At 43.8% G+C, this 144,179-nt stretch overlaps 6 protein-coding genes across 8 annotated transcripts; all 6 read right to left on the bottom strand.

Annotated features, from left to right (window-relative positions):
- Window positions 1–10,563: 10,563 nt before the first annotated feature.
- Window positions 10,564–16,911, bottom strand: LOC138799862 (cytochrome P450 4A24-like). Its single transcript, XM_069981573.1, has 12 exons — window positions 16,689–16,911; window positions 15,986–16,130; window positions 14,764–14,808; window positions 14,539–14,666; window positions 13,774–13,898; window positions 13,523–13,674; window positions 13,152–13,258; window positions 12,879–13,069; window positions 12,485–12,618; window positions 11,536–11,600; window positions 11,303–11,382; window positions 10,564–10,854 (listed from the first exon to the last, which is right to left on the bottom strand). Exons 1-12 carry the CDS (start codon window positions 16,863–16,865, stop codon window positions 10,677–10,679), a joined length of 1,527 nt encoding a protein of 508 aa, XP_069837674.1. The 5' UTR covers window positions 16,866–16,911; the 3' UTR covers window positions 10,564–10,676.
- Window positions 16,912–28,770: 11,859 nt separating this feature from the next.
- Window positions 28,771–41,049, bottom strand: LOC138799861 (cytochrome P450 4B1-like). The gene is made up of 12 exons (XM_069981572.1): window positions 40,772–41,049; window positions 38,389–38,533; window positions 37,840–37,884; window positions 36,937–37,064; window positions 36,668–36,792; window positions 36,354–36,505; window positions 35,724–35,830; window positions 35,353–35,543; window positions 33,430–33,563; window positions 33,192–33,256; window positions 29,966–30,048; window positions 28,771–29,078 (listed from the first exon to the last, which is right to left on the bottom strand). Exons 1-12 carry the CDS (start codon window positions 40,961–40,963, stop codon window positions 28,901–28,903), a joined length of 1,545 nt encoding a protein of 514 aa, XP_069837673.1. The 5' UTR covers window positions 40,964–41,049; the 3' UTR covers window positions 28,771–28,900.
- Window positions 41,050–47,049: 6,000 nt separating this feature from the next.
- On the bottom strand, window positions 47,050–69,108 carry LOC138798860 (cytochrome P450 4B1-like). Its single transcript, XM_069979473.1, has 12 exons — window positions 68,882–69,108; window positions 67,048–67,190; window positions 66,240–66,286; window positions 65,624–65,751; window positions 55,167–55,291; window positions 54,845–54,996; window positions 51,989–52,095; window positions 51,367–51,557; window positions 49,657–49,790; window positions 48,867–48,931; window positions 47,851–47,933; window positions 47,050–47,274 (listed from the first exon to the last, which is right to left on the bottom strand). Exons 1-12 carry the CDS (start codon window positions 69,071–69,073, stop codon window positions 47,097–47,099), a joined length of 1,545 nt encoding a protein of 514 aa, XP_069835574.1. The 5' UTR covers window positions 69,074–69,108; the 3' UTR covers window positions 47,050–47,096.
- Window positions 69,109–72,260: 3,152 nt separating this feature from the next.
- On the bottom strand, window positions 72,261–94,325 carry LOC138799856 (cytochrome P450 4A14-like). 2 transcript variants are annotated; one of them, XM_069981566.1, is made up of 12 exons: window positions 94,105–94,325; window positions 88,132–88,276; window positions 87,678–87,722; window positions 87,285–87,412; window positions 86,641–86,765; window positions 86,330–86,481; window positions 84,495–84,601; window positions 83,727–83,917; window positions 83,085–83,218; window positions 82,621–82,685; window positions 73,000–73,082; window positions 72,261–72,598 (listed from the first exon to the last, which is right to left on the bottom strand). In XM_069981566.1, exons 1-12 carry the CDS (start codon window positions 94,282–94,284, stop codon window positions 72,433–72,435), a joined length of 1,521 nt encoding a protein of 506 aa, XP_069837667.1. In that variant the 5' UTR covers window positions 94,285–94,325; the 3' UTR covers window positions 72,261–72,432. The 2 variants fall into 2 exon arrangements, with proteins under 2 accessions (XP_069837667.1, XP_069837668.1); XM_069981567.1 differs by lacking the exon at window positions 94,105–94,325 and adding an exon at window positions 93,934–94,004.
- A 9,361-nt stretch (window positions 94,326–103,686) lies between these two features.
- LOC138799854 (cytochrome P450 4B1-like) lies at window positions 103,687–124,871 on the bottom strand. 2 transcript variants are annotated; one of them, XM_069981563.1, is made up of 12 exons: window positions 124,663–124,871; window positions 114,453–114,597; window positions 114,119–114,163; window positions 111,886–112,013; window positions 111,058–111,182; window positions 110,603–110,754; window positions 110,091–110,197; window positions 107,815–108,005; window positions 107,478–107,611; window positions 107,301–107,365; window positions 105,223–105,305; window positions 103,687–103,872 (listed from the first exon to the last, which is right to left on the bottom strand). In XM_069981563.1, exons 1-12 carry the CDS (start codon window positions 124,852–124,854, stop codon window positions 103,695–103,697), a joined length of 1,545 nt encoding a protein of 514 aa, XP_069837664.1. In that variant the 5' UTR covers window positions 124,855–124,871; the 3' UTR covers window positions 103,687–103,694. The 2 variants fall into 2 exon arrangements, with proteins under 2 accessions (XP_069837664.1, XP_069837665.1); XM_069981564.1 differs by lacking the exon at window positions 124,663–124,871 and adding an exon at window positions 116,441–116,843.
- A 3,730-nt stretch (window positions 124,872–128,601) lies between these two features.
- Window positions 128,602–143,848, bottom strand: LOC138799858 (cytochrome P450 4A25-like). Its single transcript, XM_069981568.1, has 12 exons — window positions 143,657–143,848; window positions 142,361–142,505; window positions 140,629–140,673; window positions 139,546–139,673; window positions 138,861–138,985; window positions 138,111–138,262; window positions 137,780–137,886; window positions 136,274–136,464; window positions 135,728–135,861; window positions 134,219–134,283; window positions 129,343–129,425; window positions 128,602–128,779 (listed from the first exon to the last, which is right to left on the bottom strand). The coding sequence occupies exons 1-12, from the start codon at window positions 143,846–143,848 to the stop codon at window positions 128,602–128,604; spliced, it is 1,545 nt and encodes a 514-aa protein (XP_069837669.1).
- Between the last annotated feature and the right edge of the window lie 331 nt (window positions 143,849–144,179).

The raw sequence follows: 144,179 nt of genomic DNA, 5'->3' as shown, positions 1-144,179 counted from the left end.
CCAAGTAAACGAGTGCTGAGGGGGAAACACAGGGAAGGGGGCCATTCACTAACATAACATACATTACAAAGTTGTAACTGTAATGTGTGTTATTTAGTGAGTAATTGCTTACCGCCGCACTACCCCTTTAAGCCAGCTGTTTTTGCAATCCATTTTGTTTAACGGTTTTTGCAAAAGATGAATAGAAAAACGGATGCATTTGTGTGCATCTGTTTTGATCTGTTTTTCCATAAACTTCTATGATAAAAAAAAGAACAGATTTTTTTATATACACAAAAACATAGGCAACATTTTTGTGTTCGTTAAAAAAAAATTGATGCACTTCGATCCATTCTTTTTTATTATGGAAGTCAATGGAAAAACGGATTAAAACGGATGCGCGCAAAACAAACTGATTGCAAAAAAGTAGTGTGAACCCAACCTTAGACAAGTAAGCGAATGCCGATCTGCTAGTCGTGCAGAAAGGGCTGTATATATATATATATATATATATATATATATATATATATATATATACATTTGCAATGTCTGTGCCCCTGGCATTTTTTATAAACCAATAATAAAGTTGAGATGCGTTGACCCGGAGGCAGTCCTGGATAACTTAACCCGGCAAAGGGGAACCTTCAGCCCTCCAGCTGTTGCAAAATTACAATTCCCATCATGCCTTGACAGCCAAAGATTTAGGGAATTGTAGTTTTGCAACAGCTGGAGGGCTGAAGGTTCCCCAATCCAATTGAGCAACTTTACTGAGAATCTTCTTAAAGTGACAGTATGTCTTTTGCACAAGGTTGCATACAGTAGCGGTTTACACTTGGAGATAATTGCCAGTGATGAATGGCAACTGGTGATCACTGTAGTTAACTCACTTGAATATAGCTTTGTAGCTTTGACTTCAATATACAAAAGACTAGGGGCCTACCAAGGCAACCTGAAGTAGAGAACTCTGCCAGGGGACTGTGAGGACTGTAAGGGCCCTATTCCACCGGACGATTATCGTTCAGATTATCGTTAAATCGTTCGAATCTAAACGATAATTGTTCGGTTGAAATGTAGCTAACGATTAAGGACCGAACGAGAAACCGTTGATCGCTTTATAAGACCTGGACCTATTTTAATCGTTGCTCGTTCGCAAAACGTTCGCAATGAATAAGACATCGTTCATTCGTTTGCAATAGATATGAACGCAATAGCGAATAAGGGCCCTATTCCACCGGACGATTATCGTTTAGATTATCATTAAATCGTTCGAATCTAAACGATAATCGTTCAGTTGAAATGCAGTTAACGATTAACGACCAAAACGAGAAATCGTTGATCGCTTTATAAGACCTGGACCTCTTTTTATCGTTGCTGGTTCGAAAAACGTTTGCATTAAATAAGACATCGTTCGGTCGTTCGCAGGAGATACGAACGAAATAGCGAAGAAAAAACGATCGCAAATACGATCATAAGTAATGATTATCGTTGCATGGAAATGAGTGAACGTTTTCAGGTCTTTCGCAATAGCGGTCGCTTGAGATCTTTAATCGTTAACGATTATGCAAACGATAATCGTCCGGTGGAATAGGGCCCTAAGGATAGAAGAAGGTCCCAGTACTCATGGCTCTTGCCGGAAGAGATCACGGAGTGCCATATCCAGGAACACAGGCCCTCGTCTACTTGCTGCTTTTCCAGTCCTGAGGACAATTCTTTAGGATTTCCTGAGACACACTTCTTCACTTCCTACAGAGCTGGACGGGTGAATTCCCCAGCGCTGGTAGTTGCTTCTGCTTAAAGGGAAACAAGTCTAACCTGCTGATAGCCCTGAGGCTCCAAGGATGAAGTTATGTCTCTGACCTTCATCCTCTGCCGTTCCGGTGCCGTTAGTTATTGACTCCTTGGTCCGTTAGTTCTGTTAGGAGCACTGCCTACTCCCTGACCAGCCATCTCTGTTGATATTCATTAAAAGGGGCGGGCCAGCTGGGGGTGGATCGGTGCTATGGGGGTGGGTTGTGCTCCTAATGGGTGCCCCAGTGCTCCAAATGGTCTTACCAAACCGTAGAGTGTTTGCATGGAATCAGCGCTGAAAATGAAGGTAAGAGACATTTCTTCCTCCTTCTCATATCTTCCTACTCGTCTAACCTGCTCATAGTTCCCCTTTAAGGCTTAGCAGGCCATAACTGGTGAGGCACACACAGGAACAAAGCATAGACCACCACTCTTCTATACTACCAGTCTACTACCATCCACCAGGAAGTAAGAGGCTTATGGACACATTCACCATAATTATACGAATCACCCTACCTTACGTTCATGTTGTGTCTCTGGACAGCGTACACATGGAACTTCATAAGGAACAGTCCGGAATGGCAAATAGCCAAAATAGAAAAAAAATGTTCCAGCACAAATATTTCCTGAAAAACCCTTGAAGGACAGATCTGCAGATCTAGTTTGGATAAATGGCCGACGCACAAGGAGCTGGAACTAGTCTCCCACTGGTGGAAGAGACACTGAGGTAGTACGATATCCCATTGGTTGGAATGTCTCACCTGACCAATGACAGACATGACCCTACGCGGCAACGGTGACCCATAGAAGTTCACTGATTGGCTACTGTGATCAGAGAAGACGCCACTTGTAATTCGCTCAGAGAAGACTCCGAGTCGCTCAATGTTCCTGTTCTTCTCCTTCTGCCTGGGCCATCATGAGGACGTCTCTGGCCATGACTCCTCCCTGTAGAATCTTATAGTAGTTAGGCCTCTCTCTGTACATCTGTATTATAGTTATACCTATTTGTATAGATAGGCCCCCAGTATGTAGTATCTTTAATGGAACTAATACACTGCCCCCCCCAGTAGTCCCTCTGGTACTTAGCTGAAGATAACAGCCCCCAGTAGATAGTGTCCCCCATGGTATGCATCACACCTAGTATACCCCCCCTCCAGTAGATAGTGTCCCCCATGGTATGCATCACCCCTAGTATACCCCCCCTCCAGTAGATAGTGTCCCCCATGGTATGCATCACCCCTAGTATACCCCCCCTCCAGTATATAGTGTCCCCCATAGTAAACATCTCCCCTAGTATACCCCCCCTCCAGAATATAGTGTCCCCCATGGTAGACATCTCCCCGTGTATACCCCTTCCAGTAGATAGTGTCCCCCATGGTAGACATCTCCCCGTGTATACCCCCCCCCCCACCAGTATATACAGGGCCGTCTTAACAGCATTATGGGCCCCTGGGCAGAGGTGCGAATTGGGCCCCACCCCCCGCTGCCACCGCCATCAAAACCCCCCATCTTTGCAACCCCGCCCCTAGCCAGTACAATTACATACAATAAAAAATACAAATTATTGTTAACATAAACTTTAATTCACAACACAGTCTCTCAGCAGCGCAAAAAAAAAAAAAAAAAACCGTGCGTGCCGCACCAAACCAGACCAGGTTGGCTTCAAAGTATCCAAAAAACGCAATGGAGACAGCACTTCCAACAGCAATCTGCAGGGTTTATTGTCACACCAGTGCAACATGTCTCATATATACAGAGGGGCAACAACATGACTATTATATATGAAAACCATGTTGTCTCCCTGTATGTATACTGTATAATACAATATACAGGGAAACAACATGGCTTATATATAGAGAAGGGCAAAACAACATGTCTCATATATACAGAGGGGCAACAACATGACTATTATATTATATATGAGAACCATGTTGTTTCCCTGTATACAGAATACAGGGAAACAACATGGTTCATATATAATATAATAGTCATGTTGTTGCCCCTCTGTATATATGAGACATGTTGTTTTGCCCTTCTCTATATATATATATATATATATATGCCAGATAACAAGCAACAAATATTACCACCGCATACAGACTAACACCACCGCTGCTACTGACTAATCCACTGTACACAGATCACTATCACCTCATCCAGTCATATAGAGGTACCCAGCTCTACACAGGTTCTGTACACCATATACATTACAGTGCAGATACATCAAGTGACTCACATGGGACGTCTTCTCTGATCAGAGTTCTTCCCTTTTCATCTTCTTTTCCATTTGCCCTGTGCCGTTATGAGAACTTCTCCGAGCCACGAATCCACAGAATCTGCCAGACAGACATATTAGGCTCCTCACTCTAGTCACCATCCTCATCTCTCTACACACTGCACATCTGTATTGGCCCCTTATAGATGGCTCCCCCTGTATTACCGCCTTATAGATGGCTCCCTCGTATTCCCCCCTTATAGATAGCTCCCCCTGTATTACCCCCTTATAGATAGCTCCCCCCTGTATTACCCCCTTATAGATGGCTCCCACCTGTATTACCCCCTTATAGATGGCTCCCCCTGTATTACCCCCTTATAGATGGCTCCCCCCCTGTATTACCCCATTATAGATGGCTCCCCCCTGTATTACCCCCTTATAGATGGCTCCCCCTGTAATACCCCCTTATAGATGGCTCCCCCCTGTATTACCCCCTTATAGATGGCTCCCCCCTGTAATACCCCCTTATAGATGGCTCCCCCCTGTATCCCCCCCGTATAGATGGCTCCCCTGTATTCCCCCCTTATAGATGGCTCCCCCCTGTATCCCCCCCCCTATAGATGGCTCCCCCGTATTCCCCCCTTATAGATGGCTCCCCCCTGTATCCCCCCCTATAGATGGCTCCCCCCTGTATCCCCCCCCTCGTATAGATGGCTCCCCCCGTATCCCCCCCTATAGATGGCTCCCCCCTGTATCCCCCCGTATCCCCCCCTCATATAGATGGCTCCCCCCTGTATCCCCCCCTATAGATGGCTCCCCCCTGTATCCCCCCCTCGTATAGATGGCTCCCCCCTGTATCCCCCCCTATAGATGGCTCCCCCCTGTATCCCCCCCCTCTCTTGTATAGATGGCTCCCCCCTGTATCCCCCCCTCGTATAGATGGCTCCCCCCTGTATCCCCCCCTATAGATGGCTCCCCCCTGTATCCCCCCCCTCTCTTGTATAGATGGCTCCCCCCTGTATCCCCCCTGTATCCCCCCCTATAGAAGGCTCCCCCTGTATCCCCCCTCGTATAGATGGCTCCCCCTGTATCCCCCCTATAGATGGCTCCCCCCTGTATCCCCCTATAGATGGCTCCCCCCTGTATCCCCCCCTATAGATGGCTCTCCCTGTATCCCCCCTATAGGGACACTGCAGATGGCTCCCCCCTGTATCCCCCCCTATAGATGGCTCCCCCTGTATCCCCCCTGTATCACCCCCTTATAGATGGCTCCCCCTGTATCACCCCCTTATAGATGGCTCCCCCGTATTCCCCCCTTATAGATGGCTCCCCCTGTATCCCCCCCCTATAGATGGCTCCCCCGTATTCCCCCCTTATAGATGGCTCCCCCCTGTACAGCAGATAAAAACAAACAAACACCCAACTCACCTACCAGCGCTCCCCCGTCGCTGCTTCCTCTCCTCTTCTGCCCCCGGCTGATGCGTCGCTCCCTGGGGGATTCTCAGGGAGCGCACACATCCCAGGCCGGGACTTCCGGTACAGGAAGCCCCAGCGACGCGCACTGAGGTTCCTGATGCGTGCGCTCCCGGAGAATCCCCCAGGGAGCGACGCATCAGCCGGGGCCGGATTTCCTCTTGCGACCGCAAGCAAGAAAGTGCTTGCGGTCGCAAGAGAAGGGGAGGGGGGGGGGGGCGCAGGGCTGTCTTACCCATTGGGCATGGGAGGCGGCTGCCCGGGGACCCTTGCGTCCTAGGGGGCCCCTGCCTGCTGTGACAGCGGGCAGGGGCCCCCTAGGACGCAAGGGCCCCCGGGCAGCCGCCTACCATGCCCAATGGGTAAGACGGCCCTGAGTATATAGTGTCCCCCATGGTAGACATCTCCCCTAGTATACCCCCCCCCTCCAGTATATAGTGTCCCCCATGGTAGACATCTCCCCGTGTATACCCCCCAGTAGAAAGTGTCCCCTATGGTAGACATCTCCCCTTGTATACCCCCTCCAGTATATAGTGTCCCCCATGGTAGGCATCTCCCCTAGTATACCCCCCCTCCAGTATATAGTGCCCCCATGGTAGGCATCTCCCCTAGTATACCCCCCCCCCTCCAGTATATAGTGTCCCCCATGGTAGGCATCTCCCCTAGTATACCCCCCCTCCAGTATATAGTGCGCCCATGGTAGACATCTCCCCGTGTATACCCCCCCCTCCAGTATATAGTGTCCCCCATGGTAGACATCTCCCCTACTATACCCCCCCTCCAGTATATAGTGCCCCCCATGGTAGGCATCTCCCCTAGTATACCCCCCCTCCAGTATATAGTGCGCCCATGGTAGACATCTCCCCGTGTATACCCCCCCCTCCAGTATATAGTGTCCCCCATGGTAGACATCTCCCCTACTATACCCCCCCTCCAGTATATAGTGCCCCCCATGGTAGACATCTACCCTTGTATACCCCCCCTCCAGTATATAGTGTCCCCCATGGTAGGCATCTCCCCTAGTATACCCCCCCCTCCAGTATATAGTGTCCCCCATGGTAGACATCTCCCCTTGTATACCCCCCCTCCAGTATATAGTGTCCCCCATGGTAGGCATCTCCCCTTGTATACCCCCCCTCCAGTATATAGTGCCCCCCATGGTAGACATCTACCGTTGTATACCCCCCCTCCAGTATATAGTGTCCCCCATGGTAGACATCTCCCTGTGTATACCCCCCCTCCAGTATATAGTGCCCCCCATGGTAGACATCTACCCTTGTATACCCCCCTCCAGTATATAGTGTCCCCCATGGTAGACATCTCCCCGTGTATACCCCCCCCCCCAGTATATAGTGCCCCCCATGGTAGACATCTACCCTTGTATACCCCCCTCCAGTATATAGTGTCCCCCATGGTAGACATCTCCCTGTGTATACCCCCCCTCCAGTATATAGTGCCCCCCATGGTAGACATCTACCCTTGTATACCCCCCCCCCCCTCCAGTATATAGTGTCCCCCATGGTAGACATCTCCCCGTGTATACCCCCATACCGCCAAATATCTGCTATCATATTTATTCCTGCTGCGTGCACGCTTTGTAGCTGACTCAACATCCTCACACCTTTCAAATTTACATGGAACCATAGAGGGGCACTGCAGCCACCCACCCAGCTCACCCCATTAATTCCCACCAAATCTGTAATCTAATGTTCACCGTCAGCATCTTCCTCCATTTGTCTTCATTCCGTTTATCCCCTTATTTATTTTCGGACTGATTAGTGCAATAAACACCACAATTATCTTTCTAAATAGCGTGTCATTGAACCAGTAATACAGATTTGGAAATTACTTCTATTTAAAAATATTCAGTCTTCCAGTACTTATCAGCTGCTGTATGTCCTGCAGGAAGTGGTGTATTCTCTCCAGTCTGACACAGTGCTCTCTGCTGCCACCTCTGTCCATGTCAGGAAGTGTCCAGAGCAGGAGAGGTTTTCTATGGGGATTTGCTGCTGCTCTGGACAGTTCCTGACATGGACAGAGGTGGCAGCAGGGAGCACTGTGTCAGACTGGAAAGAATACACTGCTGAAAGCTGAAGCTGAAATTTCTGTCCACTCTCCATTGTCTCTGGCTGACCTAAGAGTAACAGTTCACATTTAACAGCATACAGTCATTGCTAGGGAAACTTTTAAGGGACACAAGAAAAAGACCCCGCTTCAAAGTCCAACTCTCAGATTATACGGGGTCAGTAGAAAGAGTCTATCATGTACGCTCAATAAGCAACACTGTACATTAGTACTGTCCATTGGTTTGCACTTCACATGCAAGCAAGGGGCATTATGGGGATTATGTCTGCACTGCTGCATGGCAACGGCAGGGCCACAGATCAGAGAAGAAACCAGGAAGTGATCAGATCCATGGAGGAGAAAAACGGTCCAGTGGTGGAAGCGACTTTACTAAAAACAGCACATTTGTTCATAGGATAGACCGTTTTAGATTCCAGTACACACCTATAATTCCCCCAACACTGAATAAGAAATACAAGAATGAATATGATAAATAAATCCTTTATTGATGACACCGCTGGACTATAATGAAGACATAAAAAAAATTCTTATAAGAACAAAAAAAGGATTGAGGTCCCAGGTCATGGATAATATATTAGATACAGATCACTGATGTCAGGGAGGCCAGTCAAAGATAACACTGCCGGCTGCTAAAGCGCTCAATGCAGTGAAATCCTAGGTGCATTGCTTCCTGGAAAACATCAATATGCAAAAAAACAGAGTCCATGGGGCTTCATGTAAGAGGCACAAAACACGGGACTAGCCAGGTGGCTCCAATTGATAATGTATGGCACGCACTGCTATAATATATATTGGCAGTGGCGTAGCTACCATAGAGGCAGGGTAGGCAACTGCTATGGGGCCCGTGCAGGGGGCGGGGGAGAGGATAAGAGCAATCCTGTGTCCTTCTGTTTAACCCCTTATGTGCTTAACCTGCAGTGTGTAAGTGATCCAAGGTTTACTAACATGTTGCAACACAAAAAAGGGTTAACAAGCAGAAGACAAAGAGATCTCTGCTTCCCTGCACTGATAACCCTTGACCTCTGTTCTGGCTGCCTGCTACAATCAAGTAGGAAAATGTGCAGAGCGCCCATGCAAAGGTCAGAGGTTATCAGTGCACCAGCAGTAAAGCAGAGATCTCCTTGTCTTCTGAACATTGGGTCACTTACACACTTCAGTACATAAGAGGTCAGGCAGAAGGTAGTCTGCTCCTGCACCTATGTATTTAACTATAAGGGCTCCTAATGGGTCCTTACAATTTTTTGCTATGGGGCCAAGTGAATCCTAGCTACGCCACTGTGTATTGGTGCAAGCAATTTAATCTACAGCCACAAAATAAATACAAGTGTGAACACCAGATGGCGATATAATACAATACAGTTTGCAATGGAGAAAAGTATCAGTATAAATATACACAACAAACACTAGATGGCAGTATAATAACACTGCTCATGAAGTCATAAAGTGTCACTATAGAAAGAATCCGCCACAGGCTACACACAACGCTTATGTATTAAAGGGGTATTCTGCCAGTCCCCTCCTTAAAGGGGATATCCAGCGTTAGAAATACATGGCCACTTTCTTCCAGAGACAGCACAGATCTTGTCTTCAGTTTGAATGTTGATTGTGCAGCTCCGTTCCATTGAAGTCAATGGAGCTTAATTGCAAATCCCACCTGAACTGGAGACAAGAGTGGTGCTGTGTCTGGAAGAAAGTGGCCATGTATTTCTAACGCTGGATAACCCCTTTAAGGAGGGGACTGGCAGAATACCCCTTTAATACATAAGCGTTGTGTGTAGCCTGTGGCGGATTCTTTCTATAGTGACACTTTATGACTTCATGAGCAGTGTTATTATACTGCCATCTAGTGTTTGTTGTGTATATTTATACTGATACTTTTCTCTACTGCAAACTGTATTGTATCATATCGCCATCTGGTGTTCTTACTTGTGTGAGGTGTCATTTCTTGCGCCATGATCTGTACTTTCTATCGGTACCTTGCTTGCTTATATGCACATTTTTGACCACTTTTTATCACCGTGCAAGATCAGGAATACAATAATTGAAATGTTTAGGCAATTACGCACGGTGATTCACGCTTTTATTAGGGAGGGGATTTTTTTTTATTAATAAAGAAAGTCTTCTAATACAACTACACTGATCTCTCACCATACATGGCAGTAATGTGTAGACACTCACCATACATGGCAGTTATGTATAGACACTCACCATACATGGCAGTAATGTGTAGACACTCACCATACATGGCAGTAATGTATAGACACTCACCATACATGGCAGTAATGTATAGACACTCACCATACATGGCAGTTATGTATAGACACTCACCATACATGGCAGTAATGTATAGACACTCACCATACATGGCAGTAATGTATAGACACTCACCATACATGGCAGTAATGTATAGACACTCACCATACATGGCAGTAATTTATAGACACTCACCATACATGGCAGTTATGTATAGACACTCACCATACATGGCAGTAATGTATAGACACTCACCATACATGGCAGTAATTTATAGACACTCACCATACATGGCAGTTATGTATAGACACTCACCATACATGGCAGTAATGTATAGACACTCACCATACATGGCAGTAATGTATAGACACTCACCATACATGGCAGTTATGTATAGACACTCACCATACATGGCAGTAATGTATAGACACTCACCATACATGGCAGTAATGTATAGACACTCACCATACATGGCAGTAATGTATAGACACTCACCATACATGGCAGTAATGTATAGACACTCACCATACATGTTAGTAATGTATAGACACTCACCATACATGGCAGTAATGTATAGACACTCACCATACATGGCAGTAATGTATAGACACTCACCATACATGTTAGTAATGTATAGACACTCACCATACATGGCAGTAATGTATAGACAGTTACTATTCTTGGCAGTAATGTATAGATACTCACCACGCATGGCAGTAATGTATTGACACTTACCATACATGGCAGTAATATATGGACACTCACCATCCTTAAAGTAACACTTTTATTTCTGAATATATTTGAAAAAACTACAGAAACTAAACCAGGATAAATAATAATAATTCTGATATATAAAAAAATTCTAAAATTTCCCCCAAAGATTTTAGGATTCTTCCTGTATTTTCTCCATATTCACATATATACCGTTCAGAGAGCGGAGGACGATTTGAGTGACTTTTAGGGGTTCTTTGCCTGGGACTGGAGACAGTGAAAATCTCCGTAACGTCAGAGCGACGCCGACTTTCAGCTCGTTCATAGCGAAGTTCTGTCCAATGCAGTTCCTGGGAGGCAGAAGACAGGCGTCAGATGATCATTCACCCGCTGGTCGTACAATGCAGTATACAGTATATAGCAGAGATATACAGCTAGTATTACCATCCTATAGTGTATATGTAAGGGAGCTGCTCTGACTAAAAGGGGCATCTTAAAGGGGAACTCCAGTTAAGAAAGATTTAACCCTGAAGCCTTTGAAAATCCTCACTAGCTTCTCCACTCTGTCTCTACTCCTTTGTCCTCCCCCTCCCTTCTGAGGTCACATGATTTCTGTCTGTTCTGTTGCCAGGCAAGCTGTAACACCTCCTTTGCAACCCCGCCCACCACTGACATCACACAGTGATCACCTGACCAAGGGCAGGGAAACAACAGCCTCTCCTGAGTAGTATAGGGGAAAGGAGACACTGTTGTTTCATCTCTCCATCACCACACTCTGTCTCCTGGGATTTACTTTACCTTGATCCAGCAGAGAATGGCAGGAAGGCGTGTGGATGTCTTTTAGGGTTGTCTGGTGAAAATCTCATTGGGTCAAAAACCTTAAAAATAATAAATGACGCAATGTTAACAATAAATAATATAAAGATGCATTTAGATCAAGTAAAACATCTATATCAATGGAAGTAGAAGACGAGTATGAAAAATTCTACTGCATCCCCCATACTAGATGGTGGAGGAGACACTCGGCCTACCTCAGGGTCATCCCACACGCTGGGACATCTGTTGATGCAGTATATACTGATCATGGTTGTAGCACCTGCCAAGGGAAAGGAGGGACGGATTGTAGTTTTTTGAGTGAATAAGCAATTTTAACCAAAGCGCAGAGAAAAACTATTTATAAATAATAGAAAAAAATAGAGCTATAAAGAACTGCATTACAGCATGCAGCACATGAAAAAAAATCAATAATACTGTTATACATTACCTCTCCACACTCCCGGTCTTCTCCTGTTCTCTGCTTCCTTCCCAGCACCGCGGCTGCAGCTTCAGAGCGGTCTTGGAGCTGACAGACTGCTCAGCCAATCACTGGCAGCACTGTTCCCGTCCAGTGATTGGCTGAGCGGCCTGTTAGCTCAGGGACTGCTCTGAAGCTGCTGCCGCGGCATCGGGGGTGAAAGCAGGGGGCAGGAGAAGACCGGGAGTGTGGAGAGGTAATATATAACAGTTATGGGCAAGGGCTGCACGGACATCGCTGACTATATATATATATATATATATATATATATAATAATTTAATAATAATATATATATATGTATATATATATGTATCTACAGCCCTTACTAAGCGGTCATCAAATCGTGTAACAGGCTCAGCAAACGAGCGCCAATCTAGCAGATCAGCGCTTGTTTACATTATTGATCGGGCCGTGTAATAGAACCCTATGACTAAGGAACGTAAAGGCCTGAAACACGTCAGTATTACTGAAATGCTTCTCTCGCTTTATGCTACAGCGCAATTCTTTTTATGTCCAATCTTTTTTTGACAGCTTTTCATTTGGATTAATTAAAAAAAGACGTTTTACGAGATGAAAGTGCTGGACTGAACAGTTTTGTCTTCATAGAATGCAGCGTTATATAGAATTTAGGTTTCCATATAGAATTTTTTTAAAATTTTTTTTATTTTTTAAATTTGTCACCGACCTTTGGGCAGGCTCCGCCCATCACAGAATGTGATTGGTTCTTTAAGTTCCCGAGCCATTCCTGGTACAGGCGGGTAGAGGCGCATGCTCTCCTTTATACACATGGTGGTATACGGCAGCTTCCCCAGGTCCTCCCTGTACAATATAACATGAAAAAGTAATATGTTATATTGTATGTTTACTAGTAAGGCAATGGGGGAGACTTAAAGGGATTTTCCTCAGGATAGGTCATGTTTTTCATAGAGGCATATCCATAGGGTCTATGAAGGGCTTCCCTTCCTTCATGCAAACATTTCCCTGCAGCCCCCAGAGGGGGGCGCTCACTACACACCCATTGAGTTCACTAACTGTAGACCTAAAACCTTAAAGGTATAAAGAACAAAACAAGTTCTCACCACTCCACTATCCTCCGATCTCCCAGGACCTCTTTAACCTCCTCCCGGCATTTCGCCTGGTGCTCGGGGTACTTAGCTAGACAGTATAATATCCAGGAGGTGCCGCAGGCCGTTGTGTCGTGTCCTGCAAACATGAAGGTGTCCACCTCCGCCCGCAAATCTTCATCAGAGAGTCCACGGCCATTTTCATCCTGAAGTAGTGAAGTTCCATATACATTAGCCACATATCGGAGACGTGCGGAGCTTTGTTGGTGGGTATGAGCCGTGTCTTACCTTGGCGCATAAGAGGATGTCGAGAAAGTCCAGATGTCTCTTCTGCTTCACCTTCTCAAGTTCACTTTCTTGCCTAAGAGATTCTTGTCTCATTTTGATGACTTTCTCTAAAAGGAAAAAAAAATGTTGATTATTGTTGTTATCGCTCTGCCGGAAAAAAATTTGAAAATTTGTAATCCAAAAAATTCAAAAAACATTTGTAAAAATTTCCCCAAAAATTCTAATGAGCCGCACATCGGTGACCACCAGCATGGACACCATTGTAGCACCTGTCATTCTGAATGGCGTACGTGATCGTGAGATATTAAGGTCCTAAGTCAATCCCTGAAGAAGCTATTCAAGCTATTCAAAAAGTTGGACTCGGTACTGACCTGTGTGCTCATGTGCGATCCTAAGTGCCTTGCGGAAACGGAATCCAATGGGGCTCCAGTGGAAGATGAAGTCGTAATGATAGGGAACACGGTGGGCCCTGTAATTCACCAGGTAGGAGACGTCGTATACGGCTTTGATGTAGTCGTTCTCGCTGCGGAGAAGGGAATGGTAGTTATCATGGATGCCAAAAATTTGGTTTTGGCCTATAGTTTCTATGTATAATTTTAAAGAGACCAGATCCAGTACTAACCCGTCCATCTGGCAGTCACTCTGGTAGCTGAAGGCGCATTTCATGATGGTGTCCAGGGTCATCAGGCTGACATCATGGAAAAGCTCCACTGGTTTCTTCTCCGGTAGCATCTTCTCCCATTTATCCTGACAAAGAAGAGAACAGAAGTTGAATCAACTTATTGCCTATTCAGATAATAGGTTACCACCATGCCACTCCGGCCAACAGATCGGTACTGTGGTGTGACTGGAGTTAAGAACTGGATAAAACTTGTTCTTTGTCATTTGTTTCTATTTTCTGACTGTAATTTTATTTATTTCCCTGATATGGTGGCGACCATTTTGCCTGAGCTGTTTTTACCAGCAGTTAGTGACATGCTTTACAGCAAGACTCATGGATATAGAGGACAATAGACAGACTCTGTCCCCTTGGGATGAATGTGAGACATTACTGAGCGCGCTCTGTGACCTGTGAAGAGGTCATTCCACAGGGAGCTGCTATTGTCTCTTCTATCTACCGGTGTCACATGACGCTGCAATGCTGTTCAGATCACTTTACTGCAGCCTCCTCTTATCACCATAGACACAACAGGAAGTCTCAACTTAGTTTTAGCCCCAGTGGCGAGAATGAGAACTGCAAGATGTCAGGATTATTTTATAATGGAAAATTAGAAAAAATGTCACCAAAAATTCTTAAAAATATGTTAAACATTAAAATATTATTTATACAATAAGTCATTTTCGGATGACACTGTCCCTTTAAGTGCCAGGCATTTCCCGTCCTTACCAGCATGACATTGACACTTTCGGACATCACTCGGATATACGGCTTTAAAACGTCATAATGGAAGCCGGGGGTGAGAAGCTTCCGGTGGTGGAGCCACTTCTGTCCCGATAAGGTCAGCAGCCCCTTTCCTGCACGACGCAAAGGTCAAAAGGTCAATGTCAAAGTATGAGGCTGGAGAAGAACACTGATTATAGGAAGAATGACGGATCTTCTCAAGCTACGTACCGATCCACGGGGTTATGAAGCGATAGGCAATGTTGTCCTTTGGATCTACAAGAGACAATGGGATTGTGTAAGTAATAGGCAGAGAGCTAGGCACAGGTTTGGTGATCAATGTTACATCTCTGGGTCGCCCACCGATCAGCGGCATGTAGCACCCAGGTCTCCTATTCCTCTTCATTAACTTCTCCAAAGTGAGGAGGAGCCGTATGCTACAACATAGGGAGCAGCCATCCCCGGTACATGGAAATGTCTTAGGGGGATGGAACAGAGTTATAGGGGTAATATCGCAAAAATAAATCAAGTGGTGCCAGTAAGTGCCATATATTTATATATTTGTAATCTACTTCTATTAAAAAAAAGTTTTCAGTCTTCCAGTACTTATCAGCTGCTGTATGTCCTGTATTCTTCCCAGTCTGACACAGTGCTCTCTTCTGCCACCTCTGTCCATGTCAGGAACTGTCCAGAGCAGCAGTAAATCCCCATAGAAAACCTCTCCTGCTCTGGACAGTTCCTGACATGGACAGAGGTGGCAGCAGAGAGCACTGTGTCAGACTGGAAAGAATACTTCCCGCAGCACATACAGCAGCTGATAAGTACTGGAATATTTGAGATTTTTTTTTTTTTTATAGAAATAAATAAGAGATTTGTATAACTTTCTGGCACCAGTTGATTTGAAAGAAAAAATATTTTCGTGAACTACCCCTTTAAGTTAACTGTGCAATGGCTGGAGCCTTCAATCTGTTCTGGTATTGCAGAAGTGGCAGTCACCAAACTCCTACTTAATGCTCATTCGATGGCATAAATTTAAAGTGCTTTCCCCTTTAAAAAAAAATAATTTTTACTGGAAATACACCTTTTAAAATAAGTGTATCAAGGGTTCTCCTGTTATTCTAACCTCCAGCAACCTGGTTATAAGTGTTTGCACTGCAGTGCCCCTAGAGGAGACATGAAGCATTACATGGCAATCAATTTTGAAGTCAATTTATGTAATGCGTGGTCAAGCTGGGTCCTCCAGATAGATAGATAGAGAGAGAGAGAGAGAGAGAGAGAGAGAGAGGGAGGGAGAGAGGGAGAGCGAGAGAGACACCTTTGGCAGCCACTCTCCTCATTGAGAGAGGTCCTTTATATGAGGCAATTCCAAAGAAATCTGAATATAATGGAGGATGTTCTGGATCTCCCGCCATGTTGTGCTATAGAGAACGGGTAGAGTGTTCTAGATCCTCACCTTGCCTGGACAGAATGGCCTTGGCATAGTCCGGGTGAGTGACAAAGAGAGTGGGAGTAAATTTTCCCAGCCACATGGGGAAGGCGTAGTCGTACTCGTTCGCGTAACCAACTATTTTATCCAAATGTTTTTCTTCCTGTTTGAACTATTAAATAATAAAAAAAAAAAAGGTTATATAGACCCGGTGCCTCGAAAAACATGTGGACTATGGGATGATATTAAAGGGGTTGTCACCAAAAATTGTTTTCTTTCAAATTAACGTGTGCCAGAGATTTGTAATTTACTTCTATTAAAAAATCTCCAGTCTTCCAGTACTTATCAGCTGTTGTATGTCCTGAAGGAAGTGGTGTATTCTTTCTAGTCTGACACAGCGCTCTCTGCTGCCACCTGTGTCCATGTCAGGAACTGTCTAGATTCTATGAGGATTTGCTACTGCTCTGGACAGTTCCTGACATGGACAGAGGTGGCAGCAGAGAGCACTGTGTCAGACTGGAAAGAATACACCACTTCCTGCAGGACATACAGCAGCTGATAAGTACTGGAAGACTAGACATTTTTTTACCGAAGTAAATGACAAATCTCTGGCACCAGAAAACCTTTTTTTGGTGAACAACCCCTTTAAAAAAAAAAAAACATGTGCCCCCAGCGCTGCAAAAAAAAAGGCCGCAATGAATTATAAACTATATAGTATTACGCTACGTACCTCTAGGGCATTGCCATATAGCCAGTGACGCTTAGGACCCGGGAAGGCGCTGAATGCTCTCTGTAGTTCCTTGTATGTCAGGTAGAAGCTGGAGACTCTATAGAGCAGGTAGAGGGCGCATAGCCAGGCCGCCCAGTGTAACAGCTCAGGGAGTCCGGGCAGGGACGGGGACGCCATGTCTGGGGTAAGCAGTAATGCTCAGTACTGTCCATGCAGCAACATCCAGCATTTATATATGTCAGTGATGGCAGGAGGGGGCGTCCCATATATGAATAGCAACCAGAGGGTGTGGACCAAAAATGTCATCATTCATGCCATGAATCAGCGGAATCAGTAATGAAACGATTACTAGAGGCAACTTGTCATGTTAGTGTTCTTAGAGAACAAGCGGGTTCACCTCTCACCTGCATGGAAGGAAACTGCTTAACTAGCAATTCTATATATATATATATATATATATATCTTCTCATTATTCAGCTTCAGAGCTGAAATCTCCCAATATTCTTTGATGACCTACATTTAGTAAGTGACTTCTCACCCCAGAAAAAACCTCTAAACTCATGGCCACTAAGTGTTGCACTTCTATGCAATCTGATGTCCATTGCCTGTTGTTAGGGGAAATCTGTCTCTATTAACAGATGGAGCAAGACGTATTACAGGGAGTGGGGTGGGGCTTAACATGTGCTCAGTGCAGAAGAGAGGGAGATAGTGGCCTGTGTACCTGCAGGCAGTGCCAGTCTGATGATCATTACTGTCCCTGAAAGGTAAATCAAGGCTTCTTTTATATCTCTAACCATCTATGAAGCTGGGGGGAAGCTGTCAGTATTGTAAATATTAGACAGCAGCAAGAACAGTAGCAGCTCAGTGCTTGAATTCGATACTAGCTGTATAAATCCTTATGATTTCCAAGTGATGGGGGCGAACAGACACTTTGGGGGTGTCCTCAGGAGAGGCTCTATGATTTGTGTGTATGGCTCTGATGGATCAGACATAGTGGCCGCCAACATAGAGATACCGCCAGCTCAAGAACACAGACACAGAAGGGCACACTATGAAAGCAGTATACCATATCACACCACTGATCATAATGGCGCCACCATGTCTCTGTATGCAGGGACACTTAAAGGGGTACTCCGGTGAAGAGATTTTTCTGTCACATCAATTGGTCAGAAAGTTATATAGGTTTGTAATTTACTTTTATGTAAAACTCTCAAGTCTTCCCATACTTATCAGCTGCTGTATGTCTTGCAGGATGTGGTGTATTCTCTTCAGTCTGACACAGTGCTCTCTGCTGCCACCTCTGTCCATGTCAGGAACTGTTCAGAGCAGCAGAGGTTTTCTATGAGGATTTGTTACTGCTGCTCTGGACAGTTCCTGACATGGACAGAGGTGGCAGCAGAGAGCACTGTGTCAGGCTGGAAAGAATACACTACTTTCTGCAGGACATACAGCAGCTGATAAGTACTGGAAGACTGGAGATTTTTAAATAGAAATATTTTACAAGGGTGCGTTCACACCTACAGGATCTGCAGCAGATCTGAAGCAGATTTCATGCTGTGTTCAGTTATTTAAATGAAATCTGCTGCAGAAAATCAGCTGCAGATCCTGTAGGTGTGAACGCACCACAAATCTGTATAACTTTTTGACACCAGTTGATTTGAAGGAAAAAGATTTTCTCCGGAGTACCCCTTTAACATGGTTGCTGTGATAGCAGCCAGGACTAGGCTGGCAGCAGATAGTGAGGAGAGAACGATGAAACATCCACCCTGCGGCCGTGTCCGTTCTTGGATATAGGATTGTTGTACATTGTACTCCTGTCTTCACATGTTACCTGTATAGTAATAAAACTAAATGTAGCTTGTAAAACACGTTATAAGGTGAACTGAGTTGTCACAAACCGGGAAGTGACATCACTGGTGTCAGGGATAGAAATGTTCAGGGCTTTAAATAATAGAATAATGTGAACTATGTCCAATATAGATAGATAGATAGATAGATAGATAGATAGATAGATAGATAGATAGATAGGAGATAGATAGGAGATAGATAGATAGATAGATAGGAGATAGATAGATAGATAGATAGATAGATAGATAGATAGATTGATAGATAGAGAGAGAGAGATAGATAGATAGATAGATAGATAGATTGATAGATAGAGAGAGAGAGATAGATAGATAGATAGATAGATAGATAGATAGATAGATAGATAGATAGATAGATAGATAAATAGATAGGAGATAGATAGATAGGAGATAGATAGATAGATAGGAGATAGATAGGAGATAGATAGATAGATAGATAGATAGATAAATAGATAGGAGATAGATAGAAGATAGATAGATAGATAGATAGATAGGAGATAGATAGGAGATAGATAGATAGATAGGAGATAGATAGGAGATAGATAGATAGATAGGAGATAGATAGATAGGAGATAGATAGATAGATAGATAGATAGATAGATAGATAGATAGATAGAGAGAGAGAGATAGATAGATAGATTGATATATAGAGGCACAAGGCACCTGGACAGAAGGGGATGTCCCTAACCGCTTCCAATAAACAGAAGAATATATACATACAGTATATATATATATATATATATATATATATATATACATATATATATATATTTTTTTTAATGATGGTAAATTACAAAGTAATAATAATAATAATAATAATAATAAAAAGTTTTGAGTCTCCAGAGTACCCCTTTAATTGAGGAGTGTTCTCTGTTCATGATTCCCATCCCCTGACTAAAGAGGTTGTAGAGACCTTGTCTCCCGCTGGGACTTTCTGCCAGGTTTCCCAATTACAGATGAATGATGAGAGTCCCGGCAGGACTGCCCCCCCCCCCCCCCCCATCAGGCAAGCGGAGGATATGGCAGGTGTACGCCAGGGAGAAGGGCCAGGTCTGTGCTTCCCACCTGGTATACGCCAGTGGCATAGCCTTCATAAATATCCCACATAGTGCAGGGTAGTTGCAGAACGATAAACTTTACTAAACAGTTCTTTTAAAGTTACAGTACAGACGGTATAGAAAGTCCCTGATCACAAGGTGCGTTCAGCTTGAGATTAGATCTGTCAGCCGTTCGCCTGGAGAATACGGATATCACTGCACAAGCGGGTAGGTTGAGTTTTTAAATATTGAAGGAGCTGACCATCGAAATATGACGAAGGACTCAGCGACTTGCAGAGGGGCACACAGGCGAGAAGCACTTCTCTAACCACTGACTGGAAACTGTGGATAGCAGGACTAGGAAGACTTGAAGATGACCCCCTCAGTGTGGACAGGCTGGGTCCCTTGAGTGGTAGTCATACTGCTTGTGGTTTAGCAGGCCATAACTTGGCACTCCGGAACACTGGAACAGTAAGGCATTAGAAGTATAGCAGCCCAGGATTAGAGATGATCGAACAGGGCCGAGGTTCAGGTTCGTATGAACCTGAACCATCGGCATTTGACTCCCGCCGTCTTCCTGTTCCATGGGAAACCTGAACCTTGGCCCTGTTCGATCATCTCTACTCAGGATCAGGAACTGTCCAGAGCAGCAGCAAATCCCCATAGAAAACCTCTCCTGCTCTGGACAGTTCCTGACATGGACAGAGGTGGCAGCAGAGAGCACTGTGTCACACTGAAGAGAATACACCACTTCATGCAGGACATACAGCAGCTGATAAGTACTGGAAGACTGGAGATTTAAAAAAAAAAATAAAATCTATATAACTTTCTGACCCCAGATGATTTGAAAAAGAAAAATTTCCTCTGGAGTACCCCTTTAAGTGAAAACATCTACTGACTAGAGAACTGCTCCATTCACCACCACCCCAGGGGATCCACATTAAACCTAAATTTTTTATAGATTTTTAAGCTGCGGATTCACTCACATTTGGTGAAATGCTGCAACACATATGTGATGTGTGAATGGAGCCGATCCTGTATCCTATTCTGTGTATATAACACTGTGCACTCACATGACTCTAGTATGAGTGATGCCAAGGACTGGGCGCACCTGGCAGGGTTACATGCTGACTGGACCCGCAGGTGTCTTATACATGCCAGCACACAGGGTTACACCCCATTAGTTCTAGTAATGATACTCTCTATAATTAAGCTGATTATTGCACCTTTACAGGTACTTGATGCCCCAGCTGGCGGCGTTCCTAGAGACAAGGAGGAGGTTACACAGAACACAATGTGGAGCAGATGCCAATGGGAATTATTTGCACGCAGCTAATAACGCTATGTGACACGACCGTACACCGCTAGAGGGGGTGCCGGGATAGTACACGGAGTCCCAAGAACTTTTCTTCCAAATAAACTGGTGTCAGAAAGTTATGTAGATTTGTAATTTTACTTCTATTTAAAAAAAAATCTCCAGTCTTTCAGTACTTATCAGCTGCTGTATGTCCTGTAGGAAGTGGTGTATTATTTTCAGTCTGACACAGTGCTCTCTGCTGCCACCACTGTCCATGTCAGGAACTGTCCAGAGCAGCAGCAAATCCCCATAGAAAACCTCTCCTGCTCTGGACAGTTCCTGACATGGACAGAGGTGGCAGCAGAGAGCACTGTGTCAGACTGGAAAGAATACATCACTTCCTACAGGGCATACAGCAGCTGATAAGTACTGGAAGACTTATTTTTTTTAACAGAATAATATATAATGTAAATTATTATTATTACTATTATTATTATTATGAAAGTGGATCGGATTACTCACACTCCTATATACACAGTGATGTGACTCCTGAAATATCTCCCTCCTTTCTAATATCTTGGCTCGTTGCCGATTAGAGCCAAGTGTCAGGCCCCGTCCTATGCATCATATATGTGGGATTATATATAATTATCAGGGTAGTGACTGAGGAGACAATAGTGTGAGGTGTCAGCAGTGTCTCATCATTCCATCCATTGAGGATTATAGTACCGGCCCTGCTTTATGTTATTACTGAAATTACTCTGCCCTCAGTCTTATGGTGCGTTTACACAGATTTGAGAAGAGGAAAAATCTCAGTCTTTCCTTTATGACCTGTTCTCTGTTTGTAGTCTGTTCCCGACTTTGGCTTCAAAAATCTGTCAGATAAATCTCTGCATGTAAACGCACCATTAGGAACACCAATGTCTGGCAACTAGAGAGGTCGTCCTGGAATAGGAGGAAGTATCTGTTCCCCCTGCAGAAACAGCGCCACCCTTGGCTGTATCTGGTATTGCATCTTCAGCTTATTCTTTTAAATGACCATAAACTGCAATACCAGATACAATCTACAAGAGCGGCGCTGCCATGACGGTGCCCGCTGCAGTCAGAACTTAGTAAAATAGATAGCACTTGCACCCACGGAGCCCACCCTCCTCTTTAATCAGTTCAGATACAGGATACTACAGGGTGCAGAGGTAGTAATTGTATCTAGGGTTTAAAGGGATTAAACAGGATTAGAAAAATATGGCTGCTTTCTTCCAGAAACAGCGCCACGCTTGTCCTCAGTTTGGGTGTAGTATTGCAACCCAGTTCTATTGAAGTGAATGGCCCTGAGCTGTAATACCAAACACAGCCTGAGGACAGGGGTGGCGCTGTTTTTTGAAAGAAATCCAAAATTACTTCTTTAAAATGAATCCAAGGACCCCTTCACTACATGAGAAGACACCAGTATTACAGTAGATGGGTCCTGTAACTGCAGATTCTACCTCTGGGCCATCTGGTTACTATGAACAACCTCAGATGATCTCTCCAGGTAGTACGTCTGTTATGTCTGTGCTCGGCTATGGGTGTTATTGTGCATTTCCGGTTACTGTATTATAGGCTTGTTGCATCATGAATCCTAGAAATTCCCCATTATTATGTGGAGAGAAGGCGGCGGTGGAAGCGTCTGTCACGTCCGGGTGTGTCACCTCCATCTGCAGCAACTAAACTCAGCTCACCTCCTGGACAAGGAAGAAAAACTCCCGACCTCTGCTCTCATTTACTATGGACTTTATACATGAGTCTATTAACTTTAATTTTTTTGTAACTTTTATGTATAACTTTTATATTTTACTTTTTATATGTTTTATTATTATTATTATTATTATTATTATTATTATTAATAATAATAATAATAATAATATTTTATATGTTTTTCTGTATATGTTTCCATAATGTACTCTGATATGTAATACATATACTGTATACACACATACACACTTGCATAAATAAATAATTACATACATACATAAATACACACATGCATACATACATACAGCGTTTGGCTATGTTCACACAACATTTTTTTTCCAGCTCCGTTTAAAATAACGTCTGTTATTTTGAGTCTAAAATAATGGACGTTTTTCAAAGCCTGGCATCCCCGGGTGTTTGCACATTATCTTAGTTTGGGGGTTACTAATTGCCCTTTGGTTGTGGCTTAATTAAAAAATCCATTGAATTTAATAGTAAAAACGGAGAAAGAACGATGAGAATAGAAGAACTGTGTGTGAACAACTAATACAAAACGTCCGCTATTTGCAAAAAACGTCCGAAAATAATGTTCATGGTCATTATTTTGACGTCTGTGGCAAAAACGTCAGTTTTTCAATGCATTGTGTGCATAGGACGTCCGTCTTTCCATTGACTTCAATGCAATTACATTGAAGTCAGTTAAATTGCTGCAAAAACGGACATTTTTTTAAAATACAAAATCGGATGTTTTTTCTCCATTTTTGACGTTGTGTGAACATAGCCTTTCAATGCATTTTGAGGGAGAGAGGCATCCGGACGGTTAACCACTCGCCATGACGGGAAAATCCAGGCACAGCCGCGGTATATAGACGTTATCTGCTATATACAACAACTACCTTTGTAGATAATAATAGCAGAACTGTCACTTTGTTACTGACTGAACCTGATGACAAAAAAAGGAAATATTTTTTGTAAATTTACTTAGCAAATTTGTCTCCTCCTGATAGGCTGCTCTTTCCCTCTTTCCCTCCCATTGTTGACTGCTCGCTGTCTAGGCTACTGACCACCACTCTGCTCTAAAAGCAGTGGTCTGGAATATATATATATATATATATATATATATATATATATATATATATATATTACAGTATATATGCAGTATATCTCTGTACATCTGTATTATAGCTATATACACACCAGGCAGCCCACTGCTTTTAGAGCAGAGTGGTGGTCAGTAGTCTGTCAACAATGGGAAGGAAAGAGCAGCCTATCAGGAGAAGGAGACGAAGTTGCTAAGTGAATTTATTTGTATAAATATTTCCTTTTTTTTTGTCTTCAGCTTCAATCAGTAACAAAGTGACAGTTCTGCTGTTAGTATCTAAACACATTGAGGCGCTGTTCTTCTGACCTGTTGGGTCTCGGGGGGTTGTGTGTGTGTGTGAGACCCCGAGGACTGATCAGGGAATCCTGAGTAACTAGATGAATAGACTGAATAGAGCAGATATGGACTCTCAGTGAGACACATAGCGGCCACTATTATTCTTACACTGCTGCGGGTGTGTGTGATGGGAAGGCGTCTCCTATACGTACAGGATCAGCAGAGGTTACCGGAGTTTACCAGCAGCAGCAGAACTCCATTCACCTCCATGAGCCGCAGACGACTTATGTCCTAATTCCTCCCATTATTCTTCATTATAACCGGATACAAATAGACTCAGGCAGCTGATCTGTACATACTGGGGTTTCTGCTGCAGGTTATGATCTGATGAACAGAGGCCGGAGCAGCATCTGCTGTGGACAGTGCGGAAGACAGAGTTATATTTAGGGGGTACAGTGTATGCAGTGTTATATTTAGGAGGTACAGTGTATGCAGTGTTATATTTAGGAGGTACAGTGTATGCAGTGTTATATTTAGGAGGTACAGTGTGTGGCAGTGTTATATTTAGGGGGTACAGTGTGTGGCGGTGTTATATTTAGGAGGTACGGTGTGTAGCAGTGTTATATTTAGGAGGTACGGTGTGTGGCAGAGTTATATTTAGGAGGTACGGTGTGTGGCAGTGTTATATTTAGGAGGTACAGTGTGTGGCAGTGTTATATTTAGGAGGTACAGTGTGTGGCAGTGTTATATTTAGGAGGTACGGTGTGTGGCAGAGTTATATTTAGGAGGTACGGTGTGTGGCAGTGTTATATTTTGGAGGTACGGTGTGTGGTAGTGTTATATTTAGGAGGTACAGTGTGTGGCGGTGTTATATTTAGGAGGTACGGTGTGTGGCAGTGTTATATTTAGGAGGTACGGTGTGTGGCAGTGTTATATTTAGGAGGTACGGTGTGTGGCGGTGTTATATTTAGGAGGTACAGTGTGTGGCGGTGTTATATTTAGGAGGTACGGTGTGTGGTAGTGTTATATTTAGGAGGTACAGTGTATGGCGGTGTTATATTTAGGAGGTACGGTGTGTGGCAGTGTTATATTTAGGAGGTACGGTGTGTGGCGGTGTTATATTTAGGAGGTACGGTGTGTGGCGGTGTTATATTTAGGAGGTACGGTGTGTGGCAGTGTTATATTTAGGAGGTACGGTGTGTGGCGGTGTTATATTTAGGAGGTACAGTGTGTGGCGGTGTTATATTTAGGAGGTACGGTGTGTGGCAGTGTTATATTTAGGAGGTACGGTGTGTGGCGGTGTTATATTTAGGAGGTACGGTGTGTGGCGGTGTTATATTTAGGAGGTACGGTGTGTGGCGGTGTTATATTTAGGAGGTACAGTGTGTGGCAGTGTTATATTTAGGGGGTACAGTGTGTGGCATTGTTATATTTAGGAGGTACAGTGTGTGGCAGTGTTATATTTAGGAGGTACGGTGTATGGCAGTGTTACATTTAGGGGGTACAGTGTGTGGCAGTGTTATATTTAGGAGGTACGGTGTGTGGCAGTGTTATATTTAGGAGGTACAATGTTTGCAGAGTTATATTTAGGAGGTATGGTGTGTGGCAGTGTTATATTTAGGAGGTACGGTGTGTGGCGGTGTTATATTTAGGAGGTACAGTGTGTGGCGGTGTTATATTTAGGAGGTACGGTGTGTGGCAGTGTTATATTTAGGAGGTACGGTGTGTGGCAGTGTTATATTTAGGAGATACGGTGTGTGGCGGTGTTATATTTAGGAGGTACAGTGTGAGGCGGTGTTATATTTAGGAGGTACGGTGTGTGGCAGTGTTATATTTAGGAGGTACAGTGTATGCAGTGTTATATTTAGGAGGTACGGTGTGTGGCAGTGTTATATTTAGGAGGTACAGTGTGCGGCAATGTTATATTTAGGAGGTACAGTGTGTGGCAGTGTTATATTTAGGAGGTACAGTGTGTGGCAGTGTTATATTTAGGAGGTACAGTGTATGGCAATGTTATATTTAGGAAGTAGAGTACTGTATGTAGCAATGTGGGGAAGGGGGTAAGCTTTATCCTTGCCCCAGGTGTAGGATAACCTGGCTTCACCTCTATACATATACACGTCTACAGTTTGTAAACAGACTATAATACTTGCAGTGAGGACAGCGCCAGGTTATTCCCCAGCTCATTGGTTTATCGACCAGCAGGAGGCCCATTGACGGACTGTGGCAGGCGGGATTCCGAGAGGAGCCCACTTTGTGTAATAGAAGAAAACGATCAGCCGACATTTACAATGTTGACTGATCGTTGTCTTCCAACATTCTGAAACATAAGCGATCACCCTGGCACTGATCTGCTGCCGTCGCTTTGTGTAATATGAGAGCCCTGGTATCTTCTATGGGCTGTCCGGATGATTTAATGAGCAACCTGTGTAATTGCAGGAAACAATCGAAAAATCGTTGATCGTTGATTTAGATTTGACCCTTAAATCATTGTTAATTGTTCACTAATCGCTCAGTGTAATGGTGCGTTTACACGGAGGGATTATTGTTCGAATTTTTGCGCATTAGAGCGATAATCGGCTCGTGTAATCAAAGCGAACGATTAAGCGACGAGTGAGAAATCGCTCATTGTGATCTTCCAACATGTTCTCAAATCGTCGTTGGTCGTTTGCTAAAAATTCGCAGATCGCTTCGTGTAAACAGTCTTTCACCGATTCACCCTAATGTATGAGATGGGCTGAAAACGATTGCAATAACCATTTTTCCAAACAATATATCGTTCCGTCTAAACGCCGATCGTTATAAAAAAAACACATTGTTACTTTGAAATCGTTAATCGTTCGATTAGGCGAATTATCGCTTAGTGTAAACGCAGCATAATTCCACATCGTTCCTTCATTTGCTGGGATCAGGTGGAGTGAACGATCAAAGTAACGGTCATAACTAACGGTCATCGTTCCGTGTAATATGGTGAACGATTTCAGGTAACTGATAATCAATATCGTTTGCGTTCATTTATCGTTAAAAATCGATTCGTCTAATAGGACCCTAAATATCTGCAAAGAAAACCAACCACCACACATAGCGGCCACTATTATTCTTACACTGCTGAGGGTGTGTGTGATGGGAAGGCGTCTCCTATACGTACAGGATCAGCAGAGGTTACCAGCAGCAGCAGAACTCCATTCACCTCCATGAGCCGCAGACGACTTATGTCCTAATTCCTCCCATTATTCTTCATTATAACCGGAGACAAATAGACTCAGGCAGCTGTCGTAGGTTAATTCTTTACTTGAGCAAATGGAGGTGAGTGAGTACTATAGAGTGAAGTATTGACTATTCTAATGTACTCCATACTGGAGTGAGTGCTGCATTCTGCTCGGGTGATCGTGTACATAAAGCTTGTTGAAAGGCTGCTGAGCATAATCCGTGTCCACAGATCACTGGAGCGATCCTCTCTGCTGACATCTCTGGCCGAGACTGGAACTGTCCAGAGCAGGAGAGGTTTTCTATCGGAATTCATTCAGAGTTCCTGTCTCGGCCAGAGATGTCAGCAGAGAGCACTGTGTCAGACTGAAAATAAAACAACACGTCCTGCAGGACATACAGCGGCTGATAAGTACTGGAAGACTTGAGATTTTTTTTTAATAGAAGTAAATTACAAATCTGTATAACTTTTTGATATCAGTTGATTTGAAAGAAAAGGATTTTCGCTGGACAACCCCTTTAACAGGAGGCCCAGTGTATTATATTTCATCCAGGGGGCCCAGTGTATTATCTCATTATTTCTTAAGGCAGGGTGGGGAACCTTCGGCCCTCCAGCTGCTACATTTCCCATAATGCCCGGAGAGCCAAAGCATAATAATAAAACACTTCTGCTGAGTAATAAGTAATATTTCCCTCTGCAGAGATGTAGATATAGATAGTACAGAGGTAGAAATTACTCACAGGCCCAAAAAACTTAAAGGCCACATCATAGATAGCTGTAATTCATTGCCTGGACAGGAGAGATGCTCCTGCGCTTCCTCTTGTGATGCCTCTGTTTTAAGAATCTGTAATTAAAGGGGTACTCCAGCGAAAATCTTTTTCTTTCAAATTAACTAGTTTCAGGAAGTTATACAGATTTGTAATTAACTTCTATTAAAAAAAAAAAAAATCTCCAGTCTTCCAGTACTTATCAGCTGCTGTATGTCCTGCAGGACGTGTTGTTTTATTTTCAGTCTGACACAGTGCTCTCTGCTGACATCTCTGGCCGAGACAGGAACTGTCTCGGTTTTCTATGAATCCCGATAGAAAACCTCTACTGCTCTGGACAGTTCCAGACATGGACAGAGGTGGCAGCAGAGAGCACTGTGTCAGACTGGAGAGAATACACCACTTCCTGCAGGACATACAGCAGCTGATAAGTACAGGAAGACTGGAGATTTTTAAAGAGAAGTAAATAAAAAATCTATACTTTATTGACACAGAAAAAGATTGTTGCTGGAATACCCCTTTAAGTAGCTAGAATTACCATTAGGGCTGATGTAGGAAGCCTTTCTGTCCATTCCTCTTATATTCCTCTAGGGGGCAGCACACAACTAAGTCATAAAGTGATACCTCGTCATATTTATCTACTACTAATGGATGAATAAAGATTGGGAAGTAATTCTGTAGTGATGGTGAGTAGTGATCCATCATTCTGTTCAGCATCTCTGCCACTAGTTTATACTACCCTGAGATAGGACAGCAGAAACCTACTAGAAGTAACATGGACACCAGAGGACACATACTGTACATGTATTACATTCCTCTAGGGGGCAGCACATAGCACAGAATTATCCCTTTTTATTTTACAGTGAATATTTCCAGTGTAACATGAATATACAGCCATAAAGAGATCACACATTTGAGGTCTTGAGGTTTTATGATGTTTTTTCTACTTTCTTCAGGTAGACGTGAATGCCGTTTAGAGAACGTAAGACGAGCTGCGGGATCTTCAGGGGCTCATTGTCGGGGTCCATACTCAGCTCGAATCTGGGTAACGTCAGAGCCAGAGCGACCTTCATCTCATTCATAGCAAAGTTCTGTCCAATGCAATTCCTGTAAGGGGGAGAATATGGAGGTTTTGGTATCAGTGACATGTCAAGTTATATACAGAGCAGCTTATGTCTGATAAATGGAAATAAAACCATTGGTTTATTAAAGGGGTACTCCAGCGCGGGGAAATATTCTTGCAAATGATCCCGTGGTAGACAGTGCCAGAGATATATTTATAATATTCTTCTATTAAAAAAATCTCCAAACTTCCAGTAATTGTGTGCAGGTGTATCAACTGGGGCAGGTGTTACTGAATATGCATTACAACTGCTTAAAGGGGTACTCCTGCCATTTATTTTTAAATCAACTAGTGTCAGAAAGTTATATAGATTTGTAATTTACTTCTATTAAAAATCTCCAGTCCACCAGTACTTATCAGCTGCTGTATGTCCTGCAGGAAGTGATGTATTCTTTCCAATCTGACACAGTGCTCTCTGCTGCCACCTCTGTCCATGTCAGGAACTGTCCAGAGCAGCAGCAAATCCCCATAGAAAACCTCTCCTGCTCTGGACAGTTCCTGATATGGACAGAGGTGGCAGCAGAGAGCACTGGTAAAAGAATACCCCACTTCCTGCAGGACATACAGCAACTGATAAGTACAGGAAGACTGGAGATTTTTGTTTTTTTAATAGAAGTAAATTACAAATCTCTGACACTTCCTGGGACCAGTTGATTTGAAAAAGATTTATTTTTTTGTTGTTGCTGGAGTACCTCTTGAGGGTGCGTTTCCACGTACAGGATCCACAACAGATTTGAAGTTGCAGATCTAAACTTTTAAATGAATCATTGTAAATAAAAGTAAATTTTTACTCTACATTGGTCTTTACAGACTCTAGGAAATTTTGTATTGTTTTTTGCATATTGTATCTAATGATCGGCTCAGACTTTACCTTGATCCGGCGGAGAAGGGCACATACATATGGGAATGTCGCTTTGATGTATTATCGGGTGAGAACCTCAACGGATCAAAAACCTAAAAACCATAAAACAGTAAAATATAAACCTAAAATATAAGTCCAATTATGGCTCATTAACAATATATAAAGCGTATACAAAGAACAATGTATATAGAGTATAGTATAGTGCACACACATAGAATATAAAGTGAGCTGTGATGCATACAGTATGGTGCCTATACACGATACATGAAAGTGTGCATCATGTAAGATGAGCTGTGATGCATATAGTATAGTGCACATACAGGAGACATGAGGGTGTGCATGTATAGTGAGCTGTGATGCATATAGTATGGTGCACATACAGGAGACATGAGGGTGTGCATGTATAGTGAGCTGTGATGCATATAGTATGGTGCACATACAAGAGACATGAGGGTGTGCATAGTGAGCTGTGATGCATATAGTATGGTGCACATACAGGAGACATGAGGGTGTGCATAGTGAGCTGTGATGCATATAGTATAGTGCACATACAGGAGACATGAGGGTGTGCATGTATAGTGAGCTGTAATGCATATAGTATGGTGCACATATAGGAGACATGAGGGTGTGCATGTATAGTGAGCTGTGATGCACATAGTATAGTGCACATACAGGAAACATGAGGGTGCATGTATAGTGAGCTGTGATGCATATATAATGGTGCACATACAGGAGACATGAGGGTGTGCATGTATAGTGAGCTGTGATGCATATAGTATAGTGCACATACAGGAGACATGAGGGTGTGCATGTATAGTGAGCTGTGATGCATATATAATGGTGCACATACAGGAGACATGAGGGTGCATGTATAGTGAGCTGTGATGCATATAGTATGGTGCACATATAGGAGACATGAGGGTGTGCATGTATACTTTGGACTTGATAAGACAATTAATAGTTCAGGGTCCAGATCAATGATAAGAGTATAGCGAGTGATACAGTCGTACTGACTGGGTTGTGTGTTGAGAGGTACAAAGATGAATCAGAGGAGCAGAGAGGAGGATGTCGTGAAAATCCCAACCCAAGTAGTACTGTGCTCTGCCGGTATTGTGGAGGCAGAAATAGAGGTAGACTGGAGAGAGAAAACTTGTGCCTGTGCATTGACTCTTTTTGGAATGAACCACCTATTGCCCTACCAGTGTCGGGGGACCCGTCCTAGTGGGTGACACAAGCCCCAGACCTTGTTACCTGGGAGGAGCGGAATGCTGAGCATTCCCTGCTGACATTCATGCTGCAAGATGGAGTTCATAGGCTTCTAGCAACTTCTGCTCTTAGCAAGTTCCTAGCTTTCTGCTTCTGTGGATACTGTCCTGCACTGCGACTCTCCTAGTCCATGACATGGGTTGAGATGATCTCTGACTTGTCCTCTCTAAGAAAGGGTTTAGCACTGCATAGTGCTGAGTAGAGTTACTTGAAGAGAAACTGTTAGGTGCGTCTTGTTTTGCTTCCTCACCGTACAGGACCCTGACTAAGACTGCATACTAAGGCTGGGGACCTGGCAGAGGGCCAGGGCCCAACGAAACCACTGTAGGGAGCGTTCTAGCTTGCATCATTCCCCTACAAAGTCCAACATAAAAGAGCCACACACTTCCTCTACCCACGTGATTTCCCATCTACAGCTCCCTGTAAGGTGTGCTGTGAATGGGTGAAGAGTGCATACAGAAGAAGTAAAGTAAGAGATGATAGGATAGAAGAAGAAGATACTTTCATTGGTCTACAGATCCATGTGACATATAGGCAAACAATAACCCTTTCCATACTTCAGCCGTGCAGCAACTAAGTACATATACTTACAATAGCGACATCCTGTGGCGAAACTTTACTACTACATCACCACTTACTTATATAAAGGTACAGGCTTTTGCAAAGGGTGTGACCAATAGCAACACCCGAGGTGGGACACCACACATGTATAGTGAGCTGCCTGCATATAGTATGGTGCACATAAACAAGATATGAGGGTGTGCATGTATAGTGAGCTGTGATGCATATAGTATGGTGTCTATACACAAGGTGCATACAGTCCAGTACACAGCTGCACCAGGGTTGGGACAAAGGGTAGGCCAGGGTAGGTGATGGCCTAGGGCGCCATCTCCTGGTGAATTACAGGGGGCGCAATGTAGCTTCACATAAAAATCCCCCCACCTGACCTCACACAGCAGAATCCCTTCTCCACTCTGCTCCAGCTCCGCAATGGCAGGACCTGCGCTGCTCCTCCTCTCTTCTGCTTGGCTCCGGAGCTGATGAAAAGCTTCTAATTAATGTCACATGACCTCTGGAGCCAATCAGGAGAGGGGAGAAGTGTAGAGACAAGTGTAATGGCAGATGCCCCAACCCCCGCCCCCCCTCCCGGCTGAGAACGATGAGGAGACTGATCGGCATCCTCAGTGTCCTCCTCCACTGCTACTGCTGTGTGGGTGGGTGAGTATTTGTGTACTAATGGAGTGAGTAAGTGTGTGTGTGTGTGTGACTGAGATAGGACATCTCCCAGCATGACCTGTATGACTGAGGTAGGACAACAACTCCCAGCATGACCTGTATGACTGAGGTAGGACAACAACTCCCAGCATGACCTGTATGACTGAGGTAGGACAACAACTCCCAGCATGACCTGTATGACTGAGGTAGGACAACAACTCCCAGCATGACCTGTGTGACTGAGGTAGGACAACAACTCCCAGCATGACCTGTATGACTGAGGTAGGACAACAACTCCCAGCATGACCTGTATGACTGAGGTAGGACAACAACTCCCAGCATGACCTGTGTGACTGAGGTAGGACAACAACTCCCAGCATGACCTGTATGACTGAGGTAGGACAACAACTCCCAGCATGACCTGTGTGGCTGAGGTAGGACAACAACTTCCAGCATGACCTGTGTGGCTGAGGTTGGACAACAACTCCCAGCATGTTCCTGTGTGGCAGAGGTAGAACTACAGCCCCCAGCATGCACCTGTGTGACTAAGGTAGAACTACAGCTCCCAGCATGCTCCTGTGTGTGTGGGGAGGGGGGGGCACCATGTGCCTTCTCTGCCTAGGGCACCAAAACTCCTTGTCCCGGCTCTGAGCTGCACTATGATGATACTACACTGGGGGCTACTACGTCGGTTTCTCGGGCTGGTGATCGTATCATTCATCCCAATGTTAATGTCTCTGCAGACTCCGCTTACCTCAGGGTTATCCCACATACTAGGAGATCTGTTCATGCAATATATACTGAGAAGGATAACAGTCCCTATAAAAGCAAAAAAGATACAGGAAGAATTTATAATAGTTTATTACACAGTATATTAGACCTGATCGTTCTTATTTATATTAAAAAATAAAATAAAAATGTATAAAAAATAATTTAATAAATAAATATAACTAAAATAAAATAATATAATAAAAAAAGAAACTGTCACTCACCTTTGGGCAGGCTCCGCCCATCAAAGAATGTGATTGGTTCCTTAAGTTCCCGAGCCACTCCTGGTACAGGCGGGTAGAGACGCATGCTCTCCTTGATGCACATGGTGGTGTATGGCAGCTTATTCAGATCCTCCCTGACAACATGAAACAATAACATTTTTTTATGGTTTAAAACATCACACCCACGAGGGGGCTTCTTTAAGGGGTTGTTCACCAAAAAAAAAAAAATCTTTCAAATCAACTGGTGACAGAAAGTGCCAGAGATTTGTAATTTACTTCTATTAAAAAAAATCTTCAGTCTTCCAGTAGTTATCAGATGCTGTATGTCCTGCAGGAAGTGGTGTATTCTTCCCAGTCTGGAGAGCAGGAGAGGTTTCCTATTGGGATTTGCACTTTTCTTTTATTAAAAAAAAAAGATGGAAAAGATGGAAAAATACATATAACAACAATGAACACAACAGCATCACCCCCCAAAAAATGTAATTCATCAATGTAGTAATGCTAACTCCAAATAAACAAAGCATCAAACACCTAGAGGTCTGAATCACGGCGGCACAGTGAATACAGAAATTAGGTGCTGTCCCTTTAAGTGCTGTCCCTCACGTACAAGTCCCGTTTGCATATACCAACACAGGTCACACCAGGACACCCTTGGAAACTTCATTTAACCCAAGTTACTAGGACTGGGGCTTGTGTCACCCTATGAGGACGGGTAACCCGACACTGTAGGGCAAAAAGTGGTTATAGCGTCAGAAGGTCGAAACACGGGCACAAGTAGTATTCTTCTTCTCGAGTATTCTCAAATATTCTTCTTCTAAAGTTCCAGCAGAGCACAGTACTACATTGGGTTGGGACTCTCACAACAAACTCTTCTCCTCTACTCTGAACTTGCAGTCTAAATTCCTCTCCACTGTTCTGGACTCTCAGCACAAACTCCTCTCAACTACTCACAGCTCTACTATGCTAAAAGTCCTCAGTACAGTTGCTGTCTTGTCAAGTCTACAGTCCACTATCAGCTATTGGACTAAGTATTCTCTCAGTAAAGCAGATTTATTTATGCTAATGGGACTCAGTGATTATTGCTCGAACACCGGCACAGATAATACCATATCCTAGGGTCATCTCCCCTTTTTTGTGGGTGGCGGTACCAATAGTCCGAGTGGGTCATAACTCCACCCCGGACCACCGTTCAAAGCACCCAAGGGACCCCCTCACAACCCGCCAAGGTACTGACCACAGGGGAAAAGGAATAGCTTGCCACTCTAAAATAAAAGCAGGTGTGCCCCCATACCTGTGTGCCCCCCGGGGCACTGGCATCACGACACATTACCATCGGGCTGAGCTATATCCCGACCAACCACCACAGTAGTGGAGTCACACTTTACCATCTAGCAAGTAGCACCCAGGGGTGCTACACCACATATGTCCTACAGGAAGTGGTGTATTCTCTCCAGTCTGACACAGTGCTCTCTGCTGCCACCTCTGTCCGTGTCAGGAACTGTCCAGAGCAGGTGAGGATTTCTGTGGGAATTTGTTACTGCTGTGGACAGTTCCTGACACGGACAGAGGTGGCAGCAGAGAGCACAGTGTCAGACTGGAAAGAATACACTACTTTCTGCAGGACATACAACAGCTGATAAGTACTGGAAGACTTCACATTAAAAATAGAAGTAAATTACAAATCTATATAACTTCCTGAAAGGGTTGATTTGAAAGAAAAAGATTTTAGCTGGAGTACCCCTTTAATTGGAACCAAGTTGCAAGAGCGGTGTTGTCTCTGGAAGAAAGGAGACATGTTTTTCTAACCTCGGCATTTCCCCCTATATCTCCCATGTTTCCCGGGGTGGACAGGTAAGGACATTACTATGTAGATGGAACCTTGGCACACGGGATATTATGGGGTTCACTGGTACAGGTTCTTACCACTCCACTGTGCTCCGCTCCCCCAGGACCTCCCTGATCTCCTCCCGGCATTTCTCCTGGTGTTCGGGGTGTTTAGCTAAACAATACAACGTCCAGGAGACCCCGCTGGCCGTGGTATCGTGCCCCTCGAACATGAAGGTGTCCACCTCTGCCCGCAGATCTTCATCAGACAGTCCCTGACCATTCTCATCCTGATGAAGACAGATACACCTCTCTGTTACTGGAAACAATTGTATACAATGTATCGTTTCTGCTATAGGGCCTTTGGTTCCCTCAGGCACTAGGGCCCGGTTGCAGTTGCTACCTCAGCGTCCCTCTAGTTCTATCCCTGAATCCATGGCAGTTATACTGTACATAGACCAGTTCAGTACCTTGGCGCATAATAGGATGTCCAGAAAATCCAGATGTCTCTTCTGTTTGATCTTCTCCAGCTCTGTCTCCTGTTTTAGCAATTCTTTCCTCATTTTGATTACTTTATCTGTAAAGAACAAATTTTATCACTCAAAAAATATTTTTAATGCCTTCCAGTACTTATCAGCTGCTGTAAGGAAGTGGTGTATTCACCCAAGTCTGACATAATACTCTCAGTTGCCACCTCTGTCCATGTCAGGAACTGTCCAGAGCAGTAGCAAATCCCCATAGAAAACCTCTCCTGCTCTCCAGACTGGTAAGAATACACCACTTCCTGCAGGACATACAGCAGTTGATAAGTACTGAAAGAGTGGAGGTTTTTTAATAGAAGTAAAATACAAATCACTTTCTGGGACCAGTTAATTCAAAATTCCTTTTTTTTTTGGTGAACGAGCCCTTTGAAGGAAAGGAAAAACATAACAAGTTTCTTCCAGAAACAGCGCCACCTTTGTCCTCAGGTTGTGTTCGGTATTACAACTCTCCTCCATTTATTTCAACAAAACTGAGCTGCAATACCACAAACAAACTAAGGACAAATGTGGCGCTGTTTCTGGAAGAAATATATATGATCATTTATGATTCATTCTGACCTGTGTGTTGATGCGCGATTCTCAGAGCTCTCCGAAAACGGAATCCATGTGGGCTCAAATAGAAAATCAAATCATTATGATACGGAAAGCAGCGGAATCTGTGATCCACCAGGTAGGAGAGATCATACACGGCCTTGATGTATGCGTTTTCACTGCAAGAAGAAGAAAATGATCAACCGTTTTTAATGGAGTGCAGTACCAGGCATGGCCACTGCTTCTTTTTGGCAGTAAAACTTCCTGTCTGGGTTCTCGCCACAAGTTGGGCCCAAACATGGACGCTGCATGGTATATGTCTATAGACTGTAACAACCCACCTGTTATCCTGGCAGTCACTCTGGTAGCTGAAGGCGCATTTCATGATGGTGTCCAGGGTCATCAGGCTGACATGGTGGAAAAGCTCCACTGGTTTCTTATCTGGGACCAGTCTCTCCCATTTGTCCTGAACAAGATTTGAGCATAAAATTCATGACCGCCATAAAGCAGCCCCCCATCCTGCAGCCCCCTGTATCTTTTATTACATGTTTTACCCTAGATGGGTTACTGGAGGACTGAGGAGGGTTGTGACCCTGTAATATCTCCTTACCAGCATGACATTAGCGCAGTCGGACATTATACGGACATACGGCTTCAGAACATCGTAATGGAATCCGGGGGTCAGTAGTTTTCGATGTTGGAACCATTTCTGTCCTGACAGCACCAGCAAACCTTTCCCTGAATGACAGGACGGTAGTAGACGGATCATTGCGATGGAGATGTGTATCAACTGGGGCAGGTGTTATAGTTACTGGAACAGGGAGTATGCAATATAACTGTTTAAAGGGGAACTCCAGCCATTTTTTTAAATCAACTAGAATCAGAAAGTTATACAGATTTGTAAATTATTTCTATTTAAAAATCTCCAGTCGTCCAGTACTTATCAGCTGCTGTATGTCCTACAGGAAGTTGTGTATTCTCTCCAGTCTGACACAGTGCTCTCTGCTGCCACCTCTGTCCATGTCAGGAACTGTCCAGAGCAGGAGAGGTTTTCTATAGGGATTTGCTACTGCTGTGGACAGTTCCTGACATGGACAGAGGTGGCAGCAGAGAGCACTGTGTCAGACTGGAAAGAATACACCACTTCCTGTAGGACATACAGCAGCTGATAAGTACTGGAAGATGTGATTTTATTTTTTTAAATGGAAGTAATTTACAAACCTGTATAACTTTCTGGCACCAGTTGAGATATATATGAGTGAAAAAAATTATATCTATCTATCTATCTATCTATCTATCTATCTATCTATATATATATGTATATATATATGTATATATATATATATATGTATATATATATTATGTTTCTCATTTTTATATATAGTAACATATGCCAGACTACAAAAAAAAGGCAGAATTTTGATCCTATTAAAAAAAGCCTTCTGCCTGGTTCACCAATGTGTAAACCACTGTGTCCAGCTTTTCCCCGGAATATGGTGTGTCCCATACTTACCGATCCACGGGGTTATAAAGTAATAGCCAAAGTTGTCCTTTGGATCTATAGGAAAATGGTAGATAGATTTAGGATGTGTACAATAAACATGACAGCTCTAACATAAAGACAACTCTCCTAACATCAAATAAAGCGGGAAGCATCAGGACCTGTACAGAGTAAAGTAATAATAATAATAATAATATAATAATAATAAAAAAAGTAGGGACACTTTTTATAAAGTTTTAGGCTATGTTCATGCAACATACATTTTATGAAAAGAACGGCCATTCTTTTCATAGTGAACCGGGTTGCATTAAAGTCAATGCAAAACAACGGCTGTTGTTCACAAAATGTCTGAATATGTAACATGACTGTTCGTTGCTGCAATGATTTCAATGCAGCAACGACCTTTGCTTTTGAGTGGCAAACAACGGCCCTTGTCAGTACCTGGTGTGTACATAGCCAATAAAAAGATACAATAAAGAACACAAAGCATTCAAAAATAAAAGACAAATGTAAAAAAATTAAATAAATAAATGTTTTTTTACATCCAGCCTTATCCCTCACCTTGCCTGGACAGGACGGCTTTGACGTAGTCTGGATGATAGATAATGAGAGAGGCAAAGTAATTTCCGAGCCACATGGGGAATCCATAGTCAAACTGTTTGGCGTATCCATTCACAACGTCCAAATCATTCCCATCTTGTTTCATCTATTAAGAAGAACAAAGACCATAATAGGGAGACTTAAAAAAACAAAACAATAGACCCTAGCGATTGTTTTTTTCTTCGCTATTTCTTTGCTATTCCGTTCCTATCTACTGTGAAGAACGAACAACGTCTTATTCAATGCGAACGTTTTGCGAACGAGTAACGATAAAAATAGGTCCAGGTCTTATGAAGCGATCAACGATTTCTCGTTCGGTCGTTAATCGTTAACTGCATTTCAACCGAACGATTATCGTTTAGATTCGAACGATTTAACGATAATCTGAACGATAATTGTCCGGTGGAATAGGTGAGTCTCACCCTCTTTACCACACACTATAATGTGCCCCTCCTGGGTAAATCCTGCCCTATCCTAATGGTCCTTTTACACGGAACGATTTATCGTTCGAATTTGCACGATAAGAATCGAATTCGAACGATAATCGTACGTGTAAACACAGCGAACGATCAAGCGACGAGCGAGAAATTGTTCATTTTTATCTTTCAACATGTTCTCAAATCATCGTTGATCGTTCGCAAAAACTTCGCAGATCGTTCAGTGTAAACAGTCTTTCAACAATTTCACCTATGTGTGAGATAGGCTTAAACGATTTTTCCGTACGATGTATCGTTCCGTCTAAACGCTGATCGTTTTATAAAAAAAACATCGTTCATTCAAAATCGTTAATCGTGCGAATTATCGCTCCGTGTAAAATTACCATTAGAGTGACGGCACCAGTTCTAACTGTTCATTTCATGGTTGGGCTCCACAGAACCCGTACAGGTTTGGCCCAATTTGTCTCAGGAATTGGGGAACGAATTTTTTTTGCCCTTTTTTCTATTTTTATTTTTTTTGGGGGGGGGGGCAGCTCTTAAATTACCTCATTCCAAAAATATTAGCCCCCCCACCCAATGTTTTGCCTGTAGACCCCGCCTCAGCAGCAATGAAACTTGAGATGTCACCTTAATCGGTGATGTCATATAACGGCGACGTTATCAGCGAGATGAGACCTCTGGACCTGCGACCTCAGATAAAACTTCATACAGAGAACCGGCACAAAGGGCAAAGATATTTACAAACAGAATATCTTATATGGACGTAACATTAAGGTAAAGGTGAATCTCCCCGGTCATGTGACCACCTGACTAACCTCCAGCCCGCCGGTCATTGCACTGAACTACGAGACATGTAAACAGCGGAGACATCTGCGGCCACCTTAAATAACTCAACCTAACATCATCTTCTAGAGGTTAGAGGGAAGACACAAGGGGGAGGGGATTCTTGGAAAGAGCCTAAGGGCCCTATTCCCCGGACGATTATCGTTAAAAATCGATAATCGACTAACGACCGAACGAGAAATCGTTGATCGTTTAATAAGACCTGGACCTATTTTTTATCGTTGCTCGTTTGCAAATGATTCGCATTGAATAAGACGTCATTTGGTCGTTCACAGTACGAACGCAATAGCGACATTATTGCTTCATGTAAATGGACGAACGATTTCAGGTCTTTCGCAATAGCGGTCGTTTGGATCGTTTATCGTTAACGATTATGCGAACGATAATCGTCCCGTGGAATAGGGCCCTTATTCTTCCCTCAGGACGCCATTAATATTGTCATTTTTGGATTGGAGACATTGGGGCAGATTTACTATTTTACCACAATTGGTACTAAAAAAAAACCTGCTGCACATCATTTATTATCTGTCTAGGCGTTTTTCCTGCTATGTCTATGTCTCTCTGGTGGAAAAACTATTTTTTAATTCAACGGGTGTCATAAAGTTATGCAGAATTGTAAATTAAAAAAATCTCCAGTCTTCCCATACTTATCAGCTGCTGTATGTCCTGCATGATGTGGTATTCTTTTTAGTCTGACCCAGTGCTCTCTGCTGCCATCTCTGTCCATGTCAGGAACTGTCCAAAGCAGGAGAAGTTTTCTATAGGGATTTGCTGCTACTCTGGACATTTCCTGACATGGACAGAGGTGGCAGCAGAGAGCACTGTGTCAGACTGGAGAGAATACACCACTTCCTGCAGGACATACAGCAGCTGCTAAGTACTGAAAGATTGGTGATTTTTTTAAATAGAAATAATTTACAGATTTATATAACTTTCTGATGCTGGTTGAGTTGAAATTTTTTTTTTCCCTCTGGAGTACCCCTTTAAGCAAGAAAGGTATCAAATAATGCTCAAACAAGCAATGAAGCTACAGAAAAGAGGCGACATGTTCAAATATCACCCACCTCATGGACGTTACCATAGAGCCAGTGACGCTTAGGACCCGGGAAAGCACTGAAGACTCTCTCCAGCTTCTTCTGTCTCAGGTAGAGACTGGAGACTTTGTAGAGCAGGTACAGGGCGCACAGGGTGGCGGCATAGTACAAGAGATCAAAGGGGCTCAGGGAGAGGAGAGCGGGCAGCATGGAGGACGCCATGGTTGGGTTTAGCTCTGAGCTATACACTCAGCCATATATATTAGTGACGGGAGAAGCTGCAATCTCTCAAGTCCAAAGGACAGGGCAATGAATAGAAGAGGGAGGAGAGGAAGGTGTGTACACGGGCATATACACACACATACCCCAGGGATCAATGTCATAGTAAGCGGCAGAGGAATACGTATAGTGATAAAGCATCGTCATAGTGCCGCATTCCTATCGCTCCATGGGGACACTAAATATAATCCTATGGATAGGCCGCGGCTCTACACGCACAGCTCACCAGTTTCCTATACTTCATATATATTGTTGTCTACAAAGCTTTGTCTGATCTTGTACAAATAAAGTTTATTCATTGCACAATTGAAAGTTTTGCAACTTTTTAAGTTACCGTAACAATAATGAACGCTGCATACAGACGTATAGCCCAGGTGTATGAACTTTATAACGTCTATCGTGAAGTCTGACCGATCTTACAGCAAACAGAAATATTCTTGTTAATTATCAGTTACTAAAATTACATGATAATATTGCAACTGGGTGGAGCCACCACTAGGTGGAGACTGGGAGCTCACTGCATACTGTTTCTTCAGTAAAGCCAATGGTAAAACAGTATGCAGTAAGCATCTCATATACCTATAGGAAGTTTTATTATTTAAAGAGACTTTGTCAGTAGGTTTATGATGCCCTATGTAAGAGTAACATAATCTAGTGATAGAGATCTGTGCAGCTGATCCAGAGATCATGGGCAAAAAGTAGTCCTCTCCATTATGTGCATGATCCCGGTAGTCCTGGATATTCATGAGAAGCAGAAAACTCCACCCACAGCTGCTGATTGGTAGTTATCTACCCATGCTGTGTTAGGCATCAGCAGCAGGAGGGCGGGGGAGGGGTGTGGCAAGAATCCTATTCTCCTGCATATTAGGAGAACGGCTGAACAGAATGATGCAAGTAATACACCGATCTGATCAACATTTATATCACTAGTTTATGCTGCTGTCATTTAAGGCGGAATAAAGCTAGTGACAGATTCCCTGTAAAGGGAATATAGCAACTATATCCGTTCTCCCCATTCTTTCTGCTTTGCAACATATGATATAGGTGTCCTTAAAAAACTACAGCTTGCACCACAAAAAAGAAGCTCCGTTTACAGACCAATTTCTTGCAGATCCTCACTGTATTGGAAAGTAGAAACAGCGCCACTTCTGTTCACAGGTGGTATTGCAGCTCACTCCTATTTATTCTGGAGGTAAGCTGGAGTAACAGAGTTTGCTGATTTACACATGTGACACTGTTTCTGCTGATTTTTCCATACTTCAACTTATGGCTCCTTGGAGGTGAGAAGATAAAAAAAAAATTGATGATATACAAGGAATGTGGAGGAAGTGTTTACCTGACATCTTATAAGATTTAAGGGGCTCTTCATAAGGTGGTACCCCAACAGTGTTTTGCTAGAGCCACAGTGAACTGAGAAGGAAGGTAACAGCGCCATACATTAGGTAGTGGCCATACTGGGTTACTGCAGCTCAGGATGTAGCTATAGAGCAGGGAGAAGAAACTTCTACCCTCCATTCCCATCATGCCCGGACAGCCGAAGCTGCGGCAGTAGAAGTGTCTGTCATCTCTGGGTGAGTCAGCTCCATGTTCAGCAACTAAACTCCGCTCACCTCCTGGACTCCAGCCAAAAGACTGAGGAAGATAAACTCCCGACCTCTGCTCCCATTTACTATGGATTTTATTCAGGAGTCTAATAATAGTATAGTGTATGCAACCAGAATTTTAAAGGGGACCAAACCACTGGAAAAAAAAGAGACGTTACCATCATTAAAGTGTCACTGTCGTTTAATTTTTTTATTTTTTTTTGCAGAAATCAATAGTACAGGCGATTTTAGGAAACTTTGTAATTGGGTTTATTAACAGAAAAATGTTAGGCAGTTTGAAGCTCTCCCCCCTGTCTTCATGGTTTTCTATGGAGAGGGGAGGGGTGGAGGGAGATGAAGCACCAAAACAGGACAACAAAGAGTTAATTTACAGCTACATCACCGGCTATCTCCTCTGAAGTCAGCACTGACCTCTCTGACCTCTGAATACCAGCTTTCACACAGCTCCCACTGTGTAATCCTTTGCTCTCTGCTCTCTACTAGCGACTAATCTCCCTCCTCTCTCCTCCCCCTCCCCTCTCCATAGGTTACAGGAGGTTATAGGGCCCAACTGATGTAAAAGAGCCAAGATTTCCTGATAATAAGCAGTGAATGAAAGAGGAGGAGGGGGGGCTGGGGAAAGTCTTTTTGAATGAAGATAATGGCAGATTTGCCTAATACACCCAATTACAAAGTTTCTTAAAAACGCCTGGACTATTGATTTCTGCAAAAAAAAAAGAAAAAAGAAGACAGTGACACTTTAAACAGCTTAGGATGCCCTGATCACACGGCTTCTTACAGTTTCTTGATACACCCTACCATACAGGTTATGGGTGTGAATATTTTTTCTGCTATGTTCTCTGTAAATGGGGATAATATATTAAGCTGAGGGAGTTACCAGGCAGATACAGCCTCCAGGGATACAGTGTGTACAGAGTGTATCCCATTCTGGTACGGCTGGGTTCTGATACAGCTACGTATATGATTTTAATCAATTTTAGCCAGAACTAGCAGTGGGTCCAAAACACAGAAAGCGTTAAAAAAAACCCAGAAAACTTTCCATAATAGTTTTTAGCACTGGCGCTTCCACTCTAGGTTTTGTCTAAAAATACTGATCAAAATACCTGGTGTGAACCCAGCTCTACAGAAATCTACGAGCAGATTTCAGGCACTTTGAAGATCCCCATTGTATTGGACATTACAAACAGCGCCTCTCCTGTTCACAGGTTATAGGTGGTATTGCAGCTCAGCCCTATTTAGTGAGATGAGCTGTTTGCTGATCCCTGATAATCATCAATAGAACTTGGCATCACAATGTTCAGCGTCAACTTGTGTCAGGGTGACTGCAACCTTTTTTTTTTTTTTTTTTATCCTAAAGGGGTTCTTCGATGTCACATAAAAATGCTTCAGAAACGAATAGCAAGGGCTGTATTTACAGCGTCTACTGCCCGAGGCACTCGGACTAGATAAGGGGTACTTCTTTTTTTTCCTAACCAACTGTTGCAGGAAAGTAATATAGATTTGTAAATTACTTCTGTTTAAAAATCTTCAGTCTTCCAGTACTTATCAGCTGCTGTATGTCCTGCAGGAAGTGGTGTATTCTTTCCAGTCTGACACAGTGCTTTCTGCTGCCACCTCTGTCCATGTCAGGAACTGTCCAGTGCAGGAGAGGTTTTCTATGGGGATTTGCTACTGCTCTGGACAGTTACTGACATGGACAGAGGTGGCAGCAGAGAGCACTGTGTCAGACTGGAAAGAACACACCACTTCCTGCAGGACCTACAGCAGCTGCTAAGTACTACTACAGTTCTGAAACAACTAAAAATTAGTTTTATGTGTTTGTAATCCTTTCCCCTACCATGCCCTTTCACTTCTTCAAATGTTGAACATTTTCTCAGTCCTATAGTTCCCAGAATGCATTGCTTTGCCTCAGCCCTCCATCACACCCCTCCCATCTTGTCTACTCTCCTTCCCCAACACTCCTGCCAGAGCGGCTGCACAACATTGCTCTACTAGCTGACAGTAAGTCTTTGCAAAAGCTGCTGTATCATTTTCGGTCTGCTCCTCTGCCTGTGGCATTGTTGTAAACACACCTCATTCTTCCTTAACCCCTTAAGGTCAAAGCCTATTTTCGTTTTTGCGCTTTTGCTTATTCCATTTTAAGTTTAAAAGTCCATAGCGCTTGCATTTTTTCACCTAGAGACGTATATGAGCGCTTATTTTTTGAGAAACCAATTGTACTTTGCAATGACAGGCATTATTTTTCCATAACATATGCTGCGAAACCGGAAAAAAATCATTTGCGCTGTCAAATTGAAAAAAAAAAAACGAATTTGTTTTGATTTCGGGGAGTTTTGCATTTACGCCGTCCGTCCTATGGTAAAACTGACTTGTTATGCATGTTCCTCAAGTCGTTACGATTACTATGATATATAACATGTATAACTTATATTGTATCGGATGGCCTGTAAAAAATTCAAACCATTGTTAACAAATATACGTTCCTTAAAATCGCTCCATTCCCAGGCTTATAGCGCTTTTATCCTTTGGTCTATGGGGCTGTGTGAGGTGTCAGTTTTTGCGCCATGATGTGTTCTTTCTATCGGTACCTTGATTGCGCATATACGACTTTTTGATCGTTTTTTATTACATTTTTTCTGGATTTGATGCGACCAAAAATGCGCAATTTTGCACTTTGGAATTTTTTTGCGCTGACGCCGTTTACCGTGCGAGATCAGGAATGTGATTAATTAATAGTTCGGGCGATTACGCGCGCGGCGATACTAAATATGTTTATTTATTTATTCATTAATTTATATTTATAAAATGGGAAAAGGGGGGTGATTTGGACTTTTATTAGGGGAGGGGATTTTTTATTAATAAAAACACTTTTTTACTTTTTTTTTTACATGGACTAGAAGCCCCCCTGGGGGACTTGTATATACACAGCAAAGATCCATGAGATCGGTCATAGATTGCTATGGCCTGCTGCAGGCCATAGCAATCTATTGCCGAGCCGGGATCAGCGTCATTCCGACGCTGAGGCCCGGCACGGGCAGAAGAACGGATCTCCCCCCCGCGATGCGATCCGTCCCACTAGACACCAGGGACGTGAGGTCTGAAGCCTCTAAGTGCAGCTGTCAGGTTTGACAGCTGCACTTAGAGGCTTAATTAGCTGGCGCGGCAACGGGACCCGCGCCGGCTAATAGAGGCACTGCCCGGCTGCACGTGTCAGCCGGGATCAGCGCCGTTCAGAGCGGGGTCCCGGCGGGACCCCGCTCTGAACACCCCGAGCGGCACCATGACGTATCAGATACGTCATGGGTCGCTAAGGGGTTAAAGGACAACTCCGGGGCTGATAAAAAAAAAAATGAACTGAAGCTCCAGTTGGTGTCTTCATTTTTTTTTCACTTCCTGGTTTGGGGTTTCCCATAATGCACTTTTTCTCCTGTGATGTCTAACTGACCTGGTAGCACTGTTAGATGGCTTACATCTTGCTCAGCCAATCAGAGTCATCAGACAAAGGGAGGCTGGCCTAACAGGGCTTATACCCGCCTCCCTCTTGATGATGTTATTGTCACAAAATGGCTGCCACAGAGCAGCCTGGGGTCAACAGTCATTAGGTAAGACTGAGTTTACTTCACTTTCTGGTGGGGGATTGAGGGGGAAAGACAGGGAAGGGGGGCAGATATATAGTTATATAACTTTGTAATGTGTTTCAATTACTGGGAAAAAGCTTTTCACCGGAGTTGTCCTTTAACTGTTCCAATAAAGATACATGTATGTATTTGTATATATGACTTGTCCTCGCATCCTGAGTAAATACATCATCCCCTGCTATATCAGAAGGCTGGACAGAGGGTGGGGCTAGAGTTCAGAGACACAATCCAGCCATACTCCTGATATAGCAGGGGATGATGCGTTGTCTCTGGAGAGGGGGAGGAGTCATGAAGCTGAAGACAACACAGCATTGAAAATAAGCACACGACTTCCTGTCAAGGGTGGCACACAACTTCCTGTCAGGGGTGGCACACAACTTCCTGTCAGGGGTAGCACACAACTTCCTGTCAGGGGTGGCACACAACTTCCTGTCAGGGGTGGCACACAACTTCCTGTCTGGGGTAGCACACAATTTCCTGTCAGGGGTGGCACACAACTTCCTGTCAGTGGTAGCACACAATTTCCTGTCAGGGGTGGCACACAACTTCCTGTCAGTGGTAGCACACAACTTCCTGTCAGGGGTGGCACACAACTTCCTGTCAGAGGGAGCACACAACTTCCTGTCAGGGGTGGCACACAACTTCCTGTCAGGGGTGGCACACAACTTCCTGTCAGGGGTAGCACACAACTTCCTGTCAGGGGTAGCACACAACTTCCTGTCAGAGGGAGCACACAACTTCCTGTCAGGGGTGGCAAACAACACGTATTGTAGGCGTACAGCGCACGTGCAGTATATACAGAATACAGGATTTCATTATCGTAACATTTAGGTTTTATGATGTTCTTCCTAGTTTCTTCAGGTAGACGTGAATGCCGTTTAGAGAACGTAAGACGAGCTGCGGGATCTTCAGGGGCTCATTGTCGGGGTCCATACTCAGCTCGAATCTGGGTAACGTCAGAGCCAGAGCGACCTTCATCTCATTCATAGCAAAGTTCTGTCCAATGCAATTCCTGTAAGTAAGGGGGAGAGAATATGGAGGTTTTGGTTCACAAAAAAAAAAAAATCTTTTTAATCAACTGGTGTCAGAAAGTGCCAGATATTTGTAACTTACTTCTATTAAAAAATCTCCAGTACTCCAGGACTTATTAGCTGCTGTATGTCCTGCAGGAAGTGGTGTATTTTTTCTAGTCTGCTGCCACCTCTGTCCATGTCAGGAACTGTCCAAAGCAGGAGAGGGATTTGCTGCTGCTCTGGACAGTTCCTGACATAAACAGGGGTGGCAGCAGACTAGAAAGAATACACCACTTCCTGCAGGACATACAGCAGCTGATAAGTCCTGGAGCCTGGAGATTTTTTTTATAGAAGTAAATTACAAATCTCTGGCACTTGCTGGGACTAGTTTGAAATTTGAAAGAACTACCCCTTTAATTGATATTACCATCATATACATAGTGTGGGATCCACCACTATGGGGGGACTCGGGTCTCATTGACCCCCATCCATCAATTCCTGACCACCACAGTCTCCATAGACTTCAGTAGACATGTGCCTCCCCCTTCCTCCCGCTCTTTTTTTAGCTGTGTTACCTGGATCCGGCGGAGAAGGGCACATACATATGGGAATGCCACTTTGATGTGTTATCGGGGGAAAACCTCAGCGGATCAAAAGCCTGAAATCATAAAAGAGTAGAAACAATTGTTTTATTATGCAAAGTAACGAGGGACGTCCACAATGTATAGGTGTGTGTGGGGGGGATTTATCAATAATATCAATAATCTATCTATCTATTATCTATCTCCTATCTATCTATCTATCTATCTATCTATCTATCTATCTATCTATCTATCTATCTCCTATCTATCTATCTATCTATTATCTATCTCCTATCTATCTATCTATCTATCTATCTCCTATCTATCTCCTATCTATCTATCTATCTATCTATCTATCTATCTATCTATCTATCTCCTATCTATCTATCTATCTATCTATCTATCTATCTATCTATCTATCTATCTATCTATCTATTATCTATCTATCTATCTATCTATCTCCTATCATATATCTATCTATCTCCTATCTATCTATCTATCTATCTATCTATCTATCTATCTATCTATCTCCTATCTATCATCTATCTATCTATCTATCTATCTATCTATCTATCTATCTATCTATCTATCTATCTCCTATCTATCTATCTCCTATCTATCTCCTATCTATCTATCTATCTCCTATCTATCTATCTATCTATCTATCTATCTATCTATCTATCTCCTATCTATCTCCTATCTATCTATCTCCTATCTATCTATCTATCTATCTATCTATCTATCTATCTATCTATCTATCTCCTATCTATCTATCTATCTATCTCCTATCTATCTATCTATCTATCTATCTATCTATCTATCTATCTATCTCCTATCTATCTCCTATCTATCTATCTATCTATCTATCTATCTATCTCCTATCTATCTATCTATCTATCTATCTATCTATCTATCTATCTATCTATCTATCTATCTCCTATCTATCTCCTATCTATCTATCTATCTATCTATCTACATATGCAAAATTACTTGATGTGGAGTCCACTCACCTCAGGATTATCCCACATACTGGGGGATCTGTTCATGCTAAATATATGAAGAAATACACTGGAACCTGTTACATTAAAGTGAAAGTTAATAATTGTATAATTCAGGAAATAATAATAATAACAGTAATAACAGTAATAACAGTAATAATAATAATAATAATAATAATAATAATACTCTTAAAAATTAAAGGGGTACTCCAGCGAAAAACTTTTTCCCAGTAATTGAAACATATTAAAAAGTTATATAACATTGTAAAATGCTTCAATAACCTATCTGCCCCCCTTCCCTATCTTTTCCCCCCTCAATCCCCCACCAGGAAGTGAAGTAAACTCATTCTTACCTAATGACTGTTGACCCCAGGCTGCTCTGTGGCAGCCATTTTGTGAAAGTGACATCATCAAGAGGAAGGCGGGTATAAGCCCTGTTAGGCCAGCCTCCCTTTGTCAGATCACTCTGGTTGCTCAGCTCTGATTGGCTAAACAAGATGTAAGCCATCTAACAGTTTTACAGAGTCAGTTAGACATCACAGGAGACAAAATGCATTGTGGGAAAGCCCAAACCAGGAAGTGAAGAAAAAAATGAAACACAAACTGGAGCTTCAGGGACCTGCAAACAGCGGGAAATGGAGACAGACTCCAGAGGGATGGTAAATGGAAAAACTATGTTTGATTGATTGTTTGTTTTTTATCAGCACTGGAGTACCCCTTTAATAAAGAAGAGCTTGTCTGTGGTGAATGGGGAGATTAGGACTTATTTAGTATCTTCATTTATTTTAAAACTTGTACTCACCTTTGGGCAGGCTCCGCCCATCTAAGAATGTGATTGGTTCCTTAAGCTGGCGAGCCACTCCTGGTACAGGCGGGTAGAGACGCATACTCTCCTTTATACACATAGTGGTGTATGGCATCTTACCCAGGTCCTCCCTGCCAACATGAAACATTTATAATAATTTACAGGGGTTTTCCCAACATAATGGATGGATTATCCTCATTCAAGTGAACAGGATCCACAGTAAGCTGCAGTAACCAGACCCGGCCACTAAAGATTGAGCGGCACCAGCAGCGGTCCACAGCATGGCAAGAGCCCGGGCTTATCTTCTCCTCTTATTTACCCGGGGATCATGCCATGCTGGGGATATATTTATATATAAATTCTCTGTTCAGATAGAAGACTACATTCAGAATGCTGGATATCCAGAGTTCAGGAGAGGGGAGATTAGGGCTGGAGACTGAGAACAGGGCTGGAGACTATTTCCCTGAGAACAAAATACTATAGACATCATTATGTGAGAATACAATAAGAAAAGAAAAACTAGGCAAAATTATGAATGAAGACCCTCAAAGCTGGAATTCAGAGGTGTTCATAGCCTTAAAGGGGAACTCCGGGTAGAGGTTAAAAAAAATGAAACTTCTGCAGAAGCATAACGCATTACTTACCTGTCTATCCCATTTGTTTTGGGGGATTTTGTTCTGTTTTGTGTTTCTGTATTTCCTGGTTGAGCAGAAGTACTCAATACTACAGGTTCCAGAATGCAATGCTTTCCCTCAGCTGTTCCATCACAGTCCCCCATCCTGCGCGAAGCTGTTGCAGAACATCTAGGCTGTGTTCACACATTGCAGTTCCATTGTGTTACTGAATTATTCGCAGTACTTTATCATTTCATTGTGGTCCCATTGTGTAATAGGCCCCTTCAACATGTTGAAAAACAAGCGACTGATATAGCAGCGATCTGCTGCCGCCGGTTCGTTGAGTAGGAGCGTCGGCAGCAGACGCTGCTATATCCTATGGGCTGCCCGGACGATCAGCGATCACTCGGGCAGCCCCCCGCAGCTCCCCGCCGCCCCCTCCCGCACTCACCCGCTGAGAGCGCTCGTTTGCTCCTCTTAACGACCCGTGTAATAGGCCCTTGAGACTAGCAAACACACACAATGTGAGACAGAGGTATGGAAGATTTGTTTTTTTTTTCACTTCCTGGATTTCTATCAGCTACCAGTGTGGCAGAACGGCACAGATACAGTAATACATTGTATAGACACATCTATATAACTTTTAATAGAAAACAAGTTTTTCTTATCCGGAGTTCCCATTTAAAGGGGCACTCCAACAAAATTTGTTTTTATTTCAAATCACTTTGTGTCAGAAAGTTATAATATTTGTAATTTACTTCTACTTCAACTTTTCCTGTATTTATCAGCTGCTGTATGTCCTGCAGGAAGTAGTGTTTTTTTTTTGCAGTCAGACACAGTGCTCTCTACTGCCACCTCTGTCCAGAGCAGCAGCAAATCCTCCTAGAAAACCTCTCCTGCTCTGGACAGTTCCTGACATGGACAGAGGTGGCAGCAGAGAGCACTGTGTCAGACTGGAGAGAATACACCACTTCCTGCAGGACATACAGCAGATGATAAGTACTGGAGATTTTTAAATAAAAGTAAATTACAAATCTATATAATTTTTTGAAACCAATTGATTTGAAACAGAAAAAATAGCTGGAGTCCTCACCATTCGACTGTGCTCCGATCTCCCAGGACCTCTCTGATCTCCTCCCGGCATTTCTCCTGGTGCTCAGGGTATTTACCCAAACAGTAGAACGTCCAGGAGACCCCGCTGGCCGTGGTATCGTGCCCCTCGAACATGAAGGTGTCCACCTCTGCCCGCAGATCTTCATCAGACAGTCCCTGACCATTCTCATCCTGGCGACCAAAGACATAGACACATCTACGTAACTGGAGACGTTAGTTTTAGGTCTCCTGCTCACGTCTGTGGCCATTTTTACGCTCAGGAAACGCTGATCAGGACGCCTTTCATCCGGGTGTCCTGGCTGTAAAAATGGAGGAGAAAAAAAGCACTCCTGCTGCACGGCTGCAGAGTCGTCCCCCTCCGGCTTCTCTCTATTTGGGCTTTGCAAATGCACAAATGATGTCACTCATGCGCCACAATGGGGGGGGGGGGGTTGGGGGGGGGAGCGCCCTCTTGTGGCCGGAATTATAATGCTGCCACCAGCCAGAAGTAACATAGAGACATAACTAATGGCTCCTGGACCCATCTACAATCTGTGACATGGTCCCCTATGTATAGCTGCACCCCTAGATCCATGGTCGTTATACAGGGAACAGTTCAGTACCTTGGCACATAATAGGATGTCCAGAAAATCCAAGTGTCTCTTCTGTTTGATCTTCTCCAGCTCCGTCTCCTGTTTCAGGGATTCTTTCCTCAGTTTAATTACATTTTCTATATGGAACAAATATCTAATTAAAGAGGTACTCCGGTGACATTTTTTTTCTTTTTTCAAACCAATTGGTGTCAGGAGGTTATATATTATGTAATTGATATTTGTAAGTTACTTCTATTTAAAAATCTCCAGTCTTCCAGTAGTTATCAGCTGCTGTATGTCCTCCAGGAAGTGGTGTATTCTTTCAGTCTGATACAGTTCTCTCTGCGGCCACCTCTGTCCATGTCAGGAACTGTCCAGAGCAGTAGCAAATATTCTTCAACTAAGTCACACAGAGTACAGGCCGCCACGGCAGAGTTCTGTACTTATTAGGCAAGGCCCCAAGTCCCTTAACCTAACTTTGCTCAAGTACCACCTACCACCTCTGTGGTGTCCCACCAGAAGTGTTCCTTATATGGCACCTGTTGCAAAGTTATCCCTAAGGTTACAAACCCACTTGCCGGATCTGCAGCGAGTCTCCTTGCTGCGTTTTTGCAGGGAGACTCGCTGCAGATCCTGGCCCTATTCTTTCAATAGCAGAGAAACTCGCAGCAGGGATGTACATCCCTGCTGCGATTTTGTCTGCAGCCCGCCCCATTAACCCCCCGGCCGCCGGACATTATACATTACCGGGTCCCCGTACCTGCTTGCTTCGGGGCTCCCGGTGTCTTCACGGCCCGCCCGGCCAATCAGTGCGCTGCGGCGGGGCAGCGCACTGATTGGCCGGGCGGAACGTGCCGGGAGCCGCCGAAGCAAGCAGGAGCGGGGACCTGGTAATGTATATCCTGCCCGCCCCCCTGCAGCCCCGATCGCCCCGCAGCCCCCGGCCGCACGATCGCCCCCAGCCCCTCAGCCCCCGGCCGCACGATCGCCTGCAGCCCCCCAGCCCCCGGCCGCACGATCGCCCTCAGCTCCGCAGCCCCCGGCCGCATGATCGCCCGCAGCCCCGCAGCCCCCGGCTGCACGATCGTGAGGTCGGGGGCTGCAGGGCTAAGGGCGATGGTGCGGCCGGGGGCTGCGGGCGATGGTGCGGTCGGGGGCTGCGGGGCTGGGGGCGATCGTGCGGCTGGGGGCGATATACATTACCTGATCCCGGCTCCTGCTTGCTTCAGCGGCTCCCGGCACGTTCCGCCCGGCCAATCAGTGCGCTGCCCCGCCGCAGCGCACTGATTGGCCGGGCGGGCCGTGAAGACACCGGGAGCCCCGAAGCAAGCAGGAACGGGGACCCGGTAATGTATAATGTCCGGCGGCCGGGGGGTTAATGGGGCGGGCTGCAGACAAAATCGCAGCAGGGATGTACATCCCTGCTGCGAGTTTCTCTGCTATTGAAAGTATAGGGCCGGGATCTGCAGCGAGTCTAGCTGCAAAAACGCAGCAAGGAGACTCGCTGCAGATCCGGCAAGTGGGTTTGTAACCTAAAGTGGTGATGAAGGTGCATTCTTTAGTTTTACCACTAGGTGCCAGTATTACGTTTAAACTCTGTTATATGTTTCACAGCTGTAGCTGCTAAAGGGTTACCGTTTATGTACCACATGGTCTGTGCAGACCAATAGGAGATACTTTGTCTTCTCTTACCTATCCCTGCTCTGTAAACATACACACAAAGCCCCTAGGGTACAATTGAGTGTTAGTAAGTTGGTCAGAGACACACGTGTATGGAGAACCCAGAGACTTTTCCTTTTGACAGTATAACTACAGACACTATGCAGTGCTAAACCCCAATAGGAGGACAAGTCAGAGATCACCCCAGCCCACACCGTGAACCTCTCTGAAAAAGTGCAGGACAGTGTCCTAGTACAGAGGAACTGACCCGGATAGAGCAAAGCAACCGTATGAAGGTCTACGTACTCTATCTCTCAGAGCAGGTGACACCGGATAATTTCGGACACTTAGCTACTCTCAGGTAACCAATACTGGGGCTTGTGTCACCCTCATAGGACGGGTACTCCAACACTGCAGGGCAGAAGGTGGTTTAGATGAAACACGGACACAAGTATTCTTCTCACAAGTATTCTTCTCTCAAGTATCTCTCTCTCTCTCTCTCAAGTTCCGGCAGAGCACACTACTACCCTGGGTTGGGGCTCTTCTGACAAACTCCTCTTCTCTTCACTGCTCAACCTTAAGCTGCACCAGCTCCGCTATTCTACCTCGGCACTAAAAGTATCTCCCAGCAAAGATCCAGTGAACACAAGTCTGTACCCAAGAAGTTGTTTGTTACCAGTGTATCCTGTATCACAAGAGACTATTAATAAAGCCTTTTTATTTATTCTGTTGGGACTCAGTGATCATTGCACCAGCACCTACACATATCGGCTACACCATCCTTGCGATTACACCATCCTTTCTGTGGGTGGCGGTACCGACAGTCCGGATGGGTCATCTCCCCACTCTGGACCACCGTGATAAGCGCCCAAGGGACCCATGACAATCCCGCAGATCAATGACCAATGGGGACCAGTATAGCCAGCCATAACATAAAAGCAGGTGTAACACCCAACCTGTGTGCTGAACTAGCATTGGCGTTACGACAGTACCATCACTGGCTAGGCTGTACTGCACTACCAACCACCATAGAAGTGGCGTCACCGCTGGACTCTGTGCTCACTTTGCTCCGCACCTGCACCCAGACACCCAGTGTTAGTACACCCGGGGGTGCTCATCACCCCTTGTGGCCACCATGACAAGTGCCCAATGAAAGCACCACCACCTAGCCCCCTGCTGTTACCCCCAGCACCCTCCATCCTTTGGGTAACATACGGGTGGTCTGACCTGTGTGTCCGTGCGCTATCCTCAGCGCTCTCCGGAAGCGGAATCCATGTGGGCTCAGGTGAAAAATAACATCATTGTGATAGGGGAAGCAGCGGGTCCGGAGTTCCACCAGCTCGGTGAGCTCATACACCGCTTTGATATATTCATTATCACTGCAAAAAGAAAAGAAAGTGATCAACCATCATATATACAGTGTATGGGTACTAGAATAGAGTGTGAGGATGACTGCAGGGACGGGGTCAGCCGGACCGGGTCCTCTGCCTCTAGGACATGTATCTAGCTGGTAACAGAGCACTGAAATACATGATCGACATTACCCCACCTATTATCCTGGCAGTCACTCTGGTAGCTGAAGGCGCATTTCATGATGGTGTCCAGGGTCATCAGGCTGACATGATGGAAAAGCTCCACTGGGTTCTTATCTGGCACCAGTTTCTCCCATTTGTCCTAAACAATAAGAATTTGCATGTGTTTAAAGGGGTATTCCACACAAACATAACTTTTGATATGTTGCTGCCCATGGTGAGACTAACAATTCCTTCGATACTTCTTATTATCTATTCAGTCTCCTTCCCCCAGTTCTCAGCTGCTGTTTTCTGCAGAAGACACAAAAATCTCTGTATAAGCCTTTCTCTCTGTCTCCCCCTCCTCCCCCCTCCCTTCTGAGACGGCTGATGTAAACAAGTCCCTGGCAGGCTTTATCTGCAACATTGTAGCTTCTTTGAAATGCTGAGAGGGTTAATCTGAGGTCAAATTGCTAATGAACTCACTGTGATTAACCCTCCCAGCATTACAAAAAGCTACAATGTTGCGGATAAAGCCAGACAGGGACATATCTACATCAGTCGTCCCTGAAGGGAGGAGGGGGAGACAGAGAGAAAAGCTCACACACAGATTTTTGTGTTTTTAGCAGAAAGCAGCAGCTCAGAACTGGGGGAAGGAGACTGAATAGATAATAACTAGAGATGAGCGAACGTGCTCGCCGAGCTTGGTACTCGATCGAGTATTAGGGTACTTGATGGTACTCGCGATTCTCAAGGAAATCTCATCATTCGTTTCCTGTAAGTTTGGGCGCTTTTTCGCAGCCAATAAACATGCAGGAGACTCTTTGGTACATCCTGCGATGACGTGGGACCCATACATGTCAATAGCAGCGATTGGTTGGCCAGATCAGATGACCCTGCCATATAAAACTCGGCGCCGGCAGTGCTGGCTTCAGACGCATGCTGTGAGAGATCAGGGACAGAGCTGCTGCTGGTCAGGGAGAGTGTCAGTGTAGGATATAGCGTTCCAGTAGGCAGGGTATATACTAGCAATACAAACAAACAGACCTTTTCAGGGCTAAAAGCTTTTATTAATAGTATTACTACAGACTGCTGGCTGGGAGTTGCAGTGCTGCTACCGCGATTTAACCAGCACACTGTGGTGACCGGCTGCTGGCAGAAAGGGGGCATTAGGTGTTGCATACACACCCCTAAGAAGTGCTCAGTGTACTCCTTTTTGATTTTGGCGCTGGTGGTCCTGGTGTACTGCACTGTACAGCTGGGATATGTAGTGCATCCTGCATTGAACTTACTTCACTGCTCATATTGTATTGGGGTGACAAAGCTTGTGTACAGTTGTTGCCCATACCAGATAGCACTGTCAAGCCCCCCCTAAACTAGTGGGCACTACGCTATATTGCTTCTGTATCACTTCTAATAGCTCTCTGTGTGCTCACTGTCATGCTCTGACGTCACACTACGTCTGCGGAGGAGCGGGACTGATTACCGGGGGCCCGCCGATCACGCCCCCGCCAACCAGCCTGCTGTTTTATTTAATTTTTTTGGCCTAGCCGTGGCCGGGGCCTCACCACCACCGGTCGAGAGGCATCAAGTGTACCCTTGATGGTGACTGACAGCTGGCCTAGCCGGATTGTACCGTACAGCCCCCCAAAACTAGAGGGTACTACACTGTATTGCTGGGATTTGTGGTACATCCTGCATAGAACTTCACTGCTGGCCCACGTGTTCAACCTAGTGTTGCAGCTGTTTCTTAAGACCTACCCGAATTTGGCTGACTTGCTCACCAAGGTGTGGCGCATCTGTGCGCATTTCTGCAAGTCAACCACAGATGCTGCCACCCTTAGGGCAGTGAAAAGGCGCTTGCAACTGCCGGCTCACAGACTGCTCACAGACGTGCCCATGAGGTGGAATTCCACCTTCCAGATGGTAGCCAGGGTTTACCAGCAACGCAGAGCCATTGTGGAATGCCAGATGTCAACCTCAGTTTTGTCCATTTCAAACCAAATGATTTGTGGTCCATATGCCTACCTCTGCCATCCATGTTGACTACTGGTGTGCCTGCCCTTGCCTCCTTTTGGCTGGGCCTTAAAGCGACTCTGTACCTACAATCTGACCCCCCCAAACCACTTGTACCTTCGGATAGCTGCTTTTAATCCAAGATCTGTCTTGGGGTCCGTTCGGCAGGGGATGCAGTTATTGTCATAAAAATAACTTTTAATCAAGCAGCGCTGTGTCTAACGGCCAGGGCTTACATTCAGAGCCGGACTGGGGCTGAAAAGCAGCCCTGGCACAAAACCCCCACCAGCCCCCATATATATCGTCGCCCCCCCCCCCCCCCCCCCACACACACACACACCCATTTCGCCAGCTATTTCGAACAGAAGAATTTTTTGCTCTACTTGGTCACATTACTTTCTTACATATGTGAAGCCCAGAATTATCACAGAAGAAAAATAAGTGTACACTACCAATATAATCAATAATACCGCCATACACTGACCATATAGTCACCAGATACCAGGTGTACACAGATGCAGCAGACTATTACACCCTCAAGACTACAGAATAGAATACAGCAGTGATATCACATACCAGGTGTACACAGATGCAGCAGACTATTACACCCTCAAGACTACAGAATAGAATACAGCAGTGATATCACATACCAGGTGTACACAGATGCAGCAGACTATTACACCCTCAAGACTACAGAATAGAATATAGCAGTGATATCAGCTACCGGGTGTACACAGATGTTGCAGAGTATTACACCCTGCAGACTATAGAAGAGTATACAGCAGTGATTAGACGCAGTCACAGGTAGAATACAGAACAATTCCAGCGGATCTGTCCGCTCTTCTGTCATTGTGCTGTTCCCCGATCAGACTCCTAAATAAATTATCCCAGACCCCTGACTAAATGGAATCTGCCTCTTACTCGCACAGTAAACACTTGCTGATATTATTATTACTATGTCACACACTATTAGTACTATTATATAGTGTGTGAGCAGCAGGACTGTCCTCAGAAGATGCAATATTAGCTGTCAGCAGGGGCAGACACAGACAGCAGAGGTTCCCTGTGCAAGGATGTGCCTGAGCCCCCCATAACCTAAGTGTCCCCCCACTCTCGCCCCTACATAAGTGATTACACTGGACTCACAGGTGACGTCTTCTCTGATCGGAGTCGCTCACTTTATTTTTTTCTTCCCCATCAGGCCCGGCCATCATGACTAATCTCCCAAGCACAATTCATCTCCCCAGTATCTGCCAGACAAAGAATTTAGGCTCCTGGCATTACCACCAACCTTACTTCTATACACAGTCCCCATGTATTGCCACACACTGTAATAGTACCCACTCTGTGCCCATATAATAGCCCTCTCTGCACCCCCATATAGTACACAAAGCCCCCTTTGTGACCTCATATAGGGTATATATATCCCCACTGTGCCCCCATATAGTGTATATATATATATATATCCCAACTGTGCCCCCATATAGTGTATTTATATCCCCACTGTGCCCCCATATAGTATATGTATATCCCCACTGTACCCCCATAGAGTGTGTATATATATCCCCACTGTGCCCCCATATAGTGTATGTATATCCCCACTGTGCCCCCATATAGTGTATGTATATCCCCACTGTGCCCCCATATAGTGTATGTATATCCCCACTGTGCCCCCATATAGTGTATGTATATATATATCCCCACTGTGCCCCCATATAGTGTATGTATATCCCCACTGTGCCCCCATATAGTGTATGTATATCCCCACTGTGCCCCCATATAGTGTATGTATATATATCCCCACTGTGCCCCCATATAGTGTATGTATATATATCCCCACTGTGCCCCCATATAGTGTATGTATATCCCCACTGTGCCCCCATATAGTGTATGTATATCCCCACTGTGCCCCCATATAGTGTATGTATATCCCCACTGTGCCCCCATATAGTGTGTATATATATCCCCACTGTGCCCCCATATAGTGTATGTATATCCCCACTGTGCCCCCATATAGTGTATGTATATCCCGACTGTGCCCCCATATAGTGTATGTATATATATCCCCACTGTGCCCCCATATAGTGTATGTATATATATCCCCACTGTGCCCCCATATAGTGTATGTATATCCCCACTGTGCCCCCATATAGTGTATGTATATATATCCCGACTGTGCCCCCATATAGTGTATGTATATATATCCCCACTGTGCCCCCATATAGTGTATGTATATATATCCCCACTGTGCCCCCATATAGTGTATGTATATCCCCACTGTGCCCCCATATAGTGTATATATATATCCCCACTGTGCCCCATATAGTGTATATATATATCCCCACTGTGCCCCCATATAGTGTATGTATATATATCCCCACTGTGCCCCCATATAGTGTATGTATATCCCGACTGTGCCCCCATATAGTGTATGTATATCCCCACTGTGCCCCCATATAGTGTATGTATATCCCCACTGTGCCCCCATATAGTGTATGTATATCCCCACTGTGCCCCCATATAGTGTATATATATATCCCCACTGTGCCCCATATAGTGTATATATATATCCCCACTGTGCCCCCATATAGTGTATGTATATATCCCCACTGTGCCCCCATATAGTGTATGTATATCCCGACTGTGCCCCCATATAGTGTATGTATATATATCCCGACTGTGCCCTCATATAGTGTATGTATATATATCCCCACTGTGCCCCCATATAGTGTATGTATATATATCCCCACTGTGCCCCCATATAGTGTATGTATATATATCCCCACTGTGCCCCCATATAGTGTATGTATATATATCCCCACTGTGCCCCCATATAGTGTATGTATATCCCCACTGTGCCCCCATATAGTGTATGCATATCCCCACTGTGCCCCCATATAGTGTATGTATATCCCCACTGTGCCCCCATATAGTGTATATATATATCCCCACTGTGCCCCCATATAGTGTATATATATATCCCCACTGTGCCCCATATAGTGTATATATATATCCCCACTGTGCCCCATATAGTGTATATATATATCCCCACTGTGCCCCATATAGTGTATATATATATATCCCCACTGTGCCCCCATATAGTGTGTATATATATATCTCCATTGTGCCCCTCCATTGTGCCCCCCTCTGCGCTCCATATAGTGTTCATATGCCCCCCTCTATGCCCCATATAGTTTTTAAATGCCCCCTTTGTGCCCCATAGTGTACTATGCCCCCTCTTTGTTAAGCCCTTGTTATGCTATCCCTCCTCTGTGCCCCGTATTTTGTACCCCCTCCATGCCCCCCAGAGAACCCCCTCTGCCCCCTAGGTACCCCAAATAGTTATTCTATCCCCCATATCTTGCTCCAATTATTACGCCGCCCCAGCAGTGCCACCACCCACAGTGCCCCCACCCGCGAAAAAAAAATAAATCTCACCTGTCACCCGTTCCTGCCGCTCCTCCACCGGCAGCGCGTGGCATCTCGCTCATCTTCCGGCGCAGGCAGCATAGTACAGGAGACTCTGCCTGGGCCGGACGTCGCAGCCTCTATCAGACGTCAGCGTCAGCGTGTGCGTCTTAAAGACACACGCACACGCTGACGTCTGATAGAGGCTGCGACGTCCGGCCCAGGCAGAGTCTCCTGTACTATGCTGCCTGCGCCGGAAGATGAGAAAGACGCGCGCTGCCGGAGGAGGAGCTGCAGGCCTGGAATGGGTGACAGGTAAGTTGTTGTTGTTTGTTTTTTTCCCCCTCCCGGCCCACCACGCAGTCTTCAGCCCGGCAGCGGCCCTCTGCAACTGATTAAGCAGCACAGCGGCAGAGGGCCGCGGCGGGGCTGTTTATTTATAATGTCTTTTTTTTTTGCAGTCTGGGTGGCCCACGGACTGGTAATCCGGCCAGCCCAGCGGGCATTTGCCCGATTTGCCAGATTACCAGTCCGGGCCTGCTTACATTTGTATATCCATTAGGCTGGCACACCCTCTCTGTTCCTCCTCCCCACCCTCCTCAGCATCAGGAATGCTCCAGGCAGATTGCTTCCTATTCCCCACCTGTTTGTATAATGAACATGGGCTGGATCGTTAATACACCTGTGCAAAGCTCAAACAGCAGTAAGTGTTGAGGAGGGTGGGAAGGAAGGACAGAGAGGGTGTGCCAGCCTAATGCATATACAAATGTAAGCCCCGGCCGTTAGACACAGCGCTGCTGGATTAAAAGTTATTTTTATGACAATAACTGCATCACCTGCCGAACGGACCCCAGGACAGATCTTGGATTAAAAGCAGCTATCCGAAGGAACAAGTGGTTTGGGGGGGACAGATTGTGGGTACAGAGTCACTTTAACTGGCATCCATGTCGACTACTGCTGGGCCTATAGTTTACTGGCGTCTCTAATTTTGCCTCATTGTTTTGTCCATTTCGTACCAAATGATTTGTGGTCCATATGCCTACCTCTGGCATCCATGTAGACTACTGGTCTGCCTGCCCTTGCCTCGTTGTTGCTGGGCCTTAACTGGCATCCATGTAGACTACTGGTGTGCCTGCTCTTGCCTCGTTGTTGCTGGGCCTTAACTGGCACCCATGTTGACTACTGGTGTGCCTGCCCTTGCCTCCTTTTTGCTGGGCCTTAACTGGCATCCATGTTGACCACTGCTGGGCCTTTACTGGCATCCATGTTGACTACTGGTGCATACCTCCCAACTTTGGCTGAGAGGAAAGAGGGACATGGACACACCCCTAACCCCACCCAAAGACACGCCCTATCCCCAAGACACGCCCCTAACCCCCAAGACACGCCCCTACCCTCCCATATCACGTCTTCCACTGTAGTGCCACATTGGTTTTCTTGCAGAAAAAAATGGTTTGACCAGGATGGTAAGTATAGCACTTTAACTTATATCTCTTTTCCTTCAGAGCTAACTCTTGGCTTTGGCTCATTTCCTCTGCAAAAAAAAATCTTTTTAATTTCTGAAGACTGTAGCTGGCGATAAGTGATAAAACTTAGAATATAACATATTGTGGATTACATCCCTACACTGAATGGAGAGATATATACACACTCAGTAGGAAGATAAGTATATAATACACTGCTGTATACCTACACTGAATGGAGAGATATATACACACTCAGGAGGAAGATAAGTATATAATACACTGCTGTATACCTACACAGAATGGAGAGATATATACACACTCATACAGGAGGATAATAAGTATATAATACACTGCTGTATACCTACACAGAATGGAGAAATATATACACACTCATACAGGAAGATAAGTATATAATACACTGCTGATCACCAGGGCTGTATTTACAGCTTGGGCTGCACTAGGTCTCAATACGCCCGTTGTGAAGGCCCATTTGAACACGCCAATTATCGCTATTAGCAAAAGATCTAAATATCACCAACATATATGACTAAATAATGCCACCATACAATAACTTAAAGTGACTGTACCACAAGGCCCAGGCTGAAGCATTGGAGGCGGGCTGACCCACCCTTATGGGAAGAAACTCCAGCCCCTCCATGACGTGACTGCATTAGAATCAATGGAACCCTATCATAGAGGGGCGGGGGTTTCCCCCCACTAAGGGTGGGTCGGCCTGCCTCCAGTGCTTCAGCCTGGGCCTGGTGGTACAGTCACTTTAATGCCGCTACCGTAGACTAACTGCATAGCATGATAAATAAAGTACCTCTAGTAATTGCCAAGTTGCATTATATAAGCAAGAAAAAAAAATTCCTGTAGTGCTTCTCTAACTCCCCACTTTTGGCCATAAGTACCAAGGCCTATTTTTCAAATCTTTGTGAAACTTAAAGTGTACTGATCGTCTTTCTCTGGTGGCAGGATATCCTGTATATGCGCGCAGCGGAGATGGAATACTTCTGGCAGTGTCGTTGCATACAGTGCAATTGATGGTATTGTTGGACCTTCACAGGTACTGTAGCATGGTGGCAGCATTTTGACAGCGTATCCTGCCACCAGCGAAAGATGATCGTTACACTTTAAGGCTATGTTCATATTCTGTACAAACAACAACCGTTCAGCTTGAATGGCCGTTGTTTAACACAACCTACGGCTGGAGTTATTGAACACGTTCATTACTTCTGACCATAGTTAGCGTTAAACAACAGTTGTTCACGTGGAACGGCCGTTGTTTGTACAGCATATGGACATATATGTGGTCACCAGTAGCTGCGCAATCATGGCAGCATTGTACATCTATTGGTGACCACATAGGGACATGGATTAAACTACATACATGGACCAGAATTGTGGGGAAACAGTATTAAAGGTGATATCCTCTCTTTTAGGAGTGATTCTCTATTATCAGGAGTGATTCTCTATTATCAGGAGGGATTCTCTATTATCAGGAGGGATTCTCTATTATCAGGAGGGATTCTCTATTATCAGGAGGGATTCTCTATTATTATCTCTCTGTACCCTCTGGACTGCCAGGATGAGTTTTAGCTACTATGTAAAGTTAAGTTGTGGCTCTGCCTCCTCAGCCTAATGCAGCAGCCTGCTGGGAGTAGTAGTATTAGAAGTCATCTGATTACTCCCCCTAGAGAAGGGGCTTTCCTTATAGTGACTTTAGGGGACATCAGACAATACACAGATAATGAGCACTTCATCCACAGTCCCTCCAGGTCACTGTCTGCCGTCCAGGCTGGTCAGGCAGAGAAGCCTCATTCATCACACTTAACTCCTTCCCTCCTGGCAGTGCCTGGTAGTGTCAGCAGCTGGCTGACAGACATGATAGCAGACAGCTAACCTCAGTGCACAGCAGGGAAGGGGTTAAGTCACTCCCATCCTCCCCTCCCCCCTTCTCTGCTGAGTCCGTACAGTGCTCTGGGTGCTCAGCACAGAAGGTGGGGGATGTGCTGACTCCAAAGGTAACTTAACCCCTTCCCTGTAAACTGCCTCCTGCTCGGCCTCATTAACACCCCCCAATCCCCTGATACCGGGCCGTGCAGCAGCAGTGCTCCTCTTCTCCCTCCTTCGCGGTCTTCTGGTGGGCGGGAGCAGGGAGTAGTTCCCCAGCCGGCTGATACACTCCTGAGGCCGGGAACAGACTCATCAGAGGGAGTTTGTATCTCCCGCACTCTTGTGGCCGGAGGCAGAATGCAGCTTCCGGTCACAGGAGCCAGCCAATCACAGCCCCGCATCTGCCAGCGTTCACCAGGAGCACTCGTAGTTAAAGGGCCAGCTGTGTTTTGGGAAGCGGGACACTTGGGGCCCGTTCCGGGACGGCGGGACATGACCCCAAAATCGGGACTGTCCCGCCGAAAACGGGACGGTTGGGAGGTATGCTGGTGTGCCTGCCCTTGCCTCCATGTTGGCTACTGCTGATCCTGCCTGGCCTCCATGTAACTACTGTTGCTCCTGCCTGGCCTCCATGTTAGTTACTGTTGCTCCTGCCTGGCCTCCATGTTGGTTACTGTTGCTCCTGCCTGGCCTCCATGTTGGCTACTGCTGATCCCGGCAGTTCTCTGTGTGCTCAATGCCATGCAGTGTTTGGCCTAATTTTGGGGAGGCTCACTTTCTTCCTCACTCATTTTTAATGGTTCTCTGTGAGCTCACTGCCATGCTAGGTCTGGTATAATTTTTGGAAGGCTGACTGTCTACCGCTTCTACCTTGTTCACTCTGTCCTCACCGCTATGCTGTGTCAGGCTGAATTTTTGGGTGGTTCATGATAAGCTACCTCTGTTTTAATGGTTCCCTGTGTTCTCACTGCCATGCTGTGTCAGGCTGAGTTTTTGGGTGGTCCCTATGCCTACCTCTGTTTTAACCAGGCTGTTGCACAGAATTAGGCATAATGGTGCAATTAGGCAGCCTCAGAGGCATGCATACATGCTGCCCCTGCTGTTTCCTGTCCATTTCTGTTGTGTTTCCATCAATTTCTGAGGTTGACAGGTTTTCACACGACCTTCTCTCTACCAAACTTGAGTCCCCTCAAAAAATGCTCGAGTCTCCCACTGACTTCAATAGGATTCGTTACTCGAAACGAGCACTCGAGTATTGGGAAATACTCGTCTCGAGTAACGAGCACCCAGGCATTTTAGTACTCGCTCATCACTAATAATAACAAGTATGGAAGGAATTGTTAGTCTCACCATAGGCAGCAACATATTAAGGCTATGTTCACACTACTTAAATCTACGGCCGTAGTTCTCGCCGCAGAACTACGGCCGTAGATTTGCGGGGTGGTACTTAAGTACCGGCCGTGATGATCCGGGCTGAGACCGGCCGTTCCGTGACCCGGCCGGAGTCACGGAACGGCCGGTCTCATACGCAGTGTGAACATGGCCTAAAAGTTATGTTTGAATTGAATACCCCTTTAACACAAAAAACTGCTATGAGCAAATAACCACACCGAGGTTGATCACCTCCCTCTACCCTCCTTTCTCCTGCTTTACACTAGATGGGTTACTGGAGGACCGAGGAGGGTTGTGACCCTGTAATATCTCCTTACCAGCATGACATTAGCACAGTCGGACATTATACGGACATACGGCTTCAGAACATCATAATGAAATCCGGGGGTCAATAGTCTTCGGTGCTGAAACCATTTCTGTCCTGACAGCACCAGCAAACCTTTCCCTGAAGGATATAAGAGAAGTAGATAAGTCAGAGAGGTGGAGAACTGTATCAACTGGAGCAGGATGTACTGATACTGTAATCTATTCAAGGTTTTTTATAGGGATTTGCTGCTGCTCTGTACAGTTCCTGACATGGACAGAGGTGGCAGCAGAGAGCACTGTGTCAGACTGGAGAGATACACCACTTCCTGCAGGACATGCAGCAGCTGATAAGTACTGGAAGACTGGAGATTTTTTTATAGAAGTTTACAGATCTGTATAACTATATATATATATATATATATATATATATCAGTGCACAGTTATGAGCCTTAAAAACAAGTAAGATTCCCGCCCAGCTCACGGCATGTTGCGGTGTCCCACTATCCTGCGTTCCCTTTATCAGCTTCCATATTGTAGAGTTGCAGTGGTCCGGGATACCCCTTTAATTATATTATACCGTTATACTTATATGATATATGATACCATTTGCCAGTCAATGTTACATACCAATCCAAGGAGTCAGGAAGTAATAGCCAAAGTTGTCCTTTGGATCTGTAAAGAATAATATATGCACTTAGGATATATACAGAAGACATGACGAGGCGTACAGCTCTGATTAAAGATGTTTGTGTCCACAAAAAATAAAATTAAAGCAGTCTCTTTTAAATCAACTGGATTCAGAAAGTTATATAGATTTGTAATTTTACTCTATTTAAAAATCTCCAGTCTTTCAGTACTTATCAGCTGCTGTATGTCCTGCAGCAAGCAGTGTATTATTTCTAGTCTGACACAGTGCTCTCTGCTGCTACCTCTGTCCATGTCAGGAACTGTCCAGAGCAGGAGAGGTTTTTCAATGGGAATATGCTTCTACTCTGGACAGTCCCTGCCATGGACAGAGGTGGCAGCAGAGAGCACTGTGTCAGACTGGAAATAATACACCACTTCCTGCAGGACATAAAGCAGCTGATAAGTACTGGAAGACTGGAGATTTTTAAATGGACGTCATTTACAAATCCATCTAACTTTCTGAAACCAGTTGATTTGGAAGACATTTTTTTTGCTGGAGTACCCCTTTAAGAACAGAATATCAGTGACTAAATTCTGACAATCCTATAATTTAGGATTATTACAAAATCCCACAAAACCTTGTGCTTGTTCTTTTATGATGTTCTACAAAGGCCAAAGGTCAGCAGCTTTTCTTATTACTTTTCGCTAGATGGTAAAACATTCTATGAAGTGTGATAGATCATTCACGGCCATACTAAAAAGAACAAAGAAAACTAAAGAGCTAAAAAGCCAGCATTGTTACTCCCCTTGTCTGGACAGAACGGCTTTCACATAGTCTGGATGATAGACAACGAGAGAGGCAAAGAAACTCCCAAACCACAAGGGGAAGGCGGAGTCATACTGTTTGGCGTAACTGCTCACAACGTCCAAATCATTCCCGTCTTGTTTCATCTGTTAAGAGGAAGAAAAAATGTTAAATAGACAGGAGAAATAACTCTTACTCCAATCCGTCGCTCCAGTGCTGAGATATAAGCTTAAAAATTTTATGCAAATTGAGCTTTAATTTGGAGATGGGGACGATTTTATGCAAATTACTATTAAAAAAAAAAGTCCGGTGGTGCAAAAACCCGAAACATTTTGCCTTGTGTTTTCAAACTAACACTCAGTTTGCATATCTCAGCGCTGGAGCGACGAACTGGAATAAGAGTTATATCTCCTGATCCATGATAAGAAAACCTATTGTACACTGCCTTTATTTTAGTTGCTGCTGACTGGTCCATTTTTAGGGTGCGTTCACACCTACAGGATCCGCAGCAGATCCGCAGCAGATTTGATTGTGCAGATTTGATGCTGTGTTCAGTTATTTAAATGAAATCTGCTGCGGATCCGGCAAGTGTGAACGTACCCTTCAGGGGATTCTCTGGCAATTGTTTTTTTCTTTCAAATCAGCTATTTATATAGATTTGTAATTTACTTCAATTTAAAAAAAAAAAATCTCCAGTATTCCAATACTTTTCAGCTGCTGTATGCCCTGTAGGAAGTGGTTCCTGTTCCTGACATGGACAGAGGTGGCAGCAGAGTCATATGCCTCTTTGTGAATCTGGAATCTAATTTAATATCCCCCCATTATGTTCACCTTATATAACAGCCACATTATGAGCTCAGATCTGGCACAAAGGGCATCTATCATTCTTTCCATAGTAATTCCTGCTTTCCTGGACATCACACAACCATCACACATCCCTCTAAGCATAATAATTCCTGATATCCTCTTCCATTCTGTGAAAACAATACAGTTTTGCGACGCCGTTGCGGTTTTAACGAACTTCGTCACGAACCTTTTGCAAAGTTCGTAACGAATCTGGTTCGTAACGGTTCGGTTCGCTCATCCCTAATCAGGAGTTTTGATCAGTGGGGGGTCCTGATGCTGAGACCACCCTATCAGACCCTCTTAGTGCACCTTTAGTTTTTGCACCTGCATTCATCTAAATTTATACGACTATATCGATGGTTTTTAGGGACCAATTATGGCCACAACACCTGGCTGGCGTCTGTGTTCATTAAACGTGATAAGAAGTGGATTTCAGCTCTGTATGTAAACAGTGATAAAAAGCAGAGACCATAAAACGTTACGTATATCAGAACGTAGATCAACCTTCTGTTCTCCAGCACTGATATTCCTAGAAGTGCGGAGATCCTGTGTTGTCACCTACTGACTGTGGCATCTGTTACTAAGAAGCAACTTAAAGGGGCACTCCGAAGATTTGTAAACTATTTCTATTTAGAAATCGCCAATCTTCCAGTACTTATCAGCTGCTGTATGTCCTGTAGGAAGTGGTGTATTCTCTCCAGTCTGAAACAGTGCTCTCTGCTGCCACCTCTTGCTGTCCAGCACAGTAGCATATCCCCATAGAAAACCTCTCCTGCTCTGGACAGTTCCTGACATGGACAGAGGTGGCAGCAGAGAGCACTGTGTCAGACTGAGAGAATGCACCACTTCCTGCAGGACATACAGCAGCTGGTAAGTACTGGAAGACGAGAGATCTAAATAGAAGTAAATTACAAATCTATATGACTTTCTGATAACAATTGATTTGAAAGCAAAAGATTTTCGCCGGAGTACTGCTTTAAATATTACCCACCTCATGGACGTTACCATACAGCCAGTGACGCTTAGGACCCGGGAAAGCACTGAAGACTCTCTCCAGCTTCTTCTGTCTCAGGTAGAGACTGGAGACTTTGTAGAGCAGGTACAGGGCGCACAGGGTGGCGGCATAGTACAAGAGATCAAAGGGGCTCAGGGAGAGGAGAGCGGGCAGCATGGAGGACGTCATGGTTGGGTTTAGTTCTGGGCTATACACTCAGCCATATATATATTAGTGACGGGAGGAGCTGCACATTTACAAGTCCAAAGGACAGGGCAATAACATAGAGGAGGAGGAGAGAAAACTGTGAGGAAAGTGTGTACATAGGTATGGAAGAATGTAGTGGAGTTCTAATCCGCCAGTTACCGATACATTGTAGCAGCTGCTGATATACCGCGCTTCCCTGAGAATAAGACAGTCTCATATATTTATATTTGCTCCCACAGATGCACTCGGTCTTATTTTCAGGGAATACTTTATTTTTCCATGAAGAAGAAATCACATGCACAGCACAGACACCAGGGGGAGCTCATCACAGCAGACTCATACAGCACAGCAGGGACAGCGTACGGTATGGTGGCTTCTGGCTACCAGGGGGAACTCTCCACAGTACGCTCGTATAGCACAGCAGGAACAGTGTACAATATGGCGGCTTCCGGCCACCAGGGGGAACTCACCACAGCACGCTCATACAGCACAGCAGGGACAGCGTTTGGTATGGTGGCTTCTGGCCACCAGGGGGAGCTCACCACAGCAGACTCATACAGCACAGCAGGGACAGCGTACGGTATGGCGGCTTGTGGCCACCAGGGGAACTCTCCACAGCACGCTCGTACAGCACAGCAGGGACAGTGTACAATATGGCGGCTTCTGGCCACCAGGGGGAGCTCACCACAGCACGCTCGTACAGCACAGCAGGGACAGAGTACAATTTGGCAGGAGGCGATGGGATAACAGCAGACTGTGCACAGCTATACATCTTGCAGTAGGGGACAATGGGGATGGCAGAAGACGATGGGCCTTTTGATGCCTTGCATGCTCATTTACAAGTGATGGCCGCAGAAGGGAACATTGGGGTTGGCTGCAGGTGACGATCTTCATGTCCTGCATGCAGCTGCTCTGTAATGGACGGTGAGGATTGGGGACAACAGCGGCTAAAAAAAAAAATCACAGCTGCATGCCCTGGTGTTCTGTCCGGCGGCCATGCTTCCTAACAAAAACTTTGCTAGGTCTTACTTTCGGGGGAGGCCTTATATTTAGCAATTCAGCAAAACCTCTACTAGGTCTTATTTTTGGGGAAACAGGGTAGAAACCACTGTCTAGACCAGGCAGCAGGCAAAATTATGGAAAATGAAGAGGCACTGGAAAATTCTAGAACTTTCTATATTAACATTTAAACTTTGCTCATATAAAACCAAAAAATGCTTAAAGTGCCACTGTCATTTCAAACATCTTGGCAGTAATCAATAGTACAAGAAAATATAAGAAACTTTGTAATAGACCTTATTAGGCAGAAGAACTTTGCTGTGTAATGACAAGGCCAGTTACCCTAATACCCTTCATCCTCACTTCTTATCTGTTCATTAACAAGGGAAAGCCTTCTACAGCAGAGAGAAGCAGAGTGAAGGCGGGCTTCCACTGCCCATTATAGCCTATGGAAGAGGGAGGGGCACAGGGGGTTAGTGAGCAGGGAGAGCTTGAGAAGCTGTACATAACTGGACAGTGCTGCTCCACATGTACAGTATATACACAGGACAGTGCTGCTCCTCATATACATACACAGGACAGTGCTGCTCCTCATATACAGGCACAGGACAGTGCTGCTCCTCATATACATACACAGGACAGTGCTGCTCCTTATATACATACACAGGACAGTGCTGCTCCTTATATACATACACAGGACAGTGCTGCTCCTCATATACACACACACAGGACAGTGCTGCTCCTCATATACACACACAGGGCAGTGCTGCTCCTCATATACATACACAGGACAGTGCTGCTCCTTATATACATACACAGGACAGTGCTGCTCCTTATATACATACACAGGACAGTGCTGCTCCTCATATACATACACAGGACAGTGCTGCTCCTTATATACATACACATGACAGTGCTGTTCCTCATATACACACACAGGACAGTGCTGCTCCTCATATACACACACAGGACAGTGCCGCTCCTTATATACATACACAGGACAGTGCTGCTCCTTATATACATACACAGGACAGTGCTGCTCCTCATATACACACACAGGACAGTGCTGCTCCTCATATACACACACAGGACAGTGCTGCTCCTCAAATACATACACAGGACAGTGCTGCTCCTTATATATATACACAGGACAGTGCTGCTCCACATGTATATACACAGGACAGTGCTGCTCCACATATACATACACAGGACAGTGCTGCTCCTCATATACATACACAGGACAGTGCTGCTCCTCATATACATACACAGGACAGTGCTGCTCCTTATATACATAAACAGGACAGTGCTGCTCCACATGTATATACACAGGACAGTGATGCTCCTCATATACATACACAGGACAGTGCTGCTCCTCATATACATACACAGGACAGTGCTGCTCCTCATATACATACACAGGACAGTGCTGCTCCACATGTATATACACAGGACAGTGCTGCTCCTCATATACATACACAGGACAGTGCTGCTCCTCATATACATACACAGGACAGTGCTGCTCCTCATATACATACACAGGACAGTGCTGCTCCTCATATACATACACAGGACAGTGCTGCTCCTTATATACATAAACAGGACAGTGCTGCTCCACATGTATATACACAGGACAGTGATGCTCCTCATATACATACACAGGACAGTGCTGCTCCTCATATACACAGGACAGTGCTGCTACTCATATACATACACAGGACAGTGCTGCTACTCATATACATACACAGGACAGTGCTGCTCCTCATATACACAGGACAGTGCTGCTCCTTATATACATACACAGGACAGTGCTGCTCCTCATATACACACACAGGACAGTGCTGCTCCTCATATACACAGGACAGTGCTGCTCCTCATATACACAGGACAGTGCTGCTACTCATATACATACACAGGACAGTGCTGCTCCTCATATACATACACAGGACAGTGCCGCTCTTCATATACATACACAGGACAGTGCTGCTCCTCATATACACACACAGGACAGTGCTGCTCCTCATATACATACACAGGACAGTGCTGCTCCTCATATACATACACAGGACAGTGCTGATCTGGTTATGAGTGGAGCCCTTACACATTTATAGTTACACCCCTGCATAAAGATCTCCAGTGGAACTGACAACAACCTCAAGGACTATACACAAAAGAAGGCTTCCCTTTTTTAATTTTCCATTCCTCTGGGGGCATCACATAGTTAAGCAATAAATAATTGCTATTTTTTTTGCTTCCATTACGTCTACATGCTACAGTCATACAATAAACATCAGAACATAGGACACAACGACATAGACTTCAGTCTGCAGGTTTCACGGTGCTCTCTACAACTTCTTCAGGTTTAGGTGAATGCCATTGAACGAGCGCAGGACGAGCTGCGGGATCTTCTTGGGCTCATTGTCGGGGTCTATACTGAGTTTATATCTTAGTAATGTCAGAGCTACAGCGATCTTCATCTCATTCATAGCAAAGTTCTGTCCAATGCAATTCCTGGGGGAGGAGGATACAATATGGAGATTTTAGTGAAATTTATCACCATTTCATATTATATACAGAGCAGGATACATAAGTAAGATGAATGTCAATAAGAAGCCTGGTGTTACAGAGGACCAACAACTACATCTGTGATATCAATGGCAGAACCTATAGATTTATATATGACTCCCAGGTTACACTGTAATAGAGCTGATATATATATATATATATATATATATATATATATATATATATATATATATATATATATATGTATGACCAGTCCACCAGATAAACCATATAAATGTGACTATGGGGAGACTGAGGTCTTATGGCCCCTCATTCTTCCATTGCCAATGGCCACTTAAGTAAACATGTGCCTCCCCCTTCTTCCCGCTCTTTTTTAGCTGTGTTACCTGGATCCGGCGGAGAAGGGCACATACATATGGGAATGTCGCTTTGATGCATTATCAGGGGAAAACCTCAGCGGATCAAAAGCCTGAAATCATAAAAAGGTAAAACATAAACCAGAGGGTAGAAACAATTGCTTTATAATGCAAAGTAATGAGGGTCGTCCACAATGTATATAGAGTATATAGGGAACAGTCTGCATAGAGGAATCAGAATGTATGTGCAATTGTTCATATAGTTTGCTCTATTTTATTACTGCTTTCTACCCCTTTGTATCTGTTACCAATCTGATATCTATTTATCTGTTGTATACAAGAGCACAGTTCCTGCGGCTGGCCATAGGATGGCATCTGTCCACCAGTGATTTATTATACGTTTTGTAAGGTAACATGTTTATATGTGAAAATATGCTATGTGTTCTCTGTAGCAGTGTAACTGGCAGCCATAGAATGGGTTACAGGGTTACGCAGCAAACACGCAGTAGGCCCCAGGGGAACTACACATCCACACCACCGACCACCTTACACACAGGTGCAGCCCCCCTAATAACCTGCGGCCCGCAGAAGAGAGAGAACACAGGGAAGCAATAGTCACCTGTTCCTTTGGAAGCCCTCATGCCCACCTGAGACTGTGACAAACCTGTGAGTAAGGCTGCAGTGCACCACAAGGCCCAGCCATCCTGCAGGTAACAGCACTACACTCACTCTGCAGCTCTCAGTGTATCCCCTCATTTCAGGAGAGGCCTAGCCAGTAGCCACCCGCAGGCTTACAACTACTACTACCACCATCATCATCTCCTATCTATCTATCTATCTATCTATCTATCTATCTATCTATCTATCTCCTATCTATCTATCTATCTATCTATCTATCTATCTATCTATCTATCTCCTATCTATCTATCTATCTATCTATCTATCTATCTATCTATCTATCTCCTATCTATCTATCTATCTATCTATCTATCTATCTATCTATCTATCTCCTATCTATCTATCTATCTATCTATCTATCTATCTATCTATCTATCTATGTAACAGAAAATCTAAGCAGCACTGCTCAAAAATGTTCGGGTGCCAGCGGTCCTGGATCCTGACCACAGATCGTTCCCAAATAGCAAATAGATAATCCACGGCACTCACGGGGTTAAACGGTGAAAAAAGTAAGTGATTTATTGCAGCATTCCAAAACAAGACACGACGTTTCGGTAACCTCACGTTATCTCCTATCTATCTATCTATCTATCTATCTATCTATCTATCTATCTCCTATCTATCTATCTCCTATCTATCTATCTATCTATCTATCTATCTATCTATCTATCTATCTATCTCCTATCTATCTATCTATCTATCTCCTATCTATCTATCTATCTATCTATCTATCTATCTATCTATCTATCTAGTCCAACTGTATATTTAGTGGCACTACCACAGGCGATAGGTTCCGTGTGCCAGCGGAACGTACTTGACCGAAGTACTCAATTTAAATATAAACAGAATTTCCGCAGCACAACTTGTAATGAAAAAACTTTGTGTTGTTTATTTCATATCAAAGTGCAAAGAATAAACATGCGTGCAGCACAGCAAAAAAATCAAAGTACGATGCGACGTTTCAAGCATATTTCTAAGTGTACAACTTCCTCCTTTTATACAGATATCCGTGATTAACAAACAAATCTCATAGGTGAATACATGTGTCCATCAAAGCAGTGTGTGTGTTCATCCCTGCACGTGATCCGTGCTTAATTCATCAGCTGTGTAAGGTACGCCTCCTCCTCCTTGGCGTACAGATATTCAGTCCATACGGCATATAATCAGTGTTCTTTCATCAAAACCGTGCATTCTTTAGTGATCATGTGATATATATAAAAAATTCATACTTGAGTGGGTTCAAAGAGTTCATACATATATATATATATCAATCATTTCCCATGACGTCTGAACTCACCAATCTTCTCATTCAGCATACTACGGGAGCAAAGGCAAAAGAGGTAAACAGGGAGATTCCCCTGTAGCGTATCGGGATTACCCTTATACGTCATCAATGACCGTCTAGGGGGCGTGTAGTTCACATCATCCAGGTTCAATCGTTGGCACTGATAATGTAGTGGAAATAATTCACCTCGGGTGCCATCTATACAGCAACGCTGCATCACTAGAGACATCCTTTAGGCTTCTTTCTCCACTCTATCAGGTCCTAAGCCTCTCCAGGCTGTGTGTACGATTGTCCGTATATGGAAGAACCGCACGTCCCTCAGGTCCATGTGAACAGTATTCTATATTCATATTAATTATCCTCCCTCCGCTGACATGGTGAGTTCGTCGGTCTGGGTCAGTCCAATTGTTTCCATCTAAAGGGAATATAGACAATAAGGTAAGTACATGAAAGTTATAGTACGTAAATGCATACTGCTGGAACCATAGAACATAACACTGGTCCAAGAGGACATATTCACCTTTTCATGTATTTAGACGTTTTATATTCTACGTTCACACCAAAAGGGCCTAGTGCCTCTGTTTCGAATATCCACTTCAGTTCTCTTTTTCTCAGAATTAGGTGTCTATCTACTCCCTTATCTAGGGGGGGAATACGGTCCACTATCATGCATTTCAGGTCTCGCTCACAGTGTCCTGCATCCGAAAAATGTTTCGAGACCGGTAGGTCCTGTTTACCACTCCTGATCGTAAAATCGCACAAGCTGATTCAGCTCTTAAGTCTTTAGCTCCAGAGGATAATTATCAGAATTTTATGGAGAAACAAAATACATTTCTTGAAAAACATAAAAGAGAACTACAAGAGAAAAAGCGCCAGAAATGGCATAGAGATGCCCAAGACTATATGGACGGAAAGATCTATACATGGGGTATACCTGGTGATGTGAATCAAGCCCAACGGAGAAAAAAGAAGGACAGCAACAAACAAGGTGATCTGGAGGATGAAGTTTTTTTAGACATGGGGAAATACGATACATCAAGAAAAGACGAGGAGGAAAGAAAAGAAACAGAGGTCGGAAAAGGCAAGACACAGAGGGGAAGCCGCACACAGTCGGCGAGATCGGCCACGAGAAAGAAGTGACACAAAATGTGGTAAATATCTCTTGTATTACACTTACATCTGATCAATTGAGACTGTTAAATAAGGGACTTAATTTTTGCCCAAGTCAAATAATAGACTGGTTCAATTTAGATCTTGATATCTCTGAGTTTATTCGCCGTTTAAATCTAAAAGTATGGTTTGAGAATTATAAGACCTCGTGTGTGAATACTGACCAATCTGTATGTACTAACAAAAAACTTTCTCTACAGGCTCTAGACTTAAAACTAGAGAGCACATTTAACCCTACAAATGTATCACCAACCATTGAAGCGTATCACAAACTGATTAAGATTGAAGTAAAAAAAATTACAGAACCTGTATGACAAAGGGGAGGTAATTTTTCCAAACATGACGTCACAAGACTTGAAAGCACTTAGCTCTCTGATCCATGACCACAGGATTATTATCAAACCAGCCTATAAGGGTGGGGCGATAGTGGTCATGGACAGAGAGCTATACATGGAGGAAGCATACAAACAGTTGGGTGACAGGGAAGTGTACCAGTTGCTAAGTGGAGATCCTAAATTCAAAATCGCTAAAATAATTGAAAGAATTGTGAACGAGGGTATAATAAATGATATAATAGATGAAAAAATTGGTGAATATCTAATTATGAATTGTCCTAGAACACCATTTCTGTACTTTTTGCCTAATAATAGGACACCATTTCTGTACTTTTTGCCTAATAAGATTCACAAACATCTCACTAGACCACCAGGGAGGCCAATTGTATCGGGACATGACTCGATTTTTAGTCGCATATCGATATTTTTGGATAAAGTATTGAGACCGCTGGTGACGAGGGCTAACTCATATATTAAGGATACGTCACATTTCCTAAGAGAAATAAGAGACCTGGATATTCCAGACACGGCAATCCTGGTTACTATGGACATAACAAGTCTATATACATCAATAGAACAGACAATGGGATTGAGAGCTATCAGCAATGCTTTAGGTACACTTGAACTGAAGGAAAAGGAGAAGGATTTCATCTTAAGACTATTGGAAGTAATATTAACATATAATTACTTCAGGTTTGACGACAAATGGTATATGCAGACAAGGGGCGTTGCTATGGGGGCGAATGCAGCACCTACATATGCAAATATTGTAGTATCCCAATTAGAAGAACACTGCATTTACACTTCCCCACACTTTGCACAGGTATTACTGTGGAAACGTTTTATCGACGACGTCTTTATGGTGTGGACAGGAGACATGACATCATTACAGAGATTTATGGAATATCTAAACACAATAGACAAAACGATAAAATTCACGATGACACATGACAGACAATCCATACATTATTTGGACGTAACAGTGACAAAAACAGACAAACGGCTTGTGACCAAATTATATACTAAGGAGACAGATTGCAACAACATGTTACAATACCAAAGTTGTCATCCACCCAAGATGAAAAGGTCCTTACCTAAAAGCCAGATGTTGAGAGCAGTGAGAATAACAGATCAGACACAGGATTTAGAAAGTTCCTTGGATAAAATGTGTAAACAGTTCCAACAGAGGGGATATCCCAGGGATGTGCTAGAACACAGCAGACATGAAGTGACACAAATAGACAGAAGGACACTGTTACAAGACAAGACAAAGGATAAAGATATACGTAGAATACCGTTCATCACAACATTTACTCATTTTTCTCCAAAAATCATTAGAATTATCAACAAATACTGGTACATGATTAGAAATACATACTCACAAATTCCAGAATTTCAAACACCCCCCTTGGCCTCATATAGACGGGTATCGAATCTGAAAGACAAATTGGTAAAAACAGATGTAAGTAAGAAAAGGACTGTACAACAAGGTATGACATCTATAAGAAAGACAGGGTCTTATCCATGTTTGAACTGCATTAACTGCAGATACATGGTTAAAGGACCGAAATTTATCCATCCGCATACTGGACAAACATTTAACATACAACATTACTTGACATGTAACTCGGATTGGGTAGTTTACATTTTATGGTGCCCATGTAACAAGATCTATGTGGGAGAGACATCTTATGACTTCAAGACAAGATTAAATCAACATAGATATACGATCAGGAGTGGTAAACAGGACCTACCGGTCTCGAAACATTTTTCGGATGCAGGACACTGTGAGCGAGACCTGAAATGCATGATAGTGGACCGTATTCCCCCCCTAGATAAGGGAGGAGATAGACACCTAATTCTGAGAAAAAGAGAACTGAAGTGGATATTCGAAACAGAGGCACTAGGCCCTTTTGGTTTGAACGTAGAATATAAAACGTCTAACTACATGAAAAGGTGAATATGTCCTCTTGGACCAGTGTTATGTTCTATGGTTCCAGCAGTATGCATTTACGTACTATAACTTCCATGTACTTACCTTATTGTCTATATTCCCTTTAGATGGAAACAATTGGACTGACCCAGACCGACGAACTCACCATGTCAGCGGAGGGAGGATAATTAATATGAATATAGAATACTGTTCACATGGACCTGAGGGACGTGCGGTTCTTCCATATACGGACAATCGTACACACAGCCTGGAGAGGCTTAGGACCTGATAGAGTGGAGAAAGAAGCCTAAAGGATGTCTCTAGTGATGCAGCGTTGCTGTATAGATGGCACCCGAGGTGAATTATTTCCACTACATTATCAGTGCCAACGATTGAACCTGGATGATGTGAACTACACGCCCCCTAGACGGTCATTGATGACGTATAAGGGTAATCCCGATACGCTACAGGGGAATCTCCCTGTTTACCTCTTTTGCCTTTGCTCCCGTAGTATGCTGAATGAGAAGATTGGTGAGTTCAGACGTCATGGGAAATGATTGATATATATATATATTTATGAACTCTTTGAACCCACTCAAGTATGAATTTTTTATATATATCACATGATCACTAAAGAATGCACGGTTTTGATGAAAGAACACTGATTATATGCCGTATGGACTGAATATCTGTACGCCAAGGAGGAGGAGGCGTACCTTACACAGCTGATGAATTAAGCACGGATCACGTGCAGGGATGAACACACACACTGCTTTGATGGACACATGTATTCACCTATGAGATTTGTTTGTTAATCACGGATATCTGTATAAAAGGAGGAAGTTGTACACTTAGAAGTATGCTTGAAAAGGGTGACGGAGGTCACCGAAACGTCGCATCGTACTTCGATTTTTTTGCTGTGCTGCACGCATGTTTATTCTTTGCACTTTGATATGAAATAAACAACACAAAGTTTTTTCATTACAAGTTGTGCTGCGGAAATTCTGTTTATATCTTTCTATCTATCATCTTTCTATCTATCATCTATCTATCTATCTATCTATTTATCTGTATATCTCCTATCTATCTATCTATCTATCTATCTATCTATCTATCTATCTATCTATCTCCATTATATCTATCTTCTATCTATCTATCTATCTATCTATCTATCTATCTATCTATCTACCTCCTATCTATCTCCTATCTATCTATCTATCTATCTATCTATCTATCTATCTATCTATCTCCATTATATCTATCTTCTATCTATCTATCTATCTATCTATCTATCTATCTATCTATCTATCTATCTATCTAATGTCCACAATAGAGCGCACTCCCAGTTCCAGTGCTGGAGTGCCAAGCAACGGAGATTGGATAAAAATCTCCACTAAATAAATCCAAGAATTTTGCGGCACATCCGTATAGTGAAAAAAAGTTGTGGTATTTATTGGTACATCAAAAAGCAAGTGCAACGTTTCAGTCTCATCTCGAGACCTTTCTCAAGCAAATACAAACAGTAACTCCTATCCTTTTATAGTGTGTAGCAAATCATGATTAACAGGTGATTAGAAGTGATAAGGAGTGATACAAATCTGGTGCATAAAATAGTGATAAATAAGGTTCTATATACTGAACAAATTATGAGATGTGATTACATATGATACACTCAGTGTGTTATACATTCATATGTGTAAAAGTATATTTAAAATCAGACGGCGGAGTTGGCTTCCACTTGTCACTGCTCTATCAGTTAAAGCAAAAAAACAGGCATAAATAGCATATTCACAGTAAGTGCCCAGTCTTGCATATCTGTATCATAGACTGTCTTAGAAAGGTCACTGTGAAATAATCCTCAGGGAAAGTCCGTTGTCAGAATGTAAAAAAAAACGCATTGGTCCGTAGACGTCTGAATAGTGTTCAGTCAGGTCAGCGGGGTAGATCTTGGAACTCCTTCCTTTGAATAGCAGGTTATCCGGCTTGAGAGCCATGCGCCCCTGAGCTTCAAAGGCACATAGCACTCATTACAACGCGCTTCTAGCTGGGTTGTGTACGTGTTGTGGTGCCCATGTAAGCTGTTATACGTGGGGGAGACAATCTGGGACATGCGTACACGGCTAAACCAGCACAGATATTCCATCCGTAGCCAGAAGAAAGACTTGCCTGTTCCTAAACATTTTACTGAGAAGGGGCACTGCGAGAAAGATTTACAATTCATGATTATTGATCATATTCCTTCTCCTAAGAGAGGAGGTGACAGAATCACTATGCTAAAAAAAAGGGAATTACTCTGGATTCATAAATTAAATACACTCCAGCCCAATGGCCTTAATGTTGAATTTAAAATAACAACAAAAATGAACAAATGATGTCTTGCTTTATAGTGGGAGTGTGTCCAGCTACCTCATGATACCTGCCTTAGAAGCTCTGTTATACCTTTTTACTTATATCCTTTCTCTTTTTCTTTTGTTACAGAAATTATGGAACACGGCGGAGGAGGCTTACCGCAAATCACTGCTGAAGTCAGTAGGAACATGTTCACATTGAGCAAGGGATTCAGCCGTTTTGCAGTTCTACAATACATGGGTGTAGGGGTGATCAACATTTAGCATATAGGTTTGGGCGACCTCACCGGGTATCTCCTGAGCCACACTATGGTCTTAGTTGAGATACGCGTTGTAATGAGTGCTATGTGCCTTTGAAGCTCAGGGGCGCATGGCTCTCAAGCCGGATAACCTGCTATTCAAAGGAAGGAGTTCCAAGATCTACCCCGCTGACCTGACTGAACACTATTCAGACGTCTACGGACCAATGCGTTTTTTTTTACATTCTGACGTTCTGACAACGGACTTTCCCTGAGGATTATCTCACAGTGACTTTTCTAAGACAGTCTATGATACAGATATTCAAGACTGGGCACTTACTGTGAATATGCTATTTATGCCTGTTTTTTTTGCTTTAACTGATAGAGCAGTGACAAGTGGAAGCCAACTCCGCCGTCTGATTTTAAATATACTTTTACACATATGAATGTATAACACACTGAGTGTATTATATGTAATCACATCTCATAATTTGTTCAGTATATAGAACCTTATTTATCACTATTTTATGCACCAGATTTGTATCACTCCTTATCACTTCTAATCACCTGTTAATCATGATTTGCTACACACTATAAAAGGATAGGAGTCACTGTTTGTATTTGCTTGAGAAAGGTCTCGAGATGAGACTGAAACATTGCACTTGCTTTTTGATGTACCAATAAATACCACAACTTTTTTTCACTATACGGATGTGCCGCAAAATTCTTGGATTTATTTAGTGGAGATTTTTATCCAATCTCCGTTGCTTGGCACTCCAGCACTGGAACTGGGAGTGCGCTCTATTGTGGACATTAGATAGATAGATAGATAGATAGGAGATAGGAGATAGATAGATAGATAGATAGATAGGAGATAGGAGATAGATAGATAGATAGGAGATAGATATAATGGAGATGGATAGATAGGAGATAGATAGATAGATAGATAGATAGATAGATAGATAGATAGATAGATAGATAGATAGATAGGAGATAGATAGGAGATAGATAGATAGATAGATAGATAGATAGATAGATAGATAGATAGATAGATAGGAGATAGATAGATAGATAGATAGATAGGAGATAGATATAATGGAGATAGATAGATAGGAGATAGATAGATAGATAGATAGATAGATAGATAGATAGATAGATAGATAGATAGATAGATAGGAGATAGATAGGAGATTGGGGATCCTATGCCATAGGACTTTCACTGCACAGCACCCACTGCTCTGGATCTGGACGTGCGGCTGTTACTCTGCTCTATCTACCTATCTATCTATCTATCTATCTATCTCCTATCTATCTATCTCCTATCTATCTCCTATCTATCTATCTATCTATCTATCTATCTATCTATCTATCTATCTATCTATCTATCTATATCCTATCTATCTCCTATCTATCTATCTATCTATCTATCTCCTATCTCCTATCTATCTATCTATCTATCTATCTATCTCCTATCTATCTATCTATCTATCTATCTATCTATCTATCTCCTATCTATCTATCTATCTTCCTATCTATCTCCTATCTATCTATCTATCTATCTCCTATCTATCTCCTATCTATCTCCTATCTATCTATCTCCTATCTATCTATCTATCTATCTATCTATCTATCTATCTAAAATGCCTCTGTATACTGTACTTACCTCAGGATTGTCCCACATACTGGGAGATCTGTTCATACAAAATATACTAATAAAGACACTGGTACCTGTTGCAAAAAAAAAAAAAAAAAAAAGTTTATAATAGATCAGTACAAAAAAAAAACAACAAAACTTTAAATAATAAAAAAAGCAATTACTATTCAATACATATCTATCTAACCATGTCACAGGGCCTCAATGGCCTCTCGATGAAAGGCTGTGGGGGTGTCTCATAGACACATAACAGGGAGAGGCACCTGCAGTAGTGCCTGCTTGTTCTACTCATTGACTGGCTTCTAAATGATCACTTCTCAACCACCCCAACCAATAAAAAAGTTTGGACGTGTCATAAGTTTTTGATTTTACTTGCTAAAGGTCCTACCCCTTCTGCTCTCCTGCGATCCAGGAGGTAGGACCAGTTCTGCTCCCTTTTATTGCTAAACAGAAGGTAGAATTCAAGCACTGACCTTTGGGCAGGCTCCGCCCATCAAAGAATGTGATTGGTTCTTTAAGTTCCCGAGCCACTTCTGGTACAGGCGGGTAGAGACGCATGCTCTCCTTTATACACATGGTGGTATACGGCAGCTTCCCCAGGTCCTCCCTGTACAATATAAAGCAATAATAATAATAATAATATTACTTCAATTCAATCAATCAATGGTGCAAAAGAGTCACAGCTGGGAAAATACAAATCTCTGATTGTGATTCTTCTTAAAGAAGAAACAATGGTGTAAATGTTTGCTGCTATAAGGCTATGTTCACACTCCATACTGGCCATCGCCGCTTGGCACTGGAAAATAAAGTTGAGTGAACTCTGTACAAACGAACACGGAAAGAGACCGACAGACCCATTTATTTTAATGGTTGCCATTGGGTTTTCTAGTGGTGTACATTTTACAAGAGTCTAGAGGGAGTAATGAATTTTTTTGTCCCTTAAAGGGGTTGTCTGGTGGTCGGCTGCCAAAATAAATGTGTTATACTTACCTATCTGCGCTCCCTCTGTGACAGGAGTGACAGTGTGGAAGAGCCTCAACTTTCATCACTGCCACCAAATCGCCTTCTTTGCATTGCCCTGCCATGTGTTACACTATTATATATAAGGTTCTTACCACTCCACTGTGCTCCGCTCCCCCAGGAACTCCCTGATCTCCTCCCGGCATTTCTCCTGGTGTTCGGGGTATTTAGCCAAACAGTAGAATGTCCAGGAGACCCCGCTGGCCGTGGTATCGTGCCCCTCGAACATGAAGGTGTCTACCTCTGCCCGCAGATCTTCATCAGACAGTCCCTGACCATTCTCATCCTGATAAACACAAAGACACATCTCTGTTACTGGAAATGTTTGGACAATAAGGGGTTATCCCGAAGTTGACTTTTTAAAAAATTAAGAGACAGCGCCAGTCTAGTTTATTGGTTGTATCTGGTATTGCATTTGAAACTTATTCAGGGGGCAGAGATGTAACACAAGCTCTGAGGATCTGTCACCACCTCCCACCTAATAGCGCAGTGCAGTGTATAGGTCTGTCAGGCAATGTTAGGGATTATCTGCTTTTCAAGGTATAACTAAATGGGGTAATCCAGCGGAATAAAATATATCTTTTAAATCAACTTGTGTCAGGAAGTACCAGAGATTTGTCATTTACTTCTATCAAAAAACTTCCAGTCTTCCAGTACTTATCAGCTGCTGTATGTCCTACAGGAAGTGGTGTATTCTCTCCAGACTGACATAGTGCTCTCTGCTGCCACCTGTGTCCATGTCAGGAACTGTCCAGAGCAGTAGCAAATCCCCATAGAAAACCTCTCCTGCTCTAGACAGTTCCTGACATGGACAGAGGTGGCAGCAGAGAGCACTGTGTCAGACTGGAAGCCTGTATAATTACCTTGGCACATAATAGGATGTCCAGAAAATCCAAATGTCTCTTCTGTTTGATCTTCTCCAGCTCCGTCTCCTGTTTTAATGATTCCTTCCTCACTTTTATAACTTTATCTATATGAAACAAATGCAATGTTGGTCCAATATGAAAAAATATATATAGAGCGCTTGATTGCGTCCACCATTGGGCTAAATTTAAATGAAAAGGCAAAGCGTTTTTTTTTTTCCAAACTCTCATTAGATGTTACTTTATTATTTTTCTTTTTACTTTTTTTATTATACAGTAAGGCATTTCGTACCTGTTTTGCAGCTCCATCGTTTGCCCGATCCAGGACCTCAGGATATCCCCGACTCATCGTTTTTTATGTAATCATAATAAAAGTCAAGTTTTATGGTGAGTGCCCTCCTATGTTTCTATTTTTTTATATTGGACTTACATTTGAACCTGAATTTCTAAGGAGGAGCACCCCTAATCCTTCTTCTTGGAATAATAGGCATAATCTAATGAAATATCCTAACGGGACACTGTTCACACTACTTTAGTGCCGATCGCTGTTTTTCAATACAGAACTACAAATGCAATGTGGTTACTGATAAGAACAAAAAAAAAATCATTTCTCATTGTCAACTCTGTGCTCCCTTCTACCATATAAGATTACATCACCAACTTCAAATCTTCTCTCTCCAAAACTTTCTACTTCACATCCCAACACAAGATTAACAATATCTGTAAAGCTTCACCCCACGATTCCGGTAACTAGCGATGAGCGGAGATACTGAACTGTTTGGGTTCGGCAACATTCTCCGAACCCCAATGCTCGGCATTTGTCTCCCCGTGTCTGGAGAAGTTCAATGCCGCCCTACAGAGTCCTGGAAGCCATGGGTACAGCCATATCTATCTTCACAACTGCTCAGTGCTCTTCTATCATTGGCTGCTTCTCCACCATTACTGATGATAAGCTTTCTGAACTACTCTACAAATCTGCCGTCTGTGCACCTGACCCAATCATATCCGGTCTTACAATTGCAGTTATACTACTGTACAGCGTCTCCGGTACAGAACTGGTGCGTCGGAATGGTTGGAATGGTCCGCAGCTAACTTTTACCCCACCAACCTACCCAAAGACACTAATGGTTTATTTTTCTAAACATCATTACCTAGTGCTCCTCGCTCTTTTAGGCTCCTCGTTCTGTCTTTTATACAGTGGACTATTTCCTCCTGTTCTCTCTTGGTGTCCCAGACTTCTGGATATCCTCACTCTTTACCAAGCCAACACTTAATGGCTCTCACAAACTATTCCTTGTCCCTACTCATTGTCTAAACGTTCTGTCCTGGGACTCCTGTTCTTCTCCATGTCATTGGCCCACTTTTACACTGACGTCACTTATAGTCTTCTCTCCATCCCATTTGTCACTTCTCTTCATCCAAGACTTTTTGGCTATATCCTCTTTCTTCTCCTCCCGTTCACTCCTCCACAGAGGATCTTGGCCATATCCCATGCACCCCTTAACATAGCCATAAGTGGCAGCTAAATCTAGAAAGGGGGGTGGGCCTAATGCATATAAGGTGGAGGAGTTTATTGACCCTTAGTATGTAGGGAGATGGAGGCAACATGGTGACTGTGAGATTTGAACCACAGGAAACAATATAGTGCAACTAATACAGACACAGAGATAGTCACAATGTCTGCCTGGGGGGGGGGGGGGGGCGCTACAGTACTGTATCCAAGCTGGTGATCCATAAGATCCATCAATATGTGAGAAGGTCATGAGGATTGTACTGTCAGCAGCATACAATGTACCCAATGGCATTAAATAACTTATGGTATAGGGTGGTCTGACCTGTATGTCCGTGCGCTATCCTCAGAGCTTTCCGGAAGCGAAATCCCTGGGGGCTCAAGTAGAAAATGAAATCATTGTGATACAGGAAGAAGCGGATCCTTTGTTGTACCAGTTGGGAGAGGTTATATACAGCTTTGATGTATTCATTCTCACTGTAAAGAAAGGAACGGGATCAACCATGTTGTATGGAGGGTCTGGCTACTAAACTCAGCAGATGACTACCGATCCGACCTTGCAGATTCTCACGTAGCAGATAGGACGTCACCCACTAGGTCTCTCTGCAAGGATTCCTAACCAGCTTCCTCACCAACCTGTCCAGCTGGCAGTTGCTCTCGTAGCTAAAGGCGCATTTCATGATGGTGTCCAGAGTCATGAGGCTGACATGATGGAAAAGCTCCTCTGGTTTGCTATCTGGGGCCAGTCTGTCCCATTTGTCCTAAACAAGATTTCATCATAAGTAAAGTATATATTAGCCTAGTGCTATCATTATCGTAAACTGTGTAGGGTTAGAGGCATTCTCAAACGAGTTTCAACTGAAACATCCGTCTTCATCAGGGTTTGCCTATAATTGGAGCACTTGCAGATGCACTCCACTTATATTGGCATAAATCCCCATTGGGCACAAATATAGTTGACTACAACTAACATTCCTTGGTATTCCCTAGAATAAGTAATACACTGTTTTGCTATCCTTGCTTGATATTTCTCTGTATATATTATGCATATGCAAATCATTAAAGAAGAAGTCTGGGGTCGGACATTTTTCTGTTTCAAAAGAGTTGATGTCTGCTGTCTACGATGGTTCCCGGTCCCGTGGCTGTTGACTGGCAGGCCCGACTTGTCACGACTCGGGTCAGATCAGGAAGCGGACGGAGGACTGGGAACCAGAGCGGAGGACAGCGGACACTAGATGGATTTTTGAGGGACTGGGGAGGTTTCTGACATTTCACCTTACCAGCATGACATTAACACAGTCGGACACCACTCTGACGTACGGCTTCAGAACATCGTAATGGAATCCGGGAGTCAACAACTTTCGGTGTTGGAACCATTTCTGCCCTGACAGCACCAGCAAACCTTTCCCTGAATGACAGGACGGTAGTAGATGGGTCATTGGGATGGAGATATTTATAGACTTGGATATGATTTACTTAAGCAAGGACTATGCACTTAAGTTGCTTTAGTATAAATATACATTTGACAGGCTATAAAAATGGGCAGCATTTAAAACTCATAGAAAATTAGATCCTGCTCGTATCGCCACTTTTTGGTGACATTACCCAGTATTTTTTCACTCTTCACACAGAACACTAGGAGTATAATGTGAAAACCATGATACAGTACGTACCAATCCACGGGGTCAAGAAGTAATAGGCAAAGCTGTCCTTCGGATCTATAGGAAAGTAGAATGTGTATTCAGGATATATTCACAAATTATAACATATAACTCGGATTATGAAGGACAGTATATCCTGTAATCTTCCAATATATAATATAGCCAGGTTCACACTGCATTATCAAATCCATCTCACTCTTCTCACTTCAGAATGTTTATTTTTATATGTTTATAAAGGTTCAGAATATATTTTAAAAAATCACTTAAGTTATGGTGTGAGCTCCTTGTGCTGTTTCTTCTATGCGGTTTCGCTAACTATGGTGAAAGTTGATCTAACCTTTTGCTGTGATATTTGCTGTAAATATTTGCAGGGAAACAATATATAACAGTTTAAAAGATAATTTTAAAATATAGTTAAAGAAATGCTAAAATAAAAAATATATATATAGCCAGCATTGTTACTCACCTTGCCTGGACAAAATGGCTTTCACATAGTCTGGATGGTAGACAGTGAGGCAAGCAAAGAAATTTCCAAGCCACATGGGGAAGGCGCAGTCATATTGTTTAGCATAACCACTCACAATGTCCAGAATCTTCACATTTTGTTTTATCTATGAAGAAGAAGAAGGGTCTTAGATAAATCCTTTGTTGGCCCTATTAGTCTTCAGAGAAGGCCTACCTAGGCCTGACATCTGAATGTGGTTCTTGCTTTAGCACTATACACAAGGTAATTTTTCAGAACAATAAAGGGGTTTTCCAAGATTAGAATATTGATGGGCTATCCTTCAGAATGGTGGGTGGCTGACTCTTGGTGCCCCCCACCGATCAGCTGTTTGATAGGGTCATGCTCGGACACACATTGTGGATTGTGTACATGGGTCCATACACCAAATGTGCGATTTGCCAGAGTGCAGATGTATAAAAACAATTCCAAGGATATAGCACTTGCATGCAGACTTGTCAAATAGCTAATCCTCAGATAGGTTGGACCTTGTGTTTCACCAAGGACTTCCAACCCTATCTCTGCCTGTTCCATTGTACCACTTTGCCTCTTCTGTATATGGCCAAGCCTGACTAACTACAAACCTGTGCTGCCCATTCCAACCTGTTTGTCCGTCTTTGACCATGATAGTACAAAGACTTCAGACTCATCTCTACCTTCTCCTTGGTGCCCCACATTGGCATCTCTTGGCCCGCTGGGTCATTTGCCACCTATACTGGGACCACTCCTCTCGGTACTGACCTGGTAGCCCACTGCAGCGAAGCCTAGATCCTCCAAAAATGGATTAAAGTGGGAGAACCAGGGGACTATTTAGACAACTCCCAAATTCAAAGCAGACAGGTGGCACAGTGGGTCCACAGCTATTGCAACACAAAGTGTGTCCTTTTTAGGTAAAACCTACCTTATTACTACAGTAACGGGGCAATTTATTGTCATCATCTGATGGACTTAAAGTCCCAAAACCACCCTGATCCAATTTGCCTCTAGAATTGGGGAATTATTTTCTGAGCTACTCCTAAATTCACAAAAAATTGGAAGGGGAAATAAGCTAAAAAGTAACTTTTATTGATATCAGGATAAGATATTTGCGGTATACAAAAGAGTGCAAGAAATACTATACAATATATACAATGTGCATGACGCACTGTCTCTCCAACAATGAACAATACCACAGGACCAGCAAGATCACAGTAGCTCAGATATACCACTATGTCCTATTATGTCGGTATCGTTTAAATGCGGTCCGTACCGGTCACTGTCTGTTTAAGGAACGTGTCAGTCCCAAGTATATCACAGCGTGTCTTACGGTACGTGTATATGTCATACAGGTCACTGTCTGTTAGGGATATATAATCCCAAATGTGTCACAGTGTGTCCTGTCACTAATGGTACCGTCACCTACACCCTACGCGTTTCTGTCACTCGTGTCTGTGACGTCATCAGGGGTCAGAGGTGCACTAAAGAGGGTACATGAGGTAAACAATGATAGATATGAAGACCGTCAGAGCCCTTAAAACAATCCAGCCATGATAGAGGTAATGGAATATTGGCGTCTGAGAATTGGGGAATGGTAAAGGCAGGTGTACTCACTGTACCCACGTGGATGGACCCAAAAGCAGAATGTCCTAAAGAGTCAGTGGACTGTATATGGACCTTTGTAAAATGTAAATGTATACTATCAGTAGCTGCAAAAACATAATATGTCCAAGTGTGATAAAGCCCAACTATACTTACAGTTCTGCAGGGTCGTGATAGGTGGCAGTGAGGTGTTTATGTGATCCCAAAGATGGCCTCCCTGTGAAAGGCAAATTATTCCTTTAGCGATTTATGCCAGGCATAATGGCCAGAGGTAGGGCTAAATAGGTTGGGAAGCACTCACCCGTCTTCAATATAATACAGGAGATGTTCACCAGTCAGGCTGCAGTGGCAGTCTAACCAGTGAATCGGGTCTGCAGCCTATTTAACGGCCGCGCAGACGCCTCGCTTGTGACGTCACAGCACGTGGTGCTTGCGCGCCGAGACAACCGACCATCCCCCCGCACGTCCAGGGGGTGTGGCATCCTGACGTGGTTTATGTACCAGATGCCGGTGCTCGGCTGTATCGCTGTCCAGGTGCTGAAACATGAGAGCGGCATCTCGCAGTGCAGTGAGTGCGCTCTTAATAAAAGAAAAGAGGCTATGTAAGATGTAAAAACCAGATAAATATATGTCGCCGATGTCCAGATGGATAAAACAACCGAGTCAGCAAGCAGATGCGCATAAGAGGGTATACAAGAGTGTACTGAGAAAAATGAGAAATGTAGTATGATAAGACAAAAGGGGAAGACAAAAGGGGAAGTCCTAGCCAATGACCCACCAGTTATTTTCCCCATGCTGCATGCCTCTATTTGTGGCTGCGCCCACACTCCAAACCCTCCTTCCCCTTTTGTCTTATCATACTACATTTCTCATTTTTCTCAGTACACTCTTGTATACCCTCTTATGCGCATCTGCTTGCTGACTCGGTTGTTTTATCCATCTGGACATCGGCGACATATATTTATCTGGTTTTTACATCTTACATAGCCTCTTTTCTTTTATTAAGAGCGCACTCACTGCACTGCGAGATGCCGCTCTCATGTTTCAGCACCTGGACAGCGATACAGCCGAGCACCGGCATCTGGTACATAAACCACGTCAGGATGCCACACCCCCTGGACGTGCGGGGGGATGGTCGGTTGTCTCGGCGCGCAAGCACCACGTGCTGTGACGTCACAAGCGAGGCGTCTGCGCGGCCGGTAAATAGGCTGCAGACGCGATTCACTGGTTAGACTGCCACTGCAGCCTGACTGGTGAACATCTCCTGTATTATATTGAAGACGGGTGAGTCCTTCCCAACCTATTTAGCCCTACCTCTGGCCATTATGCCTGGCATAAATCGCTAAAGGAATAATTTGCCTTTCACAGGGAGGCCATCTTTGGAATCACATAAGTACCTTACTGCCACCTATCACGACCCTGCAGAACTGTAAGTATAGTTGGGCTTTATCACACTTGGACATATTATGTTTTGCAGCTACTGATAGTATACATTTACATTTTACAAAGGTCCATATACAGTCCACTGACTCTTTAGGACATTCTGCTTTTGGGTCCATCCACGTGGGTACAGTGAGTACACCTGCCTTTACCATTCCCCGATTCTCAGACGCCAATATTCCATTACCTCTATCATGGCTGGATTGTTTTAAGGGCTCTGACGGTCTTCATATCTATCATTGTTTACCTCATGTACCTTCTTTAGTGCACCTCTGACCCCTGATGACGTCACAGACACGAGTGACAGAAACGCGTAGGGTGTAGGTGACGGTACCATTAGTGACAGGACACACTGTGACACATTTGGGATTATATATCCCTAACAGACAGTGACCTGTATGACATATACACGTACCGTAAGACACGCTGTGATATACTTGGGACTGACACGTTCCTTTAACAGACAGTGACCGGTACGGACCGCATTTAAACGATACCGACATAATAGGACATAGTGGTATATCTGAGCTACTGTGATCTTGCTGGTCCTGTGGTATTGTTCATTGTTGGAGAGACAGTGCGTCATGCACATTGTATATATTGTATAGTATTTCTTGCACTCTTTTGTATACCGCAAATATCTTATCCTGATATCAATAAAAGTTACTTTTTAGCTTATTTCCCCTTCCAATTTTTTGTACATTCAATAGCCTGGGATATGAGTCATACACATGGTTAGTATACCATAATTATACTTATTGTTTATACTACTCTTAAATTCCAAGTTTTAAAAAGTTGGAAACATGGAGCCCCCACCCACTGTTTTGCCCACTGATCTGGACTCTGCTTTAATAAACAGATATTTATCTTGAAGACTATAACCCACTAAAGACAATGATTAAACTTGAAGTTGACTTTGACGATCATAAGGAGATAAGACGTCCACTTCATATAACAGCTACATTATCAGCACGGTGAGTCCTCTGGCACGGTAACCTAAGATAAAACTGTAGACTTATACCTAAACTGGAACAAAGAGCATATATACCCACTGTAGACAGAGATAACATGCCAACTTTTAGACATGTCCCAGTTTACAATCAAATTGCAGGAAAAAAATTATTTTTTTTTTAACATTACATACCTAAATGAGGGGGGGGGGCAGCTACTGGGGGGTGTTCAGGATAGATTACTTACATGGCATATGCTATTTACTAGGTAGGCTGACTGCCAGGGGGGCTATGTAAAGGGGTTATACTAACTACAGGGGAATACTACCTATTGAAGACCTACCTGCACAGAGAGGCCTAACTACTATGGGGGGCACAGAGGGAACCTAACTACTATGTGGGACAGTGACACAGAGGGAGCCTAACTACTGTATGTGGGGGCATCAATGGGCCTAAACACTATATGAGGGCACAGAGAGGGCCTAACTGCTATATGGGACACAGAGGGAACCTAACTACTATATGGGACACAGAGGGAGCCTAACTACTATATGGGACACAGGGGGAACCTAACTACTATATGGGACACAGAGTGAGCCTAACAACTATATGGGACACAGAGGGAGCCTAACAACTATATGGGACACAAAGGGAGCCTAACTACTATATAGAGACACAGAGAGGGCCTAACTACTATATGGGACACAGAGGGAACCTAATTACTATATTGGACACAGAGGAAGCCTAACTACTCAATGGGACACAGAGGCAACCTAACTACTATATGGAGACACAAGAGGGCCTAACTACTATATGGGGTAAAGAGGGAGCCTAACTACTGTATGGGGCACAGAGGAAATCTAGCTACTGTATCAGGGGGCATCAAGGGGCCTAAACACTATATAGGGGCAAACAAGGGACCTAACTACTATGTGGAGGCAAAAAGAAAACCTGACTACTATATGGGGACTCAGAGAGGGTCTAACTATTATATGGGACACATAGGGAACCTAACTACTATATGGGACACAGAGGTAGCCTTACTACTATATGGGACACAGAGGGAGCCTAACTACTATACAAAGACACAGAGAGGGCCTAACTACTATATGGGACACAGAGGGAGCCTAACGTCTCTATGGGATCCAGAGGGAACCTAACTACTCTATGAGATACAGAGGGAACCTAACTACTATATGGAGACACAGAGAGGGCCTAACTACTATATGGGGTAAAGAGGGAGCCTAACTACTATATTGGGCACAGAGGAAATCTAGCTACTGTATCAGGGGGCCTAAACACTATATATGGGGCACACAAGGGACCTAACTACTATGTGGAAGCAAAAAGTAAACTTAATTACTATATGGGGGCACAGAAGAAGTCTAATACTATATGCACTGCGTATGTGCTCTGCAAGATCTCTAATGTGTCTCCCAGATTAACTGGAACAACTTACTGCATGTGACCCGCAGCTCTATTCATTCTCTGTGAAGTTGTCATAGTGGCTCCATAGAGAATGAATAGATCTGTCGGTCACATGTCGACATGCTTCTCTACTAAAAACAAAGGAGCCGGGGGCCAATCTGGAGATTGTTGGGGGAGGGGGGGCACGGAGGGTGGACCTCCTGCAATCTCTTACTTGTTCCCTATCCTGTCGATACGGAACATGCATGTTTTAAAAGGGAAAACTAAGGCTGTGTCATCCAGGGGCCTACATATACATGGAGCCATCCCAAATCCATATGGCCGCCCTTTAGGATCCATGTACAGCCACAACACCAGTTTAGTATCTTACATCATGTACTCTCGTTCAGCCAATCACAAGACTTTGCCACATGACTAACCGTAGATACTGCATTGTCACCCACTGACTGTGGTGTCTGTTGCTAAGCAACATCCCAAACATGGTTTTCAACTAATTTAGCTCAGCTACATCCATACAAATAAAAAACCAAATGCCTCTTACCTCAGGGACGTTGCCATACAGCCAGTGACGCTTAGGGCCCGGGAAAGCACTGAAGACTCTCTCCAGCTTCTTCTTCCTCAGGTAGAGACTGGAGACTTTGTAGAGCAGGTACAGGGCGCACAGGGTGGCGGCATAGTACAAGAGATCAAAGGGGCTCAGGGAGAGGAGAGCGGGCAGCATGGTTGGATTACTCTCTGCACTGTACAACCAGGGACATATATCAGTGACGGGAGGAGCTACAGTCTTACGAGTCCAAAGGAGAGGGCAAGGAGTAGGGGAGAAAGAGAGAAAACTCTGCGGAAAGAGAATAATTAAGCTTAGTATCCTGGACCGAAAGGGAACCGAGAGGCCCTAACTTACATGTATATGCGATGCCCTGGCCCCTGGGGGCCACTTCCGCAGTGCTGGTGTTATGAGCGGGCAATGACCGGGGCAGCTGCAGGGGTTATACTTGTCACGGTATAGGCCTGAGGGCGGCACAGCTGCAGGGCCGGTCTGTGGAATCTGCGGGTGATGATGGGCATGCGATTCTTCGCTGCACTTAGTCAGGGCACCAGTTAGTGGACACCAATGCCAGGGTTCAGTAACAGCGGTTTTATTATAGATGAGGTAACTAGTAGCAACAGTTCTGTCCGGATGCAACCGGGTATATAGCAGGCTTTGACAAATAAAGCAGGAGTGGTGCTGCATAGGCTGTGAGAATACGTGCCGGATGATGGGAGTAGGAGTATGAGAGAAATAGCGTTGCTGGGTGGATTAGCTTGAGAATAATACTTGCTGTGAATCCTTGCAGCGATGAGGAGAGATAACGGAATGACACCCAGATGAGAGAAAAGAATCCGGTCACTTGAGCAGGCAGATACAGCCGAAGACTGGTATATAGCAGCAGACTTAGTCACTCTTCTGTGGGAGAGGATAGAACCACACAACCTCCTTGCTTGGAAGCCGGGGCTCAACTCTCTTGTCAGCAGGAAGTGGGAGGTCACATGGTTGCTCCTGGCCAGAGCTAGTCGGCCATTGGAGGAACCATGGTTACAGGTCACGTGATCAACAGCCTTGCATACCACTGTACACTGTAATACACAGGAACACATGAGAATACACATGAAAATGCACAATACCAGAGAATACTAGGGGAAAACCAGCAGCAGTTGCAGTGCAAACACTTACCAGAACAGGCATTAACACAGCAATAGAAATGGGCATAATAGGAGTAGTAGTCTGCATGTTCTGGGACACTGCATACCTCCCTAGCAAGTTTGAGCCGACCTCGGCGAATCTAGAAGGCAGCAAACATGAATAGACTGGACAATCAAACAACAGGAATGAATTATGAGAGTGAGTGTGATGAGGTGTGTGTTTCCCACGCCCAAGGCACAGGTGAGAAGAGAGAGAAAATGAGAAACCCTAGTGGCAGGACTTCACCTAGGGGTGCCTAACGTACTCTGGCGACCAGGTAGCTAGTGCGTGAACCATCTGACGTGTAAGCCAGGACAACTTAACTGCTGGCGGGTGACCCTCAATATTCCAGCCAGTTAGACAGTAGGTTTTCTGTTAAATGTGTTACCCTACTGGAGAAGAGAACTGTGAAGACCTGTGTACTACCTTGGCGTGTCTGAGTAGTGTCTTGGATACCTGGAAGAGAAAAGAACAAAATAATAAAAGCAAACATACATGGGGAGCTCCCTTTCATACCACTCAATCACACACACAAGCACTCCACAGGCCAAACACACGAAAAGATATCCAAGGTGCAATATGTATGGACAAGTGTGAAGGTTAGGTATGACTATGTGTGATAACTACTGTGTTGGGACAAGACGGAGGCGAACAAATACTGGAAACAAAAAGGAAGGGAAACACAAAAGACAACAAATACTGCGAGGTCTTGAGGAGAACTGGCTCACATGAATCTGAATGAAAATCTGAGAGAAATCTGAATGAAAATCTGAGAAAAATCTGAATGAAAATCTGAGAAAAATCTGCATACGAACTGGCTCAACTAAATCTTTCCAGCTATAGATATGATAATAATACACAATAATGAGACTGGATGAGAAAATACACTCCTACATAAACTGGACTTTCTCTGAGGTATATATATATACTGACTTCTCTTACTCAGAGGAGGAGCTATCTGACTTAGACACTGTAAAATATACTGTTTTACAAAAGAGGCACTCTACTCTGAGGCAATCTAAATAACCTTTTGCTTAGTCAGAGGAGGAAATACAAAGACTCTGATAACACTGGAATGCAATAGTACAATAAGTGCAATAATGAAATAAGTGCAATAATACCCTGTGTGGAACACACAATCACAGGAAAGTGCATTAGGAAGGAATGGGTTAAGTGTCTCTGTTAGGTAGAGTCTCTTTTAGGCAATTAGACATCGTCCATGTAAAAGGCTCTGGGACAGGCACTAGAGAACTTTTTGTTATGATAAGTGTCCATCAGCTCATGGCTGGTTAGTACAGGGAACTTGGTCAGGAGGACCAGGCACGAACCTTGAACGTTGCAGGAACTAAATGGTGAAACAGCACACAAAAAAAAAAACACAGTCATAGAACTCAGCCTTTGAAGAGAACACCTAATAGAGGTGTCCTGGAAGACCCCAAGTGGCACCCCTCTTCTTCTCCCAGGGGTAATACCGGGAGGAAGCCGGAGCAGGAGCCTCATCTGCTGCGGTGGTGACCACGAGGCTAGGGGTCACGGTGGTCACAGGAGAGACAGTAGGGGCCACATGGTAGGTAGTGGTGGTGGTCGCAGCTTTAGCCACGGCAGTGGTAGGGGGAGTCACCGTAGTAGCCATGGTGAGGGGGGCTTTAGCCACCGGAGGTAGCAAGGTTAGGGCCTGCTTGATCTCATCCGCGAACTTCTTGATAACCGGGTCGTCCCCAAACACCCACTGAGGCAGGGATGGTGTCTCAGGCCCGGGGAGCCTCCAGGGACTGGCGTAGCAGGTGGCCTTAAAGTTATTCCCCTGGCTAGAGGCAAGAAGAGGGGCGCCCGGAACCCCGGTACTCACGGATCCATCGTTTTCTGGCGAGGTCGATCCTCCTGTGGAGAAGGCAACCTCGGGAGTGCTGGAGCAACGAGATCCCGGTGAGACGCTGGCGATGGAGACAGGCTCTTCCTCCGGACCGTTGGAGACTGGTGTAGAGCCCCAACTGATATCGCTGTCGGAGGGTAGCGGCATTAGCAGGCACGCAGGATTGAGCAGAGGCAGACTCTCAGGCAGTGTAGACATCACAAGCGCTGGGGCTGCAGGCAGGTGCTCTTCATAGGCCGCCATCTTGCGTTCCACTGGCCGGAACTTGTAGCAGGAAGGGGAGGAGCGCCAGGCTGGAGGATCAGGCTCCAAAGTCTGCCCAGCAACAATGACGTCAGTGGAAGCGGCCGGCCAATCAGGAGAGACACAGTCATTATCAATGGCGCCAAGCAATTCCCGCTTCTCGGCCGCATGGCAGTTAACCCCCTCGTCACCGGGGGATGGCGCAGGTAGAAATAACAGCAAGAAGCGGCCATTTTGTGTACAGTCCCAGCCGTGCAGCGACTCAGTTATCAGAACTCCCATGGCAATTTTAGCACAGTCTCTGGAGACGATATTAAACTGTAGATCTGGTACACCGCGTGGCGGGTAGATCCTGTTCGTGACGCCAAAAATGCGATGCCCTGGCCCCTGGGGGCCACTTCCGCAGTGCTGGTGTTATGAGCGGGCAATGACCGGGGCAGCTGCAGGGGTTATACTTGTCACGGTATAGGCCTGAGGGCGGCACAGCTGCAGGGCCGGTCTGTGGAATCTGCGGGTGATGATGGGCATGCGATTCTTCGCTGCACTTAGTCAGGGCACCAGTTAGTGGACACCAATGCCAGGGTTCAGTAACAGCGGTTTTATTATAGATGAGGTAACTAGTAGCAACAGTTCTGTCCGGATGCAACCGGGTATATAGCAGGCTTTGACAAATAAAGCAGGAGTGGTGCTGCATAGGCTGTGAGAATACGTGCCGGATGATGGGAGTAGGAGTATGAGAGAAATAGCGTTGCTGGGTGGATTAGCTTGAGAATAATACTTGCTGTGAATCCTTGCAGCGATGAGGAGAGATAACGGAATGACACCCAGATGAGAGAGAAGAATCCGGTCACTTGAGCAGGCAGATACAGCCGAAGACTGGTATATAGCAGCAGACTTAGTCACTCTTCTGTGGGAGAGGATAGAACCACACAACCTCCTTGCTTGGAAGCCGGGGCTCAACTCTCTTGTCAGCAGGAAGTGGGAGGTCACATGGTTGCTCCTGGCCAGAGCTAGTCGGCCATTGGAGGAACCATGGTTACAGGTCATGTGATCAACAGCCTTGCATACCACTGTACACTGTAATACACAGGAACACATGAGAATACACATGAAAATGCACAATACCAGAGAATACTAGGGGAAAACCAGCAGCAGTTGCAGTGCAAACACTTACCAGAACAGGCATTGACACAGCAATAGAAATGGGCATAATAGGAGTAGTAGTCTGCATGTTCTGGGACACTGCATATATACCAAACTGCAGAGACCCTTAGTAACATGTATATACCAAACTATGCGGAGGCCCTAACTTACATGTATATACCGAACTGTGCAGAGGCCCTAACTAATATGTATATACCAAACTGTACCGAGGCCCTAACATGTATATACCAAACTGTGCAGAGACCCTAACTAACATGTATATACCAAACTGTGCAGAGGCCCTAACTAACATGTATATACCGAACTGTTAAGAGGCCCTAAGTAACATATATACACCAAACTGTGCAGAGGCCCTAACTAACATGTATATACCGAACTGTGCAGAGGCCCTAACTAACATGTACATACCAAACTGTGCAGAGGCCCTAAGTAACATGTATATACCGAACTGTATAGAGGTCCTAACTAACATTTATATACCAAACTGTGCAGAGGCCCTAACTTACGTGTATATACCGAAGTGTGCAGAGGCCCTAACTTACGTGTATATACCGAAGTATGCAGAGGCCCTAACTAACATGTATATACCGAACTGTGCAGAGGCCCTAAGTAAAATGCATATACCAAACTGTGCAGAGGCCCTAACTAACATGTGTATACCGAACTGTATAGTGGTCCTAACTAACATTTATATACCAAACTGTGCAGAGGCCCTAACTTACGTGTATATACCGAAGTGTGCAGAGGCCCTAACTAACATGTATATACCGAACTGTGCAGAGGCCCTAAGTAACATGTATATACCAAACTGTGCAGAGGCCCTAAGTAACATGTATATACCAAACTGTGCAGAGGCCCTAAGTAACATGTATATACCAAACTGTGCAGAGGCCCTAAGTAACATGTATATACCAAACTGTGCAGAGGCCCTAAGTAACATGTATATACCAAACTGTGCAGAGGCCCTAAGTAACATGTATATACCAAACTATGCAGAGGCTCTAACTTAGTGTATATACCGAACTGTGCAGAGGCCCTAACATGTATATACCGAACTGTGCATAGTCCCTAAGTAAAATGCATATACCAAACTGTGCAGAGGCCCTAACTAACATGTATATACCAAATTGTGCAGAGGCCCTAAGTACCATGTATATACCGAACTGTGCAGAGGCCCTAACTAACATGTATATACCGAACTGTGCAGAGGCCCTAAGTAAAATGCATATGCCAAACTGTGCAGAGGCCCTAACTAACATGTGTACACATTGCAAAACAATGCAGCAAAGTAAGAATACCACTAATAATAGAAGATAAAAGAGGCTGCATAGCTGAAACACTATCCTAATGTATCTTAATCTTATAACTCACTTCTCATGAATAATGCAGAACCCAAACCGAATTTCATAGAAGCCTGAGAAAAGGGATTAGATACAACCTCTATCCCCTACAGGGTTAAAAAAAACAAAAACAACATTTAATCACTTCCACAGCTTTTCTAGGTGCAGAAAATTTGTACAAATATGCGGCCAGGTGGTATAAATATGTGAATGTACCACCTGGGCCATCGCTTTGGGTTTTTTACATTAGCAGTGGCAGGTTTTTGTTTTCTTTTGTTTGTTTTTTTAACCGCCGCCATCTCTTTTCTCCTGTTCCTGATCCAAGAGGGCGACTAGTCAGAAGAGGGAATAGTTGTGCCAGGACTCTCCTGCCATCAGTTAACTCTTTGCAGAAGGTGGGTAAGTGGCGTGGCCTCATTTATCATGATTTACCCCTGGTCGCAGTCATAAATCTGTGTGTAAAATCTACACCTGCTCGGGAGCAAGTGTAGATTGGGCCGGATTCACTACGAGGCGTGCGCCTCTTAGTAAATCTCTCAGGTTAATTGTAGGCGGGGCCTAATTTAAAACCGGCGTATGAATATGTCGCTCTTGATAAATCCCCACTGCCCGTATTCACTTGGCTCTGACCTCTGGTATTACTGATGATTATAATATGATGCCAAGGACTGGGCCCACCAGGCCGAGTGTGATGCCAACTTCTCGATGATCACTGAGCTACTCAGCTGTTTCTTATTTCTGTTTCCAAGAATTACTGAGTAAGAATCCACATGGCTACAACTTTAGCTTGTATTGTAGCTAGCTAGCGCCTCTGTTTTTTTTTTTTTTTTTGGTAGATATAGAAGCGTACACAAAGATTTTACAATTTCAGCTCTCATACAGTATGTTGTAGTGTATGGATGTAGATTATCTGTCAGAGGCGATACACGGACTGATCATCTATCTATAAAAATACAAAATATAATATAAAAAAAAACTAAATAAAATATACTTTATTGAATCATCAATTATTACACATAATAAAATACACAATGAATTAATTAAAATGCAGCAAGAAAGACAAAACCGACCACCTTAGGGGGTGGGTGGTAAACCATGATGAGTATTGGAAGATAAATAGGGAAACACCAGGGTGGCCCCTTTTGCGTCAATGTCTAACTCTATTGTGAGTATTGCAGTATTTATGTCCCAATACTCAGAAACGAGTGGAACTTAAGGGGCTATGTATCGGGGTGATCTCCCCCCCTTGGCAACAGGCTTTACTTCCCTGGAGGGATATCTGGCTGTTCCTGTGTTTTGAGACTCGTAAGTGAGACTCCACCGACCCCCCTTTTTTTAATTTAAATTTATAGGGGGCAATGTATCAATGGAGACTCTTAAATGAGTACTTCATCTGATTTTTTCACTGATCTCTCTGAGCTCAGTGATTGCTGTTTCTATCTATCTCCTATCTATCTATCTCCTATCTATCTATCTCCTATCTATCTATCTATCTATCTATCTATCTATCTATCTATCTTCTATCTATCTGTCTATCTCCTATCTATCTATCTCCTATCTATCTATCTATCTATCTATCTATCTATCTATCTATCTATCTATCTATTTATCTATCTATCTATCTCCTATGTATCTATCTATCTATCTATCTATCTATCTCCTATCTATCTATCTATCTATCTATCTATCTATCTATCTCCTATCTATCTATCTATCTATCTATCTATCTATCTATCTCCTATCTACCTATCTTCTATCTATCTATCTATCTATCTATCTATCTATCTATCTATCTATCTCCTATCTATCTATCTCCTATCTATCTATCTATTATCTATCTATCTATCTATCTCCTATCTATCTCCTATCTATCTCCTATCTATCTATCTATCTATCTATCTATCTATTTATCTCCTATCTATCTATCTATCTATCTATCTATCTATCTATCTATCTATCTATCTATCTATCTATTATCTATCTATCTATCTATCTATCTATCTATTATCTATCTATCTATCTATCTATCTATCTATCTATCATCTATCTTTCTCCTATCTATCTATACACTGTATACATACAACAGTACAGTACTATAAATATACATCTTGCTTTCCATCCACCTTCCAGTGACCTGTTTATTCTTTCTTGCTGCATTTGAATACATTGTGTATTTTATCTTGTGTAATATTTATTGGATTGATTCAGTAAAGTATATTATCTTTTCTATTTTTGTCCACCATTTCTTAAGTAGATGGGTGATATCTATGTCATTGGTTATAAAGCTTATGGATACTAAATATCAGCAGAAGACTGGAGATTTTTTTTTTTTTTTTTTTTTTTAAATAGACGTAAATTACAAATCTGTATAACTTTGTGACACCAGTTGATGTAATATTTTTTTAAATCCATAATTGTAAAGGGGAGACTATAAATAAATGGCCATGTAGCCAGAGACATGTGCCCAGGTTGTTCCTGCTACACGGCCCCCTGCACGTCCACATATCGGCGGGGTGACAGGTCCTATCACCTGCCAGGTCCACAGACTGCAGGTAGGGGAGCAGATGTGCGCAGGCTCCTTAGCATCATCACGCTGCTGCAGCGACACAGCACCGGACCCCCACCCATCCACCAGCCTCACCGAATCACATCCCGGAAGCCTCGCTCTTCATCTCCAGCTCTGTGTACTCCTCCCCCTGCTCTCTCCATACTTAACCCTTAACGAGCGGTCGTTGGAGCGAGTCTATGAACGATAATCGTTCCGTGAAATAGGGCTATCGGGGTCCATTTACACAGAAAGATCATCTGACAGATTATCTGTCAAAGATTTGAAGCCAAAGCCAGAAACAGACTATAAATAGAGATCAGGTCATAAAGGAAAGCCTGAGACTATTCCTCTTTTCAAATCCATTCCTGGCTTTGGCTTCAAATCTTTGTCAGATAATCTTTCTGTGTAAATGGACCCTTACACTATTCACGCTCCCTCCTTAACCCCTCACTATCCAGGCCGCAGTAATATCGCTCCCAGGTGGTTGCAGTTTGCTGTTCAGTTAACCCCTTCCCTGCACCCAGTCCTGCACCGTGCTGTAAACTAACAGGGCTAGTAACAGATTTGACTGCACTGATCGGAATTAACCCCATCACCCCTGCCAACCCTCCCACCCCCGTTCACTGTCTCAGAAGCCATTTACCCCTTTAATATTATACTCAAATATATATTTGCTAGTGTGAGTTATTGTTTTATGTGTTTATAAATATATTTTATTGGTTATGCAGTGTTGGAAAGCAGTTCCCCTTTAAAGTCTCTGAATCCGGTCTGCCATCATGGTCTGGGTGTGACTTGAATGCCTTATAAATTACCTCTACTTAAGGTGCATTTACACAGACAGATTTATCTGACAGATTTTTGAAGCCAAAGCCAGAAACAGACTATACACAGAGATCAGGCCATAAAAGAAAAACTGAGATTTCTCCTCTTTTCAGATCCATTCCTGGCTTTGGCTTCGAAAATCTGTCACATAAATCTGTCTGTGTAAACGCAGCCTAAACAGGGTCTTCAGCAGCTGAAAGGGGACACTGCACATTGGGGCGCTGGACGTCCTTACAGAGGGGGCAGCAGGGGAACGATGAAGGTGAGTATGTTTTATTTTCCCAACCATCATTGTAGCTGGAAAACCAAATGAACCAAAAAAAAAACTAAGTTGGAATCCACAGGGGCATCACTCAGCGTCCTTCCAGGAACATACAAAATAAAGACTCGACCGAGTCACAGAGAGAAAAGTCTTGAGGTTTTACAATGCTTTTTTAATTTTCTTCAGGTAGATGTGAATGCCGTTCACAGAACGTAAGACGAGCTGCGGGGTCTTCAGGGGCTCATTGTCGGGGTCCATACTCAGCTCGAATCTGGGTAACGTCAGAGCCAGAGCGACCTTCATCTCATTCATAGCAAAGTTCTGTCCAATGCAATTCCTGTAAGGGGGAGAGAATATGGAGGTTTTGGTCTGAACTTATATAGAAACATAGAAAATTGTCAGCAGAAAAAGTGGTGTATTCTCTCCAGTTTGACACAGCGCTCTCTGCTGCCACCTCTGTCCATGTCAGGAACTGTCCAGAGCAGCAGCAAATCCCCATAGAAAACCTTTCCTGCTCTGGACAGTTCCTGACATGGACAGAGGTGGCAGCAGAGAGCACTGTGTCAGACTGGAAAGAATACACCACTTCCCGCAGGACATACAACAGCTGATAAGTGCTGGAAGACTGAAGATTTTTAAATAGAAGTAAAACACAATTCTATATAACTTTCTGAAACCAGTTGATTTGATTGAAAAAGATTTTTGCCTTTAAGATTGAACCAATTGGGTATCATGTGGGTCAACTGTTGCCTTGTTAGAAAATAAGAACATTGGTGCTGCCATATGTGACCCCAAGGGTTACAACTAGACAGAGGTGATGGACAGTTTTTGGGTTACTCCGGGTAGGGGTTACTTTTAGGGTATGGTGGGGAAAGGGGTGGAAATAGAGGCCGCAGGTCACTTACTTCCCCGGTTCCAACGCCGGGTCCCGGATCGCTCTGCCCTGTACTCACGTCCCGCTGGCGCTTCCTGGTGTGAGCTGCGGCTTGAGTCATGACGCGTTAAGGCAGCTCAGCCATTCAGCGGTCAGAGCGGAGCCCCGCCTCAGCCGCTGAATAGCTGAGCTGCCTTAAGGCGTCACGTCTCAAGCCGCAGCTCAGACCAGGAAGTGGCGGCTGGGAGAACGGGGCAGTGCGATCCGGGACCTGGCACTGGAACTGGGGAGGTAAGTAACTGGCAGCCTCTATTTCCACCCCTTCCCCCGCCAAACCTTAAAAATAACCTCCGCCCGGAGTACCCCTTTAAAGAGGACCTGTCACCCCCCGTGCCGGGGTGACAGGCTCCCGTCCCCCCGTTACAGCCCCCTATACTCACCTGATCCCGCGCGGGTCCCGCTTCCTGATCCGGTCGGGTCACGGAGATATGAGCACCCGAAGCCCAGCGTGCGCGCTCACAGGAGAGTCCGATGCCCATAGAGAATGACGGAGCATCGGACTCCCCATTCATTCTCTATGAGCGTCGCACTCTCCTGTCAGCGCGTGCGCCGGGCTTCGGGCGCTCATATCTCCGTGACCCAACCGGATCAGGAAGCGGGACCCGGCGGGATCAGGTGAGTATAGGGGGCTGTAACGGGGGTCGGGAGCCTGTCACCGCGGCACGGGGGGTGACAGGTCTCCTTTAAGTAAAGGGATATTCCCACGATTTTCAGTTATGGTATTCCACAATATGGCGTCCGTAGCTGTGTTACCTGGATCCGGCGGAGAAGGGCACATACATATGGGAATGTCTCTTGGATGCATTATCTGGGGAAAACCTCAGCGGATCAAAAACCTAAAATCATAAGATAAAAAAAGGCAAAAGTAAAGAAGTTGAAAAACTCTAAAAATTATAATCAAAGGCCAAAGGAAACAGAACTACAATAAGCCACTGCAAGGCCGATCTCTCATATCATGATGGGTGGTAGTTGGAGCAGTCGCTTCCCCCAGAGCACACATGAGGCACTTGGTGGAGGTTGGGGTTCCCCAAGACAGTGAAGACAGACAGACACTGGGAGCTGAGGTGAAGGCCAATGGGTCTTTACCCTACTCCTACTCTTATATAGCTGACTTCATCCATATACTTATAGCAAAGAGCGAACTTGCCGAACATTCAAGTGTACCCAAGCCTGATCGCTCTTCATTTCCCTGCCAGTGGCTGAAGAAGTTGGATGCAGCCCTAGGGCTGCCAGGAACACAGGCTCGAGCCTATGGTTGTATCTATGTTTTCCCGGACTCCCTAGGGCTGCATCAAACTACTTCAGGCATTGGGAGCCAAATGCCAAGAGATCGGGATCAGAGGAACCCAAACATTCATCGAGTTCGATATCAAAAGGATGACATGGTAGTTATTAGCCGAGTAAAGATGTCTGACAGCTAAATATAATGCACTGGGCCCTTAGGATCCTACTAGACGGGCTGATGGCGGCCGATAAATAATGTAAACGAGCACCGATCTGCTAGATCACAGCTCATTTACTCAGCCTATTACACTGTTCGATAATTGTTTAGCAAGGGCTGTATATATATATATCGTTAGAGATGTCCATGCAGCCCTTGGCCTCTGCTCACTTCCCCGCACTGCGACTTCAAATTTAGAGCGATCTCTGATCTATCTCCTATCTATTATCTATCTATCTATCTATCTCCTATCTATCTCCTATCTATCTCCTATCTATCTATCTATCTATCTATCTATCTATCTATCTATCTATCTATCTATCTCCTATCTATCTATCTATCTATCTATCTATCTATCTCCTATCTATCTATCTATCTATCTATCTCCTATCTATCTATCTCCTATCTATCTCCTATCTATCTATCTATCTATCTATCTATCTATCTATCTATCTATCGCCTATCTCCTATCTATCTGTCTATCTATCTATCTATCTATCTATCTATCTATCTATCTATCTCCTATCTATCTATCTATCTATCTATCTATCTATCTATCTATCATCTATCTATCTATCTATCTATCTATCTATCTATCTATCTCCTATCTATCTATCTATCTATCTATCTCCTATCTATCTATCTATCTATCTCCTATCTATCTATCTCCTATCTATCTATCTCCTATCTATCTATCTCCTATCTATCTATCTATCTATCTCCTATCTATCTATTATCTATCTATCTATCTCCTATCTATCTATCTATCTATCTATCTATCTATCTATCTCCTATCTATCTATCTCCTATCTATCTCCTATCTATCTATCTATCTATCTATCTATCTATCTATCTATCTATCTATCTATCTATCTATCTATCTATCTCCTATCTATCTATTATCTATCTATCTATCTATCTCCTATCTATCTATCTATCTATCTATCTATCTATCATCTATCTCCTATCTATCTATCTATCTATCTATCTATCTATCTATCTATCTATCTATCTCCTATCTATTATCTATCTATCTATCTCCTATCTATCTATCTATCTATCTATCTATCTATTATCTATCTATCTATCTATCTATCTATCTATCTATCTATCTATCTCCTATCTATTATCTATCTATCTATCTATCTATCTATCTATCTATCTCCTATCTATTATCTATCTATCTATCTCCTATCTATCTATCTATCTATCTATCTATCTATCTATCTATCTCCTATCTATCTCCTATCTATCTATCTATCTATCTATCTATCTATCTATCTATCTCCTATCTATCTATCTATCTATCTATCTATCTATCTATCTATCTCCTATCTATCTATCTATCTATCTATCTAATGATGCTATACAGCAGAATACCTCCATTTACCTCAGGGTTATCCCACATAATCGGAGATCTGTTCATACAGTATATATTGAGAAAGATATCGGAGCCTGTTACATCGAAGAGAAGTTTATTAGAGTTTCATAGAAGAGACAAAAGAAAGTCAATAAAAATTAGCTTTATTCATATTTTTTATTTATTTTTTACATAAATGCCACCCACCTTTGGGCAGGCTCCGCCCATCAAAGAATGTGATTGGTTCTTTAAGTTTCCGACCAACTGCTGGTACAGGCGGGTAGAGACGCATGCTCTCCTTTATACACATAGTGGTATATGGCAGCTTCCCCAGGTCCTCCCTGTATAATATAAAGCAATAATAATAATAATAATAATAATAATACCACCATCTGTATTCTATCAATTACATAAACTGGTGACACCCATGAGGATCTTGGTACACTTATTCTGGTACAGTGGCTGACGGCTTTTTGGCAGCATTCGGCCCTGAGCTTGACTTTATAGATTAGAACAATAACTTTATTATATATAAGGTTCTTACCACTCCACTATAGTCCTCTCCCCCAGGACCTCTCTGATCTCCTCCCGGCATTTCTCCTGGTGTTCGGGGTATTTACCCAAAGTGTACAACGTCCAGGAGACCCCGCTGGCCGTGGTATCGTGCCCCTCGAACATGAAGGTGTCCACCTCTGCCCGCAGATCTTCATCAGACAGTCCCTGACCATTCTCATCCTAATGAAGACACATACACCTCTCTCTTACTGGAAACATTTGTATAATATTTAAAGGCGGTTTAAGAATTTAAAAAAGGATATCGTTTTTTTTCCCTATAGCTTATGGCACTTGGTGTATTGTGCACCTATAAACAGAAAGACTCTAGTGCTGGGTTGTCAAATCAACTGATTACAGAAAGTGCCAGAGATTTGTAATTTGTTTCTATTAAAAACTCAAGTCTTTCAGTACTTATCAGCTGCTGTATGTCCTGCAGGAAGTGGCATATTCTTTCCAGTCTGACACAGTGCTCTCTGCTGCCACCTCTGTCCATGTCAGGAAGTGTCCAGAGCAGGAGAGGTTTTCTATGGGGATTTGGCAGCAAAGAGCACTGTGTCAGACTGGAAAGAATACACCACTTCCTGCAGGACATATAGCAGCTGATAAGTACTGGAAGTTGAGCCTTTTTTTTTTAATACAATTAAATAACAAATATATGGCACTTTGTGGCACCAGTTGATTTGAAAAAAAAAATGTTTTTGGTAAACAAAACCCTTTAAATAATTTATAAAATAATAGACTCCATTTTGTTTTAAAGGGAACCTATGACACTGAAAACGCAGTCCAATCTGCAGGCTGCAGGTTACAGACCAGGAGGAGCTGAACTAATTGATAGATCGTTTATGGGAAAAGTCCCAGGATAACTTATTTATTAACATAAATCTCTGTCTACTCTTGGCTAAGTAGTCACGTGGGTGGTCCTACTGTGATTGACAGCTCTCTGTGTATACATGTGCATAAAACAATGCTGTCAATCTCCGCCCACTTGACTACTTAGCCCAGAATGAGCATAAATTTACATGTACAAATTACACTTAGAACTGAAACTTTTCCCATAATACTATATATCAATTTGCAGAATTTGCTGCCTACAGATGGGGCTGCGTTTCCCACCGTACAGGTTCCCTTTATATTAGATTGATGTATATAGTGATGTAACTATAAGGATTCTGGGCTCCAAATAACATCTGTAACATGGTCTTCCATCGATCATGTGCCATTCATAATATTAGTGTCTTATGCAGGCACCAAGGTCTGGGCGCAGTCACTACCTCTGCACCCCCTATAGCTGCACCCCTATAGCTGCTTACCTGTAGCTGCACCCCTATAGCAGCACATCCTATAGCTTCTCCCACTATAGCTGCTTCCCTGTAGCTGCACCCATATAGTTTTACCCCCTATAGCTGCACATCCTATAGCTGCACCTCTATAGCTTCTTCCACTATAGCTGCACCCTCTATAGCTGCACCCTCTATAGCTTCACCACCTATAACTTCACCCCCTATAGCTGCACCCCTATAGCCTATTCCACTATAGCTACACCCCCTATAGCTGCACATCCTATAGCTGCACTCCTATAGCTTCACCCCTATAACTTCACCCCCTATAGCTGCACCCCTATAGCCTATTCCACTATAGCTACACCCCCTATAGCTGCACATCCTATAGCTGCACTCCTATAGCTTCACCCCTATAGCTTCACCCCTATAGCAGCACCCCCTATAGCTGCACCCCTATAGCTGCACCCCTATAGCTGAAACCCCTATAGCTGCACCTCTATAGCTTTTCCCACTATAGCTGCACCCCCTATAGCTGCACATCCTATAGCTGCACCTCTATAGCTTCTTCCACTATAGCTGCACCCCCTATAGCTGCACATCCTATAGCTTCACCACCTATAACTTCACCCCCTATAGCTGCACCCCTATAGCCTATTCCACTATAGCTACACCCCCTATAGCTGCACATCCTATAGCTGCACTCCTATAGCTTCACCCCTATAGCTTCACCCCTATAGCTGCACCCCCTATAGCTGCACCCCTATAGCTGCACTCCTATAGCTGAAACCCCTATAGCTGCACCTCTATAGCTTTTCCCACTATAGCTGCACCCCTATAGCTTCACCCCTATAGCTGAAACCCCTATAGCTGCACCCCTATAGCTGCACATCCTATAGCTGCACCTCTATAGCTTCTTCCACTATAGCTGCACCCCTATAGCTGAACCCCTGGATCCATGGCCATTATACAGGGATCAGTTCCGTACCTTGGCACATAATAGGATGTCCAGAAAATCCAAGTGTCTCTTCTGTTTGATCTTCTCCAGCTCCGTCTCCTGTTTCAGGGATTCTTTCCTCAGTTTGATTACTTTATCTGTGATATAGAACAAACGTAATATAACTTATGTTTTTAAAATCTTTACAAAAAAACTGTCCACGGTGTATATATCTGCGACGATAAACAGCAAAACCAGGACAGTTATATGCTACAGGGGTTGTTTTAAAAAAAAAAAAAACATCTGGCACTAGTTGATTTGAAGTCCCTCATTCCCCTCAGCCCCTCCCCCCTCCATAGGATATAATGGACTCGTCTTCATTTTGTGCCTCTGTAATAAAGACGGCTTTGCCTGATAATGAGCAGATAAGAAGGGAGGGGGGGGGGTGGCTGGAAAACAGTTTTTTGAGCACAGAAGGAGGCTTTTTTGCCTAATAAAACCTATTACAGAGTTTTTTAAAATCACTTATACTACTGATTTCCGCAAAATTTCTGTGGTCTGACCTGTGTGTCCGTGCGCTATCCTCAGCGCTCTCCGGAAGCGGAATCCATGTGGGCTCAGGTGGAAAATAACATCATTGTGATACGGGAAGCAGCGGGACCTGTATTCCACCAGTTCAGAGAGCTCATATACAGCTTTGATATATATATTTTCACTGCAATAAGAGGAAATGATCAATCACGTTGTATGGAGAATGCGGCTACTGGGGTCTGTAAGATGTCTACGGGAGAGGGACGCCACATAGAGGTCAGACAGGATGGGACCAACCAGGCTAGACCCCCTCTCACCAATAACCAACCTGTACAACCCATTCTTCCCAGAACTAACCTTCTATTCCTGTACAACCACTTTAAAAAAAATGCTAATTCATATTCTAAAAAGTTTTACGTTACATTTTTACAGTCATGCTCTTAGGTTGTATTATATATTACTTTTTTTCCAGTCTTTTTTTACAGACCTGTCCAGCTGGCAGTTGCTGTCATAGCTGAAGGCGCATTTCATGATGGTGTCCAGGGTCATGAGGCTGACGTGATGGAAAAGCTCTATTTTTTTCTTATCTTGGACCAGTCTGTCCCATTTGTCCTAACAAGATTTAAAGGTGAAGTTCAAAAAAAAAAAAATCTTTTAAATCGACTGGTGCCAGAGATTTTTAATTTACTAAAGAAAATCTCAACTCTTCCAGTACTTATCAGCTGCTGTATGTCCTGCAGGAAGTGGTGTATTCTTTCCAGTCAGGAGAGCAGGAAAGGTTTTCTATGGGGATTTGCTGCTGCTCTGGACAGTTCCTGACATGGACAGAGGTGGCAGCAGAGAGCGCTGTGTCAGACTGGAGAGAATACACCACTTCCTGCAGGATATACAGCAGCTAGGGATGGTCCGAAGCGAGTTCTGTTCGGGTTCGTACGAACCCGAACTCTCTGCAATGGTTCCCGCTATCTGCCCTCTCCACGGAGAGGGTGGATACAGCGGGAGGACCGCCTGGAAAACTGGGATACAGCCATAGCCATAGGCTGTATCCCAGTTTTCCAGGCGGTCCTCCTGCTGTATCCACCGGCTGCACGGAGCGGACAGACAGCAGGAATCTGATGCCGAGCGTTCGGGTTCATACGAATTACAAATCTCTGCCACTTTCTGGCACCAGTTGATTTAAAAGAATATGAATCCAAATATATAAATTATCACTATCAAACAATATGTGCATACAATTACTCCTACACTCCCTACTTTACACTAGATGGGTTACTGGAGGACTGAGGAGGGTTGTGACCCTGTAATATCTCCTTACCAGCATGACATTAGCACAGTCAGACATTATACGGACATACGGCTTCAGAACATCGTAATGGAATCCGGGGGTCAATAGTTTTCGGTGCTGAAACCATTTCTGTCCTGACAGCACCAGCAAACCTTTCCCTGAATGATATAAGAGAAGTAGATAAGTCAGAGAGGTGGAGATATAAGAAGTGAAAGTATAAAGAGTAAAGTGGTTGTCCAGGGAACAGAACACATCTGAAGCCTTCTGCTCCATTACAAGTGTATAGGCCGATCATCGCATCGCACAACCACCTCTGAGACATATCAGTCACATATACCTGTCACAAGCTATAAACATAGGCACAATTCTGCCCCCATAAAAAATACCATCCCGCCTGGTTCGCCACTTTTTCACTTTCTCATTACTCAGCTTCCCTCTGGACTATTTGAGAGAAGAGGGCGAGTGTATACCCTGATCATTGCATCACAAGGCGAAACCACTTCTGAGACATATTACAGCCACATATACCTGCCAAAAGCTACAACCTCAATTACCAAAAAACTTGGGACACTAAACAAATTGTGAATAGCAACTGAATGCAATGATGTGGAGGTGCCAACATTCAGAATAGAACACACATCACAGATCAAAAGTTTAAACTGAGAGAATTTATCATTTTAAGTGAAAAATATGTTGTTTCAAAATTTCACAGTGTCTACAAATCCCCAAAAAGTTGGGACCATGCCGTTATTACCACTGTGTGGCATCCCCTATTCTTACAACAGACGTCTGGGGACAGAGGAGACCGGTTTCTCAAGTTTAGAAATAGGAATGCTCTCCCAATCATGTCTAATACAGGCCTCTAACTGTTCATGCGTCTTGGACCTTCGTTGTCGCACCAAATGTTCTCTATAGGTGAAAGATCTGGATGCAGGCTGGCCGCCATTTCAGTAGCCGGATCCTTCTCCTACGTTGCCATGATATTGTGGTCTGGCATTATCTTGTGGAAAAATGCCGGGTCTTTCCTGAAAGAGGTGACGTCTAGATGGGAGCAGATGTTGTTCTAGAACCTAAACCTAGCTCTCTGCATTAATGGTGCCTATCCAGACCTGCAATCTGCCCATGCCACAAGCACTCATGCAACTCCCATGCCATCAGTCATGCAGGTTTCTGAATGGAGCGTTGATAACAACTTGGGTTGTCCTTGTCCTCTCTGGTCCGGATGACATGGCGTCCCATAAAGAACTTCAAATCGTGACTCATCTGACCACAGAAGAGTTTGCCATTTTGCCAAACTCCATTTTAAATGAGCCTTGGCCCAGTGCAAACGGCTGAGCTTGTGGAGCTTGCTTAGAAAATGGCCCTTTGTACCCACAATCTGTCCCCCCCCCCCCCCAAACCACTTTTACCGTCAGATAGCTGCTTTTAATCCGTTTGGCAGGTGATGCAGTTATTGTCCTAAAAAAACAACTTTTAAACTTGCAGCCTCGTGCCCAACGGGCGTATCTGTGCTCTAACTTTGCACCACCCCTCCGTCCCTCCTCCCCACCCTCTTCATCATTAGGAATTAACATTTTCTCCTGTCTGAACATTACACAGGTGCCTTAACGATCCAGCCCATGTGCCGGGCTGACACAGCTGATGAATAAGAGACAATCTGCCTGGAGCATTTCTAATGATGAGGAGCGCGGGGAGGAGGGACGGAGGGGTGGTACCAGACTAATACATACACAATCTAAGCCCAGGCCATTGGACACAGGGCTGCAAGTTTAAAAGTTGTTTTTAGGACAATAACTGCATCACCTGCCAATCGGACCCCAGGACAGATCTTGGATTAAAAGCAGCTATCCGAAGGTACAAGTGTTTGGGGGGGTCAGATTGTGGGTACAGAGTTGCTTTAAACAACATATTTTTCACTTAAAATGATAAATTATCTCAGTTTAAACTTTTGATCTGTGATTTGTGTTCTATTCTGAATAAAATATTAGATGTTGGCACCTCCACATCATTGCATTCAGTTTTTATTCACAATCTGTTTAGTGTCCCAACTTTTTTGGAATTGAGGTTGTAAAAACATTGGCACAATTTTGTCCCTATAGAAAAAAAACATCCCACCTGATTTACCACTTTTTTACTTTCTCATTACTCAGCTTCTCTCTCTACTATTTGATATTTTATGCACAGTCACAGGGGTGTAAGAGTGTATAGATATACAGTTTACAAAGTTTACAGATAATACAGTTTACAAATTCATTATACGTACCAATCCATGGGGTTATGAAGCTATAGAAAAAGTTGTCCTTTGGATCTATGAGAAAATTGTAAGTATATTTAGGATATAATTATATAAATCCTAAAATTTAAAATGAAAAAAAAAAAAACCATAAAAAAACAGGGAGTTAAAATTTAAATTAAAAAAAAAAAACACAGTCACTTTAGAAGCTGATAGATGGAGCTTTTAGTATAAATATTTTCAAGGTGGGAAAAAAATTATAGAAAGGTTAATAGTTTAATAAATCATAAAAGAAAGAAAGAAACTTAAAAAAAATTAATAAAATGCTAAAGTAAATAAAGATTTAGCCGACAGTCTTCCTCACCTGGTCGGGACAGAATGGCTTTTACATATTCTGGATCATAGATAACAAGTGAGGCGTAGAAATTCCCGAGCCACAAAGGGAAGGCGTAGTCATATTGCTTGGCGTAACCGCTCACAGTGCTCAAATACGTTCCATCAAGTTTTAACTATTAATAAGAAAAGGAAAGATCTCAGTTACTCAAAGCAGAAGAATTCCAGGTTACTGAATATCATCATTAGACATTTTTTTTAAAAATACAGTATATATTTATTTTTCTGTTTCTGATATCTTAGACGGCCTAACTTTAGTCATCAGCTTCAGGTTAGTGAGGGTTTGTGCTTTTGTGCCAGGGCCAGTGATTGACAGAGCGGTCTGTCAGTTCAGACAGCCCCGCTCCGAAGCCGATGCTGCCGCGCGGGACCGGGAGAAGAAGACCTGCGCCTGGACAGGTAATGTATGAAGCAAGGGCTGCAAGGACATCGGCAACGATGTCCCTGCAGCCCTTGTTTCACGATCATCGGGGCCGTGAAATATGGCCAGTAAACAAGCACCGATCTAGCAGACCGTGGAATAGGGCCCTAACTAAGGGGCCTGTTCCACGGAGCGATAATCGGCCCAATTCGGCGAATTATAGCTCGGTGGAACAGAGAAAAAGATCAGCCGATGATCGTGTCATCGGCTGATCATTTATTTAGGCCCAAACCTAAAATCATTGGTCACCCACCGCGCATCGCTGTGTGGAATAGCGATGCACGGTGGGCGACCGACGATTTAAGCAGCATACATTACCTTGCAGGGCTTCTCCTCTGCTCCGTCTTCATCCCGATCCCGCGTGCAGCAGCAGCTTTGCTGCCGCCTGACTGAGCTGTCAGACTGCTCAGCCAATCACAGGCCAGGACCGCCGCGACCAGTGATTGGCTGAGTGGTCTTACAGCTCAGTCAGGCCGCTCCGGAGTTGATGCTGTGAGCGGGACTGGGATAAAGACGGAGCGCAGGAGAAGCCCTGCTAGGTAATGTATACTGCAAGGGCTGCAAGAGGACATCGGTAACAATGTCCCTGCAGCCCTCGCTAAACGATCATCGGGCCGTGGAATAGGCCCAGTAAACGAGCGAGTAGGAAGGGATGGTGGGAGATAGGAAGGGCCTAACTATTAATTTGTGTGCAATCTTATATACCAGTCACACATACACACATAGCCCACACATGGCCCGTCCCTGGAACACCTCCAAATACTCCTCAGCCATCATTACAGTTCCTTTATCTTTTAAAGACAATAATGCAGAGGTAAACACGTTCCTGTAGGTGGCGTCCTTTGTGTAAAGGTCCTTGTCCTTTTGATGACTCTATTGGGCGTGTTATGCCCGTCCACAGGTGACTCCTATAAATAGGCTTTGAATTACGGCCGCAGGGGCTGGTTTATGGCTTTACGGCAGCAGGAATACTGTCCTGCCGTTTGCCTCCAGTGTTTTCACTTAAATGCAAGGCTTGTCCAGGATTGTGCAGCATTTATGACTCTCCATTTCATTGTCTTTGGAAGGACCTTCATTTAAATAGGCTCAGTCCTTTCATGCATCCTCTCTTTGCCCTCTGCCACCTGAGACCATGAAACTGTATCAGATTTATATTGGGTGTAGTCCATGTTGGTTTCAACACCCGGCGCCCGCACAGATTCATGTCCCGCTCCTGGACCCTGCTGGCTGTCTTCTGAGCTCCGAGCCGGCTATGTCACGGCCCAGCTGAGGGATGCCCTGCTCCGCCAATGACTGGGGTAGGACACTGATTGGCTGAGCGAGCTTAATCCCACCTGTCTGTGACGTGGATCCCAGGGGTTATGACGTACCCGGAAACGGAGAGAAAATGACAGCCAGAGGGGTCCGGGAGCTGCATGATGCGGCACAGCGTGGGCTTGGGGACCGGTAAGCATAGTATGTTTTTTATCTTCCCTCCACCCCCTGCCGGTAATATATTTTTCCCTTTCCCTTTCCCAGACTTCTCTTTTAAGGTTCACCTTCAAATGGAGTTGTCTTCTGATGAGGATTTTGCTGTACTTTCGGTCTGACATCCAGCCTTCTTCCATCATAAATGGGGTTGTGGTTCCTGAAGTACATTGATATCCAACTACCAAGGGAACCCTCTAACAAAAATGTCTCCAACTCCCCCTAGTAAACCATACAACTACCTCATCCCTACTGCAATGGTGTCACCTCTTGAGTCTTCTGACAAACTCATATATGGATTCCAAGGAACGTTTGGCCCAATTTGGATGATTTTTTTTTTTCCATTTTGTTACCAGCCTGATTTTTTTATCTAGTCCTTGGTCCCCTTTTTGACAATAAACAAAGCCACCGCCCAGTGTTTATTTGCCCAGTGGCCTCAGCAGGTCTTGATCGCCCCTAATGACATATTTATTTGGAGACTATCACTCAGTGAAAACATGGGGGGAGATTTATCAAACATGGTATAAAGTGAAACAGGCTCAGTAGCCCCCGGCAACCAATCAGATTCCACGTCTCATTTTCCAAAGGAAAGGTGGGATGTGATTGGTTGCTAGGGGCGACTGAGCCAGTTTAACTTTACACCATGTATGATAAATCTCCCCCAAAGTTTAAAAAAACTTGTCATAAAGATGTGTCAAAAGTGTTGATCGATGAGGTTCTGAGTTTTCAGACCCCGACATATTGCTTACAAGAGCTGACAGAAGTACACACTAACCGCGTTCTCTTCCCATTCTGTACCTCGTGACCAGGGGCGTAGCTACGATTTACGGGGCCCCATAGCAAAAAATTTTAAGGGGCCCCCCTTCCCTACGCACAACCCAAAGCACTGTGTATATAATATATATATATATATATATATATATATATATATATATATGCTTCACTGCAGGTGCACTGATAACCCCTGACCTCTGCACAGAGCTCTGCACATTTTCCTTGCCTACTTGATTGTAGCTGGAGGACAGAGGTCAGAGGCTATCAGAGCAGTGAAGCAGAGATCTCTGTCTCCTGCTTGTTAACCCTTTCTTTGTGTTGCAGCATGTAAGTGAACATTGGGCCACTTACACACTGCAGTACATGAGGGGTTAAGCAGAAGGACACACTCTCTTACCTTCTCCCCCGGCCCCCCTCCTGCACGGGCCCCATAGCAACTGCCTACCCTGCCTCTATGGTAGCTACGCCACTGCTTGTGACAAAGACCTCTCATAATGCAAGTCTATGGGACCGCAGACAGCAGGGAGAGAAGCGCCTGGCTGTGCACATTTTCCCTGCCCGTTCTAGCAATTGGTGGATCAGACTCCATCTAACATGTTTCTACCATGAACATGGTAGTAAGCTACTACAGAATCCAGAATCAGTTCAATGTTCAAGCTTTATTTACATTATCCGGTACAGTATTAGGCTATGTTCACATTTAGTATGAGACCGGCCATTCCGTGAACCGCCTGGGCCACGGAATGGACGGTCTCATAAAAGATCTTTAGCGCCGCAGAGTTCTGATGCGGGCGCATCCGTACACACCCACATCAGAACTCCCCTCTGCACACTGTGTGCACTGACAGGGTTTTCTGCAGCCGCTATTCATTGTCCATAGTGTGCACTGATAGGGTTTTCTACGGTGCCGCTTGGGATCCCGGCCAGAGTGTATACCATGTGTATACACTCCAGCCGGGATTCCCACAGCCTGCAGCACAATGCAAGTACCGCACTAATCACGGCCTTTGCAACAACAGCTGTGATTACAGCGGAACTTACGTTGTGTGAACATGGCGTAGAGACGCAATGACCTGCATGGGTCTTTATCAAGCATAATGCAGCATCAAAGTGTTTCTGATAAAGACCCATGCGAGTCGAAACGTTGCGTACTGTATATAAATAAAGCCTGAACATAGAACTGATTCCGAATACTGTAGGAGACTACTATTTTTGAGGTCGTTGCTGTAGCCACACTGGGATTGTAGACTCCCCGACGTGTTTCCTTAGCTCTACGGCCAACAGGTTAAACACTTCACAGAGCAGCCCCATTATAAGCAGGACAAGACCCCTGGACTGGTGACCTCAGATAAGCAGACCTGCACAAAGGGCATCTACAGTTCTATCCATGGTAAACAGCTCATTTATCTTATAGAATATGGCATCCAAATATGCAGACACCAAGTTGGTGGGCATCATTGCTGACCCTATTACACAGTGAGATACTGCGTCTGAGTGGTGGAACCCTCACCCAAGTGCGGGCAGGTGCTCCTCTCCTGTGCTGCAGAAGACGGGCTCCATAGACTTTATATCAAGTCTCTTATGGGGAGGGAAGAGTAACGGGTCGTTCTAAATAAATGGGAGTTTGGATACCCATACACAGGCCCCCAAACAATCACAACTTTTCATGTGTCTGTAATAATAGTACTACTTTAATCATATGTAGTCAACAGCTTAGAAAATAGCAAGGGCAGTGTTAGCTCTGCTACATTGTTGGTAAATATATATATATATATATATATATATATATTGTGGACATGTCACTGGTAAAGTGCTCGAGGGGATGTACATCTCACCCAGGTTGATACACAGTGTGAGATGGTGAGTCCAGGAGGCATCTGTGCTCAGCAGTGTTATGCTGCTGAACTATTATTTATTATTGCCGGGCCTGGACTTACATGGAATGGCAGGTAGGTTTTGGTAGTGGGACTTGCCATTCCCTCCCCCTCGATCCAGTGTGGGTTTTGGGATCAGGTGAGCTCTGATCCCAATCAGCCTGAGAAGGCAAAAGCTGTGCTCAGTGTACAGGTCTCTCTCTCTCAGCCAGGAGTGAACAGCTTGCATGCTGTTTGGTGAGAGCTGGGAAGACAGCAGCTGCTGGGGCCTGTTCACACCCCGCAAAACTAACCACTGAAGTGCCAGAGAGGTAACCTGCGTTGTTAGTTAGCGCCCAGACGGGCAAGACCTTTTTGTTTTTGTTCTTAAAGCACAGTGTTGCTATATTTCTGTTACGGACTGTTTATGCTGAAAATAAACGCCAAGCTGTTGTTTTACAAGTCCAAGTCTGCTGTGAACTGTGTCCAAACACACCATCCCCCGGGAAGATCCCTACAATTGGTGGAGGATGCGGGCAAAGCGGTTGCTAGGGGCAACGGTGTGCAGCAACTTGGCTACAGCTGCGTATGTCCTGGGTGAAGGCTGCTGCTTCACTCCAAAAACAGACAAGCAACATGGAGGAAATGATGAAGCAGCTAATGCAAGTGAGTCTGCAACAGCAACAGGCGTTGGTCGCACAACAACAGGCTCAGGCAGCCGCTAAGCAGGATCAGGAGGCTGCTAACCTGCGCCATGAACAGGCATTGGCTGCACACCAGCAGGCTAATCGGCAGCAACAACAGGCTCTGGCAGATGCTAATCTGCGCCACGAACAAGCGATGGCTCAACAACAGAGACTTATTGAGCACCTGATAGCGAAGCAAGAGGCGTCTGCAGGTGCTAATCCCCAGCTGGTGGCAGCAGCCGCGCCAGAGACTTTGTCTGTAAGAAGAGCTGTGCAGCGTGCGCTGCAAAAGATGACTGCTGATGACGATGTTGAGGCCTACTTAACTGTCTTTGAGCGTGTGGCTGAGCGAGAAAAGTTACCCTCCACTGAGTGGGCAGAGGTCATTGCTCCCTATTTAACAGGCGAACCTCAAAAGGCCTATTATGACCTCAGTGAGCAAGAGGTCAAGGACTATCCTCGGCTAAGAGCAGAGATACTCGCCCGACTAGGAGTTACTGCTGCTGTCCGTGCCCGGAGGGTCCGCAACTGGAGCTACAGTCTGGACAAGTCAGCGAGGTCCCAGATGTACGACCTGATTCATCTGGCAAGAAAATGGTTGGAGCCAGACACCTCTACTCCTGCCCAGATCCTAGAGAGGGTCGTGATGGATCGCTACCTCCGTGCCCTTCCTGCTGATCTACAACGCTGGGTGGGACAAGGCGACCCTAGGAGTGCCGACGAACTCGTCAGCCTTGTGGAGAGGTTCCAGGCGACCGAGGACTACCTCCGTGATGTTCCTGCAGCACCGTCACCTCCCCGGAGTGCCAGATCTGTGCCGTCAGCTGGTAAGAGACTTCCATCTATTGGGGGAGTGTGGAGGGGTGCTGATAGAGGGAAGAGCGCTCAGGAGGTGTCTCAGGGGCAAAAGACTGGTGGGGGACCCCGGTGGCTAAGTGGCCCTAAAAAGGACTCCCTGCCAAGGAGACCAGGCCCTATCCAGTGCTGGAGATGCCACGAGACGGGACATATGTCTGCCCATTGCCCTCTTACCTCTGAGCCCATGGAGTGTGACGCTAGCCGGCGTCAGTCGCTATTTGCGGAGCCGTCTTTTGTTGCAGTCACTGGACTAGAGACTGAACCACAAGTCTGCAACATTACTGTAAATGACTTTCCTGTTAAGGCGTTGCTGGACTCAGGAAGCCTTGTCACCCTGGTGCATGCCAGCCTGGTGACTGGGGACTTTGTGCCAGCAAGACATATGAGTGTGGTATGCATACATGGCGATACAAAGGTTTACCCTATAGTACGGGCTAATGTCGGGACTGAACTAGGTGCTGTACAATATGAAGTGGGTGTGGTTAAAAACCTTATGCATAATGTTATATTGGGGCGTGATTTTCCTTTGTTCTGGGCTCTATGGGGAAAACAACAATCCCCTGAAAGGAGTGAGGAGACCCCTAAGCCTATTGCATTACCCACGGTAAATGATAAAAATGTACAGGAGGAATATGATGCTTTTCCTTTGCAGGTCCTGGCTGGTGAGGAAGAGGCTCCTCCCACTGTGCAAAATGTTCCAGACTTAGAGGTGTCTAGGGATAATTTTGGTACTGCACAATTACAGGACCCCACTCTCAAAAATGCGAGAGAGCAGGTCACTGTTATGAATGGGGTACCTCAGGAACCAGAAGCTGAGAAAAAATTTCCACATTTTTCTATGACTAATGATCTCTACTACAGAGTCACTAAAATTAATGATGAGGTGGTGGAACAGCTTCTGGTGCCTAAGTCGTACCGGCGTCAGGTACTCGACATGGCCCATAATCATGTCCTTGGGGGACACTTGGGGACAGATAAAACACAGGAGAGAGTCCTCCAGAGGTTTTATTGGCCTGCGATTTATGCTGACATAAAAAAATACTGTGAGTCGTGCCCCACATGTCAGCTTAGCGCTCCAGTGTCGCATTTTCGCAGTCCTTTGGTCCCACTCCCCATCATAGAGGTACCTTTTGACCGGATCGCAATGGACTTGGTGGGTCCCATTGTAAAGTCGGCTAGGGGACACCAGTACATTCTAGTGGTGTTGGACTACGCGACCCGCTATCCTGAGGCTGTACCCCTAAGAAACACTACCTCTAAAACAATTGCACGGGAATTGTTTTATATGTTTTCCAGGGTGGGGATCCCCAAGGAAATCTTGACTGACCAAGGTACACCATTTGTGTCAAAGGTGATGAAAGAGCTATGCAAACTGTTTAAAATCTCACACCTACGTACCTCTGTATATCACCCACAGACAGACGGGTTAGTGGAGAGGTTTAATAAAACCCTGAAACATATGTTAAAAAAAGTGGTGGAAAAGGATGGTCGTGATTGGGATCACTTACTACCTTATCTGATGTTTTCTATTAGGGAAGTACCCCAAGCGTCCACAGGGTTCTCTCCCTTCGAATTAGTCTATGGTCGTCACCCTAGGGGTTTATTGGATATAGCGAAAGAGACATGGGAAAGTGAGTCCACCCCATACAAGAGTGTTATAGAGCATGTAGCACAAATGCAGGACCGTATAGCCACTGTAATGCCCCTAGTAAGGGAACACCTCCAGAGGGCGCAAGAGGGCCAAAGCAGAATTTACAATCGTTCTGCAAGAATCAGGACATTTAGCCCAGGTGACCGGGTACTCATACTTGTTCCCACGGTAGAAAGCAAATTCTTAGCAAAGTGGCAGGGTCCCTATGAAATTGTAGAGAAGATCAGTGAGGTCAACTACAAGGTACACCAACCAGGTAGAAGGAAGCCTTTCCAAGTTTATCACATAAACTTGATCAAGCCCTGGAAAGACAGGGAATCCTTGGTGGCGACAAAGCCTGTTGGTCATCTGTCACCACCAATCCCTCCGGTCAGGATTGGTGACACCCTATCAGTATCCCAGAAGCAGGAAGCTAAGGAGTTCCTGCAGAAAAATAAAAACAAGTTTTCTGACCTACCAGGGCGTACGCATCTCATTAGTCATCATATTGAAACTGAGCCTAGAAGCAGAGTAAACCTTAAGCCCTATAGGATACCAGAAGCCCGGAGGGAGGCGGTATCATCCGAGGTAAAACGTATGCTTGACCTAGGAGTCATTGAGGTGTCCCAGAGCGAGTGGTCCAGCCCGATTGTGTTAATCCCAAAGCCCAATGGAACTTGGAGGTTCTGTAATGATTTTAGAAAGTTAAATGAGATCTCCAAGTTCGATGCCTACCCCATGCCCAGGGTAGATGAGTTGATAGAAAGGATGGGTAATGCCAGGTACATAACTACCCTCGATCTCACTAAGGGCTACTGGCAGATCCCACTCACTCCTAAGGCTAGAGAGAAGACTGCATTCTCCACCCCTGATGGGCTCTTCCAATATGTAGTGATGCCATTCGGGTTACATGGAGCCCCTGCCACTTTTCAGAGGTTGATGGACTTGATTCTGCGACCACATCGTGATTACTCCGCTGCCTACCTCGATGATGTGGTCATTTTTAGCACGGATTGGGAAAGTCACCTCTGTAAGGTCCAGGCGGTGTTAGATGCCATAAGTGATGCGGGTTTAACCATCAATGCAGAGAAGTGTGCACTAGCCTTAGAGGAGGCCAAATACTTGGGCTACATTATTGGGAGGGGGTTAGTGAAACCACAACTAAATAAAATCGAGGCAATACAGAATTGGCCTCAACCCCTCACAAAGAAACAGGTCAGAGCTTTCCTGGGTATTACGGGCTATTACCGTAGGTTTGTGCCAAATTTTGCCTCAGTTGCAGCCCCACTAACTGACCTGACAAAGGGTGCGAAGTCCGCAATGGTGACATGGACTCCAGAGGCCGAGAAGGCTTTTCAAAGCCTCAAGTCTGCCCTGTGCCAACAGCCTGTGCTAGTTACCCCTGACTTTAGGCGAGAGTTTTTGGTACAGACAGACGCCTCTAACACAGGGTTAGGTGCCGTCCTCTCACAGGTCGTGAATGGCGAGGAGCACCCGGTGATGTACTTAAGCAGGAAACTATCCCCGGCCGAGAAAAACTACGCCATAGTTGAGCGAGAATGTCTGGCAGTGAAGTGGGCCCTAGAGTCCCTGAGGTACTACCTACTAGGCAGGAGGTTTAAGTTAGTGACAGACCATGCCCCCCTAACATGGATGAAAATAAACAAGGAGAAGAATGCAAGGGTGACTAGGTGGTTTCTGTCCCTACAAAACTTTAATTTCACTGTGGAACACCGGCCAGGGAAATTACAGGCAAATGCTGACGCCCTATCAAGGGTACACTGTCTGTGGGGACAATACGCTCAGCCCTCCGGTCTGAAGAAGAGGGGGGGGATATGTGGACATGTCACTGGTAAAGTGCTCGAGGGGATGTACATCTCACCCAGGTTGATACACAGTGTGAGATGGTGAGTCCAGGAGGCATCTGTGCTCAGCAGTGTTATGCTGCTGAACTATTATTTATTATTGCCGGGCCTGGACTTACATGGAATGGCAGGTAGGTTTTGGTAGTGGGACTTGCCATTCCCTCCCCCTCGATCCAGTGTGGGTTTTGGGATCAGGTGAGCTCTGATCCCAATCAGCCTGAGAAGGCAAAAGCTGTGCTCAGTGTACAGGTCTCTCTCTCTCAGCCAGGAGTGAACAGCCTGCATGCTGTTTGGTGAGAGCTGGGAAGACAGCAGCTGCTGGGGCCTGTTCACACCCCGCAAAACTAACCACTGAAGTGCCAGAGAGGTAACCTGCGTTGTTAGTTAGCGCCCAGACGGGCAAGACCTTTTTGTTTTTGTTCTTAAAGCACAGTGTTGCTATATTTCTGTTACGGACTGTTTATGCTGAAAATAAACGCCAAGCTGTTGTTTTACAAGTCCAAGTCTGCTGTGAACTGTGTCCAAACACACCATCCCCCGGGAAGATCCCTACAATATATATATATATATATTTTAAAATAAGCAGGAAAAGAAAATAGCAAAAACGTATAATCTAGTGCCCCCTACCTCGTGGGCATTGCCATACAGCCAGTGACGCTTAGGACCCGGGAAAGCACTGAAGACTCTCTCCAGCTTCTTCTTCCTCAGGTAAAGACTGGAGACTTTGTAGAGCAGGTACAGGGCGCACAGGGTGGCGGCATAGTACAAGAGATCAAAGGGGCTCAGGGAGAGGAGAGCGGGCAGCATGGAGGGCGTCATGGTTGGGTTTAGCTCTGCACTGTACACTCAGGGACATATATTAGTGACGGGAGGAGCTACACATTCACAAGTCCAAAGGACAGGACAATAAATAGGAGTAAGGACTCCGCAGATGGTGTGTACATAAGCATACAAACACACAGCGAGCAATGAGCCCTGCGGGTCGGATTACGTTGAAATCCTGAAATTTATTCATCGTGCAATTAAATTACAAAAAACAAAGCGCGAATTACCTAGAAGTGTTTCCTATAGTCTCCTGTATGGGGCAACAAGCTTCTTGCATCTCCATTGGATTCCATAGTAAAAAGCGTGCTATAAGCTTCCCATTCTGCTCGTTACCCCTATCTATTGTATAGCGCTCTGGAATTAAGGGCGCTCTATAAATAAATAATAATAATAATAATAAAACTGTGGTGGCTACAGACTGGATTTTACATAATTTGGGTTTGAAGGGGATGCACTTAGTAAAATTAAACAGATTTCAAATGCCCAAGCATACCCACAGCTATAGGGTTAACAGCGCTCCTGCCCCTGTCCTTCCCTGTAATCAGATATGGGGGGGGGGGGGGATTTATTTGCCCTTATTGTTAGAGAATTATCTGTAATTCTATCCTATTGTAGACGCACAATGCTTTAGCACACTGAGGAGGGTCAGGAATGAAGGATTCTGTGTACTGGCCCATAAAGTGTTTGCAAAGGGGCTTTGTAAGCAATGACAATAGAAGTCGGAGTTTTATTGCCACTATAGGATTGCACATGTTTGCTGCATGTTCCTGCCATGCGCTCACAGCTGTTTTATTACATCCATGCGGCTTTGCATTTCCGAGACTCAAGCATTGTCTGATCACATAGTGAACTTCATACCCACAGCTGTCAGATTCCGCTCTCATAGTGACTCAGCATGTACTCCCAGCTGTGTATGAATAGTCAATGGAATAACATAAACTGAAGAAAAAACAAAAGCCTCAAAGCCGGTGTAAAGGTGATCTGGTATCTCTCCTGACGTGGGTGCGTTCACACCTACAGGATCTGCAGCAGATCTGCAGCAGATTTGATGCTGTGTTCAGTTATTTAAATGAAATCTGCTGCAGAAAATCAGCTGCAGATCCTGTAGGTGTGAACACACCATTAACAAACATATGTCTATACCACAGAAAGAAAACACCCCATTATGCGTCTGCCTACAATCTGCTGTCCACTGTCCGTTGTCGAGGAAAATCTGTCTCTAGTAACAGCTAGATCAGGACACATTATAGGAAGTGGAGGCGGAGTTTAGAATCTGCTATTTATAGGACATTTCAGGGGCATACCTACTGTAAGGGCAGACATAGCAATTATACCTGGACCCTGATTCTTATAGGCTGCTCTGCCACTTAAATGGGTAATTAAATGTTCTTCATTCAAATCAACTGGTTTCAGAAAGTTATATAGATTTGTAATTTGCTTCCAATTTGAAAATCTCCAGTCTTCCAGTACTTATCAGCTGCTGCATGTCCTGCAGGAAGTGGTGTATTCTCTCCAGTCTGACACAGTGCTCTCTGCTGCCACCTCTGACTATGTCAGGAACTGTCCAGAGCAGGAGAGGTTTTCTATGGGGATTTGCTTCCGCTCTGAACAGTTGTTTTTAAAGAAAAAAAAAAATCACTGGAGTACCCCTTTAAGAAGACACTAGTATTAGATGGTTCCTGTTACTGATACTGCAGATTCTACCTCTAAGGTTATTGTCAACAATCTCAGATCATTTCTCCAGCTTAGTAAAGTCTGTTACGTCTGTGCTCGGACTATGGACGTCTTTGTGCATTTCCGGTTACTGTATTATATACTCGTTGCATAATGAATTATGAAATTGTCACATTATTATAGGAGACGGCAGTGGAAGCGTCTGCGTGTCACCTCCATGTGCAGGATCAGCAACTATACTCAGCTCACCTCCTGGACTCCGGCCAAAAGACAGAGGAAGAAAAATTCCCGACCTCTGCCATCACTTACTGTGTATTCACGAGTATAATATTAGTATAATAACTTACCTACGTACAAAGAGAATTGTTTTCTTTTTGTCTTTTTTCCTTCCGTTTTTATTTGCAGGTTGAGTTGTGTATTTGTTAGGTACATACTGTATAATGCTCACTATTAAAGGGCCCTATTACACAGAACGATTATCGTGTGAAAAATCATTATATCGTTTGAATTTAAGCGATAATCGATCTGTGTAATTGCAGGCAACGATCAAAAAATCGTTTGTATCCCTGTTAATGGGGCAATCACCTAAGTTGTTCTGTTTGTTGTTACCTCTCAGTTGGAGCTATGTTCTCGCGCATAGGATGTCTGACTAGTCATACTATATCATGATTTACTTCTAGTACACTGTCTGCCATCCAATATATTCTTGTACATTCACCGTTTTGAGAACTCATAAGCATGTTCTTCATGTTTACGACTGTTTGTCAAATTTTCTGTTTGAAAAATCAATAAAAAGACAATTGATAAAAAAAAAAAATCGTTTGTGTGTCGTCGATCATTGATTTAGATCTGAACCTAAAATTATCGTTAATCGTTCGCTGTAATTCCACATTCGTTCGCACATTGTTCATTGTTTTGCTGGAATCAGATGGAATAAACGATCATAGTAACGATCACAATAACAGCTATCGTTCTGTGTAATATGGTGAACGATTTCAGGTTAACGATAAACAATCTCGTTTGCGATTGTTTATCGTTAGTCATTAATCGTTAAAAATCGCTCCGTGTAATAGGACCCTTAGGGCCCTATTCCACGGGACGATTATCGTTCGGATTATCATTAAATCATTTGAATCTAAGCGATAATCGTTCGTATGAACAGCAGTTAACGATTAACGACCGAACGAGAAATCGTTGATCATTTAATAAGACCGGGACCTATTTTTATCGTTGCTCGTTCGCAAATCATTCGCATTGAATAAGATGCCGTTCGGTCGTTCGCAGTAGTGACAGACGCAATAGCGATGACAAGACGACCGCAAGAACGATCATAAGTAACGATTATCGTTCCATGTAAATGGGTGAACGATTTCAGGTCATTTGGATTGTTTATCGTTAACGATTTCGCAAACGATAATCATCCCGTGGAATAGGGCCCTTAGTCTCTTACATTAGTTCCTAGCTCCCATCCTCTGCTGATTTATAGACAAACAGCGCACCCTCCTATAACTCCTAGTGCTGCAACTCAGCATGTGCGACCACTACCCGAAGTTAAATTACAATCCTGAGAGTCAAACTATAAACATCACTTTTTGGGTGGAATTATGTGTGAAAATACTAAACAGATTTAATCACTATAGGAAACATTTATGAAGACTGGTGTATGAATGCGCCAATCTTAACTAAAGCCCCGCCCTCTTTTCCCCAGGAGGATTTACTAAGAGGCGCATGCTTTTTAGTTAAGCCGGCCCTGCGCCTGGAGCCGGTATTCCAAAATAGGTCTACACCTGCTCAGGATTTACTGAAACCAGTTGATTTTTAAAAAAAAAAAATTTCGCCGGAGTACCCCTTTAAAGATGACCAAATGAGCGGGGTAACTACACATAGGACTTTCCTGGATTTAATTTGCATTTCTATCAGCAATCCTCTAGGGGGCGTCACAGAGAGACCTTCTGGCACTGATCAATGCATCATTTGTATTATTTGTATGACAATATGTCTAAGTCTTACAAATTGCGGTTGTAAAATGAACAAATACAGAATCACAGAGACCGCAGTCCGGAGGTTCTATGATGATCTTTCTATTTTTTTCAAGTTCACATGAACGCCGTTCACAGAACGTAAGACGAGCTGAGGAAGCTTCTGGGGCTCATTGTCGGGGTCCATACTCAGCTCGAAACGGGGTAACGTCAGAGCGAGAGCGACCTTCATCTCATTCATAGCAAAGTTCTGTCCAATGCAATTCCTGTAAGGGGGAGAGAATATGAAGATTTTAGTTGAAATCAAATTTTTACTATTTCATGTTATATACAGAGCAGTCTTCCAGTACTTATCAGCTGCTGTATGTGCTGCAAGAAGTGGTGTAATCTTTTCAGTCTGACACAATGCTCTCTGCTGCCACCTCTGTCCATGTCAGGAACTGTCCAGAGCAGGAGGTGCTTTCTGTTTCAATATATTTTATAGAATTTTTGTCAAACAGGAGATGTTTTCTATGGGGATTTTCTGCTGCTCTGGACATTTCCTGACATGGACAGAGGTGGCAGCAGAGAGATCTGTGTCGGACTGGAGAGAATACACCACTTCCTGCAGCACATACAGCAGCTGATAAGTACTGGAAGACTGGGGATTTTAATGTGTAGTCGATTTCAGGGGCTTGGGAACACCTCTTTGACACTTTGCACCAGAGAATAAAAGTATTTTTATACATTTTGGAAGCAGAGACATATATGGACGGTACCGTGTGTTTCCCTGACCTAACAGCAGTGTGAATAATGACTTGCAGGTGACAGATACTTCAGGATGTTTTACCTTGATCCTGCCGAGAAGGGGATGAACACATGTGAATGTCTCTTAGATGTGTTCTCGGGTGCAAACCTCAACGGGTCAAAGTCCTGAAATGATAAAATACAAGCCGTACTTTCTTATCATATAATAATGGGGCTCATCCACAATGTATATCAGTTATATAAGGAGCAATGTATATAGAAGGACTGGGATCTCCTATGAATGATTGTGAAAGAACACAGTAACCATAGGATGAAGATGAGCGACCAGACGGCCAATAACCTGTGCTCTGAGCTGTTCCTATAGGCCACATGGCAGCCGGAGAGATAACTGCTAATGGACGGGCGAGAGATTATCCGTATTCAGCAGATCGCACAATACATATAGGATTCTAGCCAGGAAGGTGTCACCCTCAGCACCGCATCAGGGAGGATTCTAAGGTGGGTTCATAACAACTGGATCCTGCAGCTTCAGCTCTGTGTTCAGCACCAGGGACAGCACATCTCCTACATATCTATCTATCTATCTATCTCCTATCTATCTATCTATCTATCTATCTATCTATCTATCTATCTATCTATTCATCTCCTATCTATCTCCTATCTATCTATCTCCTATTATCTATCTATCTCCTATCTATCTATCTATCTATCTATCTATCTATCTATCTATCTATCTATCTATCTATCTATCTCCTATCTATCTCCTATCTATCTCCTATCTATCTCCTATCTATCTATCTATCTATCTATCTATCTATCTATCTATCTATCTATCTATCTATCTATCTCCTATTATCTATCTCCTATTATCTATCTATCTATCTATCTATCTATCTATCTATCTATCTATCTATCTATCTCCTATCTATCTATCTATCTATCTATCTATCTCCTATCTATCTATCTATCTATCTATCTATCTATCTATCTATCTCCTATCTATCTATCTCCTATCTATCTATCTATCTATCTCCTATCTATCTATCTATCTATCTATCTATCTATCTATCTATCTATCTATTTACCTATCTATCTATCTCCTATTATCTATCTATCTATCTATCTATCTATCTATCTATCTATCTATCTATCTATCTATCTCCTATTATCTACCTATCTATCAATCTCCTATCTATCTATCTATGAAATGGTCGGCAACCTGCAGGGTTGTGATGGGTCCCTTGGGCTCCTGTCAAGTTGATATGGAGTGGGGAAATTACCCACCTGGATTGTCGGTACCGCCACCCACAGAAAGGGGAGAGTGACCCGAGGTGTATAGCTGATGTGTGTAGGTGCTGGTGCAATGATGACTGAGTCCCAGTACAATAAAAATAAGGGCTTTACTAATAGTCTCTGGTAATACAGAATACTCTGGCCGGGAATAACTTCTTTTGGCACAGACTGAGTTTCACTAGATCCTTGCTGGGAGATACTTTAAAGTGTCACTGTCGTGAAATTTTTTTTTTGCAGAAATCAATAGTCCAGGCGATTTTAAGAAACTTTGTAATTGGGTTTATTATCAGAAAATGCATTTTTATCATGAAAAAGCAGTTTGAAGCTCTCCCCCCGTCTTCATTGTTCTCCTATGGAGAGAGCTAAAGAAAAGACCAAAACAGGACAACAAAGAGTTAATCTACAAATATCTCACCCTTATCTCCTGGGACAGTCACCAGTGACCTGTCTGAGCTCAGATTACAGCTGTCACCCAGCTCCGTGCCTGTAATCCTCTGTTATCTGCTTTCTGCTGCCGGCTAACTCCCTCCTTCCTCCTCCCCCCTCCCCTCTCCCTAGAACAGACAGGGGACGTCTCCTGCAACAAGTCACAATTTTCAGATTTTTTGGAGTGGATGAAAAAGAGGAAGGAGGGGGGGGGACCTGGGAAAAGGCTTTTTACATGCAGATAATGGCAGATTTGGCTAATAAACCCAATTACAAAGTTTCTTAAAATCGCCTGGACTATTGATTTCTGCAAAAAAAAAAAATACGACAGTGACTCTTTAACCCTTTAAGGACATGGCCCATTTTCGTTTTTTACGTTTTCGGTTTTTCCTCCTTGTGTTTAAAAGGTCATAGCACTTGCATTTTTCCACCTAGAAACCCACATGACCCCTTATTTCTTGCGTCACTAATTGTACTTTGCAATTACAGGCTGAATTTTTGCATAAAGTACACTGCGAAACCAGAAAAAAATTCAAAGTGTGGTGAAATTGAAAAAAAAAACGCATTTCTTTTATTTGGGGGAAATGTGTTTTTACGCCATTCGCCCTGGGGTAAAACTGACTTGTTATGCATGTTCCTCAAGTCGTTACGATTAAAACGATATGTAACATGTATAACTTATATTGTATCTGATGGCCTGTAAAAAATTCAAACCGTTGTTAACCAATATACATTCCTTAAAATCGCTCCATTCCCAGGCTTATAGCGCTTTTATCCTTTGGTCTATGGGGCTGTGCGAGGTGTCATTTTTTGCGCCATGATGTGATCTTTCTATCGGTACCTTGATTGCGCATATACGACTTTTTGATCGCTTTTTATTACATTTTTTCTGGATTTGATGCGACCAAAAATGCGCAATTTTGCACTTTGGGATTTTTTTGCGCTGACGCCGTTTACCGTACGAGATCAGGAATGTGATTAATTAATAGTTCGGGCGATTACGCACGCGGCGATACCAAACATGTTTATTTATTTATTTATTTGTTTACTTTTATTTAAAACCTGGGGAAAGGGGGGTGATTCAGACTTTTATTAGGGGAGGGGGATTTTTACTATTAACAACACGTTTTTTTTTTTTTTTACACATATACTAGAAGCCCCCCTGGGGGACTTCTAGTATATACACTTTGATCTCTCATAGAGATCTCTGCAGCATAGATATGCTGCAGAGATCCATGAGATCGGCACTCGTTTGCTTTCGGCTGCTGCAGCCGGAAACAAACGAGTGCCGAGCCGAGGACGGCGCCATCTTGGACGCGTCCCCGGCCGGCATCAGTAACGGAGATCGCTCCTCCGGGACAAGGTCCCGGAGGAGCGATCTCCCCCACTAGACACCAGGGAAACGTTGCCTCCGGTAATCGGAGGCAGCTGTCAACTTTGACAGCTGCCTCCGATTAGCTAATTAGCGGGCACGGCGATCGGACCGTGCCCGCTAATAGCGGCGGTCCCGGGCTACACGCGGCACCCGGGATCGCGGCACTTCAAAGCGGGGCCGCCGCGCGGCCCCGCTTTGAAGTGCTAATGAGGACATAGGACGTACCGGTACGTCCTATGTCCTTAAGAGGTTAAGTGCTGATATAGAGTAGAGGTAGATATAGCGGTGTTTGTGTAGCTTAGCATTGAACAGTGAAGAGAAGAGGAGAGGAGTTTGTCGTGGGGGTCCCAACCCAGGGTAGTAATGTGCTCTGCCGGAACTTTAGAGAGAATACTAGATAGACTTGAAAGATACTTGTGCCTGTGTTTCAACTATGCTGTTGCTGACCACGTTTTGCCCTGCAGTGTTGGGATACCCGTCCTACCAGGGTGACACAAGCCCCAGTCTTGGTAACCTGGGTGAAGCTAAGTGTCCGAAATCAGCCAGTGTCATCCGCGCTGCGAGATACTTAGTACGAGTACGAATACGTAGACCTTTGTTACAGTATCTTTACTCTATGTGAGTCAGTTCCTCTGTCCTAAGATACCACCCTGCACTGTTTAGAGAGGTTTTCGGCGTGGGCTGGGATGATCCCTGACTTGTCCTCCTCGAGAGATCTAGCACTGCATAGTGACTTGGATACATAGACCAAAAAAACTGAGTGTCTCTGGTTTCTCCATACACAGCTGGACTCTCCCAGACAGAGGTCCTGGCAGAGCCGGGCCCTGGCTAACTTCGGCCATGCATACTCTGTGTGTCCTCCTCCCCAAAGAATTAAAGGGAAACTACCACTACACTTCCTCCCACCAAGTAACTACTTCCTACAAGGGTGTGCAAGATCCTCTGTGAGTGGTGGAGAAGAATGTGCAGAGAGAGAGAGAGAAGAATAGGGATGGGCAAAAGAGAAAGAAGTATCTCTCATTGGACCACAAGTTCACACAATACAGAAAAAGTAGTAACCCTGTGTTCACTACAGCTGTGCAATAAATACAAGTTACATACAAAACGCTGACATCTGGTGGTGAAACCAGTAAATACCGTCATCACCACTTAACCTTTGAGTGGAGGGCTTTTGCAACAGGTGCCTTTCAGGAAACACCTGTGGTGGGACACTATCTATCTATCTATCTATCTCTCTATCTATCTATCATCTGTCTATCTATCTATCTATCTATCTATCTATCTATCTCTCTATCTATCTATCATCTGTCTATCTATCTATCTATCTATCTATCTCCTATCTATCTCTCTCCTATCTCCTATCTATCTCCTATCTATCTATCTATCTATCTATCTATCTATCTATCTATCTATCTTCTATCTATCTATCTATCTATCTATCTATCTTCTATCTATCTATCTATCTTCTATCTATCTATCTATCTATCTATCTATCTCCTATCTATCTATCTATCTATCTATCTATCTATCTATCTCCTATCTATCTATCTATCTATCTATCTATCTCCTATCTATCTATCTATCTATCTATCTATCTATCTATCTATCTTTCTTTCTTTCTTTCTTTCTTTTATCTATCTATCTATCTATCTATCTCCTATCTATCTATCTATCTATCTATCTATCTCCTATCTATCTATCTATCTATCTATCTCCTATCTATCTATCTATCTATCTATCTATCTCCTATCTATCTCCCATCTATCTTTCTATCTATCTATCTATCTATCTATCTATCTATCTATCTATCTATCTATCTGATATATATTCCATACAGCCACATGTCTCTGCAGACGCCACTTACCTCAGGATTATCCCACACACTGGGAGATCTGTTCATGCAAAATATATTGAGAAAGACAACGGCTCCTGGAACATCATAAAATACAAAAGAAATTTATAAATATTTGGTAGAAGATCTTACTAGTCTGGACAATGATAAATGCTGAACAGAAGATTAAACTATAAATATTATGTAGTCCAACCGGGCATAACCGGCTGCTTGCTGGGGGTGTAGGACCTATGGTGATCAGCTGATCGCTGCCTGGCTACTACATGGACAAAGTTTTCCATTGTGGGACATTGGGTATTTCCATCTGGGGTAGTTCTGCCCTATCCATGGTATGTAACTTACTGAGAGATTGCTGAGGGTTAGTCTGGTACGACCCCCTGCTGTTCTCGAGAACACGGACCCTGAAGAAGAGCAGCAGAAGAGAGACAAAACCCGCATGTGGCCCTTTTCGGTCGGTCCATAGAGAATGAATGTAGCAGCATTGTGCATGTGTGACCTACACCTCCATTCAACTAAGAAGTTGGGGTCCATGTCCTTAAGACTATGTAGGCCTCAGCAGTGGAACCCCAGCCATCTCTTAGGGCCCTATTACATGGGACAATTATCGTGCGAAAAAACGTTAAATCGTTCGAATTAAAACGATAATCGTTCTGTGTAATTGCAGGTAACGATCGAAAAATCGTTCGTATGTCGTTGATCGTTGATTTAGATCTGAACCTAAAATTATCGTTAATCATTCGCTAATCGTTTGCTGTAATTCCGCATTCGTTCGCTCAAGTTCCACGTTTTTTCACTAATCGTTCGGTGTAATTGCACATTGTTCATTGTTTTTCTGGGATCAGAAGGAGTAAACGATCATAGTAACGATCACAATAACGATCATAGTAACGATCGTAACGAACGATTATCGTTCTGTGTAATATGGTGAACGATTTCAGGTTAACGATAAACAATCTCGTTATCGTTAGTCGTTAATCGTTAAAAATCGCTCCGTGTAATAGGACCCTTATGGTGCGTTTACACGGAACAATTATCGTTCAAATTTTCACAATAACGATAGCATTTGAGCGATAATCGTTCTGTGTAAACACAGCAAACGATCAAGCGACGAGCGAAAAATCGTTCATTTTGATCTTTCAACATGTTCACAAATCTTCGTTCATCGTTCGCTAAAAATTCGCAGATCGCAGTCTTTCAAAGATTCACCCTATGTAAAAGATGGGCTTAAGAGATCTTAAAAACGATCGCAATAACGATTTTCCTTACGAATTTTCTTACGATTTTTCTAACGATTTTTTCGTCTAAACGCTGATCGTTATAAAAACCAAATCGTTGCTTCAAAATCGTTAAACGATTGATTGGGCGAATTATCGCTCCGTGTAAACGCAGCATTAGTCATGCTCTATCCTGTGCATACTGGGCATAACTACCCCAGATAGGAAAAGGGAAGGACAGGACACAGATGTATTTATTTTATTTTTTTATGTTATTATCATTTAGGTTTTAAAAACTGTCGCTGACCTTTGGGCAGGCTCCGCCCATCAAAGAATGTGATTGGTTCTTCAAGTTTACGAGACACCACTGGTACAGGCGGGTAGAGGCGAATGCTCTCCTTGATACACATGGTGGTGTATGGCAGCTTACCCAGATCCTCCCTGCCAAAATAATGCAATAATAATAATATTAATAATCCAAATACATAATCCAAAGAAAGGGCGGGGAAGCCTTCATTTACCTTTTGGGATCAGTGAAGCTCTTTGGCAGTAACAGGCACAGCTTGTAAGTACACTGCCCAAGCTTCTCAGTCTCTCTCTGCACATAGCACATGCTAAGCTCCACCCCCACTGTATTCTGTCATGATTCAACTGTTACTAGAGACAGATTTCCCCTTACAACAGGCAGTGGATAGCAGTTTTCAGTAAAGGGAAACATCTTAATTTTAGAGCTTTTTTTTTCTAGCGGATTAAGGCAGAGTGGCTTCTTACATTGTACCACTCAAGGTGATGGGCTTCAGTCTATTGTATATAACATAACAACATGGATATTATATTAAATATTATTTCTTACCACTGGACTGTGCTCCGCTCCCCCAGGACCTCTCTGATCTCCTCCCGGCATTTTTCCTGGTATTCGGGGTATTTGGCCATACAGTAGAATATCCAGGAGATGCCGCTGGCGGTGGTATCGTGCCCCTCAAACATGAAGGTGTCCACCTCTGCCCGTAGATCTTCATCTGACAATCCCTGACCATTCTCATCCTGGTGACAAAAACAGGCATCAATGTTACTAGAAACATGTGGATAATAAGGGGATCTCCAGGGATTTTCTTTTTTCGGAAATAGCGCCACTCTTGCCCATGGGTTGTATCTGGTATTGCAGCTTAACCTCATTTAAAGCACGGCTGTAAGATAACCACCTTCCACCTATAAGCACAGAGCACTGTATGTCTTAGTCAGACAACGCTAGGGGTTATCTCCAATCACAGGATGGGTAGAGTTTATTTTTAAACTAAAATCATAAACACCAGTGTAATATGTTCCAATTCTGACCATTTAAATATTTTATAGTATAAATTACACCAACTTAGTTTATATTAGATTTATTCATATTAAGAGGTAAGAATAAGATCCTGGGCCCCAACTAAGATCTGTAACATGGTCTCTCGTTTAGCAAGTGCCATTAAAGGGGTAGTTCACCAAAGATTTTCTTTCAAATCATCTTGTGCCAGAAAGTGCCAGAGATTTGTAATTTACTTTTGTTAAGAAAATCTCCAGTCTTCCAGTACTTATCAGCTGCTGTATGTCCTGCAGGAAGTCGTCTGACACAGTGCTCTCTGCTGCCACCATGTCAGGAACTGTCCAGAACTGGAGCAAATCCCCATAGAAAGTCTCTCCTGCTCTGGACAGTTCCTGACATGGACAGAGATGGCAGCAGAGAGCACTGTGTCAGACTGGAAAGAATACAACACTTCCTGCAGGACATACAGCAGCTGATAAGTACTGGAAGACTGGAGAGAATACACCACCTCCTGCAGGACATACAGCAGCTGATAAGCTGACTGGCATCAGTTGATTTGACAGATTCTGAAACCCCCTTTAAATTTTTTGGGGGGTTGAACTACCCCTTTAATTAGAGTCTTATGCTGGGTTTACACATAGCGATAATTCGCCCGTTCGTACGATGAACGATTTCGAAGTAACAATTTTTTTTTATATATAACAATCAGCTTTTAGACGGAACGATATATCGTACAGAAAAATCGTTTTGCGATCGCTTAAGCCTATCTCGCACATAGGTTAAATCGGTGAGCGACTGTTTACACGGAACGATCTGCGATTTTTTTGCGAACGACGATTTAAGAACATGTTGTCAGATCAAAATGGACGATTTCTCGCTCGTCGTTTGTTCGTTCGCTGCTTTTACACGGAACAATTATCGTTCAAATTCGATGGTTATCGTGCAAAGATAATCGTTCCGTGTAAACGCAGCGTTATGCAGCTAAGACCCAGGTGCTACTGCTGCACCTACTACTCCTTCAGCTGGACTCCTAGATACAGAGCTAATATACAGTACCTTGGCACATAATAGGATGTCCAGAAAATCCAAGTGTCTCTTCTGTTTCATCTTCTCCAGCTCCGTCTCCTGTTTCAGGGATTCTTTCCTCAGTTTAATTACTTTATCTATATGGAACAGATATAATATAATGTGTCCTCAGCCTGGTATACATATCCCAGCCCCCACCTGTATGTATGCCAGCCAGCCCTCCACCCATCCACCTTCCTCCACCATTGACCCATCTCAGTGGTCCCATTTGCAACTTTCTGAAACCACTTGATCTGAAACAAAAAGATTCCCTCTTCATCCTCCTCCTCTTCCTCATTGATAACATACGGGGTGGTCTGACCTGTGTGTGCGTGCGCCGTCCTCAGTGCTCTCCGACAGCGGAATCCGTGTGGACTCAGGTGGAAAATAACATCACTGTGATAGGGGATGAAGCGAGTCCTGTGTTGCACCAGTTCAGTGAGCTCAAACACAGCTCTGATGTATTCATTCTTACTGTAAAAGAAAAGAAAAAAAAAAAAAATGTGATCACCATGTTGTATAGAGCATATGGCCACTTGGTTCCCAGGATAGGATGGGACTATAGCAAATCCCCATAGGAAACCTCTCCTGCTCTGGACAGTTCCTGACATGGACAGAGGGGGCAGCAGAGAGCACTGTGTGAGACTAGAAAGAATACATCACTTCCTGCAGGACATACAGCAGCTGATAAGTACTGGAAAACTGGAGATTTTTCAAAAGACATAATTCACAAATCTCTGGAGTAATCCTTTAACCTCTTATATGCCACTTAGGCCACCAGGGATACAGACATGAACACCTTTATTTAGATTACCTAATTTTGATTGAGCTCTACCCGGATACTTATGGAGCCCATGTCTGTAGTGTATACGCCCATGGTAACAGTAATCTTAGAGGCCTGAAATAAATTATCTGAGACTCCCCTTTTATTACTGTAACTAACCTATTCCTGTACAATCCCTTTAACAAGTGCAAAGTGTATTGTATTGTAATATATATATATATATATATATATATATATATATATATATATACATATACATATATAACTTTTGCAGGCTTTTCTACATACCCGTCCAGCTGGCAGTCACTCTCATTGCTGAAGGCGCATTTCATGATGGTGTCCAGGGTCATCAGGCTGACATGATGGAAAAGCTCCACTGGTTTCTTATCATGGACCAGTTGCTCCCATTTGTCCTAAACAAAATTTAAAGGGGTTATCCAGCTAAAATATTTTGTTTAAAATCAACTGGTTTAAGAAAGGTATACCGATTTGTAATTTACTTCTATTTAAAAAAATCTCCAGTCTCCCAGTACTTATCAGCTGCTGTATGTCCTGCAGGAAGTGGTGTATTCCCTCCAGTCTGACACAGCGCTCTCTGCTGCCACCTCTGTCCATGTCAGGAACTGTCCAGAGCAGGAGAGGTTTTCTATGGGAATTTGCTGCTGCTCTAGACAGTTCCTGACATGGCCAGAGGTGGCAGCAGAGAGCACTGTGTCAGACTGGAGAGAATACACCACTTCCTGCAGGACATACAGCAGCTGATAAGTACTTGAGGACTTCAGATTTTTAAATAGAAGTAAAAAGGAGTGAAACCAGTTGATTTGAAACAAAAAGATTTTCGCTGGAGTACCCCTTTAATATTCATCAGTATACAAGTCACTGTAATCAGAAATACTGTCTGCTTTCTCCTGCTTTACACTAGATGGGTTACTGGAGGACTGAGGAGGGTTGTGACCCTGTAATATCTCCTTACCAGCATGACATTAGCGCAGTCGGACATTATACGGACATACGGCTTCAGAACATCGTAATGGAATCCGGGGGTCAGTAGTTTTCGATGCTGAAACCATTTCTGTCCTGACAGCACCAGCAAACCTTTCCCTGATGATATAAGAGAAGTAGACGGGTATTGGCTGGGTAAGATGAACTAGACTAAGAAGTATGCATCAACATTGCTTTAATGAGAACTAAACCTAAAGTATAAGGGGTTCTCCAGAGATATTTTTTTTATTTTTAAAATGAACTATGAGAAAGTTATATAGATTTGTATGTTACTTCTTTTTTTTTTAAATCTCTAGTCTTCAAGTACTTATCAGCTGCTGCATGTCCTGCAGGAAGTGTTGTGTTCTCTCCAGTCTGACACAGTGCTCTCTGCTGCCACCTCTGTCCATGTCAGGAACTGTCCAGAGCAGGAGAGGTTTTCTATGGGGATTTGCTGCTGCTGTGGACAGTTCCTGACATGGACAGAGGTGGCAGCAGAGAGCACTGTGTCAGACTGGAGAGAATACACCACTTCCTGCAGGACATACAGCAGCTGATAAGGACTGGAGGACTAGAGACTTTTAAACAGAAGAAAATGACAAATCTGTATAACTTTCTGACACTAGCTGATTAAACAATAACAATAAAAAATTCTGAAACGCCCCATTAAAAAGTGAAAATAATCATCATTAATTCATATGCATCTGGTTATATAATTGTTATGCTGCTCTGTGACATTCTGCAATTGATCCTAGGGACTGATACCATTGTCACTCTTTCTCTAGCCTGACGTCACCCTCGAAGGGAACTGTAGACTGCATAAAGGTAAGTATGACAATTTGATTCCCAAATATTCCATTAGTGCTCCCCTCTAAGTCAGGGATACAGTATTACTCTCTCCAGTATATATGCACAGAGGTCATATAAAGCATGTATAAAAAAGAAGATAGGCTTCTGCCTGGTTCGTCAATTCTCAGTCACATGACCCAGCAGCATCCCATAACAATGGGAAGCACAGTCATAATGATTTGTGAAAGATTGGATATTATATAGATTACCCAGCCATGATACTTACCAATCCAAGGGGTTAGGAACTGATAGACAAAGTCGTCCTTTGGATCTACGAAAACATTGGATTTCTATTTAGAATATATTGAATAAATATATCTGGTAAACATAAAAACAGGGGGCGCTATGGTTCATTTAAATAAAGATTGGAATTTTCTTTTTTTAAAGTCCTAGTTTTGATCTGAGTGTTCAGACTCCCATAAATCACTAGAAGGCGCGTCAAGGTGGGGAGGAGGCGTGGTCTTCCCCGGAGCTGCACTTATTAAGGTTTATGCATGGAAACGATAACGAGAATTTAGCGCCATTCTCTGCCAACCCTTGTTTTTCCCATCCTCTCCATTTCTGCTATAATGTGCCTTCACTAACACTCAGCTATACACACTGCTGCTATAATGTGCCTGCACTTACACTCAGCTATACTGTACACACTGCCTGCTATAATGTGCCTGCACTAACACTCAGCTATGCTGTACACACTGCTGCTATAATGTGCCTGCACTAACACTCAGCTATACTGTACACACTGCTGCTATAATGTGCCTGCACTTACACTCAGCTATACACACTGCTGTATAGAAAAGTTTCTGTCACTGTCCTCCTGCACAGCTCTGGGATTCTCACTTCCTATTCTAGCCTGTTGTACTACATTTCTGCATTATGGGGATCTGCAGCTCCATTCTGTATGTACAGATTTCTTTAGGGTTATACAGTTACTATACATTATACACCACAGGCTGATTGCTATACTGTACAGTAACTTATATATCACATATCCAGCTGCTGTGTTATCAGGGTTATACAGTTACTATACATTATATACCACATGCTGCTATACTGTACAGTAACTTATATATCACATATACAGCTGCTGTGTTATCAGGGTTATAAAGTTACTATACATTATACACCACAGGCTGATTGCTATACTGTACAGTAACTTATATATCACATATCCAGCTGCTGTGTTATCAGGGTTATACAGTTACTATACATTATATACCACATGCTGCTATACTGTACAGTAACTTATATATCACATATCCAGCTGCTGCTGTGTTATCAGGGTTATACAGTTACTATACATTATATACCACATGCTGCTATACTGTACAGTAACTTATATATCACATATCCAGCTGCTGTGTTATCAGGGTTATACAGTTACTATACATTATATACCACATGCTGCTATACTGTACAGTAACTTATATATCACATATCCAGCTGCTGTGTTATCAGGGTTATACAGTTACTATACATTATACACCACATGCTGCTATACTGTACAGTAACTTATCACATATCCAGCTGCTGTGTTATCAGGGTTATACAGTTACTATACATTATATACCACATGCTGCTATACTGTACAGTAACTTATATATCACATATCCAGCTGCTGTGTTATCAGGGTTATACAGTTACTATACATTATATACCACATGCCGCTATACTGTACAGTAACTTATATATCACATATCCAGCTGTTTCTCATTGTTTCATCAGTTCTACATGTTATTCAGATTTTTTTTTAAAAAATCATTATTTTTGGGGTGTGGAACCAACTGTCTGCATTTCAATGATTTCTTATGGGAAAATTTGCTTTGGTTTAAGAGTGGATTTGGATGACAAGTGCCGTCCTGGAATGAATTATGCTCGTAATCCAAGGCACCACTATATATATATATATATATATATATATATATATATATATATATATATGCAACATTGTCCCTCACCTTGCCTGGACAGGACGGCTTTGGCATAGTCTGGATTATAGACAACGAGCGAGGCGAAGAAACCTCCGAACCACATAGGGAAGGCGCAGTCATATTGTTTTGCGTATCCGTTCAGAGTATCTAGAACATTCGAACCTCGTTTTATCTATTAAGAAGAAGAATCTTGAGAATCTTCAGAGAATCCGGACCACACAAAACTGCACCCCCATAGGTAACCCCCACAGCTGCCTGGTCCCTCCAGTCACACTACCGGCTCTTGCTAAGACTCCTCCAACATGGAGGATACATCTTGCAGGTCATGTGACCACCTGTCTATTCCCATTTCACATGAACGAGTTATTGCAGTGAACTACAATGTAAATAAAACTTGCAAGGTTCTGTTATTAATGTGTAAAGGAGGCAGTTTGGTGCACTGGGGGTGGTACTACAGCTGGCCCCGCCCACCACCCAGCCCCTCCTCCGCCACTCTGCAATGATGTGCGGCAGAGTGACATCATGGCCACCGCCAGTGCACCAAACCGCCTGATTTACATTCTAATAAAATTGAGGATTGCAGAAAAATGGCGCTGAGGATTAAGGTAAGAAAGTTACCAGCTCTGTTCTTCTAACCTGCTGTTAGTTTCCCTTTAATCTGCTGATTTGCTCATTGCAACCATTCAGTGCTGAGAGTTGAAATTTACTTCTATTAAAAAATCTCCAGTCTTCCAGTACTTATCAGCTGTTGTATGTCCTGCAGGAAGTGGTGTATTCTCTCCAGTCTGACACAGTGCTCTCTGCTGCCACCTCTGTCCATGTCAGGAACTGTCCAGAGCAGGAGAGGTTTTCTATGGGGATTTGCTGCTGCTCTGGACAGTTCCTGACATGGACAGAGGTGGCAGCAGAGAGCACTGTGTCAGACTGGAAAGAATACACCACTTCCTGCAGGACATACAGCAGCTGATAAGTACTGGATGATGTGAGATTTTTTAATACAAGTAAATTACAAAACTCTGTCACTTTCTGCCACTAGCTGATTGAAAGATTTTTTTCTTCTTTGCTCGAGTAACAAATAATTTGCAGCCCCCCCAAGGGGTAACAAATACATCTCTACTAGAGAGTCCAGGAAAATATAAAGATAGCCTATGGCCTATGTCTGTATCCATGTTTTCCAGGACTCTCTAGGGCGGCATCCAACTTCTTCAAATACAGAAGGTTCGGGTTCTCTTGCTCGAGGGTCGCTCGTCTCTAATCTCTATATAATTACAAATAATAAATCTATCTTTTTTAAAGCAGCAAAAAATTAAAAAATCCTCTTACCTCAGGGACGTTGCCATAGAGCCAGTGACGCTTAGGACCCGGGAAAGCACTGAAGACTCTCTCCAGCTTCTTCTTCCTCAGGTAGAGACTGGAGACTTTGTAGAGCAGGTACAGGGCGCACAGGGTGGCGGCATAGTACAAGAGATCAAAGGGGCTCAGGGAGAGGAGAGCGGGCACCATGGAGGACGTCATGGTTGGGTTACGCTCTGCACTGTACATCCATCTATATCTATATCTATCTATATATATTAGTGATGGGAGGAGCTACAATCACAAGTCCAAAGAACAGGGCAATGAATAGCAGAGAAGCGTAGAAGCAGGGGAAGAATGCAGGGACGTATCATCTATTGTCGTAGCGTCATCTCTCCATATATTCAGAGTTGTGAACTTTAGAATATCTACAAGGAACTGGTCTGACCCGGGTTACAACCAGTTTTTGAAGCTGAGTACTAAAACTAGAACGTTATATAGATTTGTAATTTACGTCTTTTGAAAAATCTCCAGTACTTATCAGCTACTGTAT

Source organism: Dendropsophus ebraccatus, chromosome 8 (assembly GCF_027789765.1).
Source record: "Dendropsophus ebraccatus isolate aDenEbr1 chromosome 8, aDenEbr1.pat, whole genome shotgun sequence".
Lineage (NCBI taxonomy): Eukaryota > Metazoa > Chordata > Amphibia > Anura > Hylidae > Dendropsophus > Dendropsophus ebraccatus.
The sequence above is the reverse complement of the archived record's forward strand: the minus strand, read 5'-3'. Positions and strand labels throughout refer to the sequence as shown.

Excerpts from the sequence above, each read along its gene's own strand:
- LOC138799862 (XM_069981573.1), bottom strand. The coding sequence starts at position 16,865 with ATGGCGTCCCCGTCCCTGCCCGGACTCCCTGAGCTGTTACACTGGGCG. Across the intron at positions 13,070-13,151 it reads ACATCCTCTTATGCGCCAAG|GATGAAAATGGCCGTGGACT; the intron begins GTAAGACACGGC and ends TCACTACTTCAG. Across the intron at positions 11,383-11,535 it reads GCGTGTGGGATGACCCTGAG|GTTTTTGACCCAATGAGATT; the intron begins GTAGGCCGAGTG and ends ATTATTTTTAAG.
- LOC138799861 (XM_069981572.1), bottom strand. The coding sequence starts at position 40,963 with ATGGCGTCCTCCATGCTGCCCGCTCTCCTCTCCCTGAGCCCCTTTGAT. Across the intron at positions 37,065-37,839 it reads CTTTATAACCCCGTGGATCG|GGAAAGGTTTGCTGGTGCTG; the intron begins GTAAGTATGGGA and ends CCTGTCATTCAG. Across the intron at positions 36,506-36,667 it reads AGTGACTGCCAGGATAACAG|TGAAAACGCATACATCAAGG; the intron begins GTGGGTTGTTAC and ends TTCTTCTTGCAG.
- LOC138798860 (XM_069979473.1), bottom strand. The coding sequence starts at position 69,073 with ATGACGTCCTCCATGCTGCCCGCTCTCCTCTCCCTGAGCCCCTTTGAT. Across the intron at positions 65,752-66,239 it reads CTTCCTGACTCCTTGGATTG|GGAAAGGTTTGCTGGTGCTG; the intron begins GTATGTAACATT and ends TATATCCTTCAG. Across the intron at positions 48,932-49,656 it reads TGGGCGGAGCCTGCCCAAAG|GTTCCAGTGTATTTCTTCAT; the intron begins GTGAGTACAAGT and ends TTAATGTAACAG.
- LOC138799856 (XM_069981566.1), bottom strand. The coding sequence starts at position 94,284 with ATGCTGCCCGCTCTCCTCTCCCTGAGCCCCTTTGATCTCTTGTACTAT. Across the intron at positions 84,602-86,329 it reads GATAGCGCACGGACATACAG|ATAAAGTTATAAAAGTGAGG; the intron begins GTCAGACCACCC and ends TGTTTCATATAG. Across the intron at positions 73,083-82,620 it reads GTATGTGGGACAATCCTGAG|GCTTTTGATCCGCTGAGGTT; the intron begins GTAAGTACAGTA and ends TTATGATTTCAG.
- LOC138799854 (XM_069981563.1), bottom strand. The coding sequence starts at position 124,854 with ATGACGCCCTCCATGCTGCCCGCTCTCCTCTCCCTGAGCCCCTTTGAT. Across the intron at positions 110,198-110,602 it reads GATAGCGCACGGACACACAG|ATAAAGTAATCAAACTGAGG; the intron begins GTCAGACCACAG and ends TCTATATCACAG. Across the intron at positions 105,306-107,300 it reads TTATGTGGGATAACCCTGAG|GTTTTTGATCCGCTGAGGTT; the intron begins GTAAATGGAGGT and ends TTATGATTTTAG.
- LOC138799858 (XM_069981568.1), bottom strand. The coding sequence starts at position 143,848 with ATGACGTCCTCCATGGTGCCCGCTCTCCTCTCCCTGAGCCCCTTTGAT. Across the intron at positions 136,465-137,779 it reads ACATCCTATTATGTGCCAAG|GATGAGAATGGTCAGGGATT; the intron begins GTACTGTATATT and ends TTTTGTCACCAG. Across the intron at positions 129,426-134,218 it reads GTGTGTGGGATAATCCTGAG|GACTTTGACCCGTTGAGGTT; the intron begins GTAAGTGGCGTC and ends TTATCATTTCAG.